General features: G+C 41.7%; 9 protein-coding genes across 19 annotated transcripts; 5 read left to right on the top strand and 4 right to left on the bottom strand.

Annotated features, from left to right (window-relative positions):
• Positions 1-5,171: 5,171 nt before the first annotated feature.
• On the top strand, positions 5,172-27,177 carry pou2f1b (POU class 2 homeobox 1b). Of its 3 annotated transcripts, none has more exons than XM_029529995.1 (15): positions 5,172-5,209; positions 13,526-13,591; positions 14,236-14,327; positions 15,016-15,111; positions 16,151-16,327; positions 16,573-16,681; positions 16,791-16,882; positions 17,070-17,243; positions 17,455-17,596; positions 17,787-17,932; positions 18,251-18,439; positions 18,566-18,680; positions 18,783-19,122; positions 19,217-19,305; positions 20,094-27,177. In XM_029529995.1, exons 2-15 carry the CDS (start codon positions 13,567-13,569, stop codon positions 20,363-20,365), a joined length of 2,058 nt encoding a protein of 685 aa, XP_029385855.1. In that variant the 5' UTR covers positions 5,172-5,209; positions 13,526-13,566; the 3' UTR covers positions 20,366-27,177. The 3 variants fall into 3 exon arrangements, with proteins under 3 accessions (XP_029385855.1, XP_029385856.1, XP_029385853.1); XM_029529993.1 differs by lacking the exon at positions 5,172-5,209 and adding an exon at positions 9,845-9,881 and having other exon boundaries at positions 17,778-17,932; XM_029529996.1 differs by lacking the exon at positions 15,016-15,111 and having other exon boundaries at positions 17,073-17,243.
• Positions 26,885-31,863, bottom strand: LOC115061592 (T-cell surface glycoprotein CD3 zeta chain-like). The gene is made up of 7 exons (XM_029529997.1): positions 31,654-31,863; positions 29,038-29,132; positions 28,680-28,715; positions 28,509-28,532; positions 28,373-28,432; positions 28,254-28,283; positions 26,885-27,409 (listed from the first exon to the last, which is right to left on the bottom strand). The coding sequence occupies exons 1-7, from the start codon at positions 31,715-31,717 to the stop codon at positions 27,329-27,331; spliced, it is 390 nt and encodes a 129-aa protein (XP_029385857.1). The 5' UTR covers positions 31,718-31,863; the 3' UTR covers positions 26,885-27,328.
• A 3,640-nt stretch (positions 31,864-35,503) lies between these two features.
• Positions 35,504-40,401, top strand: lamp1b (lysosomal associated membrane protein 1b). Of its 2 annotated transcripts, none has more exons than XM_029530993.1 (6): positions 35,504-35,869; positions 37,060-37,259; positions 37,351-37,479; positions 37,604-37,670; positions 38,283-38,447; positions 38,549-40,401. In XM_029530993.1, the coding sequence occupies exons 1-6, from the start codon at positions 35,809-35,811 to the stop codon at positions 38,686-38,688; spliced, it is 762 nt and encodes a 253-aa protein (XP_029386853.1). In that variant the 5' UTR covers positions 35,504-35,808; the 3' UTR covers positions 38,689-40,401. The 2 variants fall into 2 exon arrangements, with proteins under 2 accessions (XP_029386853.1, XP_029386854.1); XM_029530994.1 differs by having other exon boundaries at positions 37,063-37,259.
• LOC115062340 (growth hormone-regulated TBC protein 1-A-like) lies at positions 40,388-44,424 on the bottom strand. Of its 2 annotated transcripts, XM_029530992.1 has the most exons (8): positions 44,214-44,423; positions 43,627-43,772; positions 43,374-43,532; positions 43,171-43,295; positions 42,800-42,896; positions 42,140-42,312; positions 41,867-42,052; positions 40,388-41,281 (listed from the first exon to the last, which is right to left on the bottom strand). In XM_029530992.1, the coding sequence occupies exons 1-8, from the start codon at positions 44,267-44,269 to the stop codon at positions 41,180-41,182; spliced, it is 1,044 nt and encodes a 347-aa protein (XP_029386852.1). In that variant the 5' UTR covers positions 44,270-44,423; the 3' UTR covers positions 40,388-41,179. The 2 variants fall into 2 exon arrangements, with proteins under 2 accessions (XP_029386852.1, XP_029386851.1); XM_029530991.1 differs by having other exon boundaries at positions 41,867-42,312; positions 44,214-44,424.
• An 818-nt stretch (positions 44,425-45,242) lies between these two features.
• Positions 45,243-50,030, bottom strand: dcun1d2a (DCN1, defective in cullin neddylation 1, domain containing 2a). 2 transcript variants are annotated; one of them, XM_029530394.1, is made up of 7 exons: positions 49,992-50,030; positions 47,906-48,122; positions 47,610-47,778; positions 47,145-47,275; positions 46,966-47,048; positions 46,748-46,844; positions 45,243-46,653 (listed from the first exon to the last, which is right to left on the bottom strand). In XM_029530394.1, exons 1-7 carry the CDS (start codon positions 49,992-49,994, stop codon positions 46,574-46,576), a joined length of 780 nt encoding a protein of 259 aa, XP_029386254.1. In that variant the 5' UTR covers positions 49,995-50,030; the 3' UTR covers positions 45,243-46,573. The 2 variants fall into 2 exon arrangements, with proteins under 2 accessions (XP_029386254.1, XP_029386253.1); XM_029530393.1 differs by lacking the exon at positions 49,992-50,030 and having other exon boundaries at positions 47,906-48,463.
• A 2,014-nt stretch (positions 50,031-52,044) lies between these two features.
• On the top strand, positions 52,045-59,716 carry tfdp1a (transcription factor Dp-1, a). 6 transcript variants are annotated; one of them, XM_029530036.1, is made up of 12 exons: positions 52,045-52,124; positions 54,220-54,305; positions 54,442-54,508; positions 54,686-54,807; positions 55,441-55,562; positions 55,688-55,853; positions 55,960-56,106; positions 56,233-56,301; positions 56,791-56,942; positions 58,097-58,263; positions 59,032-59,110; positions 59,224-59,716. In XM_029530036.1, exons 2-12 carry the CDS (start codon positions 54,294-54,296, stop codon positions 59,360-59,362), a joined length of 1,242 nt encoding a protein of 413 aa, XP_029385896.1. In that variant the 5' UTR covers positions 52,045-52,124; positions 54,220-54,293; the 3' UTR covers positions 59,363-59,716. The 6 variants fall into 6 exon arrangements, with proteins under 6 accessions (XP_029385896.1, XP_029385895.1, XP_029385898.1 ...); XM_029530035.1 differs by having other exon boundaries at positions 52,081-52,211; XM_029530038.1 differs by lacking the exon at positions 52,045-52,124 and adding an exon at positions 52,243-52,262.
• Positions 59,717-61,095: 1,379 nt separating this feature from the next.
• Positions 61,096-66,223, top strand: LOC115061623 (rhodopsin kinase-like). Its single transcript, XM_029530040.1, has 7 exons — positions 61,096-62,879; positions 63,552-63,679; positions 64,171-64,328; positions 64,418-64,501; positions 64,592-64,716; positions 64,839-65,040; positions 65,184-66,223. The coding sequence occupies exons 1-7, from the start codon at positions 62,181-62,183 to the stop codon at positions 65,474-65,476; spliced, it is 1,689 nt and encodes a 562-aa protein (XP_029385900.1). The 5' UTR covers positions 61,096-62,180; the 3' UTR covers positions 65,477-66,223.
• On the bottom strand, positions 66,169-68,483 carry mettl21cb (methyltransferase 21C, AARS1 lysine b). Its single transcript, XM_029530755.1, has 4 exons — positions 68,378-68,483; positions 68,098-68,285; positions 67,907-68,024; positions 66,169-66,822 (listed from the first exon to the last, which is right to left on the bottom strand). Exons 1-4 carry the CDS (start codon positions 68,481-68,483, stop codon positions 66,425-66,427), a joined length of 810 nt encoding a protein of 269 aa, XP_029386615.1. The 3' UTR covers positions 66,169-66,424.
• A 10,263-nt stretch (positions 68,484-78,746) lies between these two features.
• jam2b (junctional adhesion molecule 2b) lies at positions 78,747-84,809 on the top strand. Its single transcript, XM_029530891.1, has 10 exons — positions 78,747-78,890; positions 81,315-81,380; positions 81,663-81,773; positions 81,896-82,045; positions 82,800-82,981; positions 83,099-83,207; positions 83,284-83,391; positions 83,840-83,858; positions 83,948-83,990; positions 84,147-84,809. The coding sequence occupies exons 1-10, from the start codon at positions 78,839-78,841 to the stop codon at positions 84,183-84,185; spliced, it is 879 nt and encodes a 292-aa protein (XP_029386751.1). The 5' UTR covers positions 78,747-78,838; the 3' UTR covers positions 84,186-84,809.
• Positions 84,810-108,018: the final 23,209 nt, after the last annotated feature.

Here is a 108,018-nt window from a genome sequence, read left to right on the forward strand (position 1 = left end):
TCATCTCTCTTATATATTGCTCTTGTTTTCTTTCTTTCCCTTCCACCTGCTGTAGCCTGCCTACTCCGAGCTGGCTCCTCTATGGCCTGATCCACTGGACTGGGTGATCTGAGCCCTCTTGCTTACGTTCTCTTGATAGTTGTCTACGTTTCCATGCCTTTCTCTGACTTCTCTTTACCCTTTCATTTTAAATCATATTTTTTATCTTCCCTTCCTCCACCCTCTTCTTCCATCTTTGCCTTCCTGCTCTGAGGTATTCCTCCTTTAGCTCTGCCTCACTGTGTATTTTCTCTCTCCGGCTTCTTCTGATATTTCCTGTTTCTTCTCCTCTCCCCCAACCCTAACCCTAACCCCCCTCCCACAGATAGCTGCTGCCTAGCCATAACTTCCTGAAATACAGAAAATCAAACGTGAGTGTAATGACTATGAAACTGGGGGGAAATTACAGTGAATGTTATATTTGGTTAAAAGTTGTCATGCCATTTTCATTTGGTCTTTCGTCATTGGAGATGCATCGTGTACAAGGGATATTGTATACTATGTGCTATGTAGGTAGGTAGTAGGTGCACTACGTGCATCCAAAATGACGTAAGCCAAATGAACATGGCGTGATAGTGAAATGAGAGAGAGGGAAGGCACAACTCATCCTCTTGGGTTGGACAATATGTGGTGGACAAAAACCTACTCTTTCGTTTGATATGCAAGAGTTGTTCACAGTAGCCATCTTGTTACCCTTCTGTTGCTAGCCACTTCAGACCTCTTCTTAAAAAGTATATTCATGTCATAATCTAATATATTATTTTTTATACAAAAGAGACGGTGATGACATGTTATGGTTGTGACAGTAGCAGTGTCCAAAAATACAAACAGGTTTAAGAGAAAGTGGCAAACTTATAGGAGCTTGAGTGATCTTGAAGCATGCTGTTGAGCTGAAGGTTTCAAAATGTGGTCTGCAGGAATGTAGTTGACCTTGTAGTTGCCTGATTTTATTGCTTTTTATAAAGCAATATACAGTTGTGATGACTATTTGGGACACATTTAGAGCAACCACAAAATAACTGTAAATATTGTTCAAAACTCACTATTTGTAGTTTTTAATACATATTACAATGTACTCTTTCATGTGGTAAAGATATGATTCAATTATTACCTTTTGTTTTTTTATCAAGTTGAAATGATTATCTCCTATCTGAGGACAACTGATTTTGTAGGCAATGGGCCAGCATATAATCATTAAATTAATAAAAAATAAAAATAAACCTATAAAAGAACTGTACATATGTGCAAAGGACCCCCTGATTATAATCTTGAGTCTTTTTATTCATGAAAATGTTATAAATATCCAACAGAATTAGCACATTTCTTAGTGGGACATGTTTTTGCCAAAGTTTCAAGAATTAGTGATACAGTGATAGATGGAGGGTTAAAGTTTTAGTGCTTTGTTCAATTTTTATAATTTCAGTGATTCATTGAGTGTTAAACCAAGGTCAACACACAGCTAAATACAATACAGAATAAAGCTAGTGTGAAATAACTTATGCAACTCATCACTAGTCATGTGGATTTCCACCTTCCTAGAAAGCTGGACTTTATTTCAGGCAATGTTGTGCATGCACAGCTGGTGCTGTGCTCAGTTTGGCCTGCAGGCTGCAGTATTGTACTGACAGCAACTCTGGATTTGTTCATTCTGAACCTAATATCACTTGACTCTAAGTATAGACCTAGAAATCCAATCCAACAAGAATTTGATTCTACTTGTTGTCATCATCTCTTTGTGTTATATTTTATAGAGAGTTTCAAGGCACAAGGTGTGAACTGAGGCTGGACCTGCAGCAGATGACTTGGTCTTAAAATATGACTGTCTTCTTTAAGATTTCCTGTGGACCAGGGAAGCCGTGGCCTTGACTCTGGGCAATGATGCCATTCTGTAGGGGTCACGAAAAATATTACCGTTGTCTTAAATAACAAGACCAACACAATTATACAATTAAATGTGATTATACATAAAAATAGTCCATTACAATTCAAAGTCTTGTGCTCAAATTTCAAGAGCAAGGGAACAGAAGCATTATCAACTAAGAGTGAAGCAATCCTGATTTATTTGTGACTTCATGACCTGGAGGGGTTGAGATAGTTAAACAGAGAGTAAAAACAATAATATAAAAACTGGTTTTACTATCCAAATAACCAGCATTATAACACTTTCTATAACTGTCGATTTTGGGTGGACTAGAGCTAATTTAACCTTTTTAGGAAGATTAGAAGGAAAAATCTTTCTTTGATGGAGCCAAAAGAAAAATCATAGATATCTGAAATGTTGGAAAGATTTCCCAAACAGTTCCCAACGCTGCGAAGCGCTGATGAAATCTATGTCCTCTTTTATCTGAATCTTAAGAAGAAGGAAGGTAAGAAGGAACTATAGCTGTGAGATTAAAGGAGTGAAATAAGAAGTAAACAGCAACATAGAAGTAAAAAGTGCAATAAAATAAAGACACTCAAGTGCAACTACTTCAGAAACTTATTTAAATGCACTCGCTTCTTTTTAAAATCCTTTTTAAATCCTTGTTTGCTTCAGTAAAGACAAAGTAAAACAATGAGATGAATTCAAGAAGAGATTAACTGAGGACTACTGGACTTGGCTGTAAGTACTTATAACAGCTGTCATTATGCCTCTTAAGTGGCTTTCTCAACGTTAAAAAAGAATGCAGCCTATTTGTCCTATTGTCTGGTGATTTACATCACTGGCTGTTAATAAATATCAGAGCTACTACAGCTGTCCAGACAATCAACCACTTGTTGGACCACGTCAGTAAATTTACATGACATTCATTTTATTTACTTTACCATTGAACAGTCTTGGATACTTTTAACTGTGGGGTTTTTTTCCTACTGTTCCAGGTGCCTCTTGTTTTCCAGTCAGTTCTGTATGGTATGACTTTGTGAAACCATGCATGGTCTGATTAATCTGGCGTGGCGCCCCAGGGCAAATATTAGCTGCTGAGCCCCAATTAACCCCCTTTTCCATTGCCCTCTGTGCAGTGTGTATGGTATGGCAACGTCATTATATATGCAGACACCCAGAGTTCAAACAGGATTCTTATTCTGTAAAAGACTAACTGCAGGCAACAGGTGTCCTGTCTCTACATTAGATTTTTTGTTTTTAAATAAGGCTCTTACTGTTTTGCATTTCTGAGTATGTAAAAGAAGCTAAACAAAACATTATAAGGGCAGCAAATTCTAACGTTGACATAAGAACTTCTCACATGACAAGGTCTCGTCATTCAGTAATAGTGCTTCCAATCTTCTTTGCGCTTTAGGCCCAAATTCTCTGTCAAATTGGCAGATAATCAAATTACCTAAATGAAGGGATATGCAGTGAACAAAGACCCACCCCAGGACTCCATTAACCAGTAGGTAATCAAGCTTTGGAGTTGTGATATGAACCATGTGCAACATTGAGTTCACGTTAGTTATTTGTAAGTGTTACTGTACATCAAAATGAGCGCAGCTAAAGTGCACGTGGATTTTAAGCTATTACATTCTCTCACATAGTGATAATACTTTAACTTTGACAACAATGAATGCAGACGAGATACGCAATGTGATGCGCATCCAACTAACATTTAGGCAACAGTAAACATTTTATCATACACCAATTCTAAGTAGATATATTGTCCTTGTCTGCCTTGGGTGAAGTCGTGAATAAACAGCTGCTGTCACATGCACAAATCATGTGGTTTTAAATGTGATTAACTGTTTATACAACGTTTACAGTTCAAGGTCCACTTGCTTTTTTTCCAGCAATGTTCTGGTTGTAAAAATAATTAACTAAAGTATTTGTGATGTTCAATGAAAGGATTCTTCTCTGTCGTGACTTTGTCAGTTGTCTTTCTCTTTGACCCATGCTCTCACCCCGCCATCACACACACACACATACACACACACACACACACTCAGACATCTCATCCAAATATTAACCAGTAATAACGCTGATATGATAAATATGATACCACTTCCTTTTACAATCATGAACTCTTCACAGTTAAACTGAATCTTTACACCTGTACCCCTTTAACCAGATTTACTCCAATGTACCTTTTAACTCTTAACCATATTTATGACAATGTCCTAACCTTCACATAAAGTCGATTCCAAGGCGTTGTATTTTTGTGACTTGGTTATGCTGATATATGCATTACATCTGAATAGACAAAATGCAGGAAGTGGCTGGAACAAAGGGAAACCTGTTTCCAATGCAATAGCTCTGTTTACTAGAGGAGTGAAATTTGTTTTATAAAATAATAAATAAGTAATGACTAACAAACCAGACAGAATAACAGTGTAATGATATTTTATCTTTCCCTTAATGCGTTTAAGATAGAAACACCAGATACAAGTTCCTAGTATGTTTACACACACCTCATTTCTGATTCTGATATACTATTATTCTAATGCTGCTTCATGCTTTGTAAGTAATCCTTATAATGTTGTGAACACAAAACTTAGCTAAAAAAAAAAGCACACAAATAAATAAATAAATAAAAAATACATTTTTCTGCAACTGGTTTTTTGTAGCCAGTAATTACATTGGGTATTCATAACTCATCTGTTATTTGTGTCTGAAAAATCATAAATAAAGATGATGGTGATAATGGCTGATGGTGTCTTGTTGTATGCTGCATTTTGAGTGGAAAACAAAAAAACAAAAAACAAAACAAAACAAAAAAAAAACAACAGAGTTTGTGCTTGCAGAAAAACAAAACAAAGCAAAACAGAAATAAACATTTCTCTCCTAACTACCTGTGAGTTTTGAGACAATCAAAGTGTCTGCGGGATCAATTAAAAGTTATTATGAGCAGTTTGTCTGCACTGCTGTTGTTGTTGTTGTTGTTGTTGTTGTTGTTTGTTGTTGACTGATGGATTCACCCAAGTCCTTCTGGGTAGGTTTAGAAAAGCCAGATGATTATTTAAGTATGTAAATAAGTCACAGCTAACAACACCCAGTACACACTCCACCCTCTGGTTTACCCATGACTGTGTGTGTGTGTGTGTGTGTGTGTGTGTGTGTGTGTGTGTGTGTGTGTGTGTGTGTGTGTGTGTGTGTGTGTGTGTGTGTGTGTCACAGGCAGGCTCAGGGCTGGGATTTCGGGTTAAATATTCAAAATGGCGGACGGAGGAGCAGCGAGTCAAGATGAGAGTTCAGGACCAGGTAATGATTACAGCATTTTACATATTCATACTCATATTCAAACTGTGATACTCACAATTTATGATAAACGGGACGGGGACCAAACTCGGACCGAACAAGAGGCCCGGCCGGGTTCCAGCTCCGTGTGGGGCTTTTTTATTTTGTAGTTTGCACTCAGCTAGCCAACTGTAATTTGACAGAGGAGGAAACGAGCTATTGCAGTGCGACGGCAAATTACATGGAAACATGCCTCCCCCCTTTGTGTGATTAGACGGCCGTACGCCGCTACATATTCATACCTCCGCCGACAAATACAATTTAGCATATTTTATTAGTAATCGGCGACGTGACTCCGCTTCGTCTGTGACACATTTGGACGTTTTCACCATCGCCGGCGGTTGATTGAAATGAGGATGCTAGCGGGCTAGCGTTAGCTCCCGATGCTAACGCTTTGGCTTTGTGTTGATGCACAGAGGCTTTTGAAAGGGGTTTGCATATTCATTTTTTGTGTGTGTGTCTGTGTGTGTGTGTGAGTGTGTGTGTGTGAGAGGGAGAGAGAGAGCCAGGCTTGTGCTTGTTTTTTTTTTTTTAATTATATTTATTTAAAGAAAGGGGAGTGGTTGGTGGTTAAAAAAAAAACAGAAAAACAACAAAAACACACCAAGCATGAAGCTAAAAGCGGTTTTGTTTGTTTGTTTGTTGTTGTTGTTGTTTTTTTTTTTTTTGGTGGGGGCAGTTCATTGTGTGTGTATTTTTTTTTTATTGTTTTATAGCGGAGTGGTGTTTTTTTTTTTTTTGCCCCAGTCTTTTGTGTGCTCGGAGCTCCGGCAGCCTGTTGTGTTATTCATGCGGGCCTGCCTGAACCGGAGTGCGGACTTCAGCATATTCCCCTCCGCCTGAGGAAGAGCCGGAGCCGGAGCTCACTCGGTGTCAACACCAACAACACCGAAAAGACTGAAAAAGTGTTTGATTCAAACAACAACTATTCAAATTCTTTGAAGCAGATTGTCTGACATGCGGCCAAGCGGCTGTAATTTTTCATCCACTTGGGTAACTTCACATCTGTGTGGTTTTTAATTTCTGATAAATTAAAAACAGATATGGAGATTTACTGCTGGACATGTTTTTTTTTTTTTGTTTTGTTTACTAAAGCTAAAACTACAGTAAAGCAGAAGTTTAGCACTTCTTTGGTGTTAATCCACCTCATTAGAATATTTAATTTTGTTAGTTTCCACAACTTTTCATTGCTGCTGATTGAACAGAGTCAGAAACAGTTTTTGACCTTGTTTTGTGTGCGTCGCATGGAGTTTTAGACTTAGTGTTTGATGAATACAGAGATTGTACCTGTGTGTGTCCCCTCACCCCCCACCCCCCAGGCACAGGGAGGGGTAGTGAGGCCCACTTCCGGAAGGCCACAATAATAACAGGCAGGGCATTCTTACTTTTCACTCTGCAGGTTTCATGGCTGGGCAAGACACAGCTTGATAGTACTGTTAAAAAAAAACCCCAACATGTAGGTGAGTTTGAGTCAAATGAAGTCTGTAGTCTTTTGTTGCCTCACCTCACCTCTGGTCTTCATTTTTGACTTACCGGTTCATGGCGCATAGGTGCTGGAGTCCCTCTGTGACTTTTATATTGCCAAAATATACGTGTCTGAGTTGCTCCATCCGTGTTGAATGCTGATTAGCCTTGAGGGCAAAATGCAGAGAAAGCCATTCATACCTTTTTGTGAGTTAAAAAAAAGTTTCATGAATGTAGCTGTAGTTTTCTTGTTTCTTTGCTTGGTTTGCTTTACTAATATAATTGATCTTAATAAAGATATTTTATCTTAATATCGATCATATCTTAATATCCCTGTTTGTATTGTTTTAAGATTCACAGGCTAACTTTGCCAGCATTTTGGACATTTTTGCATTGCTGTACTCTACAAGATAGCCATTTTCATTTTAACTTATCTCAAGGAAATAGTATAACAATTTTAAGATTATTAATACTAGTTAAATGCCATGAAAAATTTCATTCTAAAGTTGTTTTTTTTTTTTTTTTTGCTTGTTTTTTGTAAAATCAGATCCCCTGTCTAAAATTGGCTCACATGTAAAACACATAAATTGACTTATTAAAGTGGGCTACTTAAAAGACAGTTGAGAAACAATTCTGTCATCCCCACACTTAGACTACTTTTCTCATTTAATCAGTTTTACAGTTCCACCCTCATTCCAGCCTTGTAGTTCCACCATGAATATTCATTGATGTAAACAGAGTTGTGATGAATAATGCATCATTTTCAGTAATAAATTCAGAACATGCCATCTCAAAGTACCAAGAAGGCCTCCATGAAGGCTCAAGTCACACAGCTTTTTCACTATGGAAGAAGAAAGTCATAACTAATTTGAGTTTTACAATATGCTCGAAACAGATAACTAGTTGTATTCCGGAGATTTGAGGTAATTCCCAACCAAACAAAGCAAAAACTTGAATGCCTTATTTCAAGTAGAGCGAAGTAAGACAAACATCTGGTGTAAGATTTAGCTTTCATCATTGAAACATGGCTGCTTAAAGACAAATAAGAACATACCAAGCTGTCAACTCGAGGTATACAACTGTATAACCTGTTCTGCAAAATGCCTGTTGGGCCAAGTGCGGATCCAAGATTGCACACCATGTAACTTGAGGATTTAATCTACAAAATGGAGGCATGTAGAAGTAGGCACAGGGTACTTTGTGACTGGTGGATGACCTAAGTTGCATTTATGCAGCAGCAATTACCATGTTGTCCCTGATGACTCTCATGTTTCTGTCATTACTGTGACTAACTGTAAACATTTGTCAGAATTGTATGAAAGGTTTGAAATCTGCAGCAAGATAATAGGGCTGCAACTAATGACTATTTTGATAGTCGATTAGTCATTGATTGCTGAAACGATTATCAACTAATCGGACAATAAATCACACAGTTACACAATGGCACTATTTAGCTACCAGCTGTTATATTTGACTTGAGGTTCTTTTAGGCATGTGCAAACTAACGAAGACAATAAGGATACTTCATTCAAAAATATGTCTTTTAATAAAGTTTGCTGCTTTTTAGGCCGTTTTAGGCTACTGATACAAAAGATAAATAAAAATTTTTATCTATTTAAAACCAAGGACAGGAAAAGTAGCAGAAATAAAAAAACAAGCAACAAAACTGCCTCAAACACTTAAGACCTCTGTGGCTCAGTTTACTCAGGCAATCAGTGCTATAGGTGTGAACTGTGACATTTGAAACTGATTATCATCTAAAATCAACAATAACAATAAGAACTTTTCCCTTAATAAAAAGAAAATAAAAGTGCATTTGCCGTACATTTTTGTGCACAGCATTCTGTGATCAACAGAGTCCGTTGCAAGTTGAAACTACATGAATGTGTTTGAGGGACTGAAAATGTCAACATGAATGGTGGCGGTAATTTACCAGTAGCGCCAATTAACATTAAACAAGTGAAAAAGAGTACTGAATGGTTGTAACTTTGGACTGTGAAGTTAAATAATACAGTTGATGTTCAAAAGAAATCTATATGTCTCATTTTTTTTCTACAGCACTACAGTATTATAGTAATGTTAACAGCCAAGACAACTCCATCTATACATAGCTAGCTATCTAGCTAACAAGCTAAACATCTTACCAAGGCGAGTCCGCGTTATCCAAAACTCCAACATGCCTCTTCTTGAGATGCTCATGCATAACAGACGTGCTCCTGTGATACATTAATTCGGCTTTACAAAACTTGCAGGTTATTGTTGTTCAGCTCCACAGCGTGAAAAAGACGCTTGACGATGTAACTGACAATTATCAACAGTTAAATTCGTCAGCAACAAATTTTATCATCAATTTTTGTCGACATTGTCGACTAATCGTTGCAGCCCCAAAAGATAGCAGTTTTAAAGACACAGTGCAGGCGAAGGAAAAAGTGACGGGGACACTCAGTCTAATTAAAAACATTTTTTGCGGTTACAATAATGTGTTCTTAAATGAGATGAGGGAAAAGGGGGCAGAGTATTGCTTTAAAGAGTGAACGACCTGGTTAAAAAGTGAAGAGAGGAGCAGTATTCAGCTATTACCATTCTACATGAATTACTAGCATTTAATGCTAATATCAGCTTTCTAAGTGGTGAATTTCCATGTGAAATCAGGTTGTCTGCACCAACAAACTGTGGGAGTGAATCATGGCTGGCCGCTGCATGCGAGAATTGGAAGTAGTTGAATATTCCTACTTGCCACCCCCACCCAGAAACTGCACTTTAAATTTGTTAGATTGAATTTTCCACCTAGCCTGTAGACAGTCAGTTAATGACCACCCTAGAGATACCACGGTAGCTCAGAGTGATGTTAGGCCCATTACTGTTCATCAGATTACACCGCATCCTGTATTTTGTTCATTTGTGATGCAGGTCAGTGCTGCCGTTGCTGCTGTTGTGCTCTCTGTTGTCAGGTTGTCAGTTCCACATATTGATTAGCATTAAAAGCTATTTTAAATCATTTAGATGTTTATACTGGAGTTGCATTACCGAAGCAACTGGGTTGTTTGCCTATTAATTCACTCAAATTGACGGATTATCTGCTATGACCACACACCCTGACTGTTCTCAATCTGTTCTAGATGGTGTGGGGGGTGGACTTCTTGTGTTCTGTATTAAAGATGAAGAACATACTGTAGGTATCAGGACAGAATGTGGATGTGCTAATTAAGCTTTTGCTTTGTCTAATGTTGAATCCTTACGCTCACATTAACAGCTCTGCAGTATTCAGTCAGCCTTCCCATATTACAGTGCTAATGAGATACCTATTTAAAATTCACTTCACAAGATATTTGTATAATGCATTGTTCCACAGCAGGGTTTTGCAAACCATTCAACCAGGTAACTGTACATGTGTTGAAGTGCCCTGCTGGTTACTGTCCGTGCATTCAAATTGCCTTTGTTTTCTTATTTGGGCGCATGATATGATTGTTGAAGAGGTCATTAAGGCAAACAAATTTTCTCGACCTCCCAGGCACACTTTGTTGGGAAGACCTGTCTCAGATATTTTACACAAGTGTGCCAGCTGTATATACTCTGTGGTAGCCATCTCGGTAAACAGTCAGCTGGAGCCAAACATAGCTCTGAGATATTTGAACAGATCTACATTGTAAAATCATATGGACAATAATGCAGTGTTCATTTGGTGTTGATATTTGTGACTTTCAAACAAATGATCCAATTAACAAGTCAACCTTAAAACTTTAAAAATACAACTCTAAGTGAAAGTTTGTCTAAGCGAAGTGAGCAAGGAATTTTAGATAAAACCGCAGCAACTTCCAAATTCTGAGTAGTTGCAGTATCTGTTTTCAAGCAAATCTGCTGAAAAAAAAAAGACATTGAGAATGACTAATCAAAAATTTCAGTATTACTCAACTGCATGACAAAATAATATATCTTATTGAACAGTAAACTTGATTTATTTAGATGTGGACTGTTGGTTAGACAAAATCAGAGATTTCAAAATGCTATGTTAAACTTTTGTCACTATTTTGAGACATTTATAGACCAAATATTATGTTCAGGTGCACACAATAGAAGCTTGTTGAGTCGTTGGGATGCAGGGCATTCGGTGTGTTGCATGCGAAAGAACTTGCGGTACCATTGGTGTAGCTGGTTTTACTGGTTTGAGCAAAAAAAAAGTTGGTATGGTTGTTCAGTATGAGATGGGTTAGAGCCCGTGGCTGCATATGATTTAGTGAGGTACATATGTCAAATAAAATCACATTATATTTATATAGCGCCTACTCATAACAAAGTTACATCGAGGCACTTTACACATAGAGCATGTCTAGACCAAACTCTTTACGGAGTCGTTTAAGAGACCCAACATATCCCTCCAATTCCTGATCGTTATGATTTTATTATTAAAAAAAGCCCATAAAATCATCCATCAAGTAGAATTCATCTGTATTACTGGCCCACCACTTCCTTTCCAATTTTTGTGGGATTTCTTTAAGGCACCAAGGTGCCAGCCTCTTTTGTTTCATTACTTTCTTTTTCAGAGGAGCCACAGAATCAAAATTTGAACACAGTGAGGCCTTAGTGCTATTCACAAGGTCATCGATCTGTGTAGGGGAGAAGTCCTCTATTGCCTTTGGACATGGCAGTTTAGCAAATTATGTCTGAATATTCTCCTGAAATTTGGCCACAACATTTTCAGATTAACAGTCTGCTGTAGCTGAATTAATTCCCAGATGCTTTGCAGCCATTTATTGTAAACGTAAACATTATTTAGTAGTGGTTGGATTTCAGTGCCATGGAGTGGTACAATTTCAATGTTAACACCAGATCAAGGGTGTGATTGAAACAGTGAGTAGGTTAATTCACATTGTGAAAGGCCAGTTGAGTCCAGTAATGACTTAAGTTCTGTTACTGAAAACATCTTCATGAATATTGAAATCATCCCACTGCCAAACAAAATGCTGTTTGTCTGGCAGTGGGATGAGAGAAGAAGTTGATTAGAGCTTCAGCCAGCAGCAGTAGTTATGGATTTAACCGGTAAGCCCCTTCCTCTGTAGGCTGGAGTACAGTCATGCATTCCAGTCCAGTCATTCTGATTCACGGGACACCTGTGCAGCACCAGAGCAGGGACGACCCCCACCCCCCACTGCTGTATTCACTCTCCGAGCATGTTTGAAATGAATTTAAAAACGCTTCAAAATGAAATACTAATGGAATGTAAAGCTAATCTAAATATGCTAATCTCCAAACACTTCATAAACATAGCCAGCAAAAGCCTGCCACCCACTCTCTGTAGTCGCTCGCTGTGGAATGCTTTAGCCACAGGGGGTCTAGCAGTAATGACAGGCTTGTGGTGGATTAATGTGGAGTTATTTATTTCCGATTGAGCGAGTCCCCCTCCCACACATAGCCCCCCTCCACCCTCCTCCCTTTTTAGCAGTTAGGCCGGGTCTCCATGAAACCTGGAGACTCGGAGCGAACCGTCTCCGACATTCCATTAATGCAGCCCGCCTTGCTAACATGCCCGGACCACCGCCGACAGGCCTCACACTGCATTCTGGGATATCTTCAGCCTGTTACCTGCTCTTAGCTAATTACTTTTTAGCTGCGCACTGGCACAATAATTGGTCTTGTGCTGCTGCCTTCCCTCCCTCTGCTGCGCCAAGTGCTAGTTCGAGCACCCCCCCCCCCCCCCCTTTTTTTTTTCTGTGTCGTCCTTATTCCCCTGTTTTTTTTTTTTATCGTCCTCCAAAAGCCATCCAATTAATATGCTAATGAGCTGATAAATATTTATAGGGGTTTAAATTATGCAGAAAGCTTTCAGAGCCCGGTGTGAAATGCGTCGCTCACAGGACTTCAAAGCCTTGCATTGCTAACTAGGAAGAGGCAGATTTGCATACGGCTTTAATCAGCTGAATACTGATTATGCTTCATTATAGAGTTGGGGGGTGGGGGGGTGGGGGGGTAGCCAGCTGCACTTGTCGTTTATTTCATTCCAGCAAGAGAAGGAGAGGGGGAACTTTTTCAAAAGTACAGACAATTTTGGCACACGAGAGAGAGAGACAGACTGAGGGGGGGGGGGGGGGGGGGGGGAGTGCAAAGTAGGCACTGTAAAGAGAGAGAGGCAGAGCTATAAGAAAAGAAAAGAAAAGAGAGTGAGCAAAGGAGAGCTGTTTGCCTAAACCCTGTTGGCTTTCACACCGTGCGTATCCCAGTGTTGTTCAGTGAACCGTGCGGCGGACAGTGCCACTGTGTCTGTGTGTAGCTCTGGTTGTATTCAGCTCTGCTTGCCACTGACCAGTAGAGAGAGTGAGGAGTGGGAGGAGGAAGTGAGCGCCGGACGCCCTGTCGGTGGGTTTACCCGGCAGAGGCGATCTTCCTTGATAGGTTTGGCAACCATGCTGGAAAACACAGGTGGAGTAAAAGTGGGTGAGTGGATGATGAGAGTGTGATGGAGCTCATCTGGGCTATGTTGGGGTATGTGTGAATCAGGACAAACAAGTTTGACCTGCCTCAGTTTGCTGTCAAATGTCTTCGGAGTGGATTGCTTGATGGTGACTGGAAAGATACGAGTTTGTTTTTTTACTACTTATGAGCAGTGATGTTTTTGTGATTTATGAATTTTTTTTTATTTTTGCTGGTTTTTCTGATATGAACATTGAACATAATTGGATTGACAATGCGGAGAATTCATTACATTACAGTTCATTTATGAAATATGTTTAGGGGACAAAAGTGAGAGCACTCTTCAAATTGTTCAGGTAGAGCTATTACAATCAGCGGCTGTGAGTGTTCCTCTCTGTCCGTTTCTTTTAGATGCTAAAGTGAATAATCAGCCAGGAACTACTAAATGTGAAATGGAAAGTGGTGACGAGAACATCGGTGAGTGGCTTTGTTTTTGTTTTGTGCGTTGTTTTTTTTTTTTTTTGTTTTGTTTGTTTGTTTTTTTTGCTTGGCTAAAATCATTCAACAGGTACCTCATTCACAGAGAAAAAGCTAATATATGTAAACGCTCATTGCTCTCCACCTTTTGAATAGGAGGGTCTTTTATTTAAAAGGGATGGCAGCTTCCTAACATCCTTGTAAGCAGCTCCCCTTGTGTTTCCCCACAGACCCTTTTGAACATCACATTAATTTACTGTTTCTTTGCTTCAGTCAGTCTCAAACTTGACCCTCCACTTGACATTTTTTATGTGTAATAACGATAAGTCAAAATTAATAATGTGGTATGCTTTCAGTTGTGCACACCCACAAAGTGTAAATATTTATTTAATGTGATCATTCACCAGCCTATATTTGAACAGATTAATGCAGCAGTCTTTCAATTCAAATTTCCATTGCATGTGTATTCATTTCTAAAAAAGAAATGTTTCAACCAGTTTTCCTTGCACCTGAACTGTTTATTTTTCTCAACCTGACTGGGTTTCTGGTAATATGTTCCTCATTTTTGTTTCGAGGCAATAATGATGAAGAAGCCAATATAACCACACAGTAGTTTTCATTAATATTTGCATTTCTGTCTTCAGGAATCCAAACCAATGGATTGGACTTTCAGAGGCAGACTGTGCCAACCACAAGTGCAATCACAAATGCACATGCACAAGCCCTCCTCCAACAGGTAACACACAGCGCTCACCATCACACACTTAACCCCAACTAACCTTTTTGTTTTCCTGCCTTTGTGGAAGGCGTAGATGTTTAATGTTATTATTGGGTGCAGTGACACAGTTTAACTATAATTTTGCAATGAAATAATGTATGAAGTTTAAACATAGGCATGCTCATTGGCACTCAGACATGCACACGCAGAAAGAGTTCATTTAAATGAGCCAGGCTCTTCTTGTGTCGCCTGGCAACAAGGCAGATTAATCAACCCTGTATGCTAATTAGCTGCTCTGCGGTTGCTCGGAAACAGATGGCCGAGAATATGCAAATCAATGCAGAATTTACATGCACTGCATAACAGTTATTTTAATTAGCATCTCAGCTCTCCCCTCCCTTCCCTTCACTTTTCTTGTCTCTGAAGGCTGCAGCACATTTGAAATACCCACATTTCACTTCCTTTTAAATTTAAATTCCTGTCCCTGTTCAAAGAGATCTGATCTTTCTTGGTATTTTAGTTTTGTTCTGATTTTATTTAGCCTGCATTTCAAACATTTCTGAACTTGATCCATGCCAGTTTTATGACCAATATCACGTGAAATTCAAAATCATTAGATCAGGCCAACCTTAAACTGTCAGTAATACTCAGCTGTAACTGTAGGAAGACTTCCTCTAAGCCATCCTCTTTGCTTCACCTCCACTAGTCTAAGTCGGAAGACTCGAGTGCTCTTTCGACCTCCGTCCAGCAGAGCGTTTTGCCTCAAACCCAGCTAATGTTGGCCGGGGGACAGATTGCTGGAGTAAGTGGCCTGTTGCCTCACTGCCTTGAGTTAAAATTTTGTCGTAGCCGTGCATCTGGAGTGATACCTGAACATGATCAAACCTGGCTGGAAGGCTGGGTGGCGAAATGATGGCTTGCCCTGATTCTGCAGCTAAGGCTGGTGTCTCCTCTGCCTGTCTGTCTGCTCACTGTTGTGGTTGTAAGGAAATGTCCAAATTCCTTTTTGCCATGTGTTTGGACATGGCGTGTCTTTACACTCATGGTCAGGCCAATCACATAACACATTTCATATCCGTCCTTTCCCTGACTCTGCACCATAGTTGAAGACTGGATGGGTTTGAATGAGGCTGCTGTTGTGTGTAGTTTCTGTGCATGAGGATTTGAGTTTGAAGGCGACATCAACATGCTCATTTGCACTTATGCCTGGCTCAGCTGCATGAGTCTTCTCTCCATTTGCCACTTTGAGCTCATATTAGTGTTGCCATGATAACCAGAGTTTTAATGCTATTTTGATACCTTTGTGAAAAGGTTAAATTCAAAAGTCAGTACTCAGACCTAATGTATTCAGTGGTGAAACCACTTAATCTTTGACTGTAAGGGTGTGCACAAATCGGGATAATACAAAGGAGAGATTTTAACTGTGGTGTAGTTCATGTCAATAAATTGTAGCAGCCATTTAAACAGCTGTTTGGCGAAAGCATCAGCTAATGTAGTCCACCTGCTGCTATTCATTAAACTGGTGCCAGCAGGGGATGACTTAAGTGCTTATCTTATGATACTTAATAAAAACAGACTCCAAAACAAACTTGTCAGGACCAGTATGTAGTGTGCGCCTTGTGTCTTTTGATGTAACGCACATATCCTGCAGTGGTATTGCAGAAGTTATGTTATATAAAATTTGCACGGGTATCAAAACCAAAACTCAAGAATTGTGTCAACACTAACTCATCCGGACTCTGTGATTATGCTTGAGACTGTTTTGTGGAAACTCTGCTTGCCTGTTTCTCTTCGTTCTGTAACCTCCTATGCCTGCTGTGTTGCTCTGCCTGTCTCTCCAGTTGACCCTGACCCCAGCGCATCAGCAGCTGTTGCTCCAGCAGGCCCAAGCTCAGCTCCTGGCTGCCGTGCAACATTCAGCCAGCCAGCAGAACAACACCACTGGAGCGAGCATTTCAGCCTCCGCAGCTGCACCCATTACCCAGCTGCCCCTGTCACAGCCCATCCAAATTACCCAGGTAAGGCATATTTGACTTTATTTTTCTGCCACTTGAAGTTTAATAAGTGATTGTTTTCAGAACAGGCACACCATCAAAGAATAACAGTGTTGGCTGTGTGTGTTTGTGCTTTTGGCTTTTTAATTTAACGGCTGAGGGTTTCGGTTTGATGTGTATGTGTATCGTATAAAGAACCATCTCAGTGCTTTACATGACTGTAGTGATTATTTCATTCATGTGGTTTCACTCTCCCCCCCGACCCCCAGCAGAATCTAGGTCTGCCACAGTTCGTTCTGGTTCAGCCCGGCCACCCGATCGCTACTCCACTGCAGCCTGCTCAGTTCATCATCTCACAGCCACCACAGGCCCCACAGGGTGAGCAAAAGAATTGTGGCGCTTGATTTACGAGCAGAATTTGCCATATTAGATGGTAGTCTAGGATATGTGTTGTTCTTCCCTACCATATCATTCTTTCACACTGCAGGCATATTGCAACCCCAGAGTCTTCTAAATCAACTACCTCAAAGCCAAGCTAACCTCCTGCCGACTCAACCTAGCATCACCCTTGCAACTCAGGTGGGTAATGATGCAAGGGCTGCTGGGTTTGTTTTTTTTTTTTTTGTTTTTTTTAACTTAAAAAAAAAAAAAAAAAGTTTTTCAGAGATTCTGGCAGTTCCCCACCTGTAATCCAGGTTCTTGACTAAGATCAGAAGCTTATTGATTTGCCTGAATATGTTTTGTTTTGCTGCTTCCCCCCGCCCAGCAGCCTGCAACTCCGACCCGCACAACAGCAGCCACACCTATAACCTTGCCCCACAGTCAGACCCCACCCAAACGGCTGGATACCCCGACTCTGGAGGAGCCGAGCGATCTGGAGGAGCTGGAGCAGTTTGCCAAGACCTTCAAACAGAGACGTATCAAACTAGGCTTCACACAGGTGTGTTTAGGACTGAATAGATTTATTGCCCTCAGAGTTCAGTGATTCTCAGATTCTTAATTCATAACAATTTTCTGTATGAATATTGTCTCGCTCACATTCTTTATACAAACAGTGCAACACATACCTATATTAATAAAATCATCAGTAATTTTTGCCGCTGGGAAAATGAATAGTGGTGCTGGTGCTTACGTTCTTTAACTCTCCCCAGGGGGATGTTGGCCTGGCCATGGGGAAGCTCTATGGAAATGACTTCAGTCAAACTACCATCTCTCGCTTTGAGGCCTTGAATCTGAGCTTTAAAAACATGTGCAAACTCAAGCCCTTGCTGGAGAAGTGGCTAAATGATGCAGGTTTGTCCCTGAACCGCTCTGAACAACACAGAAACAAAAGGCATAACAGGATAATGGTCTCACTCAGCGTGACGTGTACTGTGTTATTGTCAGACTTGTCTTGCGCAGTAAGAGACAGGCAGCTTGTTATCTCGACAGTACTCTGTCTTTACTTCCCTCCCTTTCTTTTGTGTCGGTGCTGTTTGTGCAGAGAACCTGACATCTGACCAGGGCCTGTCCAGCCCCAGTGCCATTGGCTCTCCGGGCATGGGCATAGAGGGGCTCAACCGCAGACGGAAGAAGAGGACCAGTATCGAGACCAACATCCGAGTGGCCTTAGAAAAGAGCTTTCTGGAGGTGAGAAACTATTTTTTCTTACATTATTAATATTGATAGATGCAGAACTCCTTAAAAGTTTTTATTACAATGAAACAAAAGTTTTGGATAACTATGCAAGCAAAAGAGTTTGTTTGGGGGTTTGAGGATTTCTATTTCTGTGGAACCTTGACAATTGTGTCAAGGCAACCCTAGGAGGGTCAATGAGCCATTTTCCCATTTGTAAGTATGTATAAGTAAATATGTATTGGTATATAAGAGTATATTTGGGATGTGTGGTGAAGGACTGAGTCTCCTCAGTGCTGACAGGGAATCCCTGGCTTCTTTGCCCTCTTCAAGCAGAACCAAAAACCTACCTCTGAAGAGATCACCATGATCGCTGACCAGCTCAACATGGAGAAGGAGGTGATTCGGGTCTGGTTCTGCAATCGCCGGCAGAAAGAAAAGAGGATAAACCCTCCCACCAGTGGCAACAGTGGAGGAGGCAGCAACCCCATCAAAACGATCTTTACCCCAAGTAGCCCTTTGGTAAGGGTGGACACAATATCATGTGATTCCAGTGGGATTATTCTGTCGAGGTAGTGGAAGTGTTGTGTTTGTAGCTTTAACTAAATGACACTGTAGCTCAATTTCTCCTCTGATTCTGTTTGTCAGGTGGCCAGCACTGCAAGCCTTGTGAGCAGTCCAACTATTAATACACCCACCACTCTGACTGTAAACCCAGTGATGCCTCTCACCAGCACCTGCGTCTCCAGTTTGTCTTTCACAGGTGTGTGTTTGCTTTACTGAAAGTGTTTCTCATCACACTAAGTGGAAGAATTTCAGTTTCATTTTTATTTTATCCCCCCTCCTCCCCCACTCTTTACCAAAGGCACAACAGTTGGAGCCACAAATACTGCATCCGTCATCTCCACTGCACCTATGGTTACCACAGCAACCATCTCTCCATCTTTAAGTCCCTCACCAACGACTAATCAGTCCACGACCACCGACAGCAAGGCTAGCATTCCGGCTCAAACCATCGTCACCCAGGCTCCAACGTCCATAGCCACCACCTTAGGGACGGGTCAGGTGATGGTGGCGGCTCCGGGGCTGTCTGCGGCCCTGCAGGGTGCTGCCCAGCTGCCCACCAGCGCTGGCTTTGCTGCTATGGCGGCTGCTGCTGCAGGACTTAACCCAGGACTCATGGCCTCCTCCCAGTTCACCCCAGGGTTCGTACTGGCCATATTCAAACTGGTCCTTTGATTATCACCTCTGTTGCTATGATGTTTTTAGTCTAAATGATCTTCGCCTCTGTCTGTCTAGGGGGGCCCTGCTAAGCCTGACTCCTGGTGGCCTTGGCAGTGCGCTGAGTCCTGCTCTCATGAGCAACAGCACCCTGGCCACAATTCAAGGTGGGTTTTAATGACCACATTATAAACACTCTGAGAAAATGATTTGTTGTCTGTGATAAAACACAAGTCCGGTCGTAGTTGCATGGTATGCAGCAGGTCTTCCCAACCTTTCTGGTGAGCTGTGGCCTGATTTTAAATTCAGTTTTGGAGATGCGTGGTTCAAGGGAGAGAGAAAAAAATTCTGCAGAGTGAGGAAGAATAAAAAAGAACTTTTGTTGTGTTGTACAAAATCTTATAATGGTATTCTCTCAGACCTGATCTGCTTCTTTAAGATGATAACTGGCTGAATACATCACAAACTGACAAACAGCTTTAATTCGGACGGAACAGAAATTGCATTGAAGGTCTGTTACTGTAGAAATGGTCTATATTTATGTTAATGTTACTTTTGATTTTAATTTATTATACCATCTTCTAGAATTTTAGTTTTAGGGAATGTATTTGGGACATAAACAGAGAAAACGATAAAAAGAATCCATCATGGAGTCATCAGTATAACCCATTATTGGAAGAATTTATATAATGAAAGCAAACTTAATGAGGACATAATACATTTGCATATTAAGGGTAAAATAATTCAAGCCACGCCCATGCAGTTAATCCTGCTGAGAGAAAATTACTTCTGCAAGTACAAAAATTAATCCTGCTGAGCTGCTGATAAATTTTGATGATGAAAAAAAAAAGGAGAGAGAGACAAATCCCACAGAAGGAGAGTGCTGTCAACCATTTTGTCGTCTTACACTAAATGCACCACCTGCTCCTTCCTTATTTCCATGTTCTCCACGCAGCTTTGGCATCGAGCGGCACAATCCCCATCACTTCTCTGGATGGTAGTAACCTGCTTTTCGCTAACACCTCCGCTGGTAACACGCCCAACTTGGTGACCACGCCGCTCTTTCTGAGCCCCCAGAACCTGTCGCTGCTCACCAGCAACCCCGTCAGCCTGGTGTCGGCCGGGGCGGGGGGGCTGCAGGTCACCGCCGATGCTCATCATCAAGCCACCACGGCTGCCGTGCCTGTGCAAGCCTCGACCATTACCACTGCCTCCAAGGCTCAGTGAAGCCAGTCAGGCTGCGTCCCGATCTTATGTCGTGCACTACTCTTAGCACCCCGTGTAGGGCGCCGGGAGGTCGTCTGACATAGGCTCTGTGTTTCATTAACCACCACGCATTCTTTCTATTGTATCTACCGTTATTTAATCCTTTTGCTGCCACCAAAAAGAAAAGAGCCTCGAATGAGGTTGAGGTTAACTTTTTATTTTTTTGTTTGGCTTTCTCCTTTATGATTCTTGGATGTCTTTTTTTTATTTTTTTATTTTTATTTTTTTTTCTTTCTTCTTCCTCTCTCTTTCCACAAACAGTAGCCAGATGGACACTGTTCTTGGCCTGCCGCTCCTCATGAACCTTGACAAGTGTCCAGGAAGAAAATATTCTCGGCACCATCAAGCTGTTCACATTTTGTGCATGTGTGTGTGTGTCAGCGTCTTTGTCTGGGTGTGTGTGTGTACATATGTGTGTGTGTGTGTGTGTGTGTATAAATATATACACACACACATTTGTATATCCTCCTATTTCCAGGTCAGAATTTTCTCTGAAATACTTCTAACCAAAAAGTTTCGGATTTTTCTCTTTTAACATTCAAGTTAAACTGATTTACTACTAATTTCACAATGTTCATTATCATGAATGGGGATCTGTGTGTTGCCCCAGTTGTTGATTATCTCTTTTGGGTTTTTGGACAGGCTTTGACGTAAATCATATCAAAGTTATAGTTTAGAGATGTTTTTCCTTTTATCTTAACTGTCAGTATTTTTTTTTTTTTTGACATTTTCAGAACTTTGTAAGTCTAATATTAAGTTAAGATGTAACTATCACTTTTTAATCGTGGTTATAAGGCTTTAAATACAAGTAATAAGTGGCCGATATAAAGGTTATCATTGCTTTAAGGGTCAAAGGGACCGGATGCGTCTCTCTGAGTCTCTCTCTGGAAACACTGAGTTTTACATCGCGCTGCGGCGGCGAAGTAGCTGCTGGGCTTTTGTAAAACGGCCGTCTAGGTGTGGATCATAGACACTGATAGAAAACGAGTAAAAACATTACGTTGAGAGCTTTAAGAAGAGCTGCGCACATGCAGTGCTCTGTCAGATTAACGGTGATTTGTTTTGGATGGTGATCCGTTGGAAAACTGTACATTATGTTTGGATTCAGAGGTAGAAATTAGAAGTTTGCATGTGTCGTCTACAGCTCAGGCAGACGCTGAGAGTTCGGTGACTGCGTAAGGCCCTGTGGCCGACCGGTCTGTTTGGAGGAGGACTGGTCAGTGGGCGCAGCCATCGTACCAAACGTCTGGTGGCATTGGCTAGATGAGGTTATTGTATTGTGGGTTTTTTTTTTTTTTTTTTTTACGTTTTTTGTTTTCTTTTTAAATAGTAGTACCGTTGTACCTACTTGTGCACAGTATCTGTACCAAAAAACTGGATTGATGAGCTGCAGTCTGCCTTTTTGGGAGGAATGAAATTCTGTCTCTTTCTTTTTTCTTTTTTCTTTTTTCTTTTTTTTTTGTCTGCAGTCACTTGACTGACTTACGTACTTTAAGATATACCAAAAATATTTGTTAAAATAATTGCTGTGTGTAGTCAGTGTAGCTTAGTCTAGTCAATATATTTATGAGTGCAGAATCTCTCTTCATTGTCAACAGATTTTAGAAATGCAATATTTTGATGATCATTTTCCAAAGATATGACCTTTTTTCCTTCTTTTTTTTTTTTATTTTTTAATTTTTTTAAATTTGACCAAGAGTCTCATAGCTCAACTTTTAATTGGCAGCACAAGTGACCAAAAAAGATGGACTGGTGAGTTGGGGCATGAGAAAGTAGAAGTACTTTTCACTTTTCTTTTTAAAAATTGATTTGTATCACCGGGGCCTCAGCCCGATTGCCTGTTTCTGGATTTTCTAGAGCCATTTGATGGCTTAATTTCCTTTTTTTAAAATTAAGTTTTGGCCATTTTGGTAGCAGTTTTGAACTTTTCTCAAGCGTAATAGAAAGGTTCTGTTGTTTGGTTTTGTACTAATATTCAGCCATAAAACAACAGCTTGAACCAAAGTGGTTTTCCTCAGTAGTTGCTGTGCCTGTCCGAGCACGTAAATGACACAAGATCTCTGCTCTCCACACTGCTGAAGTCAAATATTTTCCTCTCCTCTCACTTTGGTTAATAAGTGATAATTCCTGATTTGGTGCTGCTGGATACGGATCACAGAAACTTAGCTTTAACAACTTGCTGCTGAAGCTCCTGGTGGAGTTGCGCTGTTGAGAGGCCTGCATGCTTTTCCTATAGCTTTATGACTGCACCCTGTGAGAAATCAGGCTTTGTGGTTTGCACCCTCCTGTCTAGAGGGCTCGCCTGTGTAAATGCATAGATCTAATCATCACATAACATAACTACACCTTCTCTCAGCACCAACATCGTGAACCAGCATGTTAGGGAACAACATACTGTATCCTAAATCTGCGTGTGGACTAGTTTGAAACCCGCCAAATGATCTCACTCAACATAGTGCTGGGCTAAATACTCTTTCTTTGCTACACGTTCAATTAAACCCCCATGCAAAAGCAAGCAGCTTTGTTCTGCTGATTCCAAATAACTAATTTCCACAATGATCATTTAATCACACTGACTGTAAGCAGCCAAATTTGTCCATGTTATCCTCTTGTGTACTTTCCTTTCTGTTGTTGATTTGTTTTGACTGAATATACCTCAGCAGCACTTAAACATAAGGTTCACCTTTAGACATTTCTGTGTATAAAACAGTGTAGAATGTATAAGTACTGTCTGGCTTACCATTCAGAGTTTATACTGATGAACCACACATAGGAACCATACATTAAAAGACAACCTACTACTGCTATTTTCTAGTACTACTATTTATGGGGTATTTCCAGGTTTAAATATTATTTTGAGATCCTTCTTGCCAAAGTAAAAGCCTTTCTCTTTGCAGCTCGGCAGGTGTCTGGCTGCTCACGTTGCTGGTTTCCCTGTCTCTGAGGCCACGACAGGCCTAAAGGACTCAGTCCTGTTCCAGTGCTGTTTGTAGTTACTAATGAGTCAAACGTGTGCTAGCTGAACCAGTTGACATCGGCACCGTAGGATGTTACTGAAATATTTATCTGAGGAAAGACTGAAGAATTAGAGAAACGATCCTTTCTTAATTCTATACATATAAATATATATATTAACACTTGTAAGATATTCATATTTTATATTTGAACCAGTATGTTATCAAGACTGAATGTAGTGTTTATCATGCTTATTCAAAAAATCTCCCCTAAATCTTCCTTTTTATTCTTACAAGAGAGCAATTTTTTTGAGAACTGTCAAGACCAAAACAAAAAAAACAAAAAAACAACAAAAACAATATCAAAACAAACAAAAAAAGAAAAATGAGAAAAAAACAAACAAGAAAAACGAACGATAAGAAATCTGAGGCCGAGCCTCGGTGCAGCGTGAGTCGCTGACACCTGTGTCTGTCGTGTATCAACAGGAGAGTCCTTCAGGCTCCTGACAGACAGATCCTGCAGTTTGGCAGGAGACTGGAACATCTGATCTTAATCTTTTAACAGATTATTATTATTATTATTGTTTTGTTCTTTTGGGGGTTTTGTTGTGGACTTGATTTGCTGTGCTGTCTTTAACAATCATGATTTTTTTTTATTATTATTATTATTACTTTATGCCTTTAATTGTTTTGTATAGTGTGAGAGGGCAAGATCACTGGCTTTCTTAGTTTGACAAAGAAGATTAACATTATCATTTATGCCTTATTGTTACGTAGAAGACATGAGCATTGTAGCATTGTTGTTGTGTGTGAGTGTGAGTGCGAGCTTGAGCGTTGAGCTCACCTGGTGCATTGTTTTCACAGAAACAATAGTGTACTTTGGGCATTTTGGTGCGTGCGGTGATTACGTTGCTACCTATGTTTTTTAGGTGTGACTCGGACAGGTGGAATATACCTGTTAGAAAAGCTTTACTAATAATTCCAGCAGGTAGGTGGGTGTGTATGTGTACGAGTGCGTCTGACAAAGAGAGAACAGTGAGGGCAGTCTGCAAACCATTATAGTGCATTTTTCCCATTTTCCAGCGGGTGTTTGAGAGTGATTTTTAAAAGGGTGAGACATGAGAGTAGTTATTTTTGTTGTTTGTCCAGAAGGGGGGTTCTCTACTGATTAACTAGAGCCTTTAAGCAAGCCAGTTTTTGGTTTATTTTGGAAAAAAACTACAGTTTGTGTTTTTCTTATGATCTTATTATCTGACAACTGATGAACTTGTTGGCACTGACTTGGCTTTAATGCTTCAGTTTCGGTGGGTGATTCAGACATTTTGAAATGCGCTCGTGGATCAGCCGGACATCAGGTTGTCGGTATGTTGATCCGCCACACTGGTTTGCTGGTATTTAACATTGACAAAGGAAGTGTTGAGCACCTGTAAGGCTAAAGGAGCTGTTGTATACCTCATTTCTAACTCAAGACTGAGTGAAACCTGCTTTAATCTACTTAAGAAATAAAATATTTTATAAAATCTCACAAAAAAAAAACAATGAAAATACAAAGTTATGTCAGTGGAGAAGCCTGGTCACACCTGTACTTAGTGAGGGGTCGTGGAAAGTGTCGCCACAGCGGGGAGACAGATGACACACCAGTACTCAAGAATGTCTGCTACTTTCCTTTCACACTTTTCTCTTCTCGTGTTGCACACTGATATATTGGGTGGAAATGATTTGTTGTCACTTGAGATAAATGTTTCTTTTGCTATTTAATTCATACTTAAAATCTACTTTCCATCATAAATGGACCACTTGATTATTATAATGGAGACGTATATATTAACGCCCCCTCCCTCCATGTTTGAACGTCTTTAAGTTTTTGACAATCCTGTCTTTTTTTTTTTTTTAATTAAACTTTCACCCTGATCAGGTACAGGTGTGCACGAGTCTTCCCACGTGATGGTGCGCTGTCTCGGCCCGCTCTCGTCTCCCCTGTGATACCAACATTAACCAAAGACTTCTAACTTGATTGTAAACGAATGACACCATCTCCTGCCCATCCCCGCCTCACTGCTCAGCATCAAATCCCGGCTGCACGCTCTTTTTCTCTTTTCCAGAGCACTTAGTTCATCTCTTTAAAAAAAACAAAACAAAAAAAAAAACAACTTTGCTTTTTATTGCATGCGAATGTGTATCCGCCCGGAAAAAAAACCCACTCCGGCCGTCTCTTCTGCAGCGGTTTCAGTGCCTGTGGGCGGGGATCGGAAGGGGCCGAACGGGAGGTGAGCGGGCTTTTCTCCGACAGACACCAACCAATCCGGTGGTAGCTGGGTGATGTTTGTTAATACACGCTGAGGGTCAATCCTGTGCACACTGTACATGCTCAGGACTCTGTATGTTTGTCTGTCTTGAGCGCTGTTGTGAGGACGTCCCCCCCTCCTCCTCCCTCCACTCTCTCTCTCTCTCTCTCTCTCTCTCTCTCTGTCTCTCTCTCTCTCAAGGATTGTGGTGAAAATGCTGTTCCCATGTCTCTCAGTGCGACCGTCTCCTCCTCATCACCTGTACACTGTAGTCCCAGGACATTACCCTGTTGTCTCCAGGAATACACATCCTGCGGTTTGCCAAAACTCACTGCTGTGTCACTCCCTCCTCTTCCTTCCTTCCTTCCTTCCTTCCTTCCTTGCACCCTTCCCCTTTCCTCCTTTGACATCTCTTCACTACAGACTCTGATCAGCTGTGACACTATGCATCATGGTCCTTCACTCTGCATGGACTGTGTCCCTCCGGCTCAGACCTCTGTGCCGTCGGGCTTCAGTGACACTTTGTTTAATGCTTTACTCTTGGTGAGGTCGTAGGACCTCACGAGCGCTATCCCAAAGCAAAAAAAATAAAAAATAAAAAAAAAATCCAAATATTTAACTTTTGACAAATGCAGATACCAAAGATATCTCTCTGTCCTGTCTTTCTCTCTGTTTTCTCTCCCTTCCACCCTGCAGCATGTGTATTAAGAGACAAACCCAGCACTGGCTTTAGTCCTAGCCTCAGTAATTCCAAAGCTTAGATGTATATTTTGGTACATTTCTGAGATAAACTTGCGTGAAAAAGCGTCTGTTTCTCATTTGTTTGTTGTAATCTCTTTTTTCTGTCACAGCATGGAACTAATTGCAAAACTGTCTTACTCTTGGTAGGTTAAAGATATAGTATTTTTGTATGTTTTTGGGTGTCATGTGTGTGATTTATCAGTTCACAGCCCAAGTGACCATGGCTTTCGACAAGAGAGGAAAACATAAAATAAAATGGAAAAAAAAACAAAAAACAAAAAAAACAACCCAGAAGAAAACGCCAACCATGTACATATTAACTCTGTGTATCTGAAGAAATGCATTCTGTAAAACATTTACTACTCACATTGGAAGCTTGGGCTCATCTAAAGGAATGTGTCCCTGTTTTATTTCACTTTTTCTTATTCTGCAGTCTGATAAGAATTAACTGTGCAGGACTCTAATATAAGGAGTTTTGGTTTCTATTATGGATTACAACACTGAGGGACACTGCTCCGATCTGACTACAAGACAAAAACAACAAAACAACAAAAAAAAATTATAATAACAATTAAAAAAGAAAAAAAAGGCCTCCACTTGTGGTGGCATAGAACTGAAAGATTGTGTAGGAGTTTTAAGTATGTGAATCAGGATACATAGTAGATTTTGATGCATTTGTCTGCTGTATTTTTGTTTATTTTGTTTTTATACACATATAAAGATAATCTTTTACTGTAACTGTACAGTTCTCTTTTGTTGTAAACATCATTAAACCATTTTCCAAGTGTTTTGACATGTGCCTTGTCTTTCATTCAGTTACGGGACGAAGTTTTATTTATATTTAAGTGTGCTGTTTGACAGGAGGGCCGTGTGGGTCGTTAGATTCGGACAAATTATTTTTATTTTACTTCACAAATGATGCTTCAAATCACCCTGACCTCCTGTCAGCGGGGGGTCTGAGGTGGACGTGGACTGGTGGACGTCAGGGACTCGTAGGGGTCTTTGTCCTCCTCAGGCTGGGCTGACTGCGGGGGGGCAGAAGGGGGGGCGTTTAGAGTTTAATCCAGCATTTCTCATTCAAAGGTAAACTTCTCAGCTCCTGTTCAGTTCGGATGCATTTCGTCTTGACATCAGCTCAGTTATTAGCTCATGACCTCATTAATTAATATAAATAACTTTTCTTTCATCAAGTCAATGAAATTTTATTATAGTAGTGCAGATATTTTAATGTTTGCTGCTGTTCCATTGTGTATAGTGGGTTAAATTTTATAATTAGTTGTTTTTGTTGAGAAAATTTGATATAGTGAATAAAAGTGTTTTATATAATATTAAACCACCCTTTAACACAAACCTGCCAATTTTATCCTTTTCAGGATATCCATGCTGTTTGACGAGCATCTTGAATTCTGATTGAACCCACAGAGCAGAACAATGAAGGCGACCAGAGTTAAATAAAAGCATCACAAGTTGAATTTGGTGCCATCAAGTGACACAATTTGGAGCTGGACGGCCGCCATTAAACCAGTTTGTTCTCCGAGCTCCTGTATGTCTCCAAACATAAAACTAACACTTCATTGAATCAGTGCAGTAGAACTTCCAGTTCTTAAGTGGAAATTAGATTCAAAGAAAACAGTTCAGGTTTTAAAGTTTTATAAATGATAATACACTTTAGTATGAAATGTCCCTTTAATACCACTGGACAGTTTGATAAGCCACAGTAGGAACAGAAAAGTTTTATGAATAAATGAATAACTGTGTAAAATGTTGTGATTTTTCTAACACATTCACTGTATCCATCCAAGTTATTTTAATTTCACAGCTGTAATTGTAAAAGTGCTTCTTGTGTGAGTGAGGAAATTCCCTCCTTACCTCAGATTTCTTTTTCTTGCCAGCCTTTTTCTAGAAGTAAAATGCAACATAATGAGTGACTGTTGAGGTGCCTGGAAAGGTAAGAAAATGACCTAAATCAACAGAAAGAAGCGCCTTACTTTTCTTTTTGTTGGTTCAAGCACCTGATAAGGATCAGGGTTGTCCAGTTTCTCGAGCTCCTGGATAGAAAATATGAACTAGTAAATAAACACAATCAAACAGTGAACCATCAGCTGTGTACGACGGCTTCCTCACCTGGTAAACGGGCTCATTTACTTCCTATTTATTCAGAAGAAACAGATGAAAAATGAATTGAAATGAGGCCAAAACGCATTCAGACATGTTTATGTGTTCTCATGCATGATGTTTCATATCAGCTGGCAGTTAGAAAGGAAAAATAAAGATATCAAAGGAAGGGAGACTTACAGGTTTACCAACAGGCTCAGATGATATCTGTGAAATCTAGACAAAAACAAAGAAATAAATACAAATAAAATGAATACATTACATTTTGTGTTTGCAAATAATTATTGAAATGTTGAGAAACTGCCAACAAGCACTCAGTTGTGTCTTTAAATAAAAACTTGGACAGCAAACGTGTTCCAGTTTTATTTTAGATGATAATATGTAGGACATTTTCTTTGATTGATTGCTTAATAACATAACAGAAATAACTTGCTGATGAAAATAATGAATTAGTGTCAAACCTAAACTTTCTGACTTTATCATATGTAAATATACGTTGATGAGGTTTATTCGGTAACTCTGAAGGCTTTTCTCTCACCTTCTCTCTGAAGAAGAACGCCGTGACAATGAGGCAGTAGACAATCAGAAACCCGTCCAGGAAATAGCAGATGATCGGTTCGGCAAAATAAGAATCTACAGAACAATCAAAACGTGGAACATTTAACACATAAATTCATACCTGAGTATATTTTTATGAAGTACTTCAATGTTTCACTTTTGTGACAGTGTACTGAACTATGTTGGGGCGGAAATCCTCTTTTAGCCCTCCAGTTTCAATGAAAGGAATTTAATTCATCTTCAAAGAGGGAAACTGGGTGTTCTAAGAAGAAGTTACATTTTTAAATGACATAAAAAAAAAGAAAGAAAATAATTAAACAAATGGGATTATTCACATTGTTTGTGTGTCAATAGTTTGAATTGTATCCCGTAATTGTTCAAATTCTAATTCTTCAATCTGAAACTCCAAAATCTTTAAATATCTTTTTCTTCCAGTTTTGACTTTTAACTATAAATTATTTACTCACAATAAATGTTTAATAGATTATTTATGGGTAATAAATAACAAGCTTTGCATGATTTGTGGTGATTTCTGTAATTAAAATGTCCTTATAGCTGCTTCTGTCTGTTTTACATACTACTGCTGATAAATGCTAAGCAGGGGGATGTAAAGTATTTCATATTATTTTACCTGTTCTATATAAAGTGATTTGACTGCTTCATTTTGACTCTATGTGGGAAAAGATAAAAATAGATGGTCACTTTGTGTGTGTGTATCTGTCACACAGTTCACTCAGGATATTCTTTAACACCTTGAAATGGAAAATGTAGCAACTTAGTACATCACTGGATTACACAAGACCCTTGAAACAGGAAATAAATATCTGCAGCTCAGCAAGTGAGGTGACTTCCTGTCAGTGTGACTGGCCGCGCTGAGGTTTTTCTCGAGGCTCATCTCACACTGTGGCTGGAAAATAGTTTGACTTTGATCTTAGTCTGAAATTTAGAACTTTGTGTTCCCTCTGTAACTGAATCAACAGTTAAATCTACCTCTCTGATCCAAACTGAGTTTGGTTCTGATTTTTTTTTTTTTTTTTTTTTTTTTCATGTCTGAAAATAATTAACTTGGATCTTGGAGGTTCGAACAACGTTTGATTGTACAGTTTGCTTTTGGGAATGAAAGGAATATATTCCCATTTTGGGAATTACACATTAGACAAGTCTGCAGTCAGTTAGCAGCAAGATTGATTCCTGTGTTTTGGTATGAATGAAATAGATTAGATTTAATGCATTGGTCACAAGCTGACTGCAGCTTCACGTGATATCAGTTTTCTTCTCTCACTCTTTTAGAAAATGCATTTCCCAAAATTTCAAACAATTCTTTGAACCTCAGTTTGCAGACAAGGAGCCAAATGTCATTCAAACCTACAAAAATCTCATTTGAATTCGACTGGAGACCCTCAATTTACCACCATCACCAAGAAATCAGGCTGAAGTGCTCATAAGATGGTGCAGAAAACGTCCCAGGATCTTTTAACTTGATTGCATAGTTACATTTAAGGATGTTTTCTAATCAATAGTCAGGAGCTGTTGCTGCATCAGTCTCATGGACATAATGAACGCTTGTTGTGACATTTCCCTTCACGGAGCGAGACAGGACGTGATCGATTGGTTTGACTAAATCAGTGTTGAAAAGGCTGCAAATGAACATGCAAGACAAACTGAAATAAAAACGCCAAAATAATACATTTTTGCCCGTGACACTGAGCGTTCGCTCATGACAACGTATTTTCCTGTGACAGTTTTGATGTTTTATCTCCTTTCACTATAATTTGCGTGGAAAGTGAGCCTTGGAGATCCACCTATAGTGTTTTCAGATGCAGTACTGTGTCTGCAGGGGGATTTTTTTTTTTTTTTGTAATACCTTCATCACGATGAATCTGAATGAAATATACAATTGGACCTTTAAGCAGTTTTCATCACTTCGAAAATATCCCCCCCGCCTCTCTTGACAAACTCGAAGTAAAACATAAAAGAGACAGGGGAACATCAAATACTCGAAATACGAATTTTTTGCTCAAAAACAACTTCTCAATTAAACTCAGAGAAAGAAAATATCTAACTCTGATGTTTCTGCTTTGAGTTATAGTCACATATTTATTTACTGAAAGAATAAAGTAACCAAACTGCTTCTGCGGAATTGAAAACATGTTTATATTTGTTTGATGCATTTTTGTGCGTTTAACAGACAACAAGCTTACTAGTATTTCTGTTTGTTTCCTGTTTTCCAACGTAGACAAATGTTCTTCTATCACTGAGTAGAAAATGGAAATGATCTTTCATGTTTAATATTTTCCTGAGCCAGAAATAGCTCTACCTTTTCCACGTGATAATGTTCTCCCACCTAGAGATGTTATTTCATTACAAAGAGACTAAACAGATGATGCAAAGTCTATGAAAAGAGACGAGCGCAACAGAAATTCAAGATGTTGGCGGCCGGCGGTCCGAAAAACACCAAAGGTCTCTGAATCAGGGAGGATGGAAACTGCCTCACAATCAGTCTCTTTACACACATTCATTTACAAAACCAGCCGCATTTCACGGCTTTCCTTCTTCACTTCACTTATTCCTGAATTTTTTATTTTGTTTCACTTACCAGTTGCAGAAGCAGGATTGAGGAGCACAAACAGCATCAACACACCTGTCTGCAGCTTGTCCATGTCTCTGTCTGTCTGTAAATGTAATTCTGTGTCTGTTTCTTTCTTTCTATCTTTCTCTTCTGGCTGTTTTTTAATTGCCTCAATCTGACTCCTCTCTCAGTCTGATCAGAGGAAGCGGCTGAACTGACAGCCTGTCAGTGGACTAAGATTTGGCTGTGTGAACTTCAAAGTGTTGTGCAGCCTTCACACCCACGCACCGAGTGTGTCGTGGTTCTTCAAGACCTGCTCTGCACAGTTTTAGCATCAATACATGAAGTATATTTAAGTGTTGCTTCAAGTTTGAACATTAAATATTTTTTAAGAGTATTATCATGAAACACTGGATACATTAAAGTGTTACCAAAGTAAACACTTCCTGCCTTACAAAAATAAAAATAAATTAAATAAACAAATAATAATAATAATAGTTAGGAGAGACAAACTTTTTGGTCAGCAGTTAATGAGAGAAATGGGAAATAGTTCATGAAGACTGATTTGGCAATTTTAGCTGCAAACAGTGTGCTTTAGTAAATATATGTTGAAAAGGTCAAACGACGAGTTTGCCTCGTGATACAGAAAAGTCAGTGTGTGTCTGTGTGTGTGTGTGTTGGGGGGGGGACTTCTGACATATGTGATCTCTGCAGCTTTCTAAAGTTTTTTGTCTGGCTTTAGTTGCACAATTGCAACTAAAGGTTCAACTAGAGGAAACTATTGAACCGGCAGGCCGATAGCCGAGGCCGGGTTTGATTGTGCAAAGAGCCGACTTTGACACAAGTGTGATGAATTTTCCACGCCTTCTGAGGTCTGACCTCACTGACCTTTAATCCGACACCTAGCTGAACCCATCTGGACCCTGCGTGAAACTAAATGATATATATTCAGTTGAATATACATAAATAATGCCAATCCTGTGTCTGATATGTAAAAAACAGCTGTTAAATAAATCCAAAAATATGCTGACTTATCCTTCAGAGCGGACGAGAATCAAGTACAAATGATACGGCCCGTGTCCATATTTTGTTTGTAGATGGCCGATGTGAGAGGACATTTGTTATTTGCGATGCGGACTCTCACCTACACATTTGTCTACATGTGAGGTATATGCACCAGTAAATCCATTTCAGTGGATCCATTTCAGTGAAAGAATGTTTCCATTCCACAACTGTTCTGATTTAAATCCCTGATTTTAAGGCTCAAGGGAAGCCTCACGTCTGGTTTTCCAGGGGCTGACCAATTCCACTCCTACTTGGTTTGATGAACCGTTGAGACCTTGTTTTTGCTTAAACCCAAATGTTGCATTTATTTATTTATTTATTTTTTGTTCAAAAGGAGGACCCTGGACTTTGTCCTCCAAGTTGTACAATGTAATTAGGTCTCCTCGTGACCAGTATGTACAGATTATGATTACATCGACCAGCAACTTTGGGTCCTGACGAGAGGAATAGAAGATTAAAAATACCTGCATCATTATGTGGAAATACCAGTATATTAAAGGTCATTACTTAAGATAAAGTACTATCAGTTATATTCTACTGACCACTTGGCCTCTGTTAGCTTTCTTATCATATGTGACCTTATCTTACTGATGGCCTTTCACTCTTTTCAACATGAAATCTTTGTATAGGTTATTAGTTCAGAATAATATTTATTTATTTATTTATTGTTTAGTTTCTGACGCGAAATGCAAATATTAACTAATAACAGCTGCCGTTAAAATGTAGTGCAGAAACACAGAGGTACTAATGAATTGAAAACAGCCAAATAAAGTAAAGTAGAGTATTTATTATTATTGTTATTTAGTGCCACGGGCTATAAGCACAGAGGGCACTACTTCTACACAGTAGAAGTAGTGGCCTCTGTGCATAGCACGAGGCACTACTTAATCTTCTCCATACTTATTATTATTCTTCTTAATATTATTATTATTCCGTCACATTTTCGGCAGTTAATGCGGGTCGTACCGCTTGACGTAGCCCTACAATATATATATCAAAACGTGCGGCTCGATCGGGACAAGTGTGCTAAGTTCTGGGTAGTCGATATTCCCATTTTTCCCAAAGTTATTCCCAAAAAACCAGCAAAAATTCTCCATAGGAATGAATGGGGTTTGGAGAAAAATCGCCTCCGAATTTCACCTATTTTCTCAGTCGCGTAGCTCAGTCATACGTGCGCCTAGAAATGTCATTCAAACGTCAAAACGGAGGAAATCTTGTGCTCTTTCCAGAACATCAAACCTTTTTCTCCTAAACCGTACGGTTTTCGAACTACGAGCGTTCAAAGGAGCAGTCCGATTCACTTTTTCCTCCAAGTTAGAGTGGAGAGGCTCGTTAACTAGAGTGAGAGCACTGTGAAAAATTCACCCACATTTTCATTTTTAACTCGAGCTCACGGCCAAACCGTGAAAGGGAGGCAAATGATTTTTTGGGAAAACGTAGACACAGGTCTTGGGATTCAGAAAATCTAAGTTGGAGAGCTCTACTCCTCACCAAATTTACACAGGAGCGCTCAGAGCGCCAGCAACACCTGCTTTTGCCCCAATTGACTGCAATGCAAATCAAGGTTTCACTAAAAACAATTTCACTCTGACTTCGCACTGTCCCTACACGCTCATTTTAAGGACTTTTCAAATCAAACAAAGACTGCTGGAATCCCCAGACTCTTCTGCCTCTCACGGTGTTTTCGCTTTTGGGAACGGAGCTACGGTTTGCTCGCAATTTGAAGTAGTTCGGGAGGTGGTCAAAAGCCAATTTTGGAAGAGTTTTGGAGGGAGTCTGAGCTCTGACCAGACTGAATTCTCAAATCACCGTGGCAACCGCAGGTCCCTCAGCACAGGTCTGTGTGAAGCTGTTGCTGTGGATTGAACCCACCTCACTTTGGAGCCTCGCTGCTTCGTCATACTTTGTCACAGAAACGCCGTTCAAAGTTTAAACGGCTCAGAAGACCTTGACCTCTGACCTTGAACACTCACACATATACACAGACACACACAGAGACACATATAAACAGACACACACAGAGACACAATCGCACATATACACAGACAGAAATAGAGAGATATAGACGCACGCTCACACATATACACAGACACACACAGAGACACGCGCTCACACATATACAGAGACACACACACAGACACGCACTCGCACATATACACAGACACAATCACACATATACACAGACAGAAATAGAGAGATATAGACACACGCTCACACATATACACAGACATACACACAGAGACAGATATAGACACGCGCTCACACATATACACAGACACACACAGAGACACGCACTCGCACATATACAGACACACAATCACACATATACACAGACAGAAATAGAGAGATATAGACACACGCTCACACATATACACAGACATACACACAGAGACAGATATAGACACGCGCTCACACATATACACAGACACAAATAGAGTCGTATATACGGACGTACTCACACATTTACACAGACATACACAGAGACAGATATACAGATGCACTCACACATATACACAGACACACAAAGAGACAGATATACAGACACACTGACTGAATCAAGGTCAATCGGTTCTCCGGACGGAAATTTCAGCTGGATTGCTTTGACGGGCGAGGGGACGACGGGCGAGGGGACGACGGGCGAGGGGACGCCGACCCGTGGCACTTCAAAATTTCTTGGAATTTTCTAGTTATTATTATTATTGCATATTGAATAAATCCATCTTTGAAATATGAAACGACGTAAACAAGCGGCTGCCGGTCACGTGACTTTCTGGCTGTTTCTTAAAGCGGGGTCACATGACCTGGTGTCAGTCTTCGCGCTGGTGCCGCTAGTGAAGTCTGAAATCCGGCGACAGGCTGAATAAATAAATAAATAAATAATACATAAATACTAAAACATATATATATAACAAACAATGTCAGGGTAGGCAGAGACGTCGCCGACACCTTCTGACCGAGAAGAGCCGCTTTGAGTCGCTTTAAATCGGAGCTCTGTGTGGCTTCTCTGCCGCCGCCGGACTGAAGCTAACGTTAGCTTAGACAGTTAGCACAGCAGCCTCTCAGCGAGAGAACCGCCGTGATTTGGTCCCGACCTGCGGTGAAGACAGACCCACAAACATGACGCAGATCGGCGCTGTGCAGCCGTGGAGCCTCGGGCTGACGCTATTCGTGGTTTTAGGTGAGCTGGTTCTGAACCTCCGAAGGTCACAAATGACTCGGCTGGTGAAGAGACGCTGTTGATGCTAAGTCGGCTAGCGGGAGTTTAAAACTGCAGAGACCTGCAGCTGGAAGTCTGTCAGGCCTTCACAGGCTGCCTCGTTGTGTTTTTCTGCAGGTCTGGACTCACCAAAGATCCCTTTGTGCAGGTTTTTTATTTTAATCCTCACATGGGAAGCGGCTTCCCTTCAGTCCAGGCCGTTAATGGTTTCTGATGTGGACCTTGTTTATTGAAAACTGAATAAAAGGATCCACATTTGTGTAACTGCCTTATTCGTTCTCCGGGTCAGTATCACGGACCTGAGCAGTCTGGAGAAATCAGAAATGTTTAAAGGTTGGATGAATGTGGTGCTGTGGTTAAACAGGTTCTGCAGAGATTGATCCAGTCTGGATGGGCAGGTTTTCTCCAGCCTCACATCTGAAACAGCTTGTTAAGCATTGCTCAGGTCTAACTATGTTGACTGGACAGTGAAATCGACCTTATTTGGTTGTTTGGCCAATGCAAAACTGGGGTTTAAACTCTTTGTCCTACCAAAAACCAATGGACGACTCCAGAGGCAGAATAACAGTCAGTTTATTTGATAATCCACAGACAAAATGGAGGTGGATTGAAAGATGTCTTGAATCATCTAGAGAGACTTTGCCTTGAATGCTTGAAAGTTACATTTACATCCTTTGCTGTAAATTAAAAGTATGGAAGCTATTAATGCATAAATGCCTCTCATTTGTATAGTTTAACTGCTGAACTCTAAAGGTTTGCTAAAGGTTTCATGATGCCATATCACACTTTGGTATCTTTGCATACTGAAGCACAACTGGCTCCAAAGTAGCTCTTATGTCAAAAATCATCTCTCGTAAAATTCATTTTAAACTCAAAAGATTTAATGTGGGCAGAAAAACAGTCATCATTTAAGTAAAACAACATTTTTAACCAACCTAAAGTTTTTATCCTTTTTTATCCTTCTTCACCTTCTCTGATGGTAAATTTGTACTTGAACCTCACAGATATGCCATTTTCAATTTTTGAGAAAAATTCTGAATCAGCATTTCATAACTTGTATTTATTATATGTCCTGTAATGTATGTGTATTTAGCTACGTACTTATACCTTCCATTTATGTTGGAAGTGACTAATAAGTGAATGCCTTTTAGCAGGCGCTGCCCTGCACCAGGGATTAGCTGCTGCTGTTGCCCCACCTACAACTGCCCCAGCCACTGCTGCTCCACACAAAGACCCCAGCAGACCTGAGAGAGGAAACTATGTGGTAAACAGCAGTAATGGCACTGTCTGTTTGCTGGCTTCCATGGGCCTCCAGCTCAACATCACCTTCAGCTCTTTGTCCCAAAATAAGGTACTCAAACACACAGACAATGCCAACACAGATTTGGAGCCACACCAATTTGCAGGGTTTAAATGCTGAATGTTGCATCATTTATTGACAGACTGTGCAGGATGTTGTGAACATTCAGCCCAATGTGACAAAGAGCTCTGGATCATGTGATGCAGACAGTGCCTCCCTGCAGCTCATAACGGATGCAGAGAAAACCAACCTCACCTTTTACTTCTCCCTGGTAGGTAACAGCATCTGCATTCGCTGCTTTGTGCATCACAACTCTCTATTTTTCATCTCATGCATCCTGAAACAACCACTAGATGGCAGCTGGAACAGGACTTGACATTTAAATCTTTTCTCAGAATACAACCTCCAATAAGTATCACCTGAGTGGAGTGTTGCTGTCAGCAGCCAGGCCAGACATGAAGGGTGAGTGCACGTTACCTTCCAGTTTTCATACAAACCTCAATCAGATTAAGCAAAACTAGTTATTAGTATAGTAATTTCTATGTGTCTTTGTCACTTGTTAGATTCAGTGTACAGCAGCTGGGAGTGTTTTCACAGGTGTTAGTATGCACACAGGTCGTCTCTGAAATGGAGCTGAAATGCTGGTCTGGACAATGATCGTTTTCATTCATGAAAACAGAGCAGTGTGGACATAAGCTGAACCAATGGTGCTTTTCAGAAGCTCATTGGCTATTAAAATATTGTCCTGCTGTGCTGTCTTTTTTTAATTTTTTACTTCACACTACTAAACTTGCTGTTGTGACAGCAGCCATGACAAGTGATACATTTGGTGAAGCACTTCAAATAGCTTTTATACTTGCTGACACATCGGGAGGTTTTTTGGGAGGTGGGATAAAAAGCCCCGGGTATTGGATGTTACTGTGTCATTCACTATGTGACGTGTCCAGGTAATACAGATTGTGTTGTCACAGTAATTCTAAGAAGGGTTTAAATTAGATTATGTAAATGTACCTTTGGCCTGCTTTGTCCTCTTTCCTGTCTTTTCACTGTCTGTTCTGTCTTCATCTATTGAAGCCGTCTACGTCCATAACAATAGCCTTGACTACCTGCGGGGCACCCTGGGGTACTCGTACATGTGCAGAGAGGAGCAAACGCTGATTGTGGTCCCGACTTTGTCCATCAACACCTTCCAGGTGCAGGTGCAGCCCTTTGGTCTGACAGGAAAGCAGTTCGGAGCAGGTAAAACATGGCTTTGTTACGGTGAAGCGAAACGGGAGGAAACAAGTCTCCTGCTTTCTTGCTGTAATGTTTCATTTTTTTTACACGTCTTACGCTCACAGCTGAGGAATGCCAGCTGGATGAAGACGACATGTTGATCCCCATCATAGTCGGAGCAGCTCTAGCAGGCCTCGTCCTCATCGTGCTCTTGGCCTACCTCATTGGCAGGAAGAGGAGCCACGCTGGCTACCAAACCATCTGAGGTGGCTCTTCACTCTCAGCGCGACACCCACAATATTAACCACTGTATTACAAGACTTAACACACTACCTTGTGCCCCTCTCTCCCCTCATCGTTCATCTGTCTCTGTGCTGTTCTTTGTACCAATAACACTAGTCACTATCACTTTGTGAGGTTGATATGCGCTTTCTGAACTGACCCCCTCTGTCATTGTTTGGAGATTTTGATACGAGGAGGCAAAGGTACCATGTAGAGCCGAGGATGTTGATCAGAGGGTCCATAAGTATCCTCAACTTGTATTGTACTATTTATGATTTCTATGAAAGGAAATTTGAGGGATTATGGGATATGAGGGAATTGCTACTGTAGCTTTTCTTACCCGTTTTGGGGCGACCATTTTTAGTGGTCAGGCCCCAAGTAAGGTTTCTTATAAAAGGAATATTTCTGGCTGTTACACTGAATCTTATTCAGAAAGTAAAGATTTGACATTTTTTATTGCATCACTCCATTTAGGCCACATATGCTGACTGTAGGGAACATGCTAAAAGCACATAACCTAATCCTGGAAAGGACACGTGGGGAAGCGGGTTAGTTTTTGCTTTACATGTGTGCATTAATTGTCCACTGACCTGAGCAATGAAATGCCAGTATTTCCTTCTTAGATGTGCTCAGTATCTTTCTGTGTAGGTACTATAGATTTATCTGCCAGCTTTGTAGGAGTGGAAGCATTTTTCTTTTTGAACGTGCCCCCCCCCCGTTTCATTGAGAGAAGTTTAACATTTTGGAAATGTGCTCATTTACCTTTTTGCCAATTATTATATGAGCTCAATAACACACAAGATGAAGTTTGGCTTGGCTTAATAGGAAGACTAAATAATCAAATTAGACTAAAAATTAGATCAAATTAGTTTTGAATGCTGATCAGAGTCAAGACTATTACTTTAGTAGAAGCTGAAATTTCTGGAGGAAAGAAACAATATGGTATCAACTTTAAGCTTTATGAATGCCGATAGGTGGATTTAGTTGTATTTGGACGGATCCAGGTTGGTTTTCTCCCAGACACAAAAATTGTTCCATTTCACTTTCCTCCAAAGCAAATAAATGAATTTCCCAAAGTGATGATTTAATATATTTTGGATTCTGCTGTCCCTGAAGTAGATGCACACCAGGATTTGCTTAAAAACAATCTATTAAAGGTTCCGTTGGCTTCTTGCATGTAAAAGCTCAGGACACCACTTTAAGAACCCAATAATGTTGCTTTGGTGAAGTCCACTGGCTGGGTGTTGTTGTTTGTTTGTTTGTTTTGTTTCCCTCTTTGGGCCCCACTTGGGATTTTGGATGCTGAAGGGAATGAAGTTGCACTAAAGTCCTCCAAACAGTCCCATGTAATGTTTTAAAATGGCCAAAATATTCTGGTCTGGTTCATCAGTGCCTTCCCAGCTGTAACATGGATGGAATTCAGATAAGCCAATATTCAGAGATACTCGCTCACCTGCTGACAGTGTGCTGCCATGTATGGGACATTTTCATTGTCTCTCGTAGCCTATAGCCTTCATGTACTGTAACTACCATTAATATGCATTGTTTGATGTAATAGGATAAAGTACCATTATTTATGTTTTGGTTTTTATGGTTTTCTTCCTTGTGTCTAAATATCCATGTAGTGAATTAAGGTTTTAATGGTTTGTTTGAACTGTTTTCTAAAGGAGAGGTCAATAAAAGAGAATGAACAAGACGGGGTTTACTTTTTGTTTTGCCTACATACAGTAAATCAGTCGTCCAACCTGTTCCTTGGATAGTCGAGGGCATCTGCATCTAAATGTAGGGTGGATTCCACAAACACATCTAACAGTTTTCACAGTCCTTCCAACTTTTCACCTGCAGCGTGTTCATTAAATGATCAAAATAAAACCAAGAAAAGGTCTTTTTACACTTGTTACAATGTTTTTGATTTGTGCCTCAGATATAAGGATCTTAGATTTCTGAAAGGACTCAGTTGGTGCAGGAGAGCTTTAATTTAATATGCAGCTACATGTTTGGAGCCACTTGGTAAAATTAGCCGTCCCATTAAACTTAGTTTGACGAAGGCATTTCCCCCTAACTCAGGAAATAGATGAGGGTGATTATTTTTGTTGTGTGCCAACATGAAAAAAAAAAAAAGTTCCCTTCTCAGAGGGCAGCATCTGTATCAAACAGAGTAGAATTAGAAGTAGAATTTGCATTCTCGCAATAATTATCTGCAGAAACAAAACACAAGCTTTATCCACTCATTATTAGTCCCGACAGATTTAAATACAATACACACAAGGCATTGGGTCTGATGAGCTTGAAAATTTCCTGTAGATACTCAGAGGATTTCAGAAAAAGGTTCAAATATTCTGATGTGAGTTGAGAAGCTTAATCGCGTCCTTCATATATACAGTTTACTGGATTTGAGCTGAATACGTCCAAAGCTCCCAGTTAGGAATGGGACAAAGTTCCCGATAAGAAACGAGGAGGAATGGTGGAAGATTTTACGGCTGTCCAGATTCTTCATCCAAGATTCGCTGTCTGCATTTCTCTCTCAGTTTGTCGATAGTTGCCATTGAGAGACTCCCAGGCTCCGTGAAGATTTTCTGCAGAAAGATGAAGATGATTTCTTTACAGACATCTGAACATTTAGGCTGTTTACATTGAGTCTTTAATTCCACCTAGTAACTCAAGTATTCACAGGTTCTTCATGGAAAGAGCTGGAATAGACCCTGCTTATATGGTATAATATGTTATTGATATATTACGTGTTATATTAGAAGTCTTCAGTGAATTTATTAATACAGCAACAGAACATTTACCTGCAGGAAGTTGAGATAACCAATTAAACTTTAAATAGATTCTTCAGGAAAAATGCCTGAAAGTATCTGATGTGATAGTAAACTGAACATATTTGGGCGTAGAATAATTATCTGGACAAAACGAGGCATTTTGAGGATATTAGCTTAGAAACCTGAAACTTGTGATGGTGACTGCACACGCTCAATGATAAATCAACAAATATTCACCTGTCAAGGTAATTATAAATGCTGCCAGCGGTGGAAATCTAATGCTGCTGTTAGATCTGCTCTGAAAGGATGAGCAAATATGGAAACTGACTTGGAGGGGAAGAAAGTGCCGTATGAAACAGCAGTCTCATTAGCTTCCCAGACCGTCTTTGTTCGTCTCACCTGCATGAAGGTGTGGCAATCCAGAGTGAAAGTGCCGCAGGTGATCTGTTTAAAACAATCGCACACCTCAGGCAGAGAGCGAGCTCTCAAGATCTCCGGCTGATGGTGGATGATGAGCGTCAGGGCCACACGGAAAAGAACCTTGGAGCCTTCGTAGAAAAGACAATCCCAGATCCGAAGAACTGTCTGCAAGTACAAGAAACCAGGAGCGTAACTGGGAAATGATTGAACCTCCCTTCCTGTTCCTCCTTTGTCTGTGCAGATATTCCTCACCTCAATTGGGAGTATGTCAATGTAGAGACAGATGAACCACCGTGACACAACCAGGGTCCATATGCCGGGATACTGGGCCATCAGCTGTCCTACTGCTGGAGCTTTAGCTTTCACCAGCTCCCCAAGAACCTCCTGGTCGGTCCTCAGCCCCATCATGGCTGCGCTGTAGTAATCTACAATATACCACATCGAGATGAGCTCATGTTTTTGCAGGAGTGACATGCTGGTTGGCTATTTCGACGCATCTTTTAGGTCAGATCTGAATGTTGAAGGTCTTAAATTTATGACAGGATGTCACACATGGAGTCCTACAAGGCTCAAATCTGGGTCCACTAGTATTCAGCTTTCTTTTTTATTACCATTAAAGGGGCCATTGCATTATTAATTTATATTATTATACGATACAACGATAATATAAATAGTTTTACTGTCTTAATTACCTGGCATTACAAAACAGACAAATCTTGGTTCCCAAATTTGGATGTTACTGACTTTAAAGCTTCAGCCATTTGTATTGGCACAATACATCGACTTTGGTTACCTGATGTAATTGTCAGTATAGACTTGCCTTTGTTCAACCTGAGCAGACCTCTGTGCCGCAGAGTCATCCAAGTACCTTAACTGTGTGTGAGAGGATTAAAAAAAAAAAAAACAATGAACCTGGGAGGATCCTGCCCAACAAAGCATCCAAGAGCCAAAAGGATTTCTCCTCATCTTTTGTGATGAGGATAAGGTAGCCTGCAATGAAGTTCATGCCCTGGAATAAACAGACAAAAACACATCAGAGAGCGATTTTAACAGAATGAACGTGTCAACTGAACTGTGATGACATAAAAGACAAAGTGCAAAGTGGAAACAAATATGATTTGACCTAAATTAGTAAAATTTGCTGTACAGAGGTCTGTCTCTGTGGCACAGAAAGCTGTGGCAGCTTCCTGTTGTCAGTTCCAGTAAATAAGGAAGCAGCCGGAGCCGTTCATTCAGTAAACAGATCCAACGTCATGCGTCAGGAAGGGGAGCGTTTGTCTCACCTGACAGTACCCCACCGCCTTATTGTGGCACCCGTAGGCCAGCAGCACGTTGTACAGAGCCCTTTGCAGGCTGGGCTCAGCTTTGCTCCGGAAGAGGACGTTGTCAGGAAAGGTCCTGTGCATATCTACCAAAGACAGACGATTCCTATTTACCACCTGAGGTGATGAGGATGGTGGGAAGGGTATGGAGACGTTTCTCTCACCTGTGTGGATGGTTTCCTTCAGCTTGGCGTCGTGCTCCATGGTCAGCAGGGACTGGTAATGACCCGGGCTGCTCTCCAGTTGTTCCTGGGCACCGCTGGCGGCCATCCAGATCCTGGCACGGTGTTCATTGGGCACACCTTTACGCACATACCGCTTCACTTTCAAAACAGATGTTATAATTACACAGTAAAAAAAAACAACACAACGCAATCAAGACGACAGCGCGTGCGTTTGGGTGTGTGTGTATTTTACCTGTTAAATTCTTTTCCACGTGAGGTTTCTCCTGAAGGAGCTTGGACCATCTGATGGAGCGTCTGTTGAGAACAGCCACGTACTCGTTCATCATCTCCTTGTAGGATTCAAAATCATGAGGTCTCACAAAGCCGTAGGGGTCAGTCCTGCGGGGGCAAATCCACAGTCCAGTGCCGCACACAAACCAACGCACAAAGCTGATAAATACTGTGATGAAGGGGTCACGTTCCTTCCCACCCTTCTTTCTTCTTTTCATCCCCTGATGACAGACACTACAACGGCCTCCTCTGGGTTGGGTTTCTGCAGCTGACGTATCATATTCCCTCACTGGATGACGACTAAGTTTTGAATTACTTTCAAGTGAGATCCGGAGCGAGACGTTTCATGGTTTTGTTTTTTTTTCTCCCACATAATGACACTAAGCTGTGATGGGCCTTACAGCAGCTTTTAAAATAAAAAGTACAAATACAGTGAGATGATGAGGAAAGAAACTGATGCCAATAAAAGCAGGAAGCAACAAGAATGTTCCTCCATCTGTTGTCCACCTGAAGGCTCAGAAAGAACGACGAACACAACATGAGACTCACCTTTCACCGTCATTGTCACACGTTTGAGGCCAGGCAGCGTTAATGTTGCTCTCCATTGCGCGTCGTACGCTGCAGCTTCAACAGTCCACCCGGGTTATGAAACTGTTGCACCGCGGAGGTTATTTCATGCCAAGAAGAAGTGGCTGCTGTGGAGGTAAATAACAAAGCGACCTGAGTTTTTGGATGTGTCACCTTACAGCTCTCACTGAGGAGGAGGGGCCAGTTTAACAAACAGTCTGGTTCCTGCTTTATTTATATGCAAAACAATTGGAGGAAGAGCAAGAGCAGAGAATGTTTGCTCTTCCGTTGCACAGGCTGCGAGGACGAAGTGGTTTTCATAATAGTATCTTGTTATAACAGTCATTTGCTTTTTTTTTTGGTAAATAAAAGTTATTCCTATTACAGATTGCTGTCCTGTCCTATTGCTGTCCTCTCAGCCTCTTTAGTGCTGACAGGTGTGGCCTGACTCGAACAACGCCCAGCGTTTAGAAAACCACTAGAGGTCAGCAAAAACAAGATCCTGAGCAGTTATTAAGATGCTGTTTAAAAAGACGCGTGGCATCACAGCTACTCGGTCAGCAGAAAACAGGAAGGCGTTAACTCAGGTTCCAATTTTAGACAATCCCAAGAAATCCTGTTATTTTGAGCATGATGAGAAAAGTACTAAAAGCAACATTTTTGAGGGCTGTTTAGAAGTTCAGAATTCTCTTAAATTGTTGGAATTAAAAAGAGCAAAGTTCATCGTTATGACTGTGCAACCAACCGAAAGCGTTCCAGTAAAAAACTGAAAACAAATGGTGAGTAAGTCATTATTCTGCCCCCCTCCGTGTCATCGGATACAGACTTATATTATCTTTAGTCCAAATTCTGCATAATTTAACTGGTTTTATTATTTCCATGTGCAACGCGGTTTTCTCGCTGCTTCTGTTTCATTCATTCAACACTTGAGTCTCAGCAGCTGTACTGTGGATGTGACTGCTATCTATCACTTCAACAACAAAAGAGTTATACATGTGTGATTACGGAAAAACTCATGCTTTATTCATCTTTCTTAAATGAACAATATACTTAGGCTACTTACATAATGTATCGACAATATATGCTAATTTTCACTACCTTCAGTAACACTGAACAGATGGGCTTGAACAGAAACATAAATATTAAACAGACAGGTACTTTTTCTTAAGGCTTACTTTGCTGTCCTGTTGTTGCCCCCTATAGTGTTCTGGCTTCTGAACGAAGGGCTTTGCATTGCCATAACATACAGATATGAGCCATGCAATCCTAAGGGCCAGTGGTTTCATAACTTCAAATTTATATTAACTGCTGCTGTACGTACTGCTCAGAGGGATTCACTGATTAAAAAAAAAAAAACAAAAACAACTTAAGTCTTTCCTCAACAATTAAAAAGAATGATCTTTGAAAGCAAAACTCATGGTACTGTGGAGAGGACTGGTTACATTTGGGATTGAAGGCCCACTCCCAAACTGCAATTATCCAAACAAATGAACACCACAAACCAGTATCAGTTATCTAAATGAAAGCACTGCCTTTACTTCAGTGAAAATTTATTTGTGAAACCAGCCCGAAGTGAAGTAAAATGTGTTTAACATGCTTTCGATGAGAAGCTCACAACTCCATGACTTGACAGATCCACCTAACATTTAAACCAACAGCATATCATCCACAATATTGAGGCATCCCATTAGAGATCTTAGCATTTCCTGTACATAAAAGAATTCATCTTTTGCATTTATAAATTCAACATATTTATATTATTCTTCATATAGCTCTCTTTGTAAACTGTCCCAATAGATACAGTATGTACAGTAAAAACTGCAACAGTTCTGTTGGTGCTGGTGTAGTGAGCACTCTGTCCCCAAATTAGAGTGAGCCACGGGAACTTTGCACAGTCACTCAGAGCTTCATATAACAAAACAAAGCCGACTAGGAAGAATCTTAAAACACACTGCTTTCTCCTCTCCAGTCCATTTAGACTACACACAGCCAGCAACCCTCCCCTCAGTGCTATGTCCATCCCCTCTTACGAGGCCACGGCCTGACAGGTAGTGTTCCTCCTGGAGCAGAGCGGAGCGGCGTCCAGGATGCTGAGAACCCAGCAGGAGAGGTGAATCTGGCAATGTCCGTATGACGCCTCAGTCTGACAAGGACAAAAATGTGGCCAGCTGTTTCTCATAGTTTTTACTCAGCTCCCTGAAAGGTGGTTTCCTGACAGTTTCAAGTGCTTGTTTTCCCTCTGAAGCCTACAATTTTCACTTTTTTCTGTACAAGTCTTAAAAAAAACTATGAAGTCACTGTAAAAGAAACAACGTTCTGGCTTTCCAGAGTTGTGATTGGATTTAGAGAGTTTTACGTTTTGATCCTGTTACAATTGGTCGAGCAAATTCCACAAAATCATCTATAAGGACCGGCCATGCTCCTGAGAAAGAAACACCAAGATATCATTAGTGTCATAGTAACGGACTAATGATGATTAATCTGAGGCAAATTTTATCCACTTTGCTCAAACTCACCTTCTTCATCATAGTTTGACATGTCATCTGCAATCATGTTACCAAAGTCCAACAATAGGTTCCATGTGTCCTTTGGGATTGATCGTTTATGGTGCTCCTGTGACGGACAAGTGCAAGTGAAAATATGAGGAAATGGAGTTTGACATGTCCCAATAGTGGGGCAGGTTTTCATTCTAATCTAAAACCATCTAGTGAGACCATAAACTGGTTTCACTCACCAAAAGAAATCTATTCCAAAGATCGAGGAACTTAAAGCGTCCTGAAAGAACCAGGTTCCAGTAGGCTACAGCCATTTCCAAGTCTGGACACGGCCGCCAAGAGAAAAGAAAGAGAACCTCTGTTACAGAAGTACCACAGAGCCAGTTGTTGCTGTTGTTATTATTGTCATGCTGCTTACCTAGACCCTTCTGTCCAGGATTCTTGGCAAAGTTAAAGGTGAACTGGTAGAAGTCCTTGAACTTCCCACTATCTTTTAGCTCTTGTTCTAATCTTGGCAAAAGGGCCTTCAGTTTTTCTGGACTGTCACACCTTCAAAAACAAACAAACAAACATATAATCAAGTCTCAAAATAACCACTGATGGAGAAGGCAACCAGCTGCAGCATGTCAGTGTTGATGCTTTTGACAATTTGGCTGAAATTAACCCTGATGTACAAACCACAAATGTCAGTACACTGTAGTTTTTTCATTGAGCCATTCCATGAAGACACAGAATACTAAAGGGTGTGCTTCACTGAGCCTATAAATAGAGACAGCCTTCCCTCCTTGGAGCTACATCATGACATCGGCCATGAAAAGATACTTCAGTCACTGTTTGTGTCCGACTTTATAGCATGTCACACGCTGCTGATTTCAACACTCACCCGAGCTCTGTCATTCCATCCAGAAATTCCTTCTTGGTGAACTCACACTGAGTAGCAGCACGAAACTTCCACGCAACAACCAGCACAGTGATGCTGGCTGGATCCAGTGAGAGGTCATCACAAAACTGCTGAATCCCATCGATACCAATCTTATTCTCATCCTGTGGGTCTATAGGGAATAATATATATAGGGAATATTCAGATTGTTTTCAAAGTTCAAAGTTTGGAACAGCTTTATGTGAGTAAATATCTTATGTTTTAGTGTCACACACAGACTGTTAAGTTATCCCACTTACCTTTGTAGCGATTGTAGAGCTGCTCCAGCCTCTTCCGGTCTACTGAGGTTTTCATGGATTCCTTACAGTAAAGATCTGGGTTCTGGAAGTAGTTGTCAGTAGCAACTTCTAGTTTCCAGTCATTCTGTGTGAGGCAGTACACAGCTGTCTTCTCCCCAGCCTGTGTAAAGGACATGAACTGCCGTACCTTGTCCCTCTGCGAAGACTTCAGCTTATGCTGTGTAAGTACAGGACAGGGGCTGTCAGACACCGGCGCGATCAGGCCGAGGAGCACAGACAACAACACGCAAACACAGAGCGACACACAGACAAAAACGCAAAACGAGACACACACATCAAGCATTCAGGCAACAGTGACGAGGACGGGAAAGGCTGGGAGACGCTCAGCAATACTCTTGACACCATCCAAAAGGTTAGTCCGTCACAGCGACAAACCCACAGCATAGGAGGCCAGCCGAAATGCTCCGGTGGTAAATATGTCGTGTCCAGAAGCAACATGAGCTTTTTTTGAAGGGGGATGTTGTGGATTCTCAAATCACATGCTGTACCCCAGAGGGCCCCTCAGATTACTACAGTCATAGAGGTAACATGAGTAGGGAGAAGGGATTCCTTCCCTGGGATTTGGGAGTGCAACAAGTCTGCAGTGTAACACAAGTACCCTGCCAGAAATACATGGCAACATTTAAAAGGGTAGAAAAATAAACTTTTTATGATAAAATATTATCAGAATATTGTGAACATTCTGAATATTGGATCATTAAATTGTCACGCAGCCATGACAAAGCTTTACAGTCAGTGTCAAAGAATGTCACATTTAAAACACCATCAGGTTTCCTGACATTTTCATCAATCTTGAGATCATTTGAAAATTTTAAATTGTCTGTAACAATTAGAAAAAGACAGATTTTAAAATGGATTGTTTCAGTAACTTGATAAAATACAATTTAAGCTTCAGGCTTCTCGAATGTGTAGTTATTGGTTAAAAACCACATATTATATAGGTTTTAAAACACAGTTATTCTATATTTGACATTCAGCTTATTCATCTGGCAAAAAATGACATCTGAGGACGAGAAACCACGGCCTGCATTTCACATTAATTTCTGCCAAAATAACAGATACACTGAGAAGAATAATTGTGGTTTAGTTTGCTGCAGCGCTAACTGATTTATGAGGGTGTTGTAGGGTCGTTTTGTAAGCAATGATGGAAAAATAATAATAATAACAGATGCTTTCTACCTAACAAATAGAGAAGTGCTTATTTTATTTGTCTTTTTATGAGAATAACAGGAATAAGTTTGATTATTTCTCTGTCACAAGGACAGGCAATGTAAAGACAACCTTTAGGGTCTGTGATAGGCATTTCCCTCCATCTTCTATTTCAAGTTGAAGACAGAAAAGTTGACGATTTAAACTAAACTATCCCCCTAAAATCTGTAAAAAAAGGAAACCACCACGCCATCCCCTCTGCAGATATCTGAGGACTTCACTGAACACCAGCGTTTCCTGAAACCGGAGACTAAAAAAAAAAAGACTAAACAAAACACACACAAAAAAAGTGAGAGTCCTCAGAGCAGATGATGGTTTGTGTTAGTGTGCAGTGACAACAGACGCGGATTACTGTGTCACCAAACGGGTTAGCATTGTCTGCACACCGCCAGCTAGTAACTTCTACCGGCTAACGCTAGCCGAGCTAGCCGGGATGTAATCACTGACACAGACGATGATGGGTGGAAATCCTCCGGTTCTGACTGTCAGCTGTGGCAGAAGACACGACGGGATTTCACCCTAAACGAGCCGGATGTATGTGTGTGTGTGTGTGTGTGTGTGTGTGTCGGGTCCAAAGGGAGACTCGCTCCCGGCCGAAGTTGCCAGACTGCCCAAAAAAGGGACGTGTAGCTAGCTAGCTGCTCTCAAAATATCAACTGACCTTCCCTGAAACAGCAGCAGACACACTAACAGCTCCATTGTCGGCCTGTCAAAACACGACACCGTGTGTGCGTTAACAACACGCCGCCGGTGCTGGAGGAAAACCCTTGTGGCACCAAAGCCAACGCCTGGGTTTGTGTTTATTTTGGTTACCTACCATTTTTACACCCGCTGTTTGACCAGGTTGGTAGCCCGACTGCCGCTCATCGTGCGCATGCGCGAAAATAGTCGAACAGCTATTAAAGGTTTCAGTTTAAAAATGTTGTAAAAGTGTTTGTTTGTTTGTATTTTTTCGTTGTTGATTATTTGTAATCGACAGTGATTTGGGGTTTTGTTGTAGATGTTGGATCTTCTAAATATTGTTACACGATATGATTCAGCAACAGCACAAACAGCATAGTGTTCAATAAACATCTTCAAGGAAACAACTGTCTGCTTGTGTTTATCTAAAAGTTACATGAGAAATGTCTGACTCTTTCATTCCACATCTTCGAATTGCTAATTGAAATAGACATGTAGCAGATACAATGCTGACCATTTACATTTTTATTTATATTTTTGCACCTGAGATTAATGTATTGCTTTATGAGTGAGTTTGCCAAAAAAGTCAAAGTCAACTCAAACTGTGAGTCTCAGTGGTCATCAAATGTCAGCTTAAGATCAATGATTGTGTATTTTTTTGTTTATGTATCAGGGAGACTTAACCTGTTTTATAACATCATGTAGAGGAAGTCTCCCAAAACCTGTGATCACATGCTTATCAAACAGAACTCACCATGACCCACTACTTCATCATAGACCAAAGTTTTATTATCAGTTAATCGATCATAATGAGTTTATGCAAATAAGTAAAAGCCAAATAAGAGAGAGAGGGAAATGCGTAATTTGGGTCCAGTAAGTAGGCGCAGGAGGGTGGTTCTTCTTTCCAACCTATTGGAATAGGATATAAAAAGATAGAAGAAAAGAGGGAAACCCCCAAACGCTCATGTTGCAGCACAAATAAAATATGATGACTATAAGCTGGGCAGAAGGTTCAGGTGAATTTTATCAGATGTAAATATGAATCCACCCTCCTTTAAGTGTGAATAACACTCACAGCGTTGCAGCTGATACAGTATCAGGGGATGTCAGCCTTTTTTTTTTTACAGCGAGGAAGACTTGAGCACAAGTTAAACACCAAACACCAAAAACGGAACATTATAGCCATATAGACTCTAGATATTTATTGCAAAACAATTTGAAAATGCCAGTTAATACCATGTTGAGTTATGCTTTGCTTTTTCCTGCTAAAACAACTTTATACATTTATTTTGAAATAAAACTAAATGTGGAGGATTATTCTTGAAAATTATACACATCAGTAAACTTGGTCTGATCTGAGAGCTGTGCTATTAGCGATATTGTTCAGGATGGATGCAGTAGAAGAAATAACTGTTTAAGTACTACAGGGTCACATTCACAAGAAGTCAGACATGAAAATGTGTCAGATTACTACCAAAAACCAGTGACACAATATCTAGGGAATGTAAAAGTTAAATCCTGACAAATACCACCAGTTCTCTGTTAATTAGATTGTTGCTGGTTTGATGTAAGGTTTCTTCTGTCCATTGATAACATGCTTTCTAAGCTAGGCCAGCATATTGCTTTATTTATCTTTGCAGTTTGTATGACTGGATGTGAAACAATTTGGTGTAAAGAGTGCTTCGTAAATTTATTCTGATCTACGTTTATTTTATTTTATTCATATCATAGCTGACCATTCAATAATTTTTTTATTGCACATGCAAACTGATGAAAATCTGAAATTTGAGCTCACATTATTATTACTTTCAATCTCCTCCTAACATAGATAGATAGATAGACACTTGGAAGAAAGCAATCGCGCAAAAGGTGATGAAACCTCCCAAAACTTTTCCTCAGTTAAATGCTCAGTACAGCTTGAGAGGACAAATGTGGCCTTTTTGGTCTGACTACTTTGCTGCATGCACAGACCTTAACCTCTATCTTGGCTGCTGGCAGGAAGTGGTTTGTGTTTAATGCATATACTTGCTCATCTTTTCCTGACACGCCACCGATGCACCTCAGCAGACAGTCCACTCCTGCAGCGGGAGATCGCTCCACACTCCTGCACGGCAGATGGCGGTATATATATCTCTGAGGGCGGGCTGGTTCCCACTCTGTCTCCCCAGATGCAGGTTGTGGGCATGCTCTACTTTGACTGCTCTGCTTTCGTCTCTCCCAGGCCGTCCAATCAGACCTCTCTGCAGCGAGACACCGCCAAGATCAGATTGTGAGTCGCGCTGCTGCAGCGAAGCTAACAGAGAGCGGATAGAAAAGGGGGCTAACAAACAAATTGCTAACTTGCCGAGTGCTACCGGTAAGCCCCGTCTATCGACCTGTGGCCCACGAAAAGCAAACTACTTCAAACGTAATCTCTTTTATCACTAGCTGCCGTGCTCGTTTTGTCCTGAATGTGTATATAACAGACCACAGACACGAAGCTAACCACGAAGAAAACGCAACAAAAACTGCGGCTAATTTTTTTTTGTGGTGACTGTTGTCGGTGACAGCTGAGGCTTAGCTAGCTAGTAGCTAGCTAGTTCTGGCTAACAAAGCGGCGGCTCTTTCTACGTTATAGTGAGCTAGCTCGATGCTAAAGAAATAACCTTTATTGCTAACCAGCTGTAAAGTTTAAAATATAACTTCGTATGAGTTGTAAACTTACGGTGTGCAGCTAACACCCACGGTGGCGTTAGTGTGGGGTCTTGGTGTGATTTAGCTGCCTGTGTTTATTTTTCGTTGGTACATTTTTATGTTTTTTTTTTTTTTTTTTGTTATTTTTTTTTTCTGGAGGGTTTAAGGTTAAATTAGAATAACGACCGAAAACACAAACGCCAGTTTATCCGACGCTGTCGTCGAAAAGCCAACATTTTATTTATAGTTGTAGATTAGCACTGGTTCCTGTAAGTTGTTTAATATTTTATGGTATCGATGATGTTTGTTTGTTTCGTTTTTTGTTTTTTTGTTTGACTGAAAACGGATGTGACAGGTATTTAGGAATTACAAATCCACGACTGTCAGAAAAACGAAATTAACTAATCGGGAATAATCCAATTCCCAGTTGTATGCATTTTACAACTTGTGGTGGATTATCTCGGGTGCTATCTGAAAGCATATCACAAAATGTGTGATCATAAAACAGCGTTTTCTCTTTCTGTTTCATTGTTAACTCCATGTTTGTCTTTGAAAACGATCACTTTTTTTTCCCTGTAGCTTCCCCAATACAGCAATCTGCAAAATCCTGCCATCATTTACAGCAAAACGGCAAAAGACAGGAATAATAAACCGAAGAATTAAACGCTCAACATCAATAACACGTTTCGCCTCTAGAATTAAAAGTAAAATTATTGAAAAGTACTTCGACATTACTTAGTTTGTTTCCTGTTTGGAGAGGATTTAGACCTCCTCTTCCTCCATTCTCAAATGCCAACAACAACAGCCGTCGAAGAAACAGGAGAGTGCACTCGTAAGTGCACACAATCACAATTTTCAACTTTACCCACTGTGCGACACGCACGCCCGTTTCCTAAACGCAAACCCACATCCAACTTGGTCAGGAATCTGCAACGCGGAAGCCAATAAATGTGCCATTTTCTTTACGCGGATCCTCTCAAAACGTGCAGGAGCTAACCAGCTAGCTAGCGCAGGCAAGCTGGCTGCAACGCTAACAGCTAGCAGGGACGGCTAGCAACTGCATTAAACAAAAGATTGAAGTGTGATGTGAGTGCCGTTAGCACTGCGTGTATCCGTGATATCCACGGCCGTGTCGTGCTCTCGGTTGAGCCCGTTTGTTAGTTTTGCTGCCGGGTGCCGGGAGGAGGAGGAGGAGGGGGAGAGAAACAAAGTTAGCATGTTTTCGTGACCTGTAGCAGAAGTTCGTCGGTGCCTCTCCTCCGGACGTGCTCGGTACCTGAAGTAGGCCTTGTGCACACTTAGCGTAGGAAAAGTTGGGAGCACCGTCAGATGGTTTAATTTGCTTTTCTGCCTTCACGACGCATTCAGAAATAACCCCATGGGGTTCATATGGCGGAGCTCGGGATAATATGTGAGCATTTCCCGTCATTTTTTTTTTTCATAAAAAAACAGCCGGCAACTCAAGCTAACCTTGGTGATGTAGCTTCTTCCAGTCTGCTGGTAGAAAACAGTTCAAATGGGCCTTAGTTCAGGAGCCAGTTTATTTTGATAGCATTTTAAAAGACATCAATAAGACATCTAGATGTATTTATAAACTTTGCTCCTATTATGTGACGAGGTAAGTGTTTTGTTTTTTTTTTTTTTATAGTGAAACATCAGTCTTTAATGCTTTGTCTGTTTTCTGTCCTCAGGGGTCTGAAGAGTGAAGAATAGAAGTAAATTTTCTTTTTAGCCTGAAGCACATCTCCTCCGGTCCTTTGGGATCATGGCTAAAGATGTAAGTAATTAAATGCCAAACAGTTGTGTATTTGGAGCTGTATCATCATGTTTGCTCTTTTTATATTTTGGACTCATCGTGCAGCTTCTTTAATGTGGGGAGTTTTTGGGTTGTATTAAGTTGTTGTCCTCCACAGGCTGGTCTGATTGAAACAAATGGAGAGCTGAAGGTTTTCATCGATCAGAATCTGAGCCCCAGCAAAGGTACGTATAACTAGTAACTGGCTCTAGGAATTGTATGCAGTATTTAATATTCATCAGTTCGCCCGTGCCGCAAAGAGATAATGTTTCTTCATGTGTAGGCCTACGTGGACGACAGAGGGCAATGACGTTTCAATCAAGAGCTTTGCTCACACCCCGTCTTCTCGTGTCTTCTATTAGGTGTCCTATCTTTGGTTACTGTCCAGCCTACAGCTGCCCCTGTGGCCAAACAGCTACTACCCAAAACCCTAGGGCCATCCAACGTGAATGTTGCAGCACACATGCAACATGTGCCACACATGGTGAGTGATGCTCTATAAATGTCACGCTTCTGCGTTTTACACAACTGCAATTTTCGTGTGTAATTTAAGAACCTCTCAGTGGATACAAACATTTCAGTATTGGGAATTGTCGGCAACCTGTACAGATGCACTTGCTGGGTTTCTCTGCTGTGTATTACTGTTGTGTAAGCCCCTCCATTATCATTGTGAGGTGACCGGGGAGCGGGTAGGTGGAGGCAGTTGATCCTAAGCTTATCAACTCTACAGTCAGCAGGATTACACCCATCATCCCATTATATACATGGAATGTATACATAACGGAAATCAGCTTAGATATCACCTTAGCGAAGGAATAGACCACCTATCTCTTGGATACCTCTGCATTAAGTACATTTTAAGCAGTTTCTGACATTGATCAGTGGTCATCTTGATGCCAGATAGTTGACTGTAAAAATCCATCTAAATATTATCTAATTCCTTCAGTAAAACTTGAAGTCTTTTACGTCTTGTGTTCAGCACAGTCTCTTCATAAGTCAAGATTTGATTACACTGAAGTAATGAGGAATGCAAATATTTTTTTTGAGAGCCTAAATAGTTTACTCCTCCATGCCTGAGTCTCAATGTTTTCCCCTTGTCTCCTTCTGTACTTTTCAGGTGATTGGAACGCCACAGAGGCCCACAGTATCAAATACAATTTTGGTAAACAGTCCACATACACCAAGTTCCCAGTTTCTCAATCAGAGTCAACCATCTGATGCCTCGCCTTGGTCATCAGGGTAGGTTTTTAATTTTATTGGTTTGGTACATTGTTGAGTTCAGTGCTATTAGCAAGTGCAAGATAAGAAATGGCATTTTTGCCACAATAACCATTGTCTCTTTGGGTAATTTCTTCTCTCTACAGAAAACGTGGTAAGAAAGGGGAAAAGAACGGAAAGGGTCTAAGGCATTTCTCAATGAAGGTGTGTGAGAAGGTGCAGAAGAAAGGAGTGACCACCTACAATGAAGTGGCAGATGAACTGGTTGCGGAATTTAGCTCTTCAGACAACCACATGTCACCCAATGACTCGGTGAGTTACGCAGTGTCACAGCATTTTATCAGAATGAGGCAAACTCGAATCATACACAGATCAGTTGAGAAGGTTGTTTTAATATTTGGACCCCCCCCCCTTTCAGCATGTCTATGACCAGAAGAACATTCGGCGACGTGTGTATGATGCACTTAATGTGCTCATGGCCATGAACATAATCTCTAAAGAGAAAAAAGAAATCAAGTGGATTGGCCTGCCCACCAACTCAGCACAGGAGTGCCAAAACCTAGAGGTAGAAATACACAGTGGAATGAATATACATGCATAACTTTCTCTTGTTAGCTTGGTTTGTGGTAATCTGCTTTCTGCCACTCCATCTTGTGACTGTTCAGTAATTTTTCCTTTTTGTCTACTGTAGGTGGAAAGGCAAAGGCGGCTGGAGAGGATTAAGCAGAAACAATCACAGCTTCAGGAACTTATACTGCAGGTGGGAACTAATTGAATTCCTCTGCTTGTTTGTTCAAGGAGATTTTAATGAAACTTAACTAACATCCGTAGGTGTGATGCCAGTTCAGCTGGAGCTAACGTGCACCAACTCAAATGTAACTGTCAATGTTGCAGCAGTTAAAGACACCCAGTTGCGATCATGCAAGCTGAGATTGTCCCTCTGGGGCTGCTGATGTGCCCCTGGGGCGTGTGTGCTTGTGATGCTGGGAAAGATTGCACAATGATTCCTCCGCAATGATCAAGTTAAATTACGTCACCTCCCTTACTTCTCCTCATGGCAGACTTTAGTGCAATGATATTTATCAATACTTTGGGTGTAAGCTTGATCATGTTCAACTCATTTTGTGCCACAGCAGGAGCATGCTGCACAAGTGCAAAGGAAGAAAGTAACATATGTTTTTGTTGTTGCTGAATGAGGCTTTTTTGAAATATTGAAGTTCTATATAACTGATACTTTCTTATTTTACAGCAAATAGCTTTTAAGAACTTGGTTCAGAGGAACAGACAGACAGAACAGCAGGCAAACAGACCTCCACCTCCTAATTCCATCATCCACCTTCCCTTTATTATTGTCAATACCAGCAAGAAAACTGTCATCGACTGCAGCATCTCCAATGACAAGTATGTACTTCCTCGTCAGCAGTTATATTAAAACCCCAACAATTTAACCTCCCAATATTGTTGGTTTGCAGTTTCCTCACTCACTTTTTACCTCTGAAGCAAGGTTTGCACTCCTTGTATGCAATTCTGGGTCATGTGACCTTGTTGTATCAGATGGTATGAAGAGACACACTGCATGTTCACATTTAAAAGGATCCTTAATAGGACTACTCTGTAATGGCAAAGATAGCGGGCCTTCTGCCCCTCCCTTGAAAACAGCAAGTTGTCTGCTGATATCACTCCTATAGAAAACACATCACTTAGTGAGAAAAGAGCTTTTGTTAGGGACCAAGTCAACAAACTAATCAGCATTTTTAGCAGACTTGACAGTTAATACGATGCAAGCACTTTTTTCTGTCCTGGTGAAAGTGAAGTCATGGTGCTCTCTCCACTCATTAAGATAAAGGCATGGGACTTGTTGGCCTGAAATAACTGCCAAATATAGCTGCTGAGTGGCTAGACAAATGACTAGTTATATCTAGCTCCTATTTGGCTCATAAAATATCTTATTCAGAGGTTAAGATTGTGCTTGGTATGCAAAGAAAGAGTGTTTGGGAAAACTTTAGGATACAAGCAGATTGGTAGCCAGCATATTTTAATTTGAAAGTATAACTACAAGTGAAAGAAATAATCAGTTGACACAGAGCTCCCACTCCTTCAGTCCCTGTGCAGCTAAATACTGTTCTGTTTACCATTCTGGCAAAAGACTGTTTGATATTTGAAGTCTGATTCAAGAACAAAGCTCCCAAAATTCTGGTAACATGGTCTTTGGGCAATGGAAACTAGATTGTTCCTTCTTCCCATTGGAATCAGGAAATAGATGCTAAATATTAACCAGAATTAATGTATCTTGCTCCTACTCCTCCGTCTTCTCTCCTTCTTTTGCTTGTCCTCTGCATGAGCCCACTCTAGCTGATGAGTTGGATTACTATTTTTCAGTTTGAGCCACACATAGTTGTTCCGATTTTCAATTTCCAAACAGCAAATAATTTTGAACTTTAAACTGGTCAACACAAAATTACACTGACAAAGTGACCAACTTGTATTTCTAGCATCTGTTATGTGAAATAAACATTTTGGAACTTATGCTCTTTTTTTTTTTCTCTCATTTGCAGATTCGAATATTTGTTCAATTTCGACAGCATGTTTGAGATCCATGATGACATCGAGGTACTGAAACGAATGGGCATGGCCTGTGGTTTGGAGGTGGGAAAGTGTTCCCCAGAGGATCTGAAGGTTGCCCGTAACCTTGTGCCCAAAGCTCTCGAGCCTTATGTTATAGGTCAGTACTTCAGCCTCCAGCTTGAAAGGTTACTGTTGTCCTGTAAAATGACTGAAACGGTGAACCAAGTAATGAAGCTGTCGCAGTCTCACATTAAAAGCTCTGCATTGGTGGAGTGTCAGAAATCTTTCTGAAGCCCCTGCAGTAAGAGCAGCTTTCAACAGTTACACTTTTAATAGTGGAAAAAGAAGAAACGGGCTGATTAACATCTCACCCAATTTTGGTTGATCCCTTGTGCTATTATTTTAAAAAACGGTTGCTTTTGATATAGCAGGCTATCATAATGTGCCTGTGCCAATGTATAAAGGTTGGGTTGCTATCATTTCCATGTGGTAGAATGCTATCCAATGATATTTTCTCTGATATTCTGCTGAATTATTGTCTTTAACTGACTGTCAGTCAGCGTGGTATCTACCCCTTTCATGTGGGTTTTGTGATCACTCAATCGATTGAGAATTTAGGGATTCGAAAGACAAAAATTTGAATAATAAAAATTGCTACAAAGTTCACTTGGCAGCCGCAGTGATTAGCTGAAATGAAATGCAAGGCAGCAGTTGGTTAGGAAGTCACAGTCAAACCTTTTAGAACAATATATATATTTTTTTTTTTTTTTTTTTTTTCCCCCTCCAGTGTTCATGCTGAAGAGAACAGGACTAAACTTGTGATGCTTTGAGCATAGAAGTCAGATTTGTTTACTTTCAGCAGGTCTTCTCAGTAACAGTAGTGTGACGTGACAAACTTGGGTTAATGGATCTTCTCTTTTCCCAGAGATGGCCAAAGGTCCCATCAGTAACGTTTACATTACTGGAGGATCCTCAGCTAATGGAGCCCGTTACCCTGCAAGCAGGTGAGAAAACTTGCTTAAAATTCCAACTTGACAAAGTGTATGTTGTTCTGCTCGTCCGCTGCTCTTCACTGATTTTACTGAACAATAAAATCCTGGTCCTCGTCCTCCTCAAGTGATGGCTGCACCGATGGCACCATGGCCTCCAGCTCAAATGACTCTCACTACAGCGGGTCTCGTGTGGAAACTCCAGTGTCGTACATGGGAGATGACGATGACGAGGAAGAGTATGATGAGAACGACGACGAAGACTAAACCTGTCTACGCCTCGCCGCTCCAACAAGCACAGCCCTTCAAACCACCTTCACCATGGGAGTTTAGTCCCCATTTGTGTGTGCTTCTTCAACCTCCCCCTCCCTCCCCCCTCGTTCCCCATGCCTGTATTTCTGTCTGGCTTTCTCAGGGGTGTAGATGAAAATTGAACAGAGGTGCATCTCGCACTCACGTGCACCTGCACTACAGCTCTGGGGGAGGTGTCGTCCAAGGGAACTGTGGTCTTTGGCCCACAACCACGCTGAAGTCTTTGTATGTCTAACCCGCTCCTCAATAAGCCATCCCACTAAAAAAAAAAAAAAAAACCCTCTGTAAAACCTACTGCTGTTGGAGAATGTATAATTTACTTGTTTGAATAGCTATTCCTTTTGTTTTGCAATGACATAGGGCAGTTGTGATGATGATCAAAATGTTCCAAGATGGCCTGCGTGTCTAACATGCTGTGTTAGTGCAACACCATGGACTCTGTATGGCCTAATACCGTTGCCATAGCGTCTCAGGATGGGGCTCCATCAGATGTGTTGATACTTTTTTGGTTTTTGTTCTGGGCAATAATTTGAAATAGTTTTATTTCCCATTGTGTTGGACTGGCTTCCTCCTGTTCTGTAGGCAGCTGCTTTCCTGATCTTGTTTGCTAGTTTTGGGTTTTTTTTTTTTTTTTGTTTGTTTTGTTTTTTTGTTGTTTTGTTTTGTTTGTTTTGTTTTTTTTTTCTTTTCTATTTCCGGAATTCAGGAATTCTCCATCACCACCCTGTTAATGCCTTGGTAGTGTTTACAAAATAATGGCACCAGCAAGGTAAGGACTTTCATAACCCAGGCTCCTGATAGGTAAATAAGCTTTGTTTGTTTAAGTATGTATATGAATCCTACAACGATTGTAGCTTATAGTATCCTTTAGAGGCCAGTGGTAAAGATAGACCTTCAAAAATTATTGATGTAACAAAATGTGTGGTTGTTTAGGTCTTGATGTGCTCCTTCAAAGATCTCCATTTTAAATACTGAGCAACACATGTACTGACTCTTCCAAATACTTTTTTCTGTAATCTAATATAAGTTTGCAAATTAAATATAGATTGTTTTAATAAGTTTGTATCTATAATTGATGCAAGTTTATTGCTGCAATAAGCTGACCTGCATTTTGTGCTACAAAATGACAACAAGCAACTCTTCATACGTCAAAATCCACCCATTATTTACAAGAAAAGGAAGGCTTCTTGTATGCTGTATTCATCAAACCATTTAGGAATATGCAAAGTTGAAATGGTTAAATGCTTTTTCTTTCTTTTTTTTTTCTAAGAAAGACAAGCCTGTGGCTGGACTGTTGCTCATAGATAAGCATGTGTTGGGGAAAGGTGGGGGTGTGCTTTTCAGAGGAAAGCTCAGGAAGAGGATGGTTGAGAGGTGAGGACGTATATGCTTCTTTTACCCACAATGCCACTGGTCTCTATATTAAGATACTATAGTTTGTTTTTATTTTATTTCTGCAGTCAATTTTAACGGGCACATATTTACTGTGACAGCTGCTGACAGTGACGTGACTTTTAATGAAGAGTTGCCAAATGTTTTTGACATGGAGTAGCGATAAGGACTAAAACAGCGCAGGCTGCAGGCAGTGATTAAGGGGCTTTTTCCAGCTTCTACTGTGTGAGCTTAAAAGTGAGCCAGAAGTAGGAGAACGTATCATTTCAAGTAATTTCTTCGGCTTTTTTTTTTTTTCCTCCTCCCTCATAATAGCTGTCGAACATGACAAGGCAAGTTCACATTTTATTCTCATGATTAATCTTAAAAGGATTTGGTTAATTTTACACATTTGTGGCTACAGATGGAGCTGCACAGAGGAAATTAGCTTTGCCTTTCCCCACACTAGTTTTTAGGACTCCTCTCAGTAGATAAAGTGAAGAAGTTACCAATAGAGCCAACGTTTATCATTGGATTTAACAATACCAGCTGAATAGAATTGTCGATTTTTATTTAATCCCATGCTGACAAGTGCACCAGCTGTGAAATGTGGAGGAGCAAAGTGAGTTCAGAAGACAGTCTTTATTTCTGCCGCAGCTCAAAGCTATATCATCTACTGCTAACACCTGAATATGACAAAACCGCCGTGTAGTAGAGCTGCATTGTGGGTAATGCAGATGCCAGGTTTTGATTGGAGAAAAGAGCCTGTGGTTCTGAGCCTCTTACAACAGTCCATTGGGAGTTTGTGTTGCAGGTATTCAGTGAAAAGTGAGTGGGGTAAAATATTACTGTCTGTCTGTGCATTAAAAGTGCCACTTTGCTGATTTCAATGTGACAGGACAAAATTTACAAACCAATAGAATAATGGAAATAAAATGGAAACAATTCCAATGAATTATGATTAAAATCTCAGATTTTAATATACCAAAATCACAAAGAACCTACAGGAGCAGCTACAGTAGTGGAGTTGCCTGTTGTTGAGTAACGACTGTCCAGCTCCATATGTTGCCCATGTTATTCTGTTCCAGCATGTGCTCGCACACTTTGTCTGGGGCATTAGGGTTTTAATGGATTACCGAAAGGTGTTGACTCAGGTGTGTCTGTGTGAACGAGGGTGGTACAGTCCTCAGTGTGCTGGGATCTACTTCAGACCACAGTCCTGAGTCTCCATTAGACTGCCATGCATGTGCTGCTGCTGTTCTTTAACCTGTTTTGTATTTTCTGACCTTTCCTTCATCCTTTTATCGCCTCACCCCTGCCCATTAGTTAGCAGCTTCTATCTTCTCGGTTTTCTCTTGCAATGTGTCCTCTTTGCGTTGCCTAACAGTGACCTTTCCTCAACATGGATATCGGAGGACTGACCACAGTGGTTGCAAATTCTGCTTACATCAATGCCCGGGGAAGCATCGACGGCTCTAATGCCGCGGCAGCTCGGGATAAGAAGTACCATTCTCGCCTCAAACTGCCCCACATCACTGTGTGCGAGGGCCTGAGGGACACCCTGGATTTGGCCTTTGACTCGGTCTGCGTGGATCAGCCCATTGGTAAACGCCTCTTTAGGGAATTCTTGAATACAAATCAAGAGTATAACGGGGCCTGCCGTTTGTGGAAAGACATCGAGGACTACGACCTTGCAGAGGATGCTGACAGGGCGAAGAAGGCCTCAAAGATTTTCCAGCGTTACATGGACCCCTCTGCCAAACACTACTGCCCCTTCCTGTCTGAGGACATCATAGCCAAGGTGAAGGAGAACCAGGAGGCCATAGGGGATGATTTGTTCACTGCAGCGCTGGCCTCCACGTTGGACTACCTGCGGGAGGCTCCCTACACTTTCTACCTGGAGAGCATGTACCTGAAGAGGTTCCTGCAGTGGAAGTGGCTCGAGATGCAGCCAATGGATGCAGACTGGTTCCTAGATTTCCGTGTGTTGGGGAAAGGTGGGTTTGGGGAGGTGTCTGCTTGTCAGATGAAAGCCACAGGAAAACTTTATGCCTGTAAGAAACTCAACAAAAAGAGGCTGAAGAAGAGGAAAGGATATGAGGTAAGAGAATTATTGTCCTTTTAGGCAAAAATAGCTTCATGTGAATGGCTTTAAATGACGGGCTGCCCTCGGGCTAATCCCTTTTATATCATCTGTGCCCTGACAAGTTTAGATATTGATCAGCTACTGAAACGCACCAAAACCTTTGAAAAATCTACTTTTTTTGTCGGACATGCCAGTGCCATTGTTAAAAAGTCTGCAGTTTAAGTTCTTCAAATAATCAATCTTTGAAATTAAGACATCATTATGTGAAATGACTCTTTTACTTGAAACTGCATTATTGTTGTTCCCTTGAGATGTAGCAGAAGAACAAAGTTCCTCAAATAGATCCTTGAGCACGTAGTGTTCTGATTAATATTGATGTTTTACTGGCTTCATGTTCCTACAGCCTGCAGTGGAACTAATCATCTTTGTCCTGGCCTGCAGTATTAAATACTGAGACAGGGATAGAATGATTACTGAGAGCTTTAGTGAAAAGCTCTTCTGAATGGATCTCCTTGGCACAGTTATATCTTGCCCTTGACTTGTCTGAGGTCATTCTTTGAAATATACTTTAACCTCTCCGTGTTAGGACAGAAATGAAAACATACCACTGCTTTCTCAGACCTGGGGGAAGAATCTCTTTTACCGAGGTCATTTTTAAAGGCTGCCTTTCCCAATTTTCTCCTGTAGGGCGCAATGGTGGAGAAGAGGATTCTTGAGAAGGTTCACAGTCGCTTCATTGTGTCACTGGCTTACGCCTTCCAGACGAAGGAAGAGCTTTGTCTGGTCATGACCATCATGAATGGAGGAGACCTCAAGTAAAAACCCAGAGAAGCTCATTGATAGAACAGTGGTGGCATTACTTTATTAATTTTTCTTTTTGTTGTGCTGTTAGCTTATCGGTAGGCCTCATTATTTTGCACAAGTCCATCTCTAGTAGAGAGCGTGTGCAGTTCAACCAGTGACTGCTGTCAGAGGAATGATGTATTTTTTTTCTCCGCAGTCAGCTGTGATGTTTTTCAGAAATACATTTATCGGGCAAATGTGCTCCAACTCATCTGTGACTGAGTCTTTCTGCAGGACTGCAGCCTTCATGCATCTCTATTCTTAGCTAGACTTAAAAATCCCTTTACTCTTTGTAGTTTAAAAACAGAAAATGATGACAACAGGCTTCTAATGTATTAAATTAGCATTGCCTGTGCAGCTATAACCATTTTTCTAAAGCTGTATACGTCACTGTAAATGTGTGCACATTACGAACCTTTTATATGCGATGAAGCCAATCTGTACCTGTGCTGTTTCCTTAAAGGTACCACATTTACTTGGTGGATGAGAACAACCCGGGCTTCGACGAGCCCAGAGCTTGTTTTTACATTGCTCAGATTATCCAGGGCCTGGAGCATCTCCACCAGAAAAGAATCATCTACCGAGATCTCAAACCAGAAAATGTGCTGCTAGATAATGAAGGTAATAATGTCCCGTCTAACACGGGCGAAATCTGCTGTCGTCCACGTGTAATTAACGGCTGATGATGATGTTTGTGTGATGTTGAACAGGAAACGTGCGTATTTCTGACCTGGGCCTTGCTGTCGAGCTTAAAGAAGGCAAAAATCTGACCAAAGGCTACGCTGGGACACCAGGTAGGTCTCACCTGTGTCACCAAACAACGGATATGTCATATTTCAAGGTGTAATTATTTAGTTAATACTTCACTTTGTGTCGTCTTTCAGGATACATGGCTCCAGAGATGCTGAAAGGAGAAAAATACGACAGCTCGGTTGACTACTTCACTCTGGGAGTGACGCTGTTTGAGTTCATGGCGGCTAAGAACCCATTCAGAAACAGAGGGGAGAAAGTTAGTGGCCCGCTTTCAATGAACCATGAAGCCGACCATTTCATCTTGTGCACAAAAAAAATGGCTAACTCTGTGACATAAATGAGAGGATGAGCGGGTTTTTCATTCATCTCCCTCTTCAGGTTGAGCGTGAGGAGATGAAAGAGCGGATGCTGACACGTGTGGTGACCTACCCGGATAATTTCAGCGAGCACGCCAAGGCGCTTTGTGATGGGCTGCTGGCCAAAGAGGTCGATCAGAGGATGGGCTTTAAGAACGGATGCTGTGATGAGATCCGGGCTCATCCATTTTTTAATGACATCAACTGGAGGAAGCTGAATGCAGGTGCTCTCTACATCTTGTAAAGACTTTTGAAAACTAAAATATATATTTCTCCTGGTTACAGTTGAAGTGTTTTCTTGGCCCCTGACCCATGCTATCCTTCCTTCCTCTAATATTTTACTTTTCACTTCTCTGTCACCCTTCAGGTATTCTACCTCCTCCGTTTGTCCCTGATCCTAAAAGGGTGTATGCTAAAAGTCTGGATGACGTTGGAGCGTTCTCTTCGGTGAAAGGCGTGACCTTGGAGGACCCTGATAAGACCTTTTTTGATGAGTTTTCCTCCGGCAACATCCCCATCCCTTGGCAGGAGGAGATGATCGATATGGGTATTTATGGAGAACTCAACGTTTGGGGCCCTGAAGGTAGCATCCCCAACGACCTCCGCAGGGAGTCCATATTAGAGCAGCCACCAAAGTCATCCACCTGCTGTATATCGTAGAGTCAATACGACAACCTGAAAATACATTAGAGTTCGGACTCATACACTCAGGGCAGACAAGTCTCTTCTGAACCCTTTGATTGCAGAATTACAGCAAATTGTAGCTCTAAACCTTTTTTTTTTTTTGGTGTGTCCAGAAGACGGTGAGAACAGAACAGAGGTTGACTTCCAACCTGGAGTGGGCTCAGACATTGACTTAGTATTGAAAAGTGAAGATGCTATACTTACTGGCCCTGCTGTTCCTCCCTCACACTCTCTCTCTCTGCCCCTCCTCCAAATGTGTGCATGTGATACTTTAATATAATGCTTTTAGATTACAAATGCACTTGTACAAATGGCATTTTTGGGCAGGGATGTAGTTATATTGTACCTTTTGGTGCTAAGCGACAGTCACATGTTAAACATGTCATCTTTATTTCCGTCTGTTACATATTTGCTGTAGCGTACTTGATTTTCTTAGGTTTTGCTCATTTACAGCTACATTTAATTGGTTAGCACAGCTAAAGGCCACAGAAATGCAAAACCTGATGCTTTTGGAAAACCTTTTCTTAAGTGTTTGTCTCATGGTTAATAATTGACTCTTTGCTTTAAAAAGCAGAGCACTTTTGATAAAGGTCACGTAGATTAGTTCGCCAAAACAAATTTGAATATATGGGAGAAACGTTTACGGTAAATTTATTTTTAAAAACAAATTGTCAATCAAAAGTTAAGTCAGAAATAAATGTATGAAAAAGTAATGGCAAATAAAATAGCTTATTAAAATGGAAATTTGAGTCAGGCACTTCATTTCACTGTCCAGGAATGTCACATTAACACAGATCAAAACCGGACTTTCTTCTACGATCATCTAAATTGGTGAGTGGACATTTAATTTCCTGCTTTCTTAAATGTCTTCAAACTCAACACAAGACTTTGTGCTGTGTTAGAAAACCTGCTGAGGCTCGTCTGTCACTCCTTTGCCGTGGCCTTGTATATCCTCACATCCTGCTGTGGGAGCTCAGTGAGCAGCGTGGCGTTAAAGCTGCTTTTAAAGCGCTCAGTGAACCTCAGGTCTGACTGGAACCGGGTTTTGTTGGCCCACAGCAACGTCGTTTCACTTCCTGGTCTGCAGAAGTGATGAAGGGTTTTCAGCAGGTCGTCCAGACACTTGTGGGGATAGACCACATCCGCCGCCAGCACATAGTCGTAGTGGTTAGAGGGGTAGGGGAAGTCTCGCTCCAGGTCCTGACCCCAGGTGAGGGCAGACACCTGAGGGGTGTGGCGGGAGCGGCCTCTGGTGTTTCGTAGAAGGTTAAAGGTCAGATTAGACAAAACATCTGGCAGGTCAGTCGCTGTTACCCGAGCTCCTGGAAAAGAGCACAGAGAAACAAAGAAGCTGATGTTCGGGTCAATCAACCATTTTTATTTTATCCAACTTCATAGGTTTATATAATGAGACAGCTGGCACATAAATCATAATCAATGTTCTATTAATATGTCAGACTGTCATGATGTTTCTTCACAATGATTAACATGGCAGTAAGACTTATTTCTTTGTCATATATTATAAGATAATCATTAAACTGCAACCTTTAACAGTTATAAAGCTCCTTGATTTTAGGATTTACAGATTTCTGATCTATTTTCTTATGCGTGTCTTTCAGAAGTGTTGAATCATACAGACTAGCGCAAAAAGGAAATCATAAGTGTTTTTTTTTAAAGGAGTCAAGTCCTGAGTTTTATGAGGAAACTGGCATTAACTTGACCTTGATTAAATTACCAATAACGGACGAGCTCGCTTGAACCGTGATGCTCGTGGCAGAACCAGCTGCACATTTATGGACAGAGAAGACTCAGTATTAAAAGTTTAGGCCTGTTTGGAAGGACAGTCATGGTCACATTGAAATTCTTGTGAATGAATAGTTGTAAACTCATGGATTTCCTTTGGCTGTCTATTGATGGAGGGATTTCTGATGGGGAATAAATTAGCACTTAGATTACATGCCATAACCCATTACATGCATAATAGAGTGGCCAATGGCCACTTTGTTTATCAAAATATCTGTACAACCTATTTACTGTCTCTGGCTCCTTTTGCAATGCGAGAAATTTAGCGTGGGTGGACTGTCGTGGTCTTCGGATAATGAATCCCAGTGTTTTTATTGACCCCTTGATGTTTCATTGACTCACCATCAGGCCAAACGGTTACTTTGGCACAAAAGATGAACAGATATCAGTTTATATTCATGTACCAAAGGCAATAAGCCATCCCACTAGCATCTCAATTACCAGCAAAATATTCTGCCCTAAATAAAAAAAAATATCAAATTAATATATCTGTAGTAGCCAGAGTTTAATTCCTATACAATAATGGCACAGAATTTGGAAACGTAAGAGTCAAGTAACAAGCCTTGCCGGTGAATAATATATTTCTCCTTATCAGGGGCTTACCAAGCAGACTTGCCACTATGGAGACTAAACCAGTCCCAGCTCCGATCTCCAGCACCTCTTTGTCCATCAGCTTCACTTGTTGCTGGTTGTTCTCCAAGAATTGGCACAAAGCTACAGCCTGCAGAGCAAACTGTCAATATTACACCAGTAAAAACCAAGTTAGCGGATATACAATAACCCCCCCACCGTACCCCGGGCCAGGTTAGAGCACCATACGTGTCGATAGACTCATGGATGCAGATGTCATGCCCAGTGAAATAAAAAGACTCGTTTTCCAGCGTGTGGTAAACGCTCGGCTCCCAGCTCCTCCTCCGCTCCGTCCTGCTCTGCTCTGGTCTGGAAGAGGGAGGGTGAAGTTTTGCAGGCCAACGTTGACAACCTGCTTCAAGAGAAAGCACAATATAATCGCTGTAGTTTTCACTTTGAAAAGGACCCAATTTGAAACGACTTGACTGTTGGATATAAATTGACCTTCCTGGGCTGCTTCCTCCTCCTCCTGCTTCCCACCCCGGGTCTTGTCATTCGCCCTCTGGTTTCCAGGACTGTTGTGTTGGGGTATTGTGTTAACTCGCTCCATGAGGACTAAATACTAAACACAAGAAAGTATTTAACTATTTGCAGAGGAAGTTGGATTTCATGCTATTATTGGTGTTTTGGAGAGTTTCCTCGGATTTGTCTCCCATCAGCCTGGAGTCAGAGGTTTATGTTATTATGTTACCCAGAAGCCACCATGAGGTCTGTTGGTCACTCCCCCACTTTGGTCCTAAAATATCTCAGCGTCTATCTGATTGTTGTGAATGTTTGTGTAGACATTCCTAATCCCCAGAGGATGAATCCCCAATCGTCTGATGGATGACCTGACTCACCGATTACTGACCTTCTCTATATACTTCCTAGATTCAATATCTCATGAGAGGAAGCTGCCTTCACAATAAGAGCTTCCAATCTTTGCCTCATCCTTTTAGTATACCTTCCTTTACAGGAAACGTTGATTAAAGAGCACCTCTGTTACTGTTCCCTCTTCAGTTTTACCTTTTGTTGCCTGTAATGTAGATTTCTCAGTCTGCTGCCTTCAGTGATTCTGTCCTCTCCTCCAATGCCACATTGAGGTTTCGACTGAAATATCTCAGCAGATCTCTCTCTCTCTTCATTTTGTGTTATCAAACACCTTGACTAATGGCATCATGATCACCTTTAGTGCGTCTGTGGTTTGTTCTACTTAGTGAAGTTGACGTGTCCTAAGATGGTAAATTATGATGACTTGTACCTGCTCCATATCAGCACGGTGAGCACGGCGACGAACGTCTCTACAAAACCATTTGTTTAAACTTTTCTGCTGTAAATGAATGAACAGCCAGTGAGCTACATGATGCAGATCAATACTAAAGTCTCTACCCAAACATTATATTTGATAACTACAAAGACATTTTTAAATAATTGATGTGCCACACTAAAATTACTTCCACCTCTGATTTCATTTCAGCATTACCTCACAGTTTGGGGCTTATCGTAAACATTCGAGCTGCTGCTGCTGTTTATTTTTAGTGTGCTGGCTCAGTGATTTGTTTGTTTGAGGCCTATTTGGCGTTAGGTAGAAGTATGAATGGATTTGTTCACCCCTCAGTTTGGCTGTAGTTGTCTTCCTGCCTGGAACCAACAAAAACAGCTGGTTTAAACTCTGAGCTCAGCGGCCTAAACGAACGGATGCACAGGATGTATCAGGTTGCTCTTTACATTCAGTCAGACTTCCATGCAAAAGCGTTGGATATAACTTAATAATTAGTCATCTGAAAGTCCTTAAATTTAATAAATAAAATTTCTTCTTCTCATTTCTGGAAAAAAGAAAATTAACCAAGAAGCCTCCTCGACTGTCAATCTTGCAAATGTTTGAGACCTACCTGTCCGAATGAGTGGCCAGTACCTCTCTTCTCTTGTTGTGTGTTTGTATGTGTGTGTTTGTCTCTCTGTCTCTGCTGTGTTTATAGCGGCAGAATCATCTGTGACACACCCCTGAGCGAGGCGGTGGTCTCCGGGGTCTCTGGCAGCCAAATTTGAAAGACAGAAGCAGACAAACGGATCCACAACATCTGACAGACAGAGGTATGCAACCCAGACCCCCCCAGCGCTTCGACATCGAGCCTCGTTGTCAGTGGCGCATTCTGTGTGTTTACTCAGAAGATTATTCACAACATCTGTGATAAGCTCCTCATTGTTCCCTCTTTTCATCCTGAGTAATCCAGACATCTGCCTGTAGGACTTCCACGGAGGGACACGTAGATTTGACAGAGAAATATATACCCACTGAGCACTGAGCCAGTATATCTGCACATTTATGTTTCTCATCTGGGGGTTCTGGGCAGACCTGCACGTCTGTCATGGACATGTGCAACCTGGCATACTCTGAAGAAAACAGTGTAAATATTCTAACGCAGCAGAGCAAGAAAACGGTTTTCCAAAGGCCTGCCTTAGAGCTAACACACCTTTTTAAACCCCCCCCGACATGTTTAACTACCATCCTCCATATCGCAGCATCTCTCCCCTCCCCTCTGCTGTGTTCATAAAGACTTCGTACTCAGATTTGTTAGTCAACAACAAATGGGTAGCAAAAAAGGAAATTTGGAGCTATTTCAGGTCCGGCAGGGAGCAACGTCGCTATCAGAAAAGTCACAGGAACATCTAATCTGTGTGAGCTGGAAAACTGAAAGTGCTGAGAGCTGCACAGCCTTAAAACACCCACCGCCACCCCTCCCAACTAGGTCTCTAAAGAACCCAGACTTGAACATTCAGAGCCTTCATTAGGCAGATTTATCAACGACACGTTATTAAGGATTCTCCTGATCGTGTCCACACTGTCTCTTAACGTAACGAGAGACAAACGTGCCAAATCATTGCATCAGTGAAGACGCCCAGTAGTAACAGACTGAGTCACCAGCAGGCGTGAACACACAACTTCATCAGACATCCTCTGTAAACATCCGTCCATTACTCATACCACCAGTCCATCACGTAGAACACTGACTGCTCCACCACCGGGACACCACTTCTATAAGCACTACAACAACAAACACCAATCAACTGATTCTCATTTAGCATTTTCATTGAAACTTGTTCCATGAGCACTGTTACACATCGAAAGCACTGCAACACGTACTTCTCCAGTGTGTGTGTGTGTGTGTGTAAACATTTGTTTACAGTCTGTTTTTGTGCCGGTGGCCGAGTCCAGCCTTCATGCAAACATCATAAGTGAGTGTGGATTCAGGGATATCCAAGAATCTGAGCCTGGCTGCAGGGCTTTAGGTGGGAGGACTTAGTCTCTGAAAAACACACACACACATACGGAGAAAGATGCCAACAAACAACTGATATATGAACCCAGAAAATGACTTGAACCAGCAGATGGTAAGCAGCAACACTGAGTCACTCATCTAACCAGCAGCATTACTAATCGGTCAACGTATTCAGCTATTTCCACTGTTCGTTTATTTTTATCGGTAAGAGATTTTGTATAGACTGTCTAGTATTCCCAGAGTTTACTCTATTTAAAAAAAAAAAAATCTGCAGTTTGTATGCATGTGTTAATGATGACTAACCAGATCAGATTTTCCACTGAGGCTAAAAATATGATTTTGTAATGTGCTCCACTAAGCTGTTGATTATATCTCCCCAGTACGAGATTGGAGATGCACATTCAGTTGTGATCTCTTAAATCCAGCAGAAGTCACTTTTCACTGCAGGGGAACAATGGCGAATCTGCAAGACTCATACGTGTCAGATTGTATTTCTTTAGAAACGGCTCACATTGCGCTGTAAAATTTGATCAGCCACTTTAACCAGTGCAGTTGTGCGCAGCGGTGCTGGTTTGTAGGTACATGTGGAACGGTAAGCAGTTAAAACAGAAGGATAAGGAGCTGTCAGTCATCACCTTAGAGTTGGTAATCCTCACCTCCAGGCCCAAAGGTCAGCAAAAGGTTGTGCAGGCCAGTGGAAAATGAGTCATAGTCACACACAGCAACATGTGAGCCCAGGCAGGCTTTATTGAAGTCGCATGTGCAGCATGAATGTGTGGATGCATCAGTTAGCGGGCGATAAGCTGCTGCGATTGTAAAGGGTGGGAAGGATTGGTATTCACAGTGCATCTGGGAATCTGAGTCAGGACAGCTTTTTATTAACACAGCAGGTTTTTATTTAATTTTTTAATTTTTAATTTTTTTTGGCATCTCAGCCTGTTTCCTGATTCTGAATCATAACCTAGAACTCCTGGACTTCACGGGTTCAGTGAGGATGCCAGGTGTGGGTCGGGGGTTTAGTGTCACCTGATAGACTGATAGTTGTGTTGCTGTGTCCTGATGCAATCCTCATCACATAAACTCCAACACAGCTCCGCACAGAGAGGTAAAAAAAAAAAAAACTCACACACAAAATCTTTAGTCGGTTAAAAGCATTTTATCGCACTTGTATCCAAAATATCTGCCCCTTAGCTGTGCACCTGATGTGTGGACATTACAGTTAATTATAAAATATGAAAGTGTTTTTTTTTTTTTAAACATACAGTTGAATTGTATCTTACACATTCACATGGTATTATTATTATTAGTAGTATTATTAATAAACATCGGTTTGAAAAAGGTATAAAAAACAAGCACAAAAGCACGTTATAACAATAAAAATTAAGTGCCGAGAAGTAGCACACACAAAGTATTAAAAATCACATCAAGCTCAAGAATGAACTGTTGTGTTTTCTTTATTTAAGAATATTTATAAAATTCAATATCCTTAGAAGACCTAACTTAATAGTATCATTGTTTTCCAGGCATTGGAAAGAAAGAAAGAAAAATAAAAAAAAGAAGCAGCATGAGGTGAGAGCTGGTGTCCCTTCACTGAACTGAGTGGGAGCAGAGAAAAGTCTGAGGTTCCCAGCACGTGAAGTCGTTGAAATTTCCTTCTCCTGAAAGACAAACCGACAGATTAGAAGGTGGATGGCAACAGTGTCTGACAGAAATACAACACACATCTAAACAGACAGTAGTTACTGCTTCTGGGTGTATTTAATGTTTATGTTGTGCAGCAGTAATTATTCTTTAGTTTGAGTGATTTATCACTAAATATTACATTTAGCTTCATGCATATTTAAAAGCTAACCAAACTCTAAACCTCTGGAGGAACCCTGTCCTGCATGTTTTATCGTTTTATCGTCATCAGGCTCTGCTGAGGTCTGATCAGGAGTCCCTCGTTTGAATCAGGTGTGTTGGTGCAGGAAACATCTAAAACATGCAGGACGGTGTTCCTCCAGGAGCGGAGCTGGTGACCTCTGCTCCAGAGGAATAAACACCAAAGCGACACCTACTAAAGCCAAGCAGCTCCACACAGTCCTCCTTGTTCGCAGTGTGGTTGGGCTCCCCTGGCAGCCAATCAGTGTAGCTCCACTGGGATCCATCCAGCCAGATAAAGCGGCCGGTCTGACAGAGAGCAGGAACAGTTTATTTGGTTTGTTCTCCAAGATAAACACGACCAGTGTGACACTGACTGAACATACACACCCCCAAATATCGGAGTCCTCCAATCCAGGTGCGTTTGGCACCGTGCTGCAGGATCATCTTCATCACTTCTACGTGGATGTGTTGGTTTGTGATGGAGGCCAAGTGGCCACCGGGGAAGTTCTGCTGGCAGAAGAGCTGCAAGAAACGGTGAGATAGACGAGGCACGTGAATGTCCGAGTCTCCCTGCTTTTAAAGACTCTGTCCTGCATCTTTTCAGATGAAGGAGAACGGGTAAGTACCTCAGCCTCCTCCGCCCTCAGCGGCCCTTTGAACAAGTAGTAGTTCTTCCCATCCACTGTAATTCTGGAAGAATAGCTCTGCCCTGTGGCACAAAGGTGGAATTACAACATTTTACAACATCATGCTGCTCACCACAGGATTACACAGCCTCACACAAAACACCCATGTGCTCACCAAAAAAAAAACAACACAAGCTGTAGAAGATACATGTATCTGTGTAGCTTAGTGAAGGTGTGTGTATTTTTACCCTTTTTTTGTCTATCCATTTATATTAAGTCTGTGTAGAACAATTCTCCCTCTTTGAGGGCTCAGTAAAGGGTTATCTTAACACAACCGGTGTCAGTTTTCTTTGTAACAACAGGTCTTGTTCTGTTTAAATGTTTCTGTAAATGATCTCCTACCAGCTGATGAGAGGCAGAAATCCGAGTTTGTCAAATTGAATCAAAATCATTTTTCACAATAGAACTGTTTCAGGATTTGTATTGCTTTGTGACCCGGTTTGTCTTGATTTGGTGCTGATCTGCTCTCTACATGGTGTTTTACCTGTTTGACTCGACGAAGCTCTCTTTGCTCTAAATGAATCTCCTCCATCTAGAAAAGGATCGTCTTCCTCCTGGACAAGCTCACTCGCTGGCTCCTCCATCAGTAGATCTGACCCTTCCGGTGCGAGAGAGTTTTCCTCACTTCCCATCTTGGCCTCCTCATTTGGGAATAAGTCTAAAGTTGAAATTGGCTGCCCCATAACGTCCAACGCTGGGCCTTCTTCCAGAATCACACCATTTGGTGTGTCCTCTTCACTTTCAACTGGCTCCTCCCCCATTTCAGGCTCCTGTTGGGCCATGACTTCTTCATCTACAACATTGTCTCCCTCCCCATCTGGCAGAGGTTCAGGTACCTGATCTTCACCTAGAAATGCTGCCCTCAAGGACTTTTCCACCTCTGACAGCTCGGTCTCGCCTCCTTCCTCTTCAATTATGTTGTCATCATCCAGAGGTTCCAAATCTGAGCTGGGATCATCCACCATTTCACCGTTTACTTCCAGGTCCTCAGCCTCTGTCTCCGGATTCGTCTGGAACTCCAGCTCCTCTTGGAGATCATCAAACATCAGGTTCTCTTCCAGTTCTGGCTCCATGTCACCATCTGCTTCAGCCGTAAGGTCTGGATTTAGATTTACTTCTGGATCTTGCTCCACCTTAACCTCCTCTTTAACCTCTGGTTCCACCTTAACCTCTGGCTCTGCTTTCACCTCTGGTTCCACCTTAACCTCCTCTTTAACCTCTGGTTCCACCTTAACCTCTGGCTCTGCTTTCACCTCTGGTTCCGCTTTCACCTCTGGTTCCGCCTTAACCTCTGGTTCCACCTTAACCTCTGGCTCTGCTTTCACCTCTGGTTCCACCTTAACCTCTGGTTCCGCCTTAACCTCTGGTTCCGCCTTCACCTCTGGCTCTGCTTTCACCTCTGGTTCCACCTTAACCTCCTCTTTAACCTCTGGTTCCACCTTAACCTCTGGCTCTGCTTTCACCTCTGGTTCCGCTTTCACCTCTGGTTCCGCCTTAACCTCTGGTTCCACCTTAACCTCTGGCTCTGCTTTCACCTCTGGTTCCACCTTAACCTCTGGTTCCGCCTTAACCTCTGGTTCCGCCTTCACCTCTGGCTCTGCTTTCACCTCTGGTTCCACCTTAACCTCTGGCTCTGCTTTCACCTCTGGTTCCACCTTAACCTCTGGTTCCGCCTTAACCTCTGGTTCCACCTTAACCTCTGGTTCCGCCTTAACCTCTGGTTCCGCCTTCACCTCTGGCTCTGCTTTCACCTCTGGTTCCACCTTAACCTCTGGCTCTGCTTTCACCTCTGGTTCCACCTTCACCTCTGGTTCCACCTTAACCTCTGGCTCTGCTTTCACCTCTGGTTCCACCTTAACCTCTCGTTCCGCCTTAACCTCTGGTTCCGCCTTCACCTCTGGCTCTGCTTTCACCTCTGGTTCCACCTTAACCTCTGGTTCCGCCTTAACCTCTGGTTCCGCCTTCACCTCTGGCTCTGCTTTCACCTCTGGTTCCACCTTAACCTCCTCTTTAGCCTCTGGTTCCACCTTAACCTCTGGTTCCGCCTTAACCTCTGGTTCCGCCTTCACCTCTGGCTCTGCTTTCACCTCTGGTTCCACCTTAACCTCCTCTTTAACCTCTGGTTCCTTGTGGTCCAGTGTGGGTTCTGGTGCAGGATCCTCCAGCTCCACATGACCCTGTGCAGGAAGTGAGTCTCCCAGCAGGGGGCTCCGGCGCTCTCTGATCAGATCTGGACTTTGTGCCGGTCCGGGAGGAAGTGGGGGCCGGGCCTGAGCCACTGAGAGGAAAATGAGAAAAGTTGGTGTTGAAATGGGGCAGACCCTCCCACAGAGTAGATACAGGACCAGAAGGGGACACACGTGTGCAAAATTGTGTGTGTGTGTGTGTGTGTGTTGTTGTTCATCTCTGTGTGCCTTTATGGTCATTTTGTTTTCGTTCTTAGTCGTTCATCACACTGTCGTCGTTTTATTGTCAGATAAGAGCTTATCAAATCTGTGTGTGGATCAAAATATCATCAATCCACAACAGCACATGTCAGATTTACACCATGTAGGATTAATTCATACTGTTTCTACTTCTGAAGACAAAAGAACAAAATAGGATTAGCTGAAATTTTACAAATATGATCAAAACCGACGTTGTGTAGCAGATCTGAATTATCTCGTGTATCTTTACCTATAAAACATGTTGCACACTGTTGAGGTTAACCAGAAAACAAAACAAAAATGAAAAAGAAATTTCTTACCTGCAAGACTCAGTGTGAGCAACAGCAGCGTCTTCATGTCAAACGTTTAGACAACCTCTCAGCGATATTTACTCTGAACTGCAGATTGTGCTTTAGTGAAATGCGCCTTGTAGCTCTGATTTATTTCCACCTGTCTGAGTGTCCTTATAGTGATTTGTATGTTGTGCTGTTTGCTTTTGACAGTTCTAATCTTTATTAGCACACACAGTCCTGCCCCCTTTTGTGCGTCTTTCAGTAAATTATAAATCCAGGTCTTCCTGCTATCAGAGGGCCCCTTTTTATTCTTTTTTGCTTCCTGTTGGCATGAATCTGGTGCTGACCGGGAGGAGATGGGTACAAAGTTCACCAGGCCTGATGTCGTCGTTCTCAGCATGTGCAGAGACCAGACTGATGCTGGCTCTGCATTAAGTATAGATTAGGAGTGCGTCACAAAAACCTTCCACTCACTCCAATGTTACACACATGGCCTCTGCTGAATGCTGAGTAATAATTGATGATTATTTCCTGGAGCTGAACATGATGCCACCTTCACTGCCGTGATTTAAAAGACGGAGGATCAGATTAATATTTAGAGCTCGGTCACTGCTGGTTTGTGATCCTCTGACTTTGTGATGCCTCTGACTGTCACTGTGACAATCAGTGATGTGTTGGTTTCGTAACATCGGACTCTCTGATCAACTTCACTCATATGTGGGCTCTAATTGGGGTCACATTTGTCTGTCTCGAGTTTCACTCCAAGACAGAAACGATAAGATGATGATAAGAGTTGCTTCGAACCGCATAAATTTGCGGTTGCTTTGGCCTCAATCCCAGATAAACTGTGTCGCCTCTCGTCTTCATACCTGAGCGAGTTTGCTCATGCAAGACATGTTAGTGAGGCATGAGCTGTGTTGTCGTGGACGTGTGTGTAGGCTGCTGCGTGCTACATGACATCAGTGTGTATCGCTCACAGCGCAGCAGCTGCGATTGTTGACTGCCAACAGGTGCTGCAGCTGAGATTTTGTGAGCTAGTGTTTCAATCATATTCTCCCCGTGCTTATGCACACGTGCCTGCGTGTGTGTGTGTGTGTGCGTGCACGTGTGCATATGGCCACAGATGTAAGCATGTGTGCGCACACACCACAATGAGCGACAATGTGCCGTTGTGTGGCGAGAAACCTGATAGCCAAGGACACAGCAGCTGCCTCATCTCTGCACCTCCTATTACACTCATCAGCAGTGTCACCGAGCACAGCCGCTTCCATCCCATCACCCAAAATGCACTTGATGTTCAGATGATGGAAAAAAAAAAAATCAGCTCAGATGAAGGTGAGGCCTTCACGGGGAACGCTGCTGGAGTTTGGCAAAAAGAGTTTATATCATTATTTAAAACCGAATCATTAATGAAAGAGTTTTGTCTTCTCCCGTCTCTGGTTCTTTTAGGCTCTTTAAAGTGCCTGAATTTTGGAAAACGTTATGCAGTTTATATGAACATAAATACAGACTGACTTTGTGTCATCTCATCACAGATTTCTTTGTTTTATTACTTTGCTCTTTGACACAGAGAGATTTTAGTGAGTTGTGCTTGCGTTGATTTGATGCAGTTGTGGTGAGTCATTTGGGGAAATAACACCTAATATTTGGATAGTTAATCCATATTAAGCACCAAAAATAGTGTTCGTTGTGCAGAATGTTTCCTTCCAATTTAACATTACAGCTTGTTAAGATGGAGCTAATGTTATCATTTTACATCCTGATCTGCAAAATAACTAACAGCAACTGTCAATAAAAAGGCAGGCTACCAGACTAACTAATAAAGTAAAAAGGAAGTGGGCAGCAAATAAAATATTTAATACTCAGGTTGAGTTCAAATTCCCCAGAAAAGATCATTAAATGGGGGGAAAAAAAAGTGCTTTATTGTTTCATCCTGACTCAATTTTTTTTGTTGCATTTTTAAAGCAAACCTTCAAAACAACCGTGGAAATAAATAAATAAATACATAAACAGGGGCTTTCTTCAGTACCCTGGTGAGCAACATTTAAATATCCAATGATAATGAAAAGGAGGGAAGGAGACTAACAAAGTGAAGAAACTGAGAGAAGAGAGAAGAGATAAATCATTGAAACAGAGCGGAGACGAGCACTTTTCCTCCTGAATGATGTTCAGGGGTAGTTTTTTCTGGCTTTGTGCAGCCCCCACGGCGCAGGAGCCAACCCCCCTTCCAGAGGACGGTGGTCTCCCGCCCGTTTGTGCCCCCCGTCAGTTGTCCGAAGAACGTGGATGTGCACTTGCTGCTGTAACCTGAAGAAGCTGCAGTGAGTTGGGAGTAAAAAGTGAAACTCCAGAGGACCGAGTCAGAAGGGCACTGAAGATGAAGACTGTGAGGATGTTGGTGTTGCCTCTTCTCCTCACTTTACTGCACAGTGAGTTTAATGACATCATTTTTTTCCTACCTTTGGTTCAATGTATTTAAGATGAAGCAAGAGAGAGAAACAGCTTCCAAAGTATTATTTATATTTTTTGCACGCTCCTCTTAAAAAAAGAAAAAAAAAAAAAACTACTTCACCTCCAATATTTCAAAACTTCTGGTGCAACTTGACTTACAAATAAATAATGTAAGAGGCATCATGGAGTTTATATATGATTTAAGTGTCGGGGTTCATTATTCTTCATGTGGTTTCTTTTGGAGAATATTATAAATGTTTGAGGGCCATCACATCAGACACTCTTCCTCTCTCATAGTCTTCATTCAGCCCCTTAGAGATGCAGCATAATAATGTGATTTTTGAATCTTTTACTTTTTTTTTTTTTTTTTTTTTAGTTTTAGTTGAATAAGGCATAAATCAAGCGGCCTGGCTCATTTTAAGAAATGCTGCTGATGGTGCAACTCAAAACTCTCCGTGCATGACCCCACAATCAAGGGAGGAGATGTGATGTGTTCAAGGTGCATTGGGGGGCTGAGATTGTGTAAGGAGGGCGGGGGGGGGGTGTTTCTGGGCTTCATGTTTACATGCACACTCTGCTCTGATGCTGATTGAGCCTAAGATCCACAGACTGATGAGAAACATAACGCGGCCCAGCGGAGAAGTTTGTGATCCGGCCGTTTCAGCTCCAAGATAGCCCCCGACTGACCCCGCTGCTAATTGGACAGAGATGAAAAGGGCCACTCACTATCTAGAAAAAATGCATTTGAAGTTGCTGAGGGAATTTCTAGGGGGCCGAGGCTGCTATCCAGAAGACATGTTTTGTGTCAATAATTGCAACTTTGACGTGAAGATCTCAGAACAGAGATGAAAAGATTGAAATTGTTATCTGTTTGGACAAAGCTAATGAGAGAGGTGTTTTAGAGAAAATACATTTTTTTTTTTTTTAATTGGAAGAGTCATTGGTGTTGCTTAAAACATATTCAAGATTTAAGATTCTTTGGTGTCATTGTACAAACATAAAATGGAATTTACATTCTCAGCAATGTACTCAATAAATCAAAGAGAGAAGAGAATGAAGAAATGCTTTTGAGGAAGTAGAAACACACATTCTCGAAAAACTCTCTGAAGCCTGCAGTTGCAACATAATAGCTTTTACATCAATGGACATGTTTTCTTTTATTTCCATTTTCATAGATGTTTTCTGCTCTTTTGAGTTAAGAGAAGCTAAGAGAGGTTTACACTGAAGGTCAAAGAAGCATGTGGTGCAGAGGACTTGGGGTTAAGAGTTCGACCACAAGTGTGTGTGTGTGTCACTGAATGTGTCGGGCCAGCTGAGAAGGGTAAGGTTACTGCCATAAAGAGCTGCTTTATGGCAGTAACCTCAAAACACACACAGATTTGTCCCGCCCTCTGCAGACTACCAAGGAGATATTCATTGATCACAATCAAATTCAACTCAAAAAATCTAATGTATCATTTCTCTTTTTTAAGTTGCATCACTTCCTGTTGTACTCATGAAGGCTCACGTGAATTTACGGTCATTTCAGTCAAGCTGCTCGTTAGCTGCAGCGAATAACTTTAAAAAATTTTTAAAACCTCTCTCATCTGCGGCATAGTCCACTTTCCTTTGGTCCCGCCGCGTGATACCAGGAAGTGCTTCATGGACTTTATTTATCCGTTAGTTTCCTGGTGGTTTGTTATTTCCAGTTAACTCTATGTGACTGTGTGAGAAGGAAAACATTAACTTTTACAGTCACTGGTCAAATAAATAAGTTGTACTAATTGTGTGTGTGTGTGTGTGTGTGTGTGTGTGGGGGGGGGGGGGGGGGTTGTTGAAGGGACACATCACCAAAAGAGGTTATCACTTCGGGCTAAGGCAGCTTGTCGGGGAGTCATCCATCACCTACATTCCTACGCAGCAGCTCTCCTGGCACCACCAGGATGTGACTACACACGTTATACTTCTGTGGGATCGGCTCGCTTTGCCGTCTTTGTGAGGACTAATTTCAGTGTCAGGACGTCATTGCCTTGGTGGACTCATTTGGGTGTGTGTGTCTGTGTGTGTCTACATCACAGAAAGTAGACAGAAATCAGACATGAATGTGGGAAATTAAAGCTGTTGGACTTGGTGTGGTAAAACCTGGGACTGGTACTCTGTGACTCAGTCTCATGCATTTCTTTATCCTATTTACTGGAGTCCAACACCACCACTTGGCAAAATAAAAGAAGAAGGCAGCTGTTTGGAAAATAAATAAAAATAAAATAAAGCTGCAGATGACCAAAGAGAAAACGTCTATCAAATATGATTAAAACTTTTTGTTAAAGTCAGGGTTCTCAGGGTTGGGGCAGGAAAAGGTCTTTAAGCTTGGTGTATTTGGCAAAACTGGTTTCTAACTTTGATTGATACTTTGATCCCAACAGGCCCCGTCGGGCTGTCAGTGTCTGTAAGCAGCAGTAAACCTAAAGTGGAGGTTCATGAACACACAGGTGAGATTTGGTGCTTTTACTTCTTTTTAAATCTCCCCCGACAGTCATTTGAACTTTTCCGGTCATTGAACTTATTAACTCTAAATTAAACCTTTGCAAATGAGAGGAGAGCTAATAGAGCACAGTACTTTCTGGGGAAAACGACAAGAAAGAAAGATGAGAAATGTACGGAAATCAATATAGGAAATAAACAGCAGGCGCCGTGGTGTTGTCCTTTAAACCTTATAAATCCAGTATGACTCGATGCTGATTAGGTTTCATGAGCTCACCCTGTCCCCTCAGACGCAGTGTTGGCCTGCGAGTTCATGACGGAGAAAGACCAGAACCCTCGAATCGAGTGGAAGAAGAAAGGAAAGGGGGTGACCTTCGTGTACTTCAATAACAAATTTACCGGTGAGTGACAGATTTCTTTACAGCATGTAGTCCTCACGCTGCATTCAAAGCACTAACATTGACCTTTTATCCTCTTATTCTTTTCCTTCCACGTGGCGTTGCCGTCTCCCCTTCCACCTCAGGTTCGTATGCAGGCCGGGCAAAGATAGAAGGAGCAACGTTGACCATTCACTCCGTTACCCAGAAGGACTCTGGGGAGTATCGCTGTGAGGTCACTGCCAGCGAGGACCACGTCAGCCTGGGAGAGGCGACTGTGAACCTCAATGTGCTTGGTAGGAGATGCCTACACACAAAATGTGTGATAATAATGAATATGCAAACACTGAACAGGTTTCAGGCAGATACATACAACTCAGCATTAATGAAACATACAGAACAGCACAAGGTGCAAACATGAGAATCTACATAAAACAGCAAAAGAAAAGCGACGCAATAAACAGTGAAACTCCCTTCGGTTTCAGTTTGAGGTTCTAGCTAAACTGAAGATAAAAACAAAACCGTGTTGCCGTTTCAAAATTGGAAATAGGTTTTTCTGTTGTCTGCATTTTAAGGAGAGAAATTTAAAAAAAAAACGTAGCAGCTTTATTCAGGCTCAGTGCTGCTGGGCTTTAATCCGCAGACTCGGGTTTCCTTTCACGGCTCGAAGATGTGACTGTCAGCTGAGCCACAAAAGGAGCAGGAGATGGTGTCAAACATTTTAAAACCTTCTTGATGACTCAGGAAGGAGTCTCGTAGTCATTAGAAGAACAAATCCACGTGACTTTGGACAGGAAGTGTGTGAACGTCAGCTGAATGATGTTTGAGGTTTGCACTGGCCGTCATGATGCTGATGATATACTTTCGTACTTACTACGCTCGGTATCATTTTTAAATTTGATGTATCTCCCCATGTCATTTATAAATTGTGCTTTGCTACAACAAACCAATCATGTCACCAAAACTCCGTTCAACAATGCCCATTGAATAAAAAAAAAAAAAAAAGAGTTAAATATCAACGTGGTGAAGTTGTGCTCTTCGCCTCCTCAGTGCCTCCTCATGTCCCGTCCTGCGAGGTGCCGAGCTCCGTCTTTGTTGGTTCGGGCCTGGAGCTCCTCTGTAAGGACAAACTGAGCGTCCCTCCTGCCACCTACCGCTGGTACAAAGACAACAAGGCCCTGACGTCCACGGCCGACACATCGTACAACATCGACACAAGCAAGGGCACACTGGTATGGAAACACTCATGGACACCAGACACAGGCACACGTGCGCACACAAGCGTGCACGAGCATACAACCGATGTCAGCACTTGGCCTCTCAACTTTTCTTTCTCTCCTCCTGAGCAGAAGTTTGAGAGTGTGTCCAAAATGGACACAGGGATGTATCGGTGTGAGTCCTCCAACAGTGTGGGCGCGCCCAAAAGTTGTGTGGCCCAACAGCTGAAGGTTCTTGACTGTGAGTGTTTTTGATTTTTAAAAAAAGGCCCTGTTGGTGATTGCACGACTGACAAATCTCTTTCTCCTCCTTCCAGATCCCTTGAATATGACAGTTTTGATAGCGGGAGCTGCAGGTTTTGTCGTGCTTGTCCTCTTCTGCTGCATCTGTGTGTGTGTCTGCCGGCGCCGAGGCTGCTGCAAGAGTGAGTAGTTTGGTAACTGTTGAAGCACCAATACCATCCTCTTATTTCTCAAAATAGAGTTTTAGCCCAATTACAAATACAGCAACCAGACCGCTAACAGTGTGAACCTGCAGAATTGCAGATTTATGTCATATTGAATACCATGAAGTTTTATTTTTTTGTACTCATCCATGTAAAATTACTCATAAACGATAAAAAGGAGTGGACAGGTGTGTTCAGCAGTGTTGAAGTGTCCATTACACACCAAACAATCCAGCTGTTGTTACAGACACACCATTTTTCATGTTTCATCTGCTGTACGTGGAGTTCATTTTAACCGTGAATTTGATGAATTTGTGGATCTGTGATATTTCTTCTGAAACGTGTGGCAACCTTTAGTTCCTTGGGTGTTTGCATTAGTGAGTCATTAGCACTCATTCAGTCTTCTCTTTGTTGTGTGTCTGAACAGAGGAAAAGAAAACCAAAAGGTGAGTGTCGTGCTCTCCGCTCCGACTCTTGTTTTGCCCGTAGCTGTGTGTTATTGACTCAGACTGAACTGTCATCCTTTGTCTTCCAGGGCCAAGTCCTACAACCCTCCTCCTCCTCCTCCCGTCCGAAACGTGAGTGATCAAAGGGATTGTTATCGTGTCAGGGCTTGTTTTGCTCGCTGCCGTGAATTTGTGTTGCCATTAAATGCTGTTGATAAATTGCTGATAACTCTGCTCCCTGGAGACGTGAAGGAAATGATTCATTGTGTGTTTCTCCGCTCTCTGCAGCTCAAACACTACAAACAAACTCAGTCTTTCATGATATGAGGCTGAAACTCTGAGCGTCACTTTGCTTTTGGATGCCAGCTCACTGCCACACTGGACGAATGCAGATACACAAACAGACGTATCTCCAGATATCAAGCTAAACCAAAGAGCCAAACAAGACCTGCTGCCTCGTAAACACAGGTATCTGTCTATTATATGTCCCAAACTACTTCACAATTATTGAGCTCTAAGTCCAAGATTCAGCTCAACTCTTCCAAATGCTGTGTAATATATTTCTTCATCTTCTGGCTCCTTTACGCCACCTTTAGGCCAGTCACTGTAACTATCTATGTTGACAAAAACAAATGTCACACTGCGCCACACAGATGACTGTATCCTTGTTACTGCCTTAATATTTACATATAAAGATGTTGTTTTATATCATGTTACACTTTTTTTTTTACCTCTATCGTTTTTATATATTTTTATAAACCTGCTTGTGTGTTGATCTCATGTTATGATTGTGTTTTTTGTTTAATATTAGGTTGTATATATTTGAATGAGTGACAGTCGAACAGGTGTCTGCACACACTGAATGGTGCTTTGGAAACTTTTAAAAGCTTTGACACTCAAATATTTGCTGAGTCTATTTCATGATCAATAAAGAAAAGATGAAAAACCAAACTGGAATCAACTCAGATGATTTATCTATATATTTATTCTGGGATCAATCTTTAAGACTTTATAATATTATAATAATACAATAATAATATAACATAATATATTATTAATAATTAATGATATCGCTCAGCATTATGACCTGAGATCAAATCTTAGCATGAATCTAAACTAAATAACAAAATGGAACAAGACCATTTAACCTTATCAGATCATTAATAGGTCATTAAAAGGTTTTGTTTGCCTTCTGAGCAGTTTGGAAATATTTAGCTTCACAGTTTTTGCATTTCGGAAAAACTTTTGCCGTCAGGATATGGAATCCGAAAGTGCATCCAGCTTTAACAAAATGCCTCGTCATGTCAATATGCCAGAATCAACGTGTGAATCAGAAGAGGAATTTTATTGAATATCAGATAAAGCCCTCCAATTTCAACAAGGCGATTAGGTGAGTTATTGATGAGTTATTGCATGAATATAGAAACATGAGATACATCCATTCAGTAAAACTGCTGTGATGTTAATATAACTGTGCCATGTTACAAAAGGAGAAAAAAAAATGGCTAATGAATGTTTTATTTTTTTTATTCATATATAGAAAGAATATTGCAAACTTAACTGTGTGGGAGGAATGTGAGGAAATAAAAAAAAATTGGGTTAAATTGTTTAAATATATATCTGTTTTGTATTTTGCATTCATCATTTTTTACTTTGCAGGTTTTTTGACTAGCCACCATTTTTCTTTCACCACTAGGTGGCATCATGGCCTTTTACTGAATGTGCACATTCCAGCACGGACTATAGGCCCACAGCTACAGGATGCCAGGCTTTATCCATTATTTGTCAATAGACAGTAGCTCTTTTGTTCTCCTCCCTTTGTACTTGTCGTTCTACTTATTGTGGAGCCCATAAATTAAAGTTCTGGAGAAGCAGGCTGATTTCCGAGAGCTTCACTTCCATGTGTTCCTACAGGGAGTGCATCATCACCAGTGTCTGTTTCTCTTTTTTTTTTTTTTTTTTTTTTTTTTTTTTTTAGGATTTCGTGTTAAAAACGTAATATCGCTGATATGTTTGCATCAGACGTAGTTCTGCATTAGTCCCAGAGTCAGACACCACTGACAGAGATTTAGCGTCGATCATAACCTTTCGTGTTCACATTAGGTGGATCATATTGATCTGCAAATATGACTCCTTCTGATCAGCTGATCAGAGCCTGATGTCAGCTGAGATCTACAAAATGGTGCACAGTGTGTGACATTTGTGTGTATCACCATAACAATCCATGCAGAAGACCCAAGCTATTTTTATACAGACATTTCCCAGTAATTTCACAGCTACAATAACCGGCCTTGGATTTTCACATACTTCACTGTTGTACTGAGTAATAATTCTCAGTTTTGACTAAATTCATGAACACTTTTTGAATTTTAATATCAATCCCAACAGAAAGCTTGAAAAGACGAAAGACGAGAGTCTTAAAGTATCGATGTAAAAAAATTAGAAGTTTTAGACAAATAAAACTACACAATTATAACCAGACAACCAAAAAGTAAGTAAACTAACCCGTTTACTTACTGTTTGAAAGATAAGTCAGTGAATTATTAATGACAATGACAAGGGCAGCATTTTAATGCAGCTCATCGAGGTGGAGTTGACTCATAAACAGTTTGCAGACTGTGTACACCCATGATACACCCACACAGATATCACTCTGCTTAATCAGACCTTTCTCAGGACCAAGTAGGCGTTTGCTGACGAGGTTTGACTGACGTTCGTGTTCCTCTAGTTTGTTTCACAACAAGTCTCAGCTTTTATTACCTGGGGTTCGACCATTTCAAGCTGAGCCTCGCACAACTCTGACCTGAATGGAAACTGCGTTTAGTTTTAGACAGAAAAAGGAAACAGATGACGCCTTCAGCAATTAATTAACTAAAAAAGGATGTTAGTCAATCAAGTACAACTTCCTCAAAGCTGTTCTGAATTAACACAGGAAATGCAAGCATGTGTCATGTGCTAAATGTAAATGTTTCCGCCACTTCCCCTTCTGTCTGCGCTCTTTTGGCTGAACACAGAACACGTTATTTCATTTTATTTGTACAATAATAAGCGAGTGACCTCGAACACGGCGGGGGGGGGGCTGGCGTGCAAACGTATGACACAAAATGTCCGCGGTTTAGTAGCTGCAGTTTACTGCAGTGGGTGGCCCGATGACGTCTGCGACTGTCCTCGGTCAGCAAGCCTTAAACGCACGCAGCCCAGTGTTCGTGTATTTATGGGGATCCGTCACCCTGACCTCAACAATCATGACTGAATGTCTCTCCTTAACTCCAGTCTTTGACCTTCTCTGTGTGGCAGAGTCGACAGTGATGAACCACCCCTGAGCCGCAGCCATCCAAATGCCCAGCAGTAAGTACAGTCCTCCCAAAGACCTCCAAGTTCCAGCGGTCTGCTGTTTTCCAATGGATCCAATGAATGCAGTAAAGCAACACACACACTCTGTTACATCCAGATTGTGTGTCTGCTTAATGGTGCTGCTCAACTGCCCGCTACAGCCAGTTTTTGTGGTTTCCTTTGAACATCTTAACAGGCCTTCTTTATGGATGCCTGCTGTGGATTACAGCTCCAGGGGGCTGTTATATCACATTTTTGTAAATGTGTGTGTATCTGTCAGATATCGACAGAGGAGAGTGAGTGTGAAAATAAGTGAGAGAGTGAAAGGGAGCGAGAGAGAGAAAGCATTTGAGCGTAGAGTGGGCGGTGGCTGTCAAATGAAATTTATGTCAGCGCCGCTGTTTTTTTAGATTTGAAATAAACCTCAAGCCAGGTTTCCTCTAAGACATGTCCTTCCTATGCTGTTGGCACTAAGCCTTCCCGTCCGTGCACTGTGAGCTGAGCTTCCCTGAAAACCTCCAGGAGCGTCCAGGAGCAGGTGGCCCACTGACCACAACACGCCGCGCACGGCCCTCTGGGATGGAGCCACTTTTTTCATTTACAATGGAAAAAAAAAAAAAAAAAAAATCAGTTTCACTGCTGAGTTTTTTTTTTTCTATGGTGTTATTCGTGCATCCTCCCCCCTATGCCTCCCTGATTGTTGCTCTCTTGCGGCTCCCGTAGCCCTGCGCATTAGCAGCTCTTGGGTTATGCAAAACTTACATCATGCAAGCATCGATGTATGTGGGCCTCAGGGAACCTGTGTGGAGGGAGGGGGGGGAAGAAGACCACCGACACGGGGATCACCACAGGAAACCCTCCTCCTGCTCCAGCAGTGTGAAATAGCAACATTTAAACATTTAAACCTCACCAGATGACGTCCCCTACAGTTTCATGAAATCTTCATACCGTGGGTCTCTTACAATATGGTGTGTGTGTGTGTGTGTGTGTGTGTGAGAGAGATGGCCAGTGGGGAAAGCAGAAAGAAAGTTTGCTGTTCGTACTCTGTTTTCTGTCTTCAGTCTGAGCTCTGCTCTCATTTAATAAAATTCACTGACGAGGCTGTTAGGTGTCATTAAAACCGAGACAGGATGGAAATGGACACGTAACGCACACACACACACACACACAAAGAGAGCAAAAGCACACTGGCCTTCTGCACAAGCAGTCAGACAGGACTGACTCCCACAGCAGCACCGAGCTTATTTGAGCTCAGATAGGAACGGTGTAGGCAGAGTGTTATACAGATTAAATGTTTTGTCTGTGTGTGTGTGTGTAATTTAAAGTCATCACACGATGTCTATGCCCTGAATGCTGCGTGAACTCACAAACTCACAAACTACACTAACAAATTAGTCATAAAGTCCAATCAGTGGCTCTGATTTGTGTAAAACCTGCACACACCGCATACAGGAAGAGGAGAAAGGACAAAGTAACGACAAATGTTCATCATAGTGTCACAAATATTTAAACATTAAACATGAAACAAATCTTCACAAATGACCTCGCTGAGGGACAGAGTTTACTGATGAGCCGTGGGTCAGCCTGCTGGCCCGTTTTTCTGTTCCTGCAGCATTTCAGTAGATTGTCTTACTAATAAACAGACCATCTGTAGATGCAGTGCTACATTTTTACCAAGGGGGAGAGGATGCAGCCACATTTCCTTCGAATGTGCAAGCGGTGTGTTTTAAATTCTCAATCTGGTGCTTCACTTTGAATTTCCCCGTTTAGCATTAAAAGCAGCACATAAATATTTAATAGATTCCCGATCACACAATTTAATTTCGTCGGTTAATGAATTACAGCACCCTGCGACGGACTGGCGACCTCTCCGGGGCGACCCTGCCCTCGCCCAATGTGAGCCACCACTCCACGACTCAGACACGGATAAACGGCAGAACATGAAAATTGGACATATTGGACGTCGTTCTAACATTTAAAAAATGAAACAATGTGGCTCTTCATCTGTTTAGAGCCGTGTGATGTGTCCCATCCTGTCTGTGAAAGATCACATTGTCTGGTTCCAGATCTCACGCACAACCTTTCAATCTTCTTTTTTTGGGGGGGGGGGGGTGATTCCATCACCATAAATGAATGAGCTGAAATAAAATGGCAGTAAAAGCTAATCATCAGACTATTACGGCCCATGATTCACGTGATGTGTGCCCGTAATGTTGATGTTCTTTCCCGTTCTTTGGGCCTCTTTCTGCTTGCAAGCTGCTCCGTTTCCACCAAATACATCTTTGCCTTTTCCACTTGATTTGTCTCTAAGCTTGCTTACAGTTTTATATTGTGGCTTGTGAGAGCCATCGCACTCAATCATAGACTTTATGTGCAGCCAGAGACCCAATACACTGAACTATTAAGCTGCTGAAAGCTGTGCAGCGCTCCATATTTCTAGTCGTTTAAGCTAAATGAGTTTTCTTGCATATGTGCAGTCTTTTAAGTCAGTGTTAACACACACACACACACACACACAAACACACAGTAAGAGAGAGAGAGAGCGAGAGAGGCTCTCGTTTTGAAGTATGTCCGTACCTGTGGAAGGAATAGGAAAATCTTCCACACAGAGAAATGACAGAGAAGGTCCTGGAACCACAATGATGGCCGGTTGTGTTCAAATGGGACACGTGTAACTAACGCTGCCCATCAGTACCTTAGACGCTGTGCTGCAGTGTGCTATGTGATAAGACTGTTTAGCATTCAAGAGGAATCCTCAGCACTCAAGTACTCCCAGTATTAAGGCTTTTAACTCATTCTCCCCAGAGGAGCGGAGGGGATAGAGGAAGAGGAGGGGGTGCAAAGACAGAAGGCTCCTTATGGGAAGAGTGAAATTTCATAGGACAAAAGCCCGTTATTGAATTCCTGTCATGATCCTTTGGATAATAACCTCCACTATCCAGCCCCCAAGAAGCATTCAAAGTGTTGCACAAACCCACCCCCATCCGATTTCTGGAAGACTGTGAGTGCGTCCAAGCTGCTGCACTGCCCCGCCACTCGCTGGGTGCTGCTGAACGCCTCTGTGTTGGATTAGACTCTGGGTCCCTTGAGCGGGCTTATAGAAAAACATCGCAATGCATCCCATCAGCGTGCGAAACTGCGAAACGAGCGTGGCTTTATCCGGCTAATGGCCGGGGGAAGTCATGCCCCGTTAAGGAAGGGAGCCGAGCTGCAGCCGAGTGTTAAGTCTGCGCTGATCGTCTGGCCACAGGAGCCATGATGAGGCCTGATTGCTGTGTGATTTGAGCTTCCTCAGACCTCACAGCTCATCAATATCCCTCGCAGCTCGGCTCTGCAACACGCTGCACTGCAGCAGGACGCGGGCATCAGCAGGATGAATATTTATTATCAAAGCCATAAAAAGGCGCAGTAAAACAATGTGTTCCTCACAGAAAACAGGCAGGAACCAAAAGCTCTGCAGAACAACGCTGTAAATCAAACGGGCGAATTCGGAGTGACAGGAAGTTGTTTGCACGCTTCCTCTGTTCGTGGCAGCTGATTTAGTGAGTGAAGAGGATTGCTTTTAATTGAGGGCTCTTCAGATTTACAATACTTCCCTTGGCTAATCTGCCAGGATTCATTAAAATTGTCAGATAGGGCCGTCCCACCTGCCGGATTTATCCGGCGAGGAGCGAGAGCGGGCCGGGCAAGCAAACACGAAGAAGACGGTCTGATTTTATCCTCCCAGAGTCCGTCTGTGCCCCTGTGTGTCTTCAGATGCAACTCATCTCCTCTTTTTCTTTGTCAGCCCTCCACAGCCCAGTGAGCTGGCTGAAGACAAGACCCCGCCCCCCCCCCGCTTTCCTCGCTCCCCTCATCTTATTAAACCCCCGAGTCTACAGGAAGAACCTTTCATGTGGAAAAGATTTAAGTAAGGAGGAGAATTTACTCTGTTCTGTCCTCATTTCCGTATGCTGTACACACCAAATCCTCCCCTTCATGCAGCATATTTGAGTCTGGCTTTCCACGCTATTGTTCTGACATCAGTATTTAACTTTTCTCTGGATTTTCTTCACTCTGATTAACTGACAGGCCGTTTTGGCAACAAGGCATATTTGATATACTGGCTCTGATTAGAGCATGTTAAAAATACCACCACTCTGCACCTCTCCATCTACTCTATCCTGCCTTCTGTCCACCTCTCCCACTCTGTCGATACTCTGCCTCCCCCCTTAAATTTATAATCCACACAGCTTCCCTTTGTCCCTTTCTCCTGCTATGATTAAAGGCTTTACTTCAGATGTATTTTTATCAAATTCCTTGCTTCCTCGCAATCATTATGTGTTTCTTCCCTTCTTTTGTCATGCGTCGTCTGCTTTGTGCCAGAGATCGGTTTGATTATAGCTGCACTCTCTCTGATTACGGCCTCTCGTCTCGGTGAGTGGTGTTGTCTTCCTGGCGGGCTCCTTCCTCATCAGTCAGAGTGACCTTGGCAGAACAACTTTGCCAGACGCTGACAAGTTCTTATCCGAGATGAATGAATGCAACGGATAATGCATAGCGCTGTCATACATGTGTGTTGTTAGTTCACAGCTCAGTCGATGAAAGTTAACTTTTTAAATTAACCAGCAAATTTCAGCATCATGTCGGCGAATCCGTTAATCACTCTCTTTTAGCTCCGTGCTTGGTCTCCACCGAGGCAAATTTCTGGCTCTTTAGTTGCTAAGCTCTCCAAGATGTCCGCTGGCTAAAACACCTTCCTGCTGTTCGGTGCTGGGTGGGAAGTGTGTACGGTCAATTTTCTTCCACTTTTAGTGGAAAGAGGCAAACGAGAGAACAGAAGTCCTTCTATGCTTTTCTTTGCCCTCCTGATCAAAAGGAAAGCATGAAGAAACTGTTTACATACATTTTTTTTTTTTTGGAGGAGGAGGGGGTCCATTAAGTTTAAACTAGTCTCGAGATAATAAATTCAAATTGCACCATTAATTAACTGATGCAGCGTGTGTTTCTACACCTGAGCATATAGCGTGACTGATTTTCTTCTTCATGGACGAAACGAAACCTGAAGCTCGTATATTCCCAGAAAACAGCGTTCCTGTCTATGCAGAGCTTCTGGGGATATTCACCACATTTAATATTATTCAGCTCTGCTTCAATGTGCAAGCTTGCAGACATCAACCAGCTGCCCCTCAAAATATACAAGCATATGGGCAGAGAATAGATAGCTAGCCCTTGAGGAGAGCATTTGGTGCTGCCTTCAGGAAATATCAGTAAGATTTGGTGCCTCTCTTTCCCCGTCCCTCTTGTCTCTCCCGCTGATTGTACTTGCAGACTTATGATTCCTCTGCAGCACAGAGAGAAATCCATCGGACCAAGGACAATATCAGAATTGCATGTTATGTCTACAAACCGTGTTACAGGAGCGAAGGAGAGAGGGAAAATTAATGTTTGCCCGGAGGAATTACAGTCCGCCTTTCTCACTGTACCTGCTATTCATCTGGGGATGAAAAAAGGGAAAATAGCACAGTAGTGCTATCACACTCGGCCTGTGTGATGTTTTCAGATGCACGCGATGTAATCTTCTGGCTGCTGAAGTTTGACGATACATACACGGAAATACAGCCACCACCACAAACCACAAACAAATGTATGACTGAATGTTTTATGGAAATATAGGAGGATGGGATCCTGTGAAAGAAAGGTTGTGCAGGTGCTGTACGCTGTGCAGTGTGTCTCCAGGTAATAAAGCTTCTATTGTGTGCAGGTGCATGCTGAAGGTCAGAGCTGAAATCAGTAACAAAAAGATGGAGACAAAGAAAGCTGCAGGCTGGTTGGTAATATATTGTATTATTGACCAATCAGCAACAGTAAAAATCCATTAACCGCGGTAAATGCTAACATCAGCTACTGTCTGCTAATTAATGCCAAAAAACAATGTGCATCTATCTGTCTGTCTGTCTATCGATCTCTTACTGAAACTGAAAGAGAACAAGTAACCGTATTTCCCGAGATGTTGAACTATCCTCTTAAAAAGCTTAATTTCAGTCAAAGGTATTTCCTCTCTTCAGTGTTTTAACCCTCAAGGAAAGAGTTTTCACAACAGTTTTGACCTGACAGGTTTTGGATGAATAAAAGCAGATGATATTTCTGCCTTCCACTGCATTAAATAATACACCCAGAAGCTGAGCGTTGTTGCTGCATTAAAAAAATCCCACGGTGCTTCCTTAATACGGTGTATTGGTGAAATGAAGAGCTGATTCAGAGGAAGAGTCAGAGAGCATTAGAGGACAAACCCACAGGAACATTTTCTAAAGGGAAGTCTCTCTCTGATTGTAAAAGGAAGTCATTTATCATCTTTTCCTCCTTCTTCTTTCATATTCATCTCACTCCATCTATCATTCAAAATTACTGCCTCCCTCTGACTTCACACATTTCCTCCACATTTTAGTGTCAGCTCTCAGTTTCTTGCTGTCTGTCTCTCATTGTCAGATCTCATCAGTGAATTTAGTGCAGTTTGTTTTTTTTTCCCATTTTGTCTGTTGCCGACACTCAGATGCTGTATGTTTATGGATATTTTTAGAAGCCTGAGTGTTGCTATTTTCAATAAAACGATCAGGAATTGAGTGAATAGCATGACAATAGACATGTGATAATGCATAAGTACCCCCCCCCCCCCCCCCCCCCCTCGGCTCCGCAGGTATTTGATCATAATACAAGCACAGAACTAAAACCTAAAAAAATAACCTGCTAACCTAACTGAGCGTAACCTGCTGATGGAACGGGATGAAATTATGGGATCACTGAATTTAATGGAAAAAAGTAAAATGTAATCATCCCGGGGAATTGGGCTCATCATCTCAGTGCCTGATACACGATTTAGAAGAATAAGTCCGTGTTTGTCCATGAAACCCCCCTCCTGCTCACCGACGTTTCCCCTTTTGTTGGCACTTTATGGGACCCTCACACATTCAGATCTTTGTCTGACGACCTCTGGCCGCATGTCACGAGTTGGCTGCTCTAAGTCATTTACCACTGCCTGTTTCCCCATCTGCTCCATAAGCAACCCCCTGCCCCTAAAACTCCCCCTCTGCTCCCCCAGGGCTTGAACTCAGGGTAGATTTGTATACGACCTTGTTGCTGGTTCGCCAGTCAGCCAGGAAGTCACAAAGGAAGCAGCTCTACAGATGGTTCAAACAGGAAACTGGAAGGAGGACAGTGATGCTTGGCTTGGCAGAAAATCCATTTATCTGGAAACATACGCAAACACGATACTAAATACAAAGATGAAAGATAATAAGATAATTAGAGTAACACTGTCAAATACCAAGCTCCTTTCAGTTAAAGTGCTCTCCAACACATATGGACCTTTTTGTGTGTCCTTCTTGTCATTGATATTCTTTTTTAAAAAAATATACATTAAGGGCATTTTATTGTTATTATTGCATGCACACACGCGTACACACACACAGTCTTCCTATCTGAGAGAGATAATGAGAAAACATTCTTCGACTGTCAGATGGCCCACATGATACTGCTGGGAAATATCCGAGAGGAATCACACAGCAAATAAATAGAAAAAAAAAAAGAAAACACTGCGGGAGCCTTGTCATGCAAATCGACAATGAAGAAGTGCGTTTATGTCCAAGGAGAAGGATGAAAAACATATGTTGGAGGAGGGAGGATGACGAAGGGGAACTTGTTTAGAGTTGAAGCACATATCCTGGCAGATGTGTTGTGAGATGTGGTTGGGTGGGGTCACGTCTGTAGATGAGCTGGACTTTAAGGTCATGTTTTTCACCACGCCATAATGCTTACTCAGCCTTCTCCCTGCGGTGTGTGTCTGTGGGAGTATCAGAAGAAGCAGCCGGGGCTTGTGGGAATGTTCATTTCATCCCGCTGCTCTTTCATGTGACGGAGCTCCTCTCAGCAGCTACTGTCCAAACCGACTTCCAGTGTTTCGTCAAGGTTAGAGTGCATGGTTTTTTTCCAGGGCTTGTGCGTTTCGTTTGCATGTATACGCACTTTAAGACAAACCAAAACAACACTATGCAAAACATCAGATGGCGTTTGCTGATAGATGTCAGCTGAAATTAAGAACTGCTGTGTCACAACAGGAAAATGTCAAATCAGCCTCAGATTTTGACCAAGAAGCTAAGAGCTTCTTTTGTTTTTGTTTTTTTTGTTTGTTTTTTTCCCCAAACATTTAGAAGAGAAAGAGAAAACAGGGTTGGTTTTCCAATTTACAATCTTGCCAACACCTCTATAAAAAAAAAAGAGATCCCTCACAACATTTGCAGTCTCACTTCACAGGCCTCTGGTGAAGCAGAAGCCCGACAGGAAGAAAAGATGCTGTTCAGTTCAAGGGCTCAGTTATCTTTGCTCCCAGCAGGTCGCCGATGGTTCTACAATGTTTTGCTTTTTACTTGAATGTAGCGCTGTTGCTTAAATTAAATTTTTTAGGCTACTTTCACAAAGTCACTTCAGTGCACTTCATTTTAGCCTTCTGCTAGTGGCTCATATGCAGTTCAGCGGTTTCCTCCCGTTGTCCTCAAATGTTCTACACAGAGTGGAAATCCAGCCTCCTGAATTCCTTTTCTTTCTCTAAATACTGTCTAAATGGATAAATTAATCATTTATAATCCCCCCCACACACCCCCCCAACTCCCCCGCAGCCCACTGCCTCCACTTAAGAAGCTTTAATATTATTAAAGAAACATTATTCCATATTTTTCAAGGTATCAGCTTGTTTCATCCCTTATTAAAGTGGCGTGGTGTTTACACTGAAACATTCAGAACAACCCAATCAGCCCGCCAAATGGGAATATTGCTGTGCCATTTACTTTACTTACTACTAGAATTTAAAATCCAGGCAGTGTAGTGCTCACCTCCGTACGAGGTGTTTGATTCACGTTAAACAATCCACGTGTGTTGTAACAGCTTCAGGTGTTAGGCTGTTCCTCCCCCGAGGCCATCTGTCATCAGTCTGTTAAAGTCCTCACAATTACACGTTTGAGGCTGAGCTGTTTTTCAGCCAGCAAACACAACCTTAACAAAAACTCATGCATGTTTATTTGCCCCCTTTTCCAGAAAACTGTACGCGTGTGTGTGTCAGGTCAACTTTTACTGCGTGATGACAAAGTGACAATCAGGCATCAAGTATTCTGGAGTAGCCGGCCGTAACCAGCCGTCCCCGAGCTGTCACTGCTTTCGCCACAAATATCGATCGTGTCAATAAGCAGCCAGGGTACACTACCTAAAATCTAACTTCCTCTTAAAGCACCTAAATGCACCGGCCCCTTTTTACCTGACGCAGGCTCTCCCTCTGCGAAGGAATGCTGTTTAGGAATGCTGTTTCTGAACTCCTCCCAATGCTGCATGAGTTGATGATTTAAGAAATAAAGCCACAGCTCCCAGTTTATGTGTTCACAAAGCACAGTCTGATCTTCAAGCCGTGACATGACTGCTCACTGTGAAATAGGAATGTGAGGGGCAGGTAAAACTTGGCAAGGGTCATATTTCATACGTGCCCTCTGTTTTTTTTCTCTCTCACACACGCACACAGCAGTCAGAGGACAAGAGAACAAGGCAGCTAGTTTGCTAAATCAGTTCAAAACATTACAGGCAGTTATTTCCATGTCAACGTTTATATCGGAAATGACGGCAGATCGCGAACATCTGAAGGTGCAGCTTCTTCTCTGAAATGAGTCACACGGCAGACAACGTCTCAGAAAGCACACAGATCAGAGTCACATCTGATCTGAGACTGAAAGCCGATGCTGATGATTCAGTCGGACTCTCACAGGTCTGATATCAAATCACAAAGCTGTTCGAGTCACATGCTCTTCTCAGTCGACAACGTTCACACAGGGTGAACCTCATGTACCTTTCTTTACAGATGACACAACTCCGTGTCAACAACCAAGAAATAACTTTCTGAAGACCTTACAGAAATACTTTTACAATGCGAAACAGAGATTATTGATAGCTACTTTTTCTCCAGCAGTCATATCAGCACGGAGCATAATAATAATAAATGATAGTTTTAGGAGAAAACCTGTAAGTTTTATCATCAGCAGAATTGACATCGAGGTGGACGCAAAGCATAAATTCTTTTGTTTTATAATATGTAGGACTGTGTTTGTGTTCAGGGTGGATCTATATTTACCCACGCTGTGAATATAATTTATTAAAAGGTGACTATCTAATTAGGTGTAATCTCAACCACATTTATCGCCAGTTCCAACACAATTAACGCAGAAATGGGATCAACAGCACTCCTGTGGTTAAAAAAAATCCCAACAACAAACAAACACAGCAGCAGTTGATACGAACAACGACAGTTTCTTTGTCTGTCATTTTACTCGTCCTTTTTACGCTCGCAGGCTCCACCAACAAACCCCGACTTTGTTGCCGCTCCTTTTTGCATCCAAATTGGCTCAGCCGAGCATGAGATGGTTGTAAAAATGTTATCTCGCGCAGCAGTGACCTTTTAGGGGCATCGTGCCAGGCAAACACTCAAAGTGAAAGCCCTGAATGGATCTGTGATGACCCATGTGTGCCCCCACCCACACACACACACACACACACACACACACACACACACACACCTCCCCCCCGACTGGTCGTCACACTTGAACGAGTGCACAGAAAGGCCATCTCGTTCGAGGCTCCTAATGGCCGCCTCTGGGCAGGCTGAAGCAGGAAACCGCAGCGATACTGGTTAAAAAAAAACATAAAAGCATGCAGCCTTACAGTATTTCTGATTTTGGGAATATATTTCCGCATTGCATTGTGCCACTGCAGTGCCTGAAAGAACATGAGACATTCAGACGGCCTGTTTAAAAGTATGACTTTATAAATGGGCAACAATATTCTGGTTCCTCACGTCGGTCGGCTTTTATCATAACACAGAAAAACAGCCAGTTATAGCAGCAGATGTTGAGCGTTTGCACTATTAGCAGTAAGCCGTAGCAGCATATTTTCTCCTTTCTTTCTCTTCCACAGCTCATTGTCGCAGCTCAACAGCAGGGCGAGAAATCCTTCTTAAACTGGAACTCAGTGGGGAAATCAACACGAGTTGGTAAGATACCTAGAGAAGTTAAAGGATAATACTGCTGATACTTTTTTATCTGATCTGCTATCAACAAATTCATCAAAAAGCACCGACAACAAACACGTCCCGATAATGTGTAAAGCCTTTCTAATTAAAGGTTTTTTTTCCTCTGCTGTATAGAGAGCCTGATATTATTATTTCTCTGAGTAAAGCGATATAATGAGAGAAAGTCTGAGGCACTGTCGACTTCCTGCCATGAGATCTACTGGAACATTTACTTAAACAAATTCAGGGTAGTGGTTAGCGCTGTTGCCTCACAATAGGAAGGTTGTTGGTTTGGTTCCCGGGGCTGGGGCCTGTTTCCCACCGTCCAAAGACATCATGTTTGCGTTGATGGTGAAGTTGTCTGCAGGTGTGAGTTTGAGTTGTGTGTTGGCCCTGTGATGGACTGGAAACCTGTCCATGATGACCCCGCCCTCACCCAATGTGACCTGGGATTGTCTCCAGCACCACCCATGACCACAAACAAACAGATAAGCTTTAGTAGATGAATGTATGTATCACCAGATTTATAACTGTTATAAGGAATATAAGTCTAACTACCTCTGTGAATGATTAACTGCCTCAGTAAATAAACATCCCTGATTTCATTTCCCTTCAAACCTGAATCCCTAAATGTGGAATAATGTCAGCTCTATTCAGCTCTGAACACAAAAATCCAAATAATGGGCTGTGAGAATTTAGCGTTTTTCTGCGAAATACTTTTCTGAACGTACACTTCTCCGTATTATTCAGTAATTCGGCGTTGGAGAGTCGCACTGGCTTTTTCTTGTGCGCGCAGCCAGTTGATCAGCTGACCCACATATGCACCGTTCACACTGGTGTTCATGCAGACACGTTTGTGAAGACACCATTGTGTTTGTTCATAATCTGGCTGATAATGCTCGTTCTCATGCTGGTTATTCTTCCTCTCTCTGCAATGCGTTGCTGTCTACGTCTCCATAGTCTCCCTCATGTAATAAATATTTTTGAATCCCATTTTAGCATCACAAAAGTGGTGATTATAGGTCTGAAGAGCTGTGGGAGACTCATTGTGCCCTCAGATGAATCCTCTTCTGCTGCAGAAGCAGCAATATGTTTGCACCAAGTGATGCAAGCGTCTGATGTGCCCACAACTGATTTGAAATGGGCAGAAAGCTGACGACGAAAATGTGAACAGCTAAAAAATTTAGGTTTGTTCTACTCCCCTTTTTTTTTCACTCTGTAGATATTTCAATATGAGAAAATAAAATGGCAAAACTGAAATATGACCTTTTGGCAAATGTGTAGGTCAAGTTTAAACCCAGTGAGCTCCGTTTATGTTGTATTTCTGATTTCCGAGCCACGCAGCAGCATCTGCTTTATTTACCCTCCAGTCCATTATGTTTGTTGTTGGCTTGATGACCGTGAAAATGTGCAGATTAATCTTTTGTGATCCCACCACTTTTGAAATGTTCCCCCCAGGATTGGACTTTTCAGTGGACTCATTAAGTATTTGTGTCAGTGTTGAGGATTAGTTTTTATTGTTTTAGATACTGTTTTAGATCCTGCGATGGACTGGCGACCCCGCCCTCGCCCAATGTGAGCTGGGATTGGCTGCAGCACCCGCGCCCTCGCCCAATGTGAGCTGGGATTGGCTGCAGCACCCGCGCCCTCGCCCAATGTGAGCTGGGATTGGCTGCAGCACCCGCACCCTCGCCCAATGTGAGCTGGGATTGGCTGCAGCACCCGCGCCCTCGCCCAATGTGAGCTGGGATTGGCTGCAGCACCCCCGCCCTCGCCCAATGTGAGCTGGGATTGGCTGAAGCACAGCTATACACAGCTGAGATCATAATGTGGAAATCAACATAACAAAGTTCATTTGGCCATTCTGACTGTTAACTGCACGGGGTTAAGCGCCTTCATAATAGATGATCCACATAATTGTTGTCCTGACAGATTGTGTCAGCGTTACGGTTGTTGTTAGGGTGAGGGTTAAGAATTAGTTTTTATTTGTCTTTGAATGAGAACATCAGGGTCGTTGTTCCCTTCACGTGCTTTCAACCTTTCCGCCACGGTGCAGTCGCTGACGTGCTCCAGCATAAGGCCACCATACAGGCTCATAAATGTTGCAAATGTTGTGTTGTGCGTTTAGTGTTTTTCCAGCAGATTCAATCAGGATGTTTTGTCTCTCAGTCTTTCTGTGTCTCCAGCAGAATCTGTCTGTGTCCGCAGAGAGCCATTTTTCCCCATTTCTCGGCCCGGCGACGACTCCGTGGTACACACTAAATAGGAAAGATGGAAAAAACAGTTTGTTTATTTATTTATGCCGTTGTGTAGTTGTATGAGTGGTATCCGGTGTCTGGGGTGTGCACTCTGCTTCACTGTGTGTGTGTGTCTGATTCACAGATAGGAACACATAATGGAGTGACAAATTGCTTATGTTTCATATCTTTTTTTATATCTTACCCTCTGAAAGGCCTTCAGTAGGCCCATATCCAAATGGCAGAAGCAGGTCAGAGGGTCCGGGACACTCGGCCCATCTGGGTCGGCCTCACTTTTTGTGGAGTCTGTTGATCGCTATCAGATGATGACGTGACAGATCGTGAATCGACCCGGGAAACGTAAGTAAGTCCTCGAGCTTCCTCAATCCTCTCCACTCAGCTGTCTGAGCGTGCTCGCTGCCTGACTTGAATTTAGATTCCTCTTCCCGTCGTTCATCTCGAAGATGATCTAGCTGAGCAAATTCTCACGATGAGTCTCGTCAAACAGAGTCGCCGTCACAGCAGGAAAGTTTGTTTGTCCACGCCCGTGAAATTAAGAGCGGGTAAATACAGCATTTATTTGATGTAACACACTTTTGAGGAGAGGCTGTCATCAGTCTAAACAGCACAAACCACCAGGTGCTTGAGGTCAGAGTGGCTGCTGGTGGTGTATCAGCTCTCAGCAGTCACGTGGGCATCGTGCATTTTTCATATATTCGGAGTTAATGTGATAAACAGTGGAATTCGTTCCGCAGCGGACGCTACGCTAGTTGTTGTGACCGCTGAGGAGAAACTCATCTGATGTGGTCTCCAACACATTCACGTGGTGTTGGAGACCACTTGTGATGGTGAGTGTATGATCAGAGTGTTTGCTGAGTGTTTATGAAACCACATGCCTGTTCGGGGTGTTCACAGATGATTCGTCGAGCATTTCAGCGTTTATTGTTCCTTATAGCAGACACAATAAACAATACTTAGATGTTGCAGTCTGAACTAAGTAAAACTACGTTTCCCAGGATAACCTTGTAATATTCTGTTGTAACGAACAGGCCATTCTGGAGTTGCCCCCTGGTATAAATACACGTTGTGGATTTTGAGCTAAAGTCTAAAGGCACCACAGCTAAATATATGACTTCTATCTAAATATGTCCCATTACTGTCTTCCAATCTCTAATTCTGCTGTGCTAAATCAGTCCGTCTGCCTCCTTCAGTAGCAGGGAGTCTTACTAATTACCATTTCAAAACTCCAGTTTGGCTTCCATGTTCCCTCATTATATCTGATGAGGAACTGAGGCCAGTTTGGAAAAAAAAAAAAAAGAGGGAAAGGAAACAAGCGTTCAAAGTCTGTCCAGAGCTCAAGTGAAATTACACAGTGCAGTTAAAAAACCACACGCTCAGGCAACAACTGTAGTGGGTTTGGTGGTCAAAGTGGTGACACACAGCACGTCTGCTAAGCTTTTTGTGTATGTAAATCACTGCAGAAATAATTATAGGTGTGCTCTCTCTGGGAACAGTAATCCAGACTGGGAATGAATGGTGCATTTGTGTCAAGACTAACTCTCATTCATACCGCAGAGGTCTGATGCTTCACCAGTTAAGCTTTTCTTTTTCTTTTCCTATTTTTTTTTTTCATACATCAGTATAACGAAATGAACCCATGCTGGGAAATTATGCTGCAGGCCAAGGCAGCTTCATTCACTCCTCCACTTTGTCTTAATTGCATTTCACCATATTAGTTTTGTCATGCAAATCCTCCTCATCCAAAACACACAGCCATATTATTCTGCAAAGTCTTCTTGTCTCATAATAAATCCAGGCCTGCCAAAAAAAAAAAAGAAAAAAAAAAGTGTGTCAATTATGAAGAAAACATATTTCACCTTGAGTGCTAAATAAAAGCCAGCTTCTGACTTCAAAAGGAGAGAAATGGCATTAATAGTATTTTTGTTGTTTAAATTTCCTTCGTATGAACTGAAAGTGTTTTGAGCAGAGAGCGGCTGTGGTGCATATAAAAACTAGACTCGTCTCCTCGGAGTGGGTGTGGGGGTCCTGCTCTCCTTGTGAATTGCTAACCGAGGCATATGCTGTCTGTGACCTGCAGGTGTTGAGTCGCAGGCGTGCTGTGAGACCAACAGCAGTGGAAATACACTGTCACACACACACACACACACACACTGACTCCAGAGCTGCCTGACAACAGGCTCTTTGGATAACGATAAGTTAAGTATATTTAGCTGTTTCTTAACAACACAAATACAAAACGAGTGATAATAACAAAATGGGTTTCCTAAACTGTGCAGCCAGGGAAAAGACGTGACGAAAATCTCATCCTACTCTCACAGTAATCCTTTAAAGAGAGCTTTGCTGCCTCTCATTGCCACACACTTTGATACGGCCCTTTTGAAAATAAGTTTGCTTTTATAAAAAAGAAAAAAATGTGATTTTAAGGGGATTGAGGGGAGATTTGTGGTTATTTCACATCAGCATTAAAGAAAAATCTAAAATTTCTATTATATGGAGGAATTAGAATATTACATTACTCAGAGCAGCATCTAAGGGAAGTCTTTGAAATCAGAAAAAAAGGAGTTATGTCATGTTGATCAGTGATATTTTCATGTTTTAAAAACTTTTAAAAGCCATTGTTGCAATGTTAAATGAACTAATAGACGCAGTGTGTTTATTCACTTACATCAAAATAATAATGCTATTATTAAAAACCAAAAAGTACTGCACTGAAATACACATAAGAAAAGTTAAGAAGATTTTAAGTAGGTGTATAAGTAGGAAAAAGCTATTTTTCATGAGCATATATTCAGATTTCCCAAACAACAGAATCATCTTATGAGCTTGCCATATATTGTCATATCTCCTAAAATGTGGTAGAAAAGAAGTATGGAGCAGAACAAAAGTAAAGCTCATAAATATTGGGAAAGCCGAGGTAAGTTTATTTAGACACAAGGCACAAATGCTTTATAGAGGCATAAAAATACAGAGAAAAAACAAGACATGGAGAGGCAATAAAATTGGATTTAAACAAGAAGAAACACATAAAAAACAAGCGAAGAAGACAAATATACCCATGAAATGAAGTTAACGTACAGTTCTTTTCTCCACCACTGAAGATAGCTAAAGGAGATCTTACTTGAGTTATTAGTCTGAAGTACCATTTATACAAGAGCGGTTCATCACAGGTTGCCGTAGTTGAGTCTGCACGCTTTGTGTTGTTTTGCTTTGGGTTTCTTTTTTCTTTTCTTTTTTTTTTTTGTGTGTGTGTGTGTGTCATATGAAGTAGCAAAAATGTCATACATGAGGAATCTGAATGATTTTCTGTGTGAAGGTGTTGTCCTGTGGGATTGGCTGTACAAACAAACAAACAAACAAAACAGAAAGAAAGAAAGAAATACGGTAGGCGTTTGTACCTAAAAGTAGACGCGCTGGGTGGTGGGTGTGAATGCCGGTCGACAGTGAAAGCATCACAGAGCAGCAGCTTCTGAATATTCATTTGTAGATGTGCAGAGACACGCTAAGTCCTCAGCACCTTGTTTGGAAGACAGCAGAGGGTGGGTGCTCTCGTGTCGGACCAGCCGTCACACACAGACCTGTCCGTCAAATACTCGGTCACCATGGAAACAACCCAGTTCCAAACTAGCACAAGGCGGATGCAGCGATATAATGGAGGACCAGACAGAGCCGTGGCTGCCTGGAGAAAGCGCCGCTTTTAAAGCGACCACCCTCATCCTCGTCTTTTCCAGCCAAGGCGAGATGAGAGAAGTGTGACACAGCATCCAAAATGCACACAACCAGTGTGGGTCGGTGCAAACACAAAGCATCTTTGTTGTTTTTGCAGAGACTAACATTCAGGCCTATGTCACATGACAATAATATCGGTTTATAGAGGTTTAGATTGAAGGAGCTCAGGTTGGATTACCTTATCAACACGTTATCATCAACACATTACTTCCAGCTTACATCAGTCGGATAACTGACACATTATGAGAAGGAGAAGGGACGAAGAAGGAGGAAAATAAAGACAACGTCCACGATCCAAAGATGGAGCCATCTTGCTAAGTTGATGGAGCATTAAGAGGGGATTGACCGTAGCTGTAAGTTGTATGTATGATGAATGTGATGACTTCATGTTGTCAGACATGTAAAAAAAAAAAAAAAAAATAATAATAATTGTGGTTTCCCAAAGTTCGAAGCCTGTGCAAGAAAAAAACAGTGACAAACAAGTGTGGATCCAGAGGAGGGAGGACCGAAGGGGAGCTGTGACAGGTACACGGTGAAGAAATCTCAGTGACGCCTCATGGAGTGAAACACGTCATTCGCTGTAATACCAAAAATGCATTCCAAGTTCATGTGCAGTGAAGCTGAAGCCAACATCCGTCTCTGAGCAGGCTCTGACAACAAAGGCAGGCGTTTTGCTTCAATACACGTATCAATTATACTTCTTTGGCTTCTATCATGAGACGGGGCAGTGAAGAGAGGCAGGGAGTGATATGGAGAGAAGTCCTCCAGCAGGGAACTGAGCTGAGAGGTCACGAGTTTGACCTTTGGCCTGTGGCCATCAAAATGTCATCAGTTATTTTTGGAGCCGCGGTGAACATTTGATGCAGATCTTAAGAAATTCCTTTGAGGTGTTATTGAGACTTTGTATTTACAAGAATGGTATGAATGGTATGGAAGTCATTTTTTGATACAGCTACATCAAAATTCACGTTTTTGTACATTTTCAGGCACTGAAACATTCGTCTGTTGCTGCTCATCATAATCAGTCTGCATCGGTGTCTGATTTTTCAGCGCTTATTTGTCTTTTATGAGGCGTAAAGTTGTTTAGGGCGTCAGGTAGGCTGTATAAAAAATCTAGTTCAGTAATAGGTGATCTGATGGAGGCTAATAAAGGCTAAGTGACTGATCAAATCATTTCAGGTAGGATAAACAATCACTGCAGCAGGCTGGATTACAAAACATGGCCAGGCCAGCTGTCCTGTCCACAGGCCGCAGGAAGAAAAATCGTTTTTCTAATGCCATAATCTTGCTTTTTATCGGTAGATCTGGAACTGAGGGGTGTAAACACGGCGTCGTGGCTATTAACTGCTCTGGTTGTCTTTCTGCTGCATATAGAGGTCGCGTGTTGGTGGCAACAGTCTGCTTGTGAAACTATGACAGGTTTTTCTTCCTGCGTCGCCCCCCCCCTCCCTTTTGGCTCGTTGAATTTATCTGGAGTGCTGGAAGAAATGAGGCAAAGAGCAGGTGTAGCTGCTACCACAGCACATCCATCATCCACCGGGCCTTCTAATGCACATGCAATATTTAGGCAGACCTAAGAGTATGGGAAAGAAATGAGTGGAGGAGAGCGGCAGAAAGCCACTAGTCCACCTTACCTCCGGACTAAATTAATCTTATCACTTGTCTGTTCCTGTCTCTTTGATAAGTGGCAGCGACATTATCACAGTCATACGTCTTAGTGGTGGCAATTTCGGGTTTATCTTGAGTATTTCGTTCCCGTATCACGCTGTTTGCACTGTTCTACCCAGCCTTGCGGTTCTCTTCTGAGCCAAAGGTAAGAAAGGAGAACTGCCAACAAATAATAATAAATCAGCGGCAGATTAAATGGTCGTATACGTGAACACGTTTGGAAGTCACAGTGCATTTTAAGGTTCATACGCTCTTCCGCAGTAAATCATTTATGCTTTTTTTCAGTTCATTCGGTGTGCTATCTGTCATCTGGTGCACGTGTAGCTCAAGGCTCTACTTTCAACATTTTTTATGTCTGTTGGATCTCTTTGTGGAGTTTGGGGAGGTTTAAGTGGTTCCTGTGGACTCACTTGACTGTTGTCTCCTTCTGCAGCACACTAACTACCGTCCTCCTGCAGCTTGGTTGTTGAATCCTCTAACGTGTCTTTGTGCTGCTGCTTGTTACGAGTGTCAGTTACGGAAGGAAATCTCAAAACAAATTTATAAAAAGCTTATTGCCCTTATCGCGACGCATCACCATCGTCATTGTCATTGTTGGGGAAGCATTAATACATGATTCAGAGGTTATAAAAAGCTCTGCAGGGGAACTCCATCCCAATGTACCGATGCTTTTATGGGAGGTGAGTTACTGACAGATGTCGCACATCTTCTGTGCTATTTAGTAATAAAATAAAACCAAACCTGAACATTACATATTGGGCCAAGTATCCGGCCAATAAAATGGACGTTTTGCTTTATTATTTTACAAGTTTGCACAAGTTTTCACTGGATAAATAATTCCCTATTGGAGCCTCGTATCATTTACAAGACCACCTCTTATGCTGTAGACCATATTAGTCACACCAAGTTTGGTCTGAAAGGAATCTTTCAGATAATGATCAGAGGATCTGTTGCAGCGTGTTTTCCGAATACAATTACCACTCCTCTATCTGACACCACGCTATAAAGGAAGGAAAATATGCTGATGTAACATTTTAGGTCATCAAAGTTGGACCGATGCTTTTATTTGGACAAATGCACGTCACATAGAATGCCAACATGCGCCGTTTACAAGTCCATCTGGCGGTTTCACGCCTTGTCACCCTCCAATACAAAACGTGTTTTTGGCCGCGGCGGTGTTGGTTGGTCAGTCGATTCACCATCTTGAGCGAGACTGAAACTGACCGGGAATTTGTCAAGCGTTGGCTCTTGACCAAATTTCTGTTGCGACAGGGCAAACCTTGACCCGCACTTGAGTCTGTGATAAGCTGAATGATAGCGATACGGTGACAAAATGGAAAAACCAGATCAGATGTGATCAGCAGAGCTACAGATGTGTTTATGTCTTATGCTTCCATCAAAATGTGTTTGTCGTTGGTGTTAATGGAATTTAGTGCCTGTGATAACTAGTACCTGCTTGCCAATTACATATTACCAAGGTGATAAAGTCCTAACTGAATAACACTCCTTGTATATTCGACCGTGTTCGTTAACGCCCAGATCAGCATATTTCCAGATTACAGCTCAAATGGCCTCATCGCTCCAGATTTAATTGTCTCTTCACAGTATATCTGGTTCAAAGGTATTTACTGTCTTTTCACCATATAATTTGCTGTTTACTCATTACCATGCGGCGTGTTAGGACGCGGTATGAACCTGATGTCTGAGCCTTCAGTCTGTCTGCCCCTCATCAAACACCTCCAACCGGCGTTTTGTTGATGTGAATGAGCCCATTAAGTCCGCAAGACTTTTGTGATATGTTGACTCACATAATTTCTAAATCGGTTGAGAAATTGCGATCAGGAGAAACAGATGGCATGAAATGACCAGGATACTGAAGGCTCGAAAACACCCCGGCGCATCCAATGCATCGCCATGGAAACCGTCACACTCTTGCGAGTTTCTAATGGCCACAATTAGTTGAGAGGAACAACAAAGTGGGGGGAGATCAGAGCGACGGCCAGATGTTCAGATATGATCCGAGCTGTGGCAGCACTGTTCTCTGATTCATCTCGGTCACACAGCGACGAGTTAAATGATGATTATGCAGGTAGCGATG

The sequence above is a fragment of the Echeneis naucrates genome, chromosome 21, assembly GCF_900963305.1.
Source record: "Echeneis naucrates chromosome 21, fEcheNa1.1, whole genome shotgun sequence".
NCBI classification, from domain to species: domain Eukaryota; kingdom Metazoa; phylum Chordata; class Actinopteri; order Carangiformes; family Echeneidae; genus Echeneis; species Echeneis naucrates.

Bases quoted from the DNA above. Each gene is read 5' to 3' on its own strand.
- pou2f1b (XM_029529993.1), top strand. From the start codon at position 13,567: ATGGAAAGTGGTGACGAGAACATCG. The intron at 14,328-15,015 runs GTAACACACAGC...CACCTCCACTAG, and splicing joins CACAAGCCCTCCTCCAACAG to TCTAAGTCGGAAGACTCGAG. The intron at 16,328-16,572 runs GTAAGGCATATT...CCCGACCCCCAG, and splicing joins AGCCCATCCAAATTACCCAG to CAGAATCTAGGTCTGCCACA.
- LOC115061592 (XM_029529997.1), bottom strand. From the start codon at position 31,717: ATGGACAAGCTGCAGACAGGTGTGTTGATGCTGTTTGTGCTCCTCAAT. The intron at 28,716-29,037 runs GTGAGAGAAAAG...GTTTTTGTCTAG, and splicing joins CGTTCTTCTTCAGAGAGAAG to ATTTCACAGATATCATCTGA. The intron at 28,433-28,508 runs GTGAGGAAGCCG...TTTTCTATCCAG, and splicing joins TAAATGAGCCCGTTTACCAG to GAGCTCGAGAAACTGGACAA.
- lamp1b (XM_029530993.1), top strand. From the start codon at position 35,809: ATGACGCAGATCGGCGCTGTGCAGCCGTGGAGCCTCGGGCTGACGCTA. The intron at 37,260-37,350 runs GTACTCAAACAC...ATTTATTGACAG, and splicing joins GCTCTTTGTCCCAAAATAAG to ACTGTGCAGGATGTTGTGAA. The intron at 37,671-38,282 runs GTGAGTGCACGT...CATCTATTGAAG, and splicing joins AGCCAGGCCAGACATGAAGG to CCGTCTACGTCCATAACAAT.
- LOC115062340 (XM_029530991.1), bottom strand. From the start codon at position 44,269: ATGGAGAGCAACATTAACGCTGCCTGGCCTCAAACGTGTGACAATGAC. The intron at 43,533-43,626 runs GTAAAATACACA...CTGTTTTGAAAG, and splicing joins CGTGGAAAAGAATTTAACAG to TGAAGCGGTATGTGCGTAAA. The intron at 43,296-43,373 runs GTGAGAGAAACG...TGTCTTTGGTAG, and splicing joins GAAGGAAACCATCCACACAG to ATATGCACAGGACCTTTCCT.
- dcun1d2a (XM_029530393.1), bottom strand. From the start codon at position 48,248: ATGCTTGATGTGTGTGTCTCGTTTTGCGTTTTTGTCTGTGTGTCGCTC. The intron at 47,779-47,905 runs GTAAGTGGGATA...TATTCCCTATAG, and splicing joins GCTCTACAATCGCTACAAAG to ACCCACAGGATGAGAATAAG. The intron at 46,654-46,747 runs GTGAGTTTGAGC...TTTCTTTCTCAG, and splicing joins GTCAAACTATGATGAAGAAG to GAGCATGGCCGGTCCTTATA.
- tfdp1a (XM_029530036.1), top strand. The intron at 58,264-59,031 runs GTCAGTACTTCA...CTCTTTTCCCAG, and splicing joins TCTCGAGCCTTATGTTATAG to AGATGGCCAAAGGTCCCATC. The intron at 59,111-59,223 runs GTGAGAAAACTT...GTCCTCCTCAAG, and splicing joins GCCCGTTACCCTGCAAGCAG to TGATGGCTGCACCGATGGCA.
- LOC115061623 (XM_029530040.1), top strand. From the start codon at position 62,181: ATGGATATCGGAGGACTGACCACAGTGGTTGCAAATTCTGCTTACATC. The intron at 64,329-64,417 runs GTAATAATGTCC...GATGTTGAACAG, and splicing joins TGTGCTGCTAGATAATGAAG to GAAACGTGCGTATTTCTGAC. The intron at 65,041-65,183 runs GTGCTCTCTACA...GTCACCCTTCAG, and splicing joins CTGGAGGAAGCTGAATGCAG to GTATTCTACCTCCTCCGTTT.
- mettl21cb (XM_029530755.1), bottom strand. From the start codon at position 68,483: ATGGAGCGAGTTAACACAATACCCCAACACAACAGTCCTGGAAACCAG. The intron at 68,286-68,377 runs GTCAATTTATAT...CTCTTGAAGCAG, and splicing joins GGAGGAAGCAGCCCAGGAAG to GTTGTCAACGTTGGCCTGCA. The intron at 68,025-68,097 runs GTACGGTGGGGG...TTTGCTCTGCAG, and splicing joins GTGCTCTAACCTGGCCCGGG to GCTGTAGCTTTGTGCCAATT.
- jam2b (XM_029530891.1), top strand. From the start codon at position 78,839: ATGAAGACTGTGAGGATGTTGGTGTTGCCTCTTCTCCTCACTTTACTG. The intron at 78,891-81,314 runs GTGAGTTTAATG...TGATCCCAACAG, and splicing joins TCTCCTCACTTTACTGCACA to GCCCCGTCGGGCTGTCAGTG. The intron at 82,982-83,098 runs GTATGGAAACAC...CCTCCTGAGCAG, and splicing joins ACACAAGCAAGGGCACACTG to AAGTTTGAGAGTGTGTCCAA.